Source organism: Anolis carolinensis, chromosome 1, assembly GCF_035594765.1.
Source record: "Anolis carolinensis isolate JA03-04 chromosome 1, rAnoCar3.1.pri, whole genome shotgun sequence".
Lineage (NCBI taxonomy): Eukaryota > Metazoa > Chordata > Lepidosauria > Squamata > Dactyloidae > Anolis > Anolis carolinensis.
The window spans coordinates 163,093,001-163,231,681 of NC_085841.1; the positions used below are offsets into that span (position 1 = coordinate 163,093,001).

At 41.2% G+C, this 138,681-nt stretch overlaps 1 protein-coding gene and 1 long non-coding RNA gene across 2 annotated transcripts; one reads left to right on the forward strand and one right to left on the reverse strand.

Annotated features, from left to right (window-relative positions):
• Positions 1-24,912: 24,912 nt before the first annotated feature.
• On the forward strand, positions 24,913-121,694 carry sptlc3 (serine palmitoyltransferase long chain base subunit 3). The gene is made up of 12 exons (XM_008115103.3): positions 24,913-25,622; positions 62,143-62,334; positions 66,197-66,351; positions 67,572-67,720; positions 81,041-81,165; positions 83,964-84,057; positions 92,757-92,862; positions 94,090-94,309; positions 94,714-94,840; positions 114,511-114,646; positions 116,614-116,743; positions 119,788-121,694. Exons 1-12 carry the CDS (start codon positions 25,380-25,382, stop codon positions 119,899-119,901), a joined length of 1,791 nt encoding a protein of 596 aa, XP_008113310.3. The 5' UTR covers positions 24,913-25,379; the 3' UTR covers positions 119,902-121,694.
• On the reverse strand, positions 106,086-114,803 carry LOC134292544 (uncharacterized). Its single transcript, XR_009999789.1, has 3 exons — positions 114,634-114,803; positions 109,408-109,640; positions 106,086-106,341 (listed from the first exon to the last, which is right to left on the reverse strand). It is a non-coding gene; the product is annotated as an uncharacterized LOC134292544 (long non-coding RNA).
• Positions 121,695-138,681: the final 16,987 nt, after the last annotated feature.

Consider the following 138,681-nt stretch of genomic DNA (forward strand, 5'->3'; position numbering starts at 1 on the left):
TATCAACAATAAAATATATTGCGCTTTTTGATGGTTCACACTTTTATTCGGTTTGAATTATACCCAGAACCAGCATATATTATTGAAAATGCTTGGGACAAGACATGAGTTTTGTGGATTTTGTAATACCTTTATTTGCATGTACACATACATATTGAGATATCTTGGAAATGAAAGTCAAGTCTAAACACAAAATCTAGATCTTTTACAGATAATATGGGGCTAATTTTATATACAATACTTTAAATAATTTTCTGAATGAAATAAAGTTTGTGTACTTGAACCATCAGAAAGCAAAGGTGTCATTATCTCAGTCACTCATGTGAACCATTTTGGAATTAAAAATATTTCAGGTATTGAAATTCCAGGTAAGGGATGCTCAAAAGGTTTTCACCACAAAGTTTGCTCTTTTATCATGTTTGCATAAAGGCTTCATAACCACACGTTGCTTTTTCTCTCAATTCACTTGCACCATGTTGTGAACAGTGCTGTATATTGTAGAAATCATTTGTCGTGTGCAAGTTATTCGTCTTATAGACATAACAGTTGTGTGTATAATACTTATATTTGTGCTTATAATACAATCCTTGCTTATACATGGAATGCATATTATAATACATGGATTCTACATTTCAACCATTTCCACTTTTTAACAATGCTCTGGTCCCTAGCCCATCAAATAAACAGGGGATGTCTTTATTAGAGAGATGCAACAGGAGCTTTCTTGAAGCAGTAGGTGATTACAGAAAATACAGAACTTATTTCTCATGCATTGTGGGTGATGCTATACTGAATGTGAAGGCAAGTATAGAGACCCACTTCCAAGCTATGGAACTCCCTACCAAGAGAGATAAGATAAAATAGATAAGATTAGGGTTCGCAACTGATATATCTCATGAATTCAATCTATTGACCCCTATACTAGAAGTCCTCCCGTTGTCATTCTCTTGCCTTTGTGCTTCAAACTCTTCAGGAAGATTTTTTTTAAAGAGAGAGGCAGAGATAGAAAAGAACTCAAGTGAAAGAACAACAGGATAGAAAATAACTAAAGGAAAGAAAGGGCAAGGGCAAAAAAGTGGAACGTAAGGATGAAGGATGTGTCTACTCGGATTGCTTTATCCGGGGCCAATCTGAAGCATTATGCTGTAGACTGGTCCATTATTGACCATGATGGTGGCCACATGCACTGGGTCAGACACTCTTCAACAACACATCAGTATCCAGATTGTCCAGATAGGTTGAGACCTCACTGTTGCTGTTGTTCCTTCTTATTGGCACGGAGCTCACTGCAAGGACCTGGCCATTCGGTTGGCGTTAGCTAATGGGGCGCCCATGTAATCAACAAGGATGGGATAGGGTGATCCTCTCCTTCATACTGATTGCACAGACATCCTATTATGACCTCAGCATACATGACTGCAACAACCAAGAGCTCACAGAGAACTTTGTGGCTGGTGAGGAGCAGTGGCAGCTAGCTGCAAAGATAACGAAAAGCTGCTTCTGGCAGTGTGTGAGTGGAGAATGATCAGTCCAAATGTAATCTGGTCCAACTGTTCTCAATGCTGCTAACCCCTCCTAGTGGACAGAGAGAAGCTGAGGAGTAGCATTGCAACAACTGAACATGCACAGAGGAGAGAACAGGGTGGGACATCTGCCAAGTCCACTTGACACATTTTACTTTCTGCATAGGTGCAAGAGATACAGAAACGACAAAGAAGAAATCTATTTTTAATCTGTAAATATTTAAAAATATAACTCTATGATTGCATGCCAGGGGTTGGCAGATCACATTTAGTTAGACAGTCCAATTTGCGCAGCAAAAGAAGAATATCTGCCATGTATGGTTTGTAAACTGGTACATTCAGACATTGTTGTTGTTTACTCGTTTAGTCGTTTCCGACTCTTCGTGACCTCATGGACCAGTCCATGCCAGAGCTTCCTGTCGGCCATCACAACCCTCAGTTCCTTCAAGGTCAAGCCAGTCACTTCAAGGATACCATCCATCCATCTTGCTCTTAGTCAACCCCTATTCCTTCTTCCTTCCTTTTTTCCCAGCACCATTGCCTTCTTCAAGCTTTCCTGTCTTCTCATTATGTGGCCAAAGCACTTCATCTTTGCCTCTAATATCCTTCCCTCCAGTGAGCAGCCGGCCGTTATTTCCTGGAGTATGGACTGGTTGGATCTTCTTGTGGTCCAAGGCACTCTCAAAATTTTCCTCCAACACCACATTTCAAAAGCATCTATCTTTCTTCGCTCAGCCTTCTTTATGGTCCAGTTCTCATTTCCATAGATTACTATGGGGAATACCATTGCTTTAACTATGCAGACCTTTGTTGCCAGTGTGATGTCTCTACTCTTCACTATTTTATCGAGGTTGGTCATTGCTCTCCTCCCAAGTAGTAAACGTCTTCTCTGAGTTCCTGCCTGCAGCCTATGTCTGCAGTAATCTTCACAAGTAGAAATATAAAGTCTGTCACTGACTCCATGTTTTCTCCCTCTATTTGCCAGTTATCAATCAGTCTGGTTGCCATAATCTTGGTTTTCTTGATGTTTAGTTGCAATCCAGCTTTTGCACTTTCTTCTTTCACCTTGGTAATAAGGCTCCTCCTAGCTTTCAGCCATCAGAGTGGTATCAACTGCATATCTAAGGTTGTTAATGTTTCTTCCAGCAATTTTAACTCCAGCCTTGGATTCATCAAGCCTCACATGTCGCATGATGTGTTCTGTGTACAAGTTGAATAGGTAGGGTGAATGTATACATCCCTGCCATACTTCTTTCCCAATCTTGAACCAGTCTGTTTTCCATGGTCTGTTCTTACTGTGGCTACTTGGTCTTTATACAGATTTCTCAGGAGATAGACAAGGTGACTTGATATCCCATACCACCAAGAACTTGCCACAATTTATTATGATCCACACAGTTGATCCACAGTCTCCTGCAAAGGATCGTTACCTTGACGTGGTGCTAGACTTTGGGTGCCTCGATGATGCCATGAGCTAAACCATGAAGGGCCACCCAAGATGGGAAGGTAATGGCAGAGAGGTCAAACTAAATACGATCCCTGAGGAAGATAATGGCAGCCCATCCCAGTATTCTTGCCATGAAACCCAAATGGATCAGTACAACCAGAGTTATGTTGGTATACCATTGGAAGATGGGACTCCCAGGTCGGAAGATGGTCAAAATGCTACTGAGGAGGAACAGAGGATAAGCTCAACTAGCCCCAGATATGATGACACAGTTAGCTCAAAGCTGAAAGGAAGGCCAACCCCCAATGGTGCTGTATGTGAACGACGAATTCGATGTACTAAAGATCAACACACTATAAGAACCTGGAATGTAAGATCTATGAGCCAGGGCAAATTGGACGTGGTTATTGGTGAGATGTCAAGATTAAAGATAGACATTCTGGGAGTCAGTGAACTGAAATGGACTGGAATGGGCCACTTCACAACAGATGACCACCAGATCTAGTACTGTGGACAAGAGGAACACCGAAGAAATGGAGTAGCCTCCACAATTAATAATAAAGTTGCTAACACAGTGCTTGGATACAACCCAAAAAATGATAGAACGATCTCAATTTGAGTTCAAGGTAAGCCGTTTAACATCACAGTGGTCCAAATATATGCCCCAACCACAGCTGCTGAAGAAGCAGAAGTAGATCAGTTCTATGAGGATCTTCAACACCTACTGGATAATACATCAAAAAGAGACATTATTTATATTACAGGAGATTGGAATGCTAAAGTGGGCAGTCAAATGACAACCGGGATCACAGGCAAGGATGGTTTGGGACAACAAAATAAAGTGGGACATAGGCTAATAGAATTTTGCCAGGAAAACTCATTGTGCATAACAAACACGCTATTCCAACAACCTAAAAGACGTCTTTATACATGGACTTCATCAGATGGTCAACACCGAAATCAGATTGACTACATCCTTTGCAGCCAAAGGTGGCAGACATCTATCCAGTCGGTGAAAACAAGACCTGGAGCTGACTGTAGTTCAGATCACGAACTTCTTATTGCACAATTTAGAATCAGACTAAAGAGAATGAGGAAAATACACAGACCAGTTAGATATGATCTCATGAATATTCCTAGTGAATATGCAGTGGAGGTGAAGAATAGATTTCAGGGACTAGATTTAATAAATAAAGTCCCAGAAGAACTATGGACAGAAGTTCACAACATTGTTCAGGAGGCAACAACAAAGTACGTCCCAAAGAAAAAGAAAACCAAGAAGGCAAGATAGTTGTCTGCTGAGACACTGGAAGTAGCCCAAGAAAGAAGGCGAAAGGAAACAGTGATGGGGGAGATATGTGCAATTAAATGCACCATTCCAGAGGTTAGCCAGAAGAGACAAGGAACTATTTTTTAAAAAGCAATGCATTGAAGTGGAAAAAGACAATAGAATAGGTAGTCTTTCAGCAAATATTTTTTGTATATTACATCATATACATGGCAACATCAAGATAAATATTGGTCCAAGACCATTATCAGTTTGCTTATCCAGATGAGAAGCCAGCAGCCACAGCCCTAATAAAGCACCAGGGCCGGCCCCACTATTGAGGCCCCTGACGCTGCCGCCTCGGGCGCAGGCCCGGGGGGGCGCCGTCAGGCTGGGCGGGAGGCGGGGCACCGCCCTGACGGTGCCCCGCCTCCCGCCCAGTGCGCCCTGGCCCGTCTGGCCTTTCCTAGCTGGCCAGACTGCAGCGGAGGTCCCTGCATGTCACGACCCAGGCGGCAGAGGCACCAATAACCATACACAGAGGCCAGAATCTATCTAATATCTTTATTGAAGGAATATATAAAGTTAATAAAAGCAAATGTAAAAGATAGTCCAGAAGCAGACCTTTCAGGAAAGGTCAAAATTAGTCCAAGGAATTAATGTCCAATATGAAATATTAAGGTCCAAAGTTGTAATCCAATAACCGAAACACTCACTTTGCCAAGCAAAGTGAGGGGAGATGACAAGGTCCTTTAGTCCATAAAACTTGAACGTGGCTAGGAAATAACTTGATACTTGAAACAAGGCTTGAACGTGGAACAAGGTAACTAAGAACAAGAACAAGGTCCGTGGAATAACTTGGTAAAATCCGTGAAACAAGGCAAGGATTGGTCCTGGGAAACAAGGCAAGGTCCGCAGGTAAACAAGGCTGGGAAGCAAGGCGAAGGCTGGATAGCAAGGCAAGGCTTGAGCAAGAGCGAGGCTTGAATCGGAGCGCGCTGTCCAGACACAACTCGCTCCGTAGGCTGACGAATTGACTCCGCGAAGTTGCTACGCGGGCAAAACACCTATATAGAGTCCAACTTTCTCACCAAAGCGGTTCTCTGGGAATCAGAAACGAAAGCTAAACTCTGAGACCAGATGTTAAACTCCTTAAAGATTCTCACGAGAACCAATGTTAATTGGCAACATTCTTAGCTGCTATCCTCGCACTCCTGCGCGAAGCTGAATCCAAACTTCTCTGTTGTTTACAAAACTCCCGGCGCAAGAACACGGGAGAAGTAGGCTCTGGGGTTGTTTGACATACTTCTGGGGCACAACTTTCTTGCAGGTGCAAGGTTTCCAGATCTGCCTGGGAAAGGTCTGGCTGAGAGGAATCCAGTTCAGACTGGGAAGGTAAAAAACCCAAGTTTTCATCTTCATCAGGAATTACAATGTCCTGAGCAGGACTACAAGGCCCATGGTTCATCACACTATCCCCCTCCTCAGGGCCCCTCCCAAACTGGGGTCCTCTCCCCGAGGCGCGAGGTCGCGGTTTGGTGGGATAGGTCAGATGGAAGCGACGGGTTAGATCAGGAGCATGGACTGTGGAGGCGTCTTCCCAAGAGCGTTCCTCAGGGCCAAAACCCACCCAGTCAATGAGATATTGTAGGCGGCGGCGATGAAAGCGAGAATCCAAAATGTCCTCAACCTCGAACTCCTCCTCCCCATTCATCAAAACAGGAGGGGGGGCCGGTTGGTCTGTATCAGGACGCACACCATCCGCCGGAAGGAGCAGGGAACGGTGAAACACTGGGTGAATGCGCATTGAACGCGGAAGTTGGAGTTTGAAAGTCACGGGGTTTAATTGCGCCACCACTGGATAGGGGCCAATGAAGCGGGCATCTAACTTCCGGCATGGGCGGTGGGAGGGCAGAAAGCGAGTGGACAGAAAAACCCGATCTCCTACCTTGATTTCGGGGCCTGGCTGGCGGTGTTTGTCAGCGTGGCGTTTATAGTCCTCCTTGGCTTGGTCCAGTTGCTGGAGCAAAAGTTGTTGCACCGCTGTGAGTTCCTGCAGCCAATCCTCTGCTGCGGGAACTTCTAAAGTTTCAATGACAGGGGGAAAGAAACGTGGATGAAAGCCGTAGTTTGCAAAGAACGGCGTTTCTTTTGTAGAAGCTTGAACTCCATTATTGTAGGCAAACTCAGACAGTGGTAACAGAGAAGCCCAATTGTCCTGTTGGTAGTTTACATAACAGCGAAGATACTGCTCCAAAGTGGCATTGGTGCGCTCCGTTTGCCCATCTGTTTGGGGATGATGAGCTGAAGATAAGCGAGAGTCTATGCCCAGTAGTTTTTGTAGTGCCTTCCAAAAACGAGAGGTGAATTGAGATCCACGGTCTGTGACTAAACTCTTGGGCAATCCATGTAGTCTGAAAACATGCTGAAGAAATAGATCCGCAGTTTCTTTGGCCGTGGGGAGGCCTTCGCAGGGAATGAAATGGGCTAACTTGGTGAATAGGTCCACCACCACTAAGATCGTGGTGAATCCACAGGAAGGTGGTAGGTCAGTGATGAAATCCGCGGAAATTATTTCCCATGGGCGAGATGGGGTAGGAAGGGGGTGTAAAAGCCCTGAGGGCTTCTCCCTTCGTATCTTGGAGCGCTGGCATACTGGGCAGGTGTTGACATATTTTTCCACATCCTTGCGGATCTTGGGCCACCAAAAATCTCTTAGGATCAAATGCATGGTTTTAAATAGTCCGAAGTGTCCTGCTGGTTTGCAGTCATGACACAGACGAAGCGCTTTTTCCCTGCCCGGTCCGGGTGGGATATAAACATGATTTCTATAGCAGAGCAGCCCATCTTTAAGCGAAAAGGGAAAATGCAGACCTTGGCGAAGTTGGTCCTGCGCCCAGGCATCTGCTTGCTGACTAGCCCTGATTTCTTGAGCACAGATGGGTCCTGGAGTAGGGGAAGTTGAACCAATGGGACTGGATTTGGTGTTCCCCACTGTGAGCGTGGCAAAGTTCTCAGGTTGTAGCAGTTGGGATTCAAAGGTCTCCTTGCGTCCTGCAGCGTATTCCGGTTTACGTGACAGGGCGTCTGCTTGCTTGGTTTGAGCTGGGGTCACATAATGGATCTGGAAGTTGAAACGTTCAAAGAATAAAGCCCAACGTTGCTGCCTCTGATTTAGTTTGCGGGCAGTTCTTAGATGTTCTAGATTACGATGATCAGTGTGGACTTCAATGGGGAATTTGGCCCCTTCTAGCCAATGTCTCCAAGTTTCAAAGGCTGCCTTTATGGCCAGTAGTTCTTTTTCCCAAATGGTGTAATTCCTCTCTGGTGTGGTTAGTTGACGAGAATAAAAGGCACAGGGGTGGAGGTGATCTCCCACCGGTTGTAAGAGTACAGCCCCAATTGCCACATCAGAGGCGTCCGCTTGCACCACAAAAGGGGTTCCAGGATTTGGGTGCTGTAGAATTGGCTGGGAGGTGAATAGTTTCTTCAGTTGCTGGAACCCTTTCTCTGCTTGATCAGTCCAGCGGAAAGGCTGCTTTCCACGGATGCAGCTAGTGATGGGGTCGGACCAGCGGGCAAAATCTGGAATGAACTTGCGGTAGTAGTTCGCGAACCCCAAGAAACGCTGCACCTCTTTCTTGTTAGTTGGCGCCCGCCATTCCAATACTGCTGAAACTTTGGCTGGATCCATGGAAAGCCCTAGAGGCGAGATGCGGTAGCCAAGGAAATCTACCTCTTGTAGATCAAAAGCGCATTTTTCTAGCTTGGCATAAAGTCCATGATCCCGCAATCGTTGCAACACCATTTTGACGTGGTTCTCATGTTCTGATTGTGATCTGGAAAACACCAAAAAATCGTCCAGGTAGATTATCAAGAATCTGTCTAGATAGTCCTGAAAAATATCGTTGACAAAATGCTGGAACGTTGCGGGAGCTCCGCATAAACCGAAATTCATAACTCGGGACTCGAATAATCCGAATTTAGTCTGGAAGGCGGTCTTCCACTCGTCCCCTTCTCTGATGCGAACTAGATTATAAGCCCCCCGAAGATCCAGCTTGGTGTAGACCTTGGCTCCTCGAAGTCGGTCCAGTAGATCCGAGATTAAGGGCAGGGGATAGCTGTTCCGCTTGGTGATATTGTTCAATGCTCTGTAGTCCACCACCAAGCGTAATTCCCCTGACTTCTTCTTCACAAACATCACTGGGGAGGCGGCTGGGGATTGAGAGGGTCTGATGAACCCCTTGCGAAGGTTTGTCTCTAAGAATTCCCTGAGAGCTTCTTGCTCTGGTTCAGTCAGGGAGTAGAGATGCCCTCGCGGGATCGGGGCCCCCTCCACCAAGTCAATGGCACAGTCATAAGGTCTATGTGGGGGTAATTTTTCGGCTTCTTTCTCATTGAATACATCCCAATACTCGGAGTACTTCTTTGGCAAGGTGATGATGGGCTCGGAGTCTGTGGCATGGCATACCTTGGCTACGAGGCAATGGTTTTGGCAGTACGGTGAAGCAAACTGCAGTTCTCTGTTGGACCAGGAGATGTTAGGGTCGTGGAGTGTCAGCCATGGAATTCCCAAAATCACAGGGAAATGGGGAACCTCGGTAACAAAGAAGGAAATCTCTTCCATATGTTCCCTTATCCACATCCTGGTGGGTTCCGACCACTGGCTTACGGGGCCCGTCTTGAGGGGACGGCCGTCTATGGCTTGCACCACACGGGCATTCTTGAAATCATGATATTGTAATCCCAGAGAGTCGGCATACTCTCTATCGATGAAATTGTTGGTAGCTCCAGAGTCTATCATGGCGTGGATCATGACGGGCCCCCTTTTTGCTGACCATAATGTGACCACGAGAAGGAACAGGACCCCGGTTGGCGGCTCTTGGATGGATTTTTTGACCGGGTTGGCGAGCCTCTCTACACCCGGTCGTTGGCTTCCCCCGCCGGCTGTGTGCCAGTCGGCTCAGACGCCTTCGACTCCGTGGAGGACGCCGCCGCAAGACGGGCGGCAGGCTTCCCTTTGGCTGGGCACTCTCTGGCGAAGTGGCCCCCGTTCCCGCAGTACCAGCAGAGGTTCAAGCGTTGACGACGGGCCTTCTCGGCGGCATCTAGTCTGGGACGCACATTGCCCAACTGCATCGGCACCTCCTCGCCTCCTCTGGGGTATGGGGTTGGCGGCGGGGGTCTCCACACCGGACGTGGCTGAACACTGGCGGGAGCGGGGGGTTTTGCCCCGGCTCTACCGCCCTGGCCTCGAACCCATTGTTTCCTGTTGGCAATCATGACTTCAGCCCGTAAACATTGATCAATGAGTGCCTCGAGGGTCTGGGGAGGATCCACCTTGGAGATTTCTTCCAGCATTTCAATGTTGAGACCCTCCCGAAATTGTCCTCTGAGGGCTACATCGTTCCAGCCAGTGTTGTGGGCCAGCACGCGGAACTCGGCTATGTACTGAGACATGGGTCTGTCTCCTTGAAGGAGGCGCCGGAGTTTGTGACCGGCTGCCTCCAAATTGTCCTCGATTCCCCAGGTCTCCTTAAGGTGATCCAAGAAGCGTTGTGCTGAACTCAGGTGGGGGGAGGCTTGATCAAACAGGGCCGTCGCCCAGCTAGCCGCTGGTCCGTCTAGAAGACTGTAGACCCACGCCACCTTGATGTCTTCTTGGGGAAACTCGGCATCACGGGCCTCTAGATAAGCTTGACATTGGCGGCGGAAAACATGAACCTTAGCAGCTTCTCCAGAAAACTTGGTAGGCAACGCCATGGCCGGGAGGCGAACTCCGCGCTCCCTCAACCCTTTTATTTCTCCATCCTGCGCGTTGAGTCTGTCACGGATGCGGTCCACTTCGTCCTTGCTGATGGTGTAGCTGAGCGGCTGTCCAGCCGGCGCGGCTCCGGTAGACATCCTGGCCTCGGTTAGTTGGTGCTTATGGGTGGCGGAGTCAAACTGTCACGACCCAGGCGGCAGAGGCACCAATAACCATACACAGAGGCCAGAATCTATCTAATATCTTTATTGAAGGAATATATAAAGTTAATAAAAGCAAATGTAAAAGATAGTCCAGAAGCAGACCTTTCAGGAAAGGTCAAAATTAGTCCAAGGAATTAATGTCCAATATGAAATATTAAGGTCCAAAGTTGTAATCCAATAACCGAAACACTCACTTTGCCAAGCAAAGTGAGGGGAGATGACAAGGTCCTTTAGTCCATAAAACTTGAACGTGGCTAGGAAATAACTTGATACTTGAAACAAGGCTTGAACGTGGAACAAGGTAACTAAGAACAAGAACAAGGTCCGTGGAATAACTTGGTAAAATCCGTGAAACAAGGCAAGGATTGGTCCTGGGAAACAAGGCAAGGTCCGCAGGTAAACAAGGCTGGGAAGCAAGGCGAAGGCTGGATAGCAAGGCAAGGCTTGAGCAAGAGCGAGGCTTGAATCGGAGCGCGCTGTCCAGACACAACTCGCTCCGTAGGCTGACGAATTGACTCCGCGAAGTTGCTACGCGGGCAAAACACCTATATAGAGTCCAACTTTCTCACCAAAGCGGTTCTCTGGGAATCAGAAACGAAAGCTAAACTCTGAGACCAGATGTTAAACTCCTTAAAGATTCTCACGAGAACCAATGTTAATTGGCAACATTCTTAGCTGCTATCCTCGCACTCCTGCGCGAAGCTGAATCCAAACTTCTCTGTTGTTTACAAAACTCCCGGCGCAAGAACACGGGAGAAGTAGGCTCTGGGGTTGTTTGACATACTTCTGGGGCACAACTTTCTTGCAGGTGCAAGGTTTCCAGATCTGCCTGGGAAAGGTCTGGCTGAGAGGAATCCAGTTCAGACTGGGAAGGTAAAAAACCCAAGTTTTCATCTTCATCAGGAATTACAATGTCCTGAGCAGGACTACAAGGCCCATGGTTCATCACACTGCAGGCCGCAATCGTGGCCTGCAGGGACCTCCGCTGCAGTCTGGCCTGCTACAAAAGGCCAGACGGGCGAGCGGGAGTAGCGTGGGAGGCGGGGCCAGCTCTGGCCCCGCCCCCCCCCCCCCGCCCAGCGTGCCCTGGCCCCGCCTCCCACGCTGCGTGGGAGGCGGGGCCAGGGCACGCTGGGCGGGGGCGGGGCCAACTCTGGCCCCGCCCCCCTCACTATTCGCCCTGGCCCCGCCTCCCACGCAGCGTGGGAGGCGGGGCCAGGGCACGCTGGGCGGGGCCATGGCGCCGGTGGCGGGGGCGCTTTTCAGCACCCCCGCTTCACATCAAAAAATATCTCCGGCCGGCCCTGTAAAGCACCCTGTATTTCATTAGCAAGAATGCTGAGCTCTGGCAGATATAGCACACAAAATGTCTTGGTAAAATAAAGCCAAATACAGAGACTTTCTCATGAAATGAGTACTGCAGATTTCTAAAAAATTAAAATACGATTTTAAGATTTGAAATCATAAACTACCTCATGAACCCTAGATGATCCACAGAGCCCACCAGCTCCCATCTCATGTCTCATGAGTACTTCTGGTGAGGCTCCGTGGGTCATCTAGAGTGGAGCTGGCATATGCTTCCCGTGTTGCACAGAAAGTAATGTGGGGAAGCCATGCCATTGACGCTTCCCACATGTGATCAGCTTCCTATCGATCCGGGTGATGCAGGGTGTGGGGCAACGGGTTCCCGACGCCCCCTGGCGTCGCCAGATTCACCATGATGCGTGTAGCTAGGTCGAAACTCTCAAAGTAACCAAAGAAGCAAATATTGGGGGAGAAATCAAATCCATGGCAGCTGTCATGTTCAGATTAACATTTCAACCACTGTAAATGGTAGTCATTTTCCAACTCAAACTGCTAACTAATATTATATAGTTAAACGCTAGGCTACAATCTTGTACACTCTCGTCCATAAGCAAAATAAACACAGGTATATTTTCTTCCAATCAAATACATTGTGATGCACGTATGACTTCAGTCCTACCTTACCTACAGCTTTGTGTTCGAAACCAGTTTTCTTTTGGGGGTGTGCATAAAATTGGCTGTGCTGGCCTCAAAAGAATGGTTTGGGAATACATGAAAGACAACATGAAAACAAACCTTTGTGATTCAAGGAGTTACAGAGAAGGTAAGCTTGGGGAAACAGATTAATATTTGATCATTTCTGTGGTGACATTTTTGTCTTTCTTCATCTTGCATTGTAATTTAATTTATATTCTACTCTTTGTAAAGCTACAAAGAACTAAAAATATTGTTATCTTTTCAGCTTCTTGTGATGTTGCTTTCAAATTTAAAACAATCATAGGACTTTGCATTTAAATAGAGTTTTGTTTTAATGCTAATGCATTGGGAAAGTGCAGTGTATCTGTATGGAAGCTGAACTCGCATGAAGTTCAACAACTGAGAAACAAAAACAAGCAAAACTGTTTTTATTGTGGAATAAATTCATGTTGTACAAAGATCCTTAGTGTTAATAAACCTTTTTCGTGAACACAATAAAATAGCTTTTCAGAAAATAATGTTGTCAACTAACTGGGTTCTAATCATACAGTAGAGTCTCACTTATCCAAGCCTCGCTTATCCAAGCCTCTGGATAATCCAAGCCATTTTTGTAATCAATGTTTTCAATATATTGTGATATTTTGGTGCTAAATTCGTAAATAAAGTAATTACAACATAACATTATTGTGTATTGAACTACTTTTTCTGTCAAATTTCTTGTAAAACGTGATGTTTTGGTGCTTAATTGGTCAAAATCATAACCTAATTTGATGTTTAACAGGCTTTTCATAAATCCCTCCTTATTATCCAAGATATTCACTTATCCAAGCTTCTGCCTGCCCGTTTAGCTTGGATAAGTGAGACTCTACTGTATTGGGAGGCCCAATATGTTTGACTCAATTAGACTAGAAACATAAAATCATTGGAACTTCCATAAGTGTTGATTTAGAAAGATCCCGTGGATTCAATCGGCCCACTCTAGTTAGGAGTGGGACTAGCAATTGCATTTACCCTAATGTTTTTCAAAGAATAGTCTAGTTTTCACCCTTAGATAAAGGTTACAGCAGGTTTGGGGCATGATGAAATAAAGAGAGGGAATGCATCATTTCCACTGATACGCTAAGTCACCCTTGGAAAGAGTTCACACAAAATAGAACAATCAAATGCAGACAGCGATTGATTAGTTAAAGCAGTGCCACTAAAACTCAGGCAGGAAGTGCAAACATTCAAGCCTGAGCTGGCTTCACATTGTTTCCCAACAAACTGTCCTCGAGGCATACAACGACAACAAGAACAATAAAAATATACAGGTAAATTTAGTCATCATGGTATGGGTTTTCTCAGCCTATCTAAGGCTATCCTGCTTGGGGAAGACTACTACCTTTCCTCTGATTGGACAGAAAATGTCTGAACATCTTTTCCTCTGAAGCATGCTTCCCTTCAGCTTGACACTACCATGTTTAGTATAGCACCATGACACACCTTGCTTGGTGTGACTAAGAACAGGCTCTGAGAGTTTTAGATCTGTGATAAAATCAGTTTATCTACCTCCTGAGCCCTTTCTGTTGGAATGAGCAGGAAAATCCACCAACCCAGCTGGAATGTCAGGTAATTTATTTGCAGCAGGATAGCCTGCTCTACGAGCACTGTCAGAAGACTCACATGTACTTTTTTGTCAGTTTGTTTTTCTTCAAGAGGAAGGGGCAGGGCTTTTATACATTCTCTCATAGAAGCAAGTAGGCTCAGTTACATTATAGGATAGGCAAGCATCTGTGAAGATTGTGTACTAGAGCTCCTGCTTCAACCTGTAACAGTGTGATGCAATGTTATATTAAGGTTGTATCATATTATGTTTCTCCCTAAATCTTTATGACGATGAGAAGTGAGGGCAGAAAATGTGTACATTCCAAGACAAAGCTGACAATGCTGGGGAGAGGATCCCGTTGCTGTCTTCCACTGTTCCTCCAGCCAGTTTGCCTTTCTTCCCCCTGACTTCCATTGGTTAACATTCCTTGTCTACGGAATATACTCAACCCTGATTGGACTGAGATTGTATGCTTCTGGAATATGGCCATACAGCCCAGAAAACACACAACAACCCTGTGATTCTGGCCATGAAACCCTTCGACAACACATTGAGATTGTATGGATGGGCATATTTCCCTCTACTTTTTCACTTGAAGAGAAGTGTTCAGAAGGCAACCTCAGCCTAATCTGAATCTCAGTTCATCTCTATAGGGAATTTTTTCTTTGTCACTGGGCCATCTTGACATAACTTCTTATCATCATCTAGTATGTTACCTATCCATAACTAATTGGTTTTCTTTACAGTTTTATAGATTTAGGTGTCTCCTTCTTCCACCCCCTTTCCACACCCCCAGAGTTGATTGTAACTTTTAGTAGGCTTGCCAGCTTCAGGATTACCTTGAAACAACCGATATTTTCCTCTGCTGTTTGGTGATGCATTTTTCAGAACGTTTGCATTAGTACTTGAGCAATTGGTTATAAAATCCTAGGAATAATGAAAATTGGATTGAAAGAGTGCCAAAAATCAAACTCGCCTATTATTGGAAACTTTCATGAGATAGAAGCATACAGGGTTTCCACTGCAAATTGACTTCCAAAACATAATCTAAAAGGAATTATTACTGTATGAAATGTCCACATAGAAACTACCTTGCAACTGCTAAAATGTCCTGGTCATCATCCCTGAGCCATCTGATCAGGAGGAGGATATAGCAATTGTTACCTGTAGTAAAATCTTTGTTACTGTGCTAACTCGGCTGGGATTTCTTCACTGCAAAATTCATGCTATATTTTCTTTTTTCATTAGGTGCAAGAAAGTAAATAAGGAAGCTATTATTTTCACAGGAGCTAAGCAACTGGATGAGCAAGCCTGGTGCTCTATTCTGAAGCCTGCTGTTGATTTCAAATGCAAAGGATTTTTTTAAAAACAAAATCTCACTACATGTTTAAATAAGTTGTTTTTATGTTTTATGTGAAATGCCATGATGATATTTTTTATAAAATTATTTATAAAACAAATAAAATAAGTTTTTAATTTTTAAAAAACTAGGATAGGCAGTCTAGTACACTCAAACTGTCCTGATAGGTTTTCAAAAGCCATTCCTTGTGTCCACCTTGACAGAAACTTCCCAAGTATTATATTTTCTTTAGGTAACACACACAATATGGTTGTTAGGGCAATAATGAGGCCCAATAAGGTTAGCCAGCATTCTGTCTAATCTGAGAATGCATTGCCTAACCTTTACAACACACTATTTTTCAACAGAACATGAACAGCAAGGGGGGTGGGGCTGTTTTGTGACTTCATTCAGAAAACCCCTATCATAGTTAAATGCCTGTTGACCCTCCCATGGAATCATTAACTACACCTATCCATACAGGATAATCACTGCAGTTGGCTTCACATATGTATGTAGCTCTAGGCCAATAAACAATAAACCAGTAATCTAAACAATCCTGAATGCCTGAACATTGGCCTTGCCAACTGAAGCTTCCGGTATTTTCATGTCCAGACAAGATCTTGGTAATAGGATCCAAGTCTAAACAATAAATTAATGTATGTTTCATATGTATCTTACACACAAAGCCTAAAGGGAATTGTGTATTCAAGATTTTAAAATAATTTTGTGCGTGAAACAAAGTTGGTACATCATCAGAAAGCAAAGGTGTCATTATCTCAGTCACCCATATTTAGGTTTTAGTATTTTGGGATATTTTGGGTTTTGGAATTCTGTCTAAGAGATATTCAACCTGGACTGCCATCAAGTGTCATCTTTTCTGTTTGTCCCGAGTGTCACCTCTGTTTGACATATTTCACCTTATGTGCCTTTGTGGCTAGGCATGCTAGATATATATTAATGTTGGTCTCTCTGATCATCTTAATCATTATGACTCCCTGATAATGCACTCAGAATTATGCATGTCAATTTTCCAGAAAAGTATAGGAATGAGCTCTTGGTGTTAAAGATGGAGACAGGTAAGCTGGGCAGTTAATAACTGAAGGTGTATGCTGATGCAGCTTTTTATAAGAACTTGCATAACAGTCCTATTAATTAGCATCCCAGTTGATCTGGATACTATATCTAGCTAGCATAAGAAATGCAAGCAACAACAAATAAGCAATCAAGTGTTGGGAACAATTAGATGGGAGTGCCTTAGATGTCCAGATGAAATTCCTAGATATTTAGTCATCGCCACAGACATTAAACAACTGTACTACAGGTGATTCTGATTATACAAAGCTAGCTTCCTGCTATCACAACGAGAATCCCTTAGTGAGAATTCCAAAGTACTCCAAAATCCAAACTTGTCCACATGGTTAACTGAAGTAGTGACACCTTTGGTGTATGAAAATGTGTTTCATGCACAAAATTATTTAAAAAATATTGTGCAAAATCACTTTCAGACTATTTATATGAGGTGTATATAAAATATAAATGAATTTCATGTTTAGACTTGGGTCCCATTTCCAACATATCTCATTATGTATGTATATGGAAGTACAGGTATTCCAAAAGCTAAAACAAAAATTCCAAATTCCAAACTGCTTCTGGCCCCAAGCCCTTTGGATAAGGGATACTCAACCTGGACCTTGAAAGCTGAGGATCCCTAATTTTCCAAGTGCTATCATCCTTACTATAATCCCTCATTTTCAACATACTTCTATCTTAACTTTTTCTTAGATTTACTAGCTACACCTAGACTGCAGTTAGTATATCTAAGAAAAAGCACTGGGCATTTCATTTCTGATGTAAATCCCATTCCTGATCTATGCAAATGTAAAACATTCCTGAAGTGACAGCTCTAGGGCTTGTCTACATGGTCTTAATATGTAGTTTGAACTCACTGTTCAGTAACTCCAAGTTTTGGAACATCTCATGGCTTTGTCACTGTGTAGAGAGCAAGACTGGATCCAATGTAGAATGGTTCATTACCCACACAGGCAGCTACCATTGTAGATAAGAGTATGTAGCTCTCTCCAGGGCCTCTGGAGTATTTCTGCTCTGGACTGGCCCTGGAATAAGCAGCCAGTGTAAATCAGCCCCAGAAACTCTATGCCTAAAAAGTATGATATGCAAATTGCATTGGCTTAGTTTGGTTCCAGAGATCATCCTTCCACACAGCTGTATAAAATCCACATCGAACTAGATTATATGGTAATGTGGACTCAGATAACTCAGGAGATAGTAGGGTAGGTAAAGGTTTCCCCCTGACATTAAGTCCAGTCGTGACCGACTCTGGGGGTTGGAGTTCATTTCCATTTCTAAGCCGAAGAGCCACTGTTGTCCGTAGACACCTCCAAGGTTATGTGGGCGGCATGACTGCATGGAGCCCCGTTACCTTCCTGCCGGAGCAGTACCTATTGATCTACTCACATTTGCATGTTTTCGAACTGCTATGTTGGCAGAAGCTGGGGTTAACAGTGGGCACTCACTCCGCTCCCCGGATTCAAACCTGCAACCTTTTGGTCCACAAGTTCAGCAGCTCAGCTCTTTAACACGCTGCGCCACCAGTGGATTATCTGCCTTGATCTTATGGATTATATGGCTGTCTGGAAGGGCCCTAAATGGTTCCTTTTTACCACTTTAATCAGAGAAGCATCGCATTCCTTTTTTATATAACAGTTAAAGCCCAGTACTTAAATGATCTGTTGATGTCAATCCAGGGTGGGATTTGGGGGGTGGGGTTAAGTTAAATCTGTATGATAGGGCCCTTCCACACAGCCCTATATCCCAGAATATCAGAAAGTCCCACATTATCTGAGTGTGGACTCAGATGACCCAATTCAAAGCAGATATTGTGGGATTTTCTACCTTGATATTCTGGGATATTTGGCTGTGTGGAAGGGCCCAAAGTCAGAGCAGGTAATTTTTAAAAGTGTAACTCCAGCCAAATAGATAGATAGATAGATTAGAACAGGGAAGGGTTAACACCCCTACAGTGTTTGTTTTGCTCTCTGTGTCCCTGTTCAGAAGCTTTCACCTCACTTTCTGTCCATGACAATTGGATTTTGAAAAAATTACTTGTGGAAATAAGGATTGGTGATAAAGCTTCAGTAGAGACACCCTTTTGCCATGATAACTCTTTCAGGAGTAAATTTCCTTCCTAGGGGTAGATTTACCAATGAGGACGCTTCCAAACAGGACTAAAATCCCTGGGTTTAAATTACAGTAGAGTCTCACTAATCCAAGCCTCACTTATCCAAGCCTCTGGATAATCCAAGCCATTTTGTAGTCAATGTTTTCAATATATCGTGATATTTTGGTGCTAAATTCGTAAATACAGTAATTACAACATAACATTACTGCGTATTGAACTACTTTTTCTGTCAAATTTGTTGTATAACATGAAGTTTTGGTGCTTAATCTGTAAAATCATAACCTAATTTGATGTTTAATAGGCTTTCCTTAATCCCTCCTTATTATCCAAGATATTCGCTTATCCAAGCTTCTGCCGGCCCGTTTAGCTTGGATAAGTGAGACTCTACTGTAATTTATTTTTTCCAGAGGTGTCATTTGGATGCCTCTGGTAAAAACCGAGACAGGTCCCGGTTTTTGGGCCTGTCTGGATAGGCCCTAAGTCACTTGTAAGTTAGATGTCTGTAACTCAAGGGTTGCCTGTATATACAGTGTGTTTCATTTTTATATGCATAGCTGTGGCAGTAAGATAGAGTCATGATCATTCAGTCAGGTTAACCCCAGCTCGGCCTGGCTAGATAGTCACCCTTACCTTTGTTATTATATGTTGTCGTGACAGTGGCCTCAGAGGTCTGCTGAGCTCCTAACCATTGCCAGGCACCTTTGTTCATGTCAGCAAATGCACTGGCATGACTTGGATCAGTGGTTCCCAAACGTATTTGTCCTTCCGCCCCCTTTCCAGAAAAAATATTACTCAGCACCCCCTGGAAAGGAGGGCGTGGCTTAGAGGGGTGGGCATGGCTCCTACTCAAGAGGGTGGGGCTCAGCCTCTCCCCTAGTCCAAGATGCAGGGCTGGGAGAGGGAGGGGAGGTGGGCAGGGCCACAAATGGGCGGCCAGGACTGGGATGGGCAGAGTTATGAGCTCTGACACAGGGCTAAGCTTCTATCCCTGTCCTGCCGCGCCGGCCAGGACACAGGGGGTGGGGCTAGAGGAGGGGGTGGGGCCTCTTACCAAGTGCCTGACAGGGCTGAACCTCTATATCCCGCCCCCGTGTTCTAACAAGTGCCTCAGGGGAGGTATACAGAGGCTCAGCCCTGTCTCGCGCTCTTGGGAAGAGTCCCTGCCCCAGCCCTGCCCTTTAGTCCTAAAAGGCCTCTCGGGAGAGGTATAGAGGCTTAGCTCTCTCTCGGGCTCTTGGAAGGAGGCCCCACCCCCTTCCCTAGCTCCGCCCTCTGTGTCCCAACAAGCACCTCAGGAGAGGTATAGATTCTCAGCCCTGTCTCGGGCTCTTGGGAAGAAGCTATGCCCACTCCTCTAGCTCCGCCCCCTGTGTCCTAACAGGCACCTCAGGTGCTCAGCCCTATCTCCGGCACTTGGGAAGAGGCCCTGCTCCTCCCCTGGCCCCGCCCCGTATCCTAATAGGTGCCATCACCTCCCCCTGGATCGCTGCAGTGCCCACCAAGGGGCGGTAGTGCCCACTTTAGGAATTACTGACTTGGATAAATAAGGAAAATGAGGAAGTCAATCCCCCTCCTCCGTAGATGCCCCTTGGACATCAACAAAGGTGTGTGCTGCCATCCAGAAGCTCTCTGAAGGTGTATGGTTGCTGCCACAGTGATAGACAATAACAAAAAGTGCTATCTCATTTTTCCCACACTGCAGAAAGGAGGGTAATGGAGATGGTGTAGCTGCCATGTGTGAACAGCTGGGCTGATTTGAATGAGAAGTGTCCCAGCTATTCATACCACCCCTGAAGTTTCAGAAAAATTCTGGAATATCCCCATATTTCTGCTTCCATGATGTAAATTGGTTTAGCCATTTTTAACCCACATTAGGGGCAGGAAATCCCTAGATGTCATATAGATGTTCAGAAGTGACTTCTAGAATGATTTGGGCATGTGGGTGATGCAGCTAATCCACAAGATGTCTTGGGGAACATCTTGGGGATTATGAGAAAGCAAAGGAAATTCCCCTCTGAGCAAATGCCAGGAAGCTATAAGTTGGAAAAGGCTTAAAGGCAAACAGCAACAATAAACAGGGGGCACGTTTTGCTCGTTTTGAGAAAACAGACATTTAAAAGCAATTGTGGCCACCTCTCAGGCCATTTCCCCATTTCAGAGGTCAACCAGGGTTTCAACACACTGCTTGCCCAAAGCAGCAGAAAGATCCACAAGTGCCATCAGGGGAACAATCTAGATATCCAGCTTCCTGGACAGACCACTTTAATCACCTGTCTCATTCTTGCAGTGATTTTGAGTTCTAGTACAATTTATGCCCCACCAGATAATGATCTTTCCATTTTTTTTTCGTGTCAGGAGCAACCGGAGTTGCTTCTGGAGTGAGAGAATTGGCCGTCTGCAAGGACATTGCCCAGGGGACACCTGGATGTTTTGATGTTTTTACCATCCTTGTGGGAGGCTTCTCTCATGTCCCCGCATGGAGCTGGAGCTGATAGAGGGAGCTCATCCACACTCTCCCCAGGTGGGATTCGAACCTGGCAGCTTTCAGGTCAGCAACCCAACCTTCAAGTCACTTAGTCCACTACGCCATCTGGGGGCTCCATGATCTTTCCATAACAACAGTACTACCAGGAATTCTCACATACAGTAACAAGATCAACATCAGCCCTCCCAGCAAAGAAACAAAGTTCAGACAATTTTTTTCCTTTACTCCTTTACTTTACAAAAAAAAAAGTGTTGAATCTGGATTCGGAAACTGGATTATAGGGCAATGTAGATGGAGCCCATGAGTCTACTGCAGTTATGGGCAAACTTCAGCCCTCCAGGTGTTTTGGCCTTCAACTCCCGGGAATCCCAGCCAGCTAATGGCTGTTAGGAACTGTGGGAGTTCAAGTCCAAAACACCTGGAGGGCCAAAGTTGGCTCATGCCTGATCTACTGGATAACTTTGAATTTAAAGAGCAACGGTACAGGTATGGGTTCAAAATGGCATGAAGAACATGAGGGAGGGGTTCACTATATCAATGTACTTCTTCATCTGCATCAAAATGCAAATTCAGGGATTCATCTGAGTTCTTATTTCATGCAATGCCTTGCATATAGGCAGTTCCTAGAACTGGAAGAATGTTGAGCATGGTCTGGATTTGTGTATATTGTTCCTGGTACATCAAGCAATAGGTGAGCAGACACATGTTACCTTTCTCCAACACATTTCCTTAGATGATTTGGACAAGGAAGCATTGCTAGGAGTGGAGATGGCAACGTTTCTCTTTACTCCAACATTTTCTTCTACTTTGGGATATATAGCTCCAAAATCAGATGGTTTGTAGGCCTTATATACATTATCTATAGGTTGAAATACGGTATGCAATGGAAGGATACATATAAACACAGATATAGTAAATGTTTTGCCCCCAAAACTCCACCAAACTTTTATAGCATATGCCTGTCATCTGAAGATCAAAGAAAATGGCTGTAAGATAGGCTGAGAAGCCAAATTGGTGGCACGTGGTACTTTTTTCATGTAAGGAACGACTTGAGAAACTGCAAGTTGCTTCTGGTGTGAGATAATTGCAAAGATGTTGCCCAGAGGATGCCTGGATGTTTTTGATATTTTTACCATCCTTGTGGGAGGCTTCGCTCATGTCCCCGCATGGAGCTGGAACTGATAGAGGGAGCTCATCCGCGCTCTCCCCAGGTTGGATTTCAACCAGCAACCTTCAGGTCAGCAACCCAGCCTTCAAGTCATCAGTCTTGACGACACAAGGGTTTAACCCACTGCGCCACCACGGGCTTCGGCACATGGTATTGAGAATAGGTGACCAAAACCATCAATTCAGTTGACGTTACTGCCAATATTTCTAAAGATTAAGGCCCTTTCTACACTGCCATATAATCTAGATTATCAAATCAGATAATCCACATCATCTCCTTTGAACTGGATTATATGAGACTACACTGCCATATAATCCAGTTCAAAGCAGATAATCTCGATTTTATTTGGCAGAGACCTTACTCTGATACCATATAGAAGTCTTATAGAAAAAAGTTGATTCCCTGGCCGCTTCTACACTGCCAAATAATCCAGATTGTCAATGTAGATAATCCGCATGAATTATATGAGGCCCATTCAACACTGCCATATAAAATCCAGATGATTTGCTTTGAACTGGATTATATGGCAGTGTAAATTCATATTATCCAGTTAAAAGGAGATTATATGGATTATCTGATTTGATAGGAGCCCCTGGTGGTGCAGTGGATTAAACCCTTGTGCCAGCAGGACTGCTGAGCGAAAGGTCAGCAGTTTGAATCCAGGGAGTGGGGTGTGCTCCTGTCTATCAGCTCCAGCTTCCCATGTGGGGACATGAGAGAAGCCTCCCACAAGATGGTAAAACATCATTCAAGCGTCCCCAGAGCAATGTCTTTGCAGACAGCCAATTCTCTCACACCAGAAGCGACTTGCAGTTTCTCAAGTTTTTCTCATGAAAAAATGTCTGATTTGATCATCTCGATCAGAATTTCTCAAACTGTGCTCCTCCAGATATTTTTAACTTCCGCTCCTACAATTCCTAACAGCTGTTAAACTAGCTTTCGTACCAAAAAAACAAAAAACAAAAAACTAGCTGTGATTTCTGGGAGCTGAAGTACAAAACATCTGGAGAAGCAGTTTGAGAAACACTGATCTGGATTATATGGCAGTGCACATCCAGCCCTAAAGCGATGTTCTCTTTAGAAATCTCTAGTATGACCAGAGGATGCCAACCACAGACTTACAGGCCCCATCTACACTGCCATGTAAACTCCAGATTATCTGCTTTGAATTGGATTATATCACAGTGAAGATCTAGCTGCAGTGGATGGCCTGCATCTACACTGCCCTATATCTCAGGATCTGATTCCGGATTATCTGCTTTGAACTGGATTATATGAGGCTGGATCTAAATTGCCCTATATCCCAGGATCTGATCCCAGATGGTTTTGAACTGGATTATATGAGTCTAACCTGCAAGATAATTTGGGATAATCAGATAATTTCGGATCAGATCCTAGGAGTTAGGGCAGTGTAGATCCAGCCTCATATAATCCAGTTCAAATCTGGAATCGGATTCTAGGATCAAGAGCAGACCCAGCCCTAGAGATTATTTGAGTAAACAAATCCACAAATGATCAAATCTGCAAACATAACTGCAAATGGGGAGGGATTACTGTAATGGGCCATGTGCATCCTTGGATTTCAGTATCCACCTATGTATCCTGGGACCAAACCCCAGCAACTACGGACAAGGCCTCTGCGGCCTACAGGGTGACTGAGCCCTGCTTCGCTTGAGCCACGTTCCAAGGGCCTCAGAGCTCAGCCTCACAAAAGAGCCGCTGCCTCTGGCCTATAAACCTACCCATTTCCTTGCCTTCTTCTGAAAAAGTGGATTTGGATATGGCAGGGCATATCTTCTACACTGCTGTGATGTGTAGATTATCTACCTTGATGTTCTGGGTTTATATGGCTGTGTGGAAGGGCCCTCATATAATCAGTTCAAAGCAATCTCAATCTGCTTTAATAATTTGGATATGACATTGTACAAGGGGCCTTAGAGGCTAAGGGCCCTTCGGCACAGCTATACAACCCAGAATATCAAGAATCCACAATACAATAGAGTTTCACTTATCCAACATAAACGGGCCAGCAGAACGTTGGATAAGCAAATATGTTGGATAATAAGGAGAGATTAAGGAAAAGCCTATTAAAAATCAAATTAGACTATGATTTTACAAATTAAGCACCAAAACATCATGTTATACCACAAATTTGACAGAAAAAGTAGTTCAATACGCAATAATGTTATGTTGTTATCACGATATATTGAAAACATAGACTACAAAAATGCACTGGATAATCCAGAACGTTGGATAAGTGAGACCCTACTGTATCTGCTTTGAAATGGATTATCTGAGGCCCCTTCCACACAGCTGTCTAAAATCCACTTTGAACTGGATTATATGGCAGTATGGACTCAGATAACCCCGTTCAAAGCAGATATTGTGCATTATCTGCCTTGTTATTCTGGATTATATGGTTGTGTGAAAGGGCCCTTAGTCCGCACTATCATATAATCCAATTCAAAATGGATTTTATAAAGCTGTGTGGAAGGGGCCTAACTACACTGCATAGGCCCATCTACACCGCTTTATATGGCAGTGTCGGGCCATAGACTTTAAGTCAACTTCCTCAGGGCCCTTCCACACAGCCATATAACCTAGAATATCAAGGCAGAAAATCCCACAATCTCTGTTTTGATCTGGATTATCTGAGTCCACACTGCCATATATTCCAGTTCAAAGGAGATATAGTGGGATTTTATTCAGCTGTGTGGAAAGGGCCTCTGTCTATTGAATCCTGTTCATTATGTGACATTTTATATGGCAGCGTAGAAGGGGCCTGAGGTGGCCCCTCTTGGACGCTGTCCTGTGGTAATAATCGCCAAAGAGCGGTGGCCCTTAAAAGCGGGGCCAACCCGCCCTACTTGTGAGAAGTGTGGCCACAAACGACAGGCCTTTGCATCTTCCCGCGCTTTTTAAAAAAGCCCTGGCGATAATCTTCCAAGCCCCTGACGCTGTTCAGGGCAGGTTGCTTGGGCCTGATGATCACGACTGCCGCTTAATTGCGCCGGGTTTGTGCTTTCATTCCACCCCCCTCCCTGCCCCCCAATTGCCGGGAGAGGAGGCTTGCACTCCTGTGATGCAATTTGTAACCGGTCTTCGCGGTGCGTTCCGCCGCCTCTCGGAGCTGCCCTTGGCCGGGGGCGTCGAGGGCGGCCGGGCCTCTCCTTAGGTCCCCGCCTTGCCAGGAGCTTCCCTTCTCCCTCCTCCTCCTCCTCCTCCTCAGGATCTAGCCCCGACGCGGATCCTCCAACGGGGTCCCAAGAAGCATGGTCTTGCGGACCCTTCTGCTCCTGGGTTGTTGAAGCCTCCTCCTCTCCTCCTCCTCCTCTTTGGGCTCAGATCTGCGCCGCGATAGCCCTCCTCGACGAGCCAGACGGACCAGTTGCATGCTGAAGGGAGGCTGCCTCCATCCATTCCTCGCCGCGCGGTCCCTTGCTTCCTTCCTTTCCCGGGGAACAGTGAGGAGGTCCCGGGCCCTCCTCCCGCTGAGGGCCGCCTTCGGAGCCATGGCTGCCAAGACGCCGAATGGCCTCGCCAATGGGCACCTGCCGCCCCGCCACAACGGGGGGCCCTGCCTCGCCAGGGACGCCCCCAGGAAGAACGGGTTCGTGGCCAAAGGCCAAAGCAAGGTAAGCCGGTCAACTTCCTTCCTTCCATCCATCCATCCATTCATTGCGTCGCTCTGGATGAGCGCGAGCCTCTCGCACCTGCCTCTCCCAGGGCCCTTCCACACAGCCCTGTGACCCAGAAGATCAAGGTAGAAAATCCCACAATATCTGATTTGAACTGGGATATATGGCAGTCTGGACTCAGATAACCAGGGCCCTTCCACACAGCCATATACCCCAGAATATCAAGGCAGAAAATCCTACAATATCTGCTATGAATTGGGATATATGGCAGTGTGGACTCAGATAACGCAGTTCAAAGCAGATATTGTGGGATTTCCTGCTCATTGCGTCGCTCTGGATGAGCGCGAGCCTCTCGCACCTGCCTCTCCCAGGGCCCTTCCACACAGCCCTGTGACCCAGAAGATCAAGGTAGAAAATCCCACAATATCTGATTTGAACTGGGATATATGGCAGTCTGGACTCAGATAACCAGGGCCCTTCCACACAGCCATATACCCCAGAATATCAAGGCAGAAAATCCTACAATATCTGCTATGAATTGGGATATATGGCAGTGTGGACTCAGATAACGCAGTTCAAAGCAGATATTGTGGGATTTCCTGCCTTGATCTTCTGGGTTATAGGGTTGTATGGAAGGGCCCCCACATCCCCCCCCCCTTCATGTTCATTGAAAGATAATGTCGTATATTGTTTATATTCTTATTTTTATTATTATTTAACACATGTAAAGCATCTTCCTCAAAATTATGGGCACCTAAGGGCCCTTCCACACAGTCATATAATCCAGAATATCAAGACAGAAAATCCCACAATATCTGCTTTGAACTGAATTATCTACCTTGATATCCTGGGTTATGACTGTGTTGAAGGGCCCCCAGAATATCAAGACAGAAAATCTCACAATATCTGCTTTGAACTGGACTATCTGAGTCCACACTGCCTTACATCCCAGTTCAAAGCAGATAATGTGGGATTTTATTCAGCTGTGTGGAAGGGACTTAAGTCCCCTCCTTGGCCCTTTTCCTCCGGGCCGTTCCACACAGCCAACTAACCCAGAATATCAAGCCGGAATAACCTATAATATCTTATTTGAACTGTGTTATCTGAGTCCACACTGCCATATATCCCAGTACAAAGCAGATAGTGCGGGATTTTATTCAGCTGTGTGGAAGGGGCCTCAGTTTCTCATCAATGATACATGGAGGTCCTGTAGTTTCCAAAATGGAGCCACTTTGTATGTGTGTTGCTCCCCCCACACTTCCTGCTCAGGCCTCCTCCACACAGCTGTATAAAATCCACATTGAACTGGATTATAGTTCTGGAATAATATTCTGGATTATATAGCTGTGTGTAAGGGCCCTCACAGTTTTCTGGCACATTAGACTATATATTGAGCCTTCTTCACTTGATCTTCCTCAAATTCAGATCCCTGTTGACTCTCAAACGCTTCCTGACATGCTATCTGTCAGTGAAACAGGCCATTGGACAACTTCTGGGAGTTGGAGGCCCAAACATCCAGAGGGCCACAAATCTGCCACTTCTGTTTTAGACTGATACCCCTTCTACACAGCTGAATAAAATCCCACATTATCTGCTTTGAACTGGGATATATGGCAATGAGGACTCAGATAGTCCAGTTCAAAGCAGATATTGTGGGTTATTCTTCCTTGATATTCTTGGTTACATGGCTGTGTGGAAGGGCCCCAATTCAGATTACTGGCCTACATCGCTTTTGTATTTACACCCATCGATCTTCAGCTGGTTGAATGGGTCTCCACCTAACCGCAAATGAGTCACAGCAGACAGTAGTGTGGGTTGAGTATTCCTTATCTCGAATCCTGGAAACATTCCAAAATTGCCCTTGTGGATGGCAAAGAAAATGATCACTTTGCTTTCTGCTGTTTCAATGGACGCAAACTTTCATGCACAAAATTATTGCACATATTGTCCCTAAAATTACCTTCAGGCTATGTGTATATGAAAGTGAAGTTAATGTTGAAACTTGGCTACCATCTTTAAGAGGGTCCCAAGAATTTTGGATAAGAGATAATCAACTTATTCAACTGGAAAAAAACTGTGGTACAAGAATTAAGAAGGAGATCACAGGGCCCTTCCAGACAGCCATATAACCCAGAATATCAAGGCAGATAATCCACAATACCTGCTTTGAACTGGGTTATCTGAGTCAACACTGCCATATAATCCAGTTCAATGTGGATTTTATACAGCTGTGTGGAAGGGACCTCAAAAGTTTGGGCTTAAGGTGAGCCCAAAGTTTGGAAAGTCTGAAAATATTGGTGTAGATTCTATCCTATCTTGAGCTATTCAGGAATTGAATTTGGGACAAAGCATGTGCTCTGCCACTGAGCTCTGTAGCCCTTTAGGGTCAAATGAAACTGGATTTTCACTTTTCATATGGTTATAACAGTTTGATAATAACACTTTAATTGTTATGGGTCCATCCTCAGGAATTGAAAGTTTGTGGATTTGGAGTTTGGTGAAGTAGCTAGAACTGTATGGGAAAGAACTCTGTTGTGATTGTTCAAAGAGTGTAGAAAAGAATTCATAGTGAGAAAGAATTCTAGGTGCCTCACTGAATTCCAGGTCTGCATAGGCTGGAGCCATGATAGTTAAAAGCGGGATGGAGCTACAACTCTTTAGTGTAGAATCCAAAACACACAAAATAGTGATACCTTTATTGGCCAAATAATCTGCACAAAACCCATTATGCGAGGTTTCACAGCTCCGCTGACTTCTTTATCAGACTCTAAATCAGAACTAGAAAGCAATAGAAATTGATTAACTACAACATTTTGAACACTGCTCTTGACTGAATGAATAAAAAATTTCATAAGTCAGTTCTGCTTTGTCAGATTCTATTTGTGTTTTCCGTTTTCTTAGGGGTTAAGTATTGTGTGGTGCTAAAACAGCTGTTGACTGAGTTGTGCAAACATGGGAAACGTTCCATACAAGAATTTCCTATCTTGAGTCTTCCTATCACAACTGGCATGCATTGCTAAACATTTAAGTAGTTCCATGCAGGACCTGACCCAAGGAGTGTATGTGGGTGGCACCTGCTTGCATGGTATGAAATGAGAGAATACTTGTGTAACCTACAGAAAGGGGCATGTCTGACTCCTCCAAGCTGGGAGGAACACCTCCCAAAGCATGAAGTTTAGTTCATCTTCCAAAAGTAGTTCCAAGGTGGATGATGGAGGAAAACTTGTGAGAGAAAAACACAGTGTAAAAGAGAAATAGCTCATAAAAATAACATTTACTACATTAGTATTTTATATGTGTTGTTATAAGTCATTAGAGTGTGCTTTTAATAGGAGTACTATTGTAAATGTTCCTATACCGAAGACTTGGATACTTTTCAAACAGTGTCATACACAAACTAAACTGCCTACCTGGAATATAAAAGAGATGCTCTCTTTGCCCCACTGAAACTACAAAACAGATGTGCATAAGATGGTCTCATTCTCTAAAAATATTTTGTTTCTTTAACTGTATCCAAAACATTCTCATAACTTGGAGGTTTGCCCCAGATTCAGACAATGGGTTGGTGCATCAATTCCTCAGACTTATTAAATTTGAGGATGTATGTAATTATAGTATGGTGATTAGAGCAGTGTGATTGGATGAAGTATTCATTAGCTGAAAGAAAGAATACTGTCACCGTTCTCTGAGAGGAAAGTGATCCTTGTTGAAAGTATGTTTGGAATTTCATTGGCTGTGCCACCCAGCTTCCTGGTCTCTTAGCTATGTAGCTCCGTCTGTGGTGGTGGATGAGTTTTGAAAGCACTGACTTACATAGTTTGGCCTTGGCAAGTACACAATTTTTGTGTTGTTTTTCCTCCTTCATTTCTCTCTAAGCCTACCCATTCAAAAGTGAATTTATAGAGTTTTTCAAAGTGATATCTCACCCGAGGTAAGCTGTAATGCTTGTAAGATAATGCAACTCCCTGTTGGGTCTGTTGGATATCCGGGGAGAAATTATGAATGGGAAATGACTGATTTGAATTTTGATGTGTTTGGATTTCTTTAGTTCTGTCCTTTTATTGTATCATGCACCTGTTATTCACTTGCTTTTTGTGCATTCTGTATGTTTTATTTTACAGGTAGTCCCTAACTCACAAACATCTGACTTAGGCCCTTTCTACACTGCCATATAAAACCCAGATTATCTGCTTTGAAACTGAATTATATGGCAGTGTAGACTCACATAATGCAGTTCAAAGCAGATAATGTGGATTATCCGCTTTGATAATCTGGATTATACTTTTTCTTTATCAAAAACATTGCATAAATAAATAAGTATAAAATCTGGATTATATGGCAGTGTAGAAGGAGCCCTAGAAACTATTCATAGTTAAGAATGGGGGTGAGACAGCAGGAAGTGAGAGGTATCTACCCCTAGGAAGGGAAATTCACTCCTGAAAGAGTTATTGGGGGAGGGGTCTCCACTGAAGCTTTGTCATCAATCCTTGTTTCCACAACAAGCCAAATTTTTCAAAATTCAGTTCTCACAGGGACAGAAAGTATAGTGAAATCTTTTGCAAAGGGGCACATACAGGAAAACATAGGCGTGTTAGCTATGTAAGTGCTCTCTCTCACACACACACACACAGCTGAAGTTGCACTGAAAAAATGTACCTGTTCCGGCTTACATACAAGTTCAACTTAAGAACAAACCTGCATAAACTTTCTTGTTTGTAACCTGGGGACTACCTGTATATGAAAAATGGAGACTTGTATGGATAAGGACATTCCATACCATTGAGGCATCACTGTTGGTTATGAAAGGGTCCCCATGTGTGGCTTCGTGTAAAAAAATGCTTTAAAGAAAACCTGAATTTCAGTGCTGGTAGTTCTGTTACAGGGCATTTTTCACATTAAATATAGCTATCAAAATTTTAGTGGTTTGGTATTGCCAGTTCCAACATATGAAGCAGCTTTTTATGAAACCAAGTTATTTTAGCTGTCTGTCCAGTACTGTGTATTCTGCTCTGACTGGCACCAGTCCTTCAATGGTCTCACATAGGGCCCTTCCACACAGTCATATAACCCAGAATATCAAGCCATATAACCCACAATATCTACTCTGGATTGGATTATCTGTCCACATTACCATATAATCCAGTTCAATGTGGATTTTATACAGCTATGTGGAAGGGGCCATAAAAGGCTTTCGGGTTAAGCAGCCTTCTGGTCCTATTAACACAGCAAGGAATTCCTTTCGGGTCTGCCCTCCTCCAAATACATCTCACCCAGGATCTTAGGTTTATGTTCCAGATCTGCCAGAATACTAAATAAAATTTGGGTTATGGGTGATGTCTCTCAACATCTTGTTGAAATACATTCTTGTTTTCATTGCATTAATAATGGCTAGAACTTAATTTAAGGGTTTCGTCTACATGAAGAAGTATTTCCCAACAAATACAGTGGGTCAGCCATTTCTGCAAAGGGCCATTTTTAACCCCCCACAAATATAAAAAACACATGACAATCCATGGTTTCTAGAAATTGGAGATCCAGATCCTGCGGGTCTGGAGGGCCCAGTGTACAGTAGTCTGCTGTGGATTTGGAGTTTGCTAAATTGCTTTACCAAATTCCATTGTGCTAAAAAGCAGAGCAAGTAAAGGCTACTAATAGTTTAAGTAGATACCTCGTAGTGTTTATCACTAATGCCACAGCCAATGGCTTTAAATTGCTGAACTTCTTCATTGTTTTTAAATGTCAGCTGAAAACTTCTTCATTTCCCAAATGTTTTTGGAATTTTAGTTTGATCATTTATAATCTTGTATGTTTTGATCAGTTTGCTTTTTAGTATAGTGTAAGATTTTTTTGCAAATTATTTAGATTATGTATTTTGTAATTATATTGTACACTTTTGTGATTTGTTATTCCTCCTTTCCTTGGTGTGTGCCTGCATACACGCATATGTTTTAGATTTTACACTTTTGCCAGAACCCACAGTTTTCCTGTTACAATTGCAGTAAAGCCAGATTGAATAATCCAGTGTTTCATCAATTTTTACATTGTAATTTATCATCAGAGATGGCAGTGTACATGAAACTTGATAATGAAGCCTCAGTCATGAATTGGTCACAATTTGACCCAAAGTCAACTCTTTTAGTTCCAGCTGGTTTTTTAGATATTTGATTGCAAAATTTATTATTTCAAATGAAACAGGCTGTTACCTATCATATATCAGAAATAAATATTCAAGAAAGCTGCTGGCAAAGATTTTATTGGATGATTCTGACACAACTGTTTCTCTTAGTGTACTTATGCTGGAGGTCAGAGGCCACTGCTTCCTCTCTTTTTTACCAGCTGCACAGTTGTAGACATGGAGCAGCAAGGTAGAGAGTCCTTTGGAAGTGGAGGCAGGGTTTGCCAAGGTAGTCGGTCTGGCTGCTACTTTCATCTGGGAAAAGCTGTTGTTTAGAGAGGTATCAACTTCCTTATATTGTACCTGAGAAAAGTGTATTTTACAGTTCTGAAAAACTCTGAATAAAGATGCAGTGTAACTGCTTATTATTGCTTTATAGTCCTAAACTGCTAAATAATTTCAAGAGAAAAATGTAATCCTCAAATATATTGCAGTGTAAGGTAAAGGTAAAGGTTTCCCCCTGACATTAAGTCTAGTCGGGTCCAACTGAGGGTTGATGCTCATCTTCATTTCTAAGCCAAAGAGCTGGCGTTGACTGTAGACACCTCCAAGGTCATGTGGCCGGCATGACTGCATGGAGCGCCATTATCTTTCCTCTGGAGCGGTACCTCTTGATCTACTCACATTTGAATGTTTTCGAACTGCTAGGTTGACAAATGCTGGGGCTAACAGCGAGAGTTCAACCCGCTCCCTGGATTTGAACCACTGACCTTTTGGTCAGCAAGTTCAGCAGCTCAGTGGTTTAACCCGCTGCCCCACCAGGGGCTCCATATTGCAGTGTATATTCATTAAAATTACCTGATATTTTTCAGAAAACAATGTTTCTTTGTCAAGGGCAAACCAATATATTTATACCCTATGGTACATCCATTTAGAAAGACCTTTCTAAGTAATGATCATAATGATAATAATCATAATCATACATAGGGATTTTTCATCATTTTGTCCCTGACAAAGCAATATTGTCTTCTCCAATGCTTTGGGCAATTATATATATAATTACGTGTATAAACATCCGACTTACATACAAACAACTCATTGTTACAAATGGGGGTGAGACAACAGAAACTGAGAGAAATCTACCCTTCAGAAGGTAAGTTCACTCCTGGAAGAGTTTTCATGGGGAAAAGCTATCTCCCCTGAAACTTTATCATCAATCCTTGTTTCCACAACAAGCCAAGTTTCAAGTACTGTATCACAGGGACAGAAAGTGAGGTGAAATCTTCTGAACTGGGGCACAGACAGCAAAACAAACACCACAGGGATGTTAACCCTTCCTCATGCTATCCAAAACGTAAAAATACATATTTTTGGCTGGAGTTACACTTTTAAAATATACCTTTTCTGGCTTACAAGCAAATTCAACTTAAGAACAAACCTACAGAACCTATCTTGTTTGTAACTTGGGGACTGCCTGTATTTTGTTTTCAGTTCTTTTCTTCTTTTTGTTTTCTTATTCCTTTGAAAAATACAGCTACTCCATATCAATTCCTCCTTCATAAATGCATTTGTTGGTTTCTATGCCTTATTATTTATGTGTAGCATCAGCTGCCATTGTGCGCCATTTAACATGACTGTCCTTGAAAACTACCTTGAGTCCTTGCCACCTTAATTTATTTTCTATGGAATGGTCTTAAAAACAAACAAAACAGAATCATTCTAGAAATGAATGTCTGTTATTTTTCCCTTCTTTGATCATCAAAACTAAGTCTAACCCGGCTGTTCATATAATAAAAATGTGTACTCCCTATGGTATATTTAATTGCTTTATTGGACTGCAAACACTTGAAAGAGTATCCAGTCTTTTCCAGATATGCATCTTAATCGAAGCAAAAGGCATTTGCAGAAAGAGTGAAAAGACAGCTTTTTCTAACCAGAGCACAAAAAGCTGACCTGGTAAACTGGGCTTTAAACCAGGATTACTCTAGAAAGCCTACTAGCTGGACCTGAAGGCGGTAGTCGTCTCTACACTGTGTGCTACCCAGTAAATATTATGCAAAAGTGTTCTTGTTTCTGTTTAACCATCATTTCTGCAACCTGATAATATACTTATCCATCATAAATTTTCATAATTCCTCCTTGGTGGACATTAGTCCTTCATGAGTTCTGTGATACAATAATTACCTTGAATCTGTTGTCAGTCAATTCCCTTGAACTACATTTCTAGTCCTTGTACTGGTGTTACAAGAAAGACAAATTAATCTCTTAAGTTGAGATGTAATTTTTAAAATTCTCATAATATATGCATCTTACTTGGTTATTTTTTTTCCTACTGAAAGCCCCAGATGCTTCAGGTTAGGATGAGAATTTTCATATAATTGAACTGCATCCATAGCCTGTGTAGCCAATGGTGAAAAATACTATGATTTGCAGTCCAACAGTATTTGTCCACAATTGCTTCAGCCTCTTGTCATGGGGAGATGTTCCAATCCCTCTATTGTCATGATTTTGTCTTTCATTGTTTATTTCAGCTCTGTACTTGCATTTTTGAGAAACTTTATATATTATTCTAAATATAATGACACTGTAGATTTGTATAAGGCTGGAGTTGGAAGCCTTCTGCCCTCCAAATGCCGCACTACTATTCTTATAATACCTCACTATTAGCAAGACTAGCTAGAGCAGTGGTTCTCAACCTGTGGGTCCCCAGGTGTTTTGGCCAGCTGGTAGGATTTCTGGGAGTTGAAGGCCAAAACATCTGGGGTGTTTGAACCACAGGTTAATAACCACTGAGCTAGAGGCTGATGAGTATTGGAGTTCAGCAGTGTCTAAAGGTCCATAAGTTCCCCATCTCTGGTATAAAGCATGAAAATTAGATGTTTATTTTTTGATCTTCACCATGAAATTTGCTTATGCTCCCATGTTGAGCTGCTCTTTCACACCTATTATCTTTCTTGAGGATTGTTGTGTGTCTTACAACATAACTTACAGTGGGCATGTTCAAAGCTGGCAAAAATTCTCTTGCGTTATAATTACAGGTGGAGCTTGCTCTCAGGTGATGTAATTTGTGTTTAGGGCTTGGCAAAACTAAAAGAAAGAGTAGATATTTATGTAGGTGATGAGACAACTGCAGTTGTTCAGAAAATTCTTCAGATTCAGAAAACTACAGGGGAAAAATAACCTTCAGTACCACAATCAGTTTAATCCTAAAGTGCTGTACAAACTACAGAAGGATGTTGTCAGCTAGAGACTGACTTGTTGCTTTATATACGACGAGACAAACCAGTAGTCTTATTTGGTCTTCCATCTCTCCATATACCAAGCCTTTTCCATATGTCACCTAGGACCTCATCAGACAGGCGGGGGGGGGGGGGGGAGACGACGTTACTCTGTTCCCTCCCATCTTTGCCAGTATTCAGATATGTCGAAGAGATAAGCAAACACTATAAAGGTTCAAAACATAAAAAGAGGTATGTACATTAGAGTATCATGCAAAGGCCACAGAAATAGTCAGGCCTTTTTGAGTACAGAGCTATCTTCTTTCTATGTCAAAAAGATAAGCAAATACTATAAAGGTTCAAAACATAAAATGCAATATGTAATTTAGACATCATGTACATACAATATTCACCTGAGAGTTAACAACAATTATGAAAATAACAATTACAGTCAACTGTTGTAATACACAGTAGTATCTTCCAGACTGTAATGTTTAAAGGAAACTGTAATCATCAAGGCTTAAATGTGGACTATAGTCAAAACATATCAAGTAGTCTCCACTATTTAAACAGTTTCTGAAGACTCCAATTTGATGTGGCAACCAACATAGTATAAACACATTCAATCTTTGCAAAATAATATTTGTTAATATATCTTAAGACTTCACAGGTATTGAAATGCTTATTCTAGAAGAAAAACCTTGACCAAAAGTTCTTTTGATTCTTTGAGATCCTGTGTTGATGACATCAAGTGTATACAATATCTCTTGAAATTACAGTCTATTGGAAGTAAGGACAGTTTATCAAGAATAAGATTGGGAAGACAGTCTTCGAGCTCCGTTTCCATGCACTTAGGAAACAGAGTGCCATGGAGTCCCACTAGAAGTGCCCTTAAATTGTCTGATGGCCTCTGTGGGAGTCCCTTGAGGCTCTGTTTCCTGGGTTCGCAGAAACGGAGCCCGAAGACCATCTGATGAGGTCCCTAAATACCCTTAGATTAGTGTTACACCAGGGCAGATTTTGGTGCACACAAATAAATGCATACTAAATAATTATTTACTTTTCCCTCAGGACTTGGGAACAGTTTTGTCTGGAAACTGAAATTATTTAAGAGAGCAAGCCAAATGTAAATACTCTATTCCCTCTCTCCTATCCCCTTTGTGCCATTTGTGCCCTTCTAATTGTCTTACTTCATTCATTTTTCTCCTGTGTGTGTGAGCACATATAAAAACACCCAGCTTTCCAGAAAAGTCGGTACTCTAGTAACACAATTGTTGCTTGTGACCTTGTTGGCATTGCACAGGACTACATAAAAACATCACACACTATAGCAAGAGAACATTTTCCCTCTGGCAATCATAAGTCACACTACTTGTCTGCTGAACTGCATGTTCCAATCTCTTCCTACCCTGACCCTCCCAGAATTAGTCAGTGCTGAATATGTGCACCATCACCTCCCCACCAATTGCAGCAAAGTTTGCTGCTCAGGTGTTTACAGCAGAACCCTTACAGTTCTCCAATGCAATATCGTCAGTTATTTCAGCTGGTGCCTATTTTAGACCACACTGTAGTGGACTGCAATTACAGAAAAAGGAAGATGGGAGAGAAGAGATGTTGCAACCAGAGTTGTCAAAGTACATGAATGGTGCGTGGGGTGTGTCTCAAACTCAGATTCAGGTGGGTGGCAGAAGCCTTCATCGTGCTGTATTCTTTAGATACAATTCAAAGGACAAACCTCTCTGGAAGATCTCCCCTCTTCATGTTCATTCTGGGAAGTCAACATATCGGTCATGTAGTATGAATACATACATCAACCTGCAGAGCCTGGATGTACCTCTGAAGTACTGTTCAGTACTGAGAAATGTAAGGAAGGAAGAGGAACAGATCAGGCCCATGTTCCCTCTTCCAAGGCTTTTTTGAGCTCTCAGCTGAGAATGGTACCATTACTGACTTCACAGAATATGCTGATGAGGTTTAGTGTAACGTGAAATGAAGTTTACTTCCCTATAGGCCATTCATCAGACAACATTAAATTTTGTTTGGTTATTAAGACCAACACAATTTCTGTGTTAAAATTGGAACTTCTTTACCTATCTTCATAGCAATGTAGAAGTGACCAAGGTCATATACACTTTCTAATTTCTGCTATGATTAAGAACAATCAGTCTAAATAATATAGAGGCTTGGTCTTACAATATGGTATGCCACTACAGAAAAAATGCCTGCAGAGAAAAATTCAATTCAAAATGGCAGAAGTAGCTCAACTGCAAGTATACAAGAACAGGACACCTTATGGATTTGTCTCAGGACCCCCCTTAAGCAATATTGCATGCTTAGTTAATGGGCTTGGTGGGCAATGGTAGTGCATACGTTTGTCAGTAGCAAATACCATGTGTGGTCTGTTACTACAGCTATAGTGTCTGTTTTCACATAACTCATCTGCTATACCCTCTAGTTGATTCTTTATAACAGTTGGACTTAATTTTACCCCTTCTTCTCTCTACATTTCTTTTCCCTGGAAAAGAATGCTTATAAGTTATAAGCATATGGGCAAGGACTTCTGTATTATTCGCTTTATAAGGTAAGAGCTTTTTTGTGAGCTTTTTTGGCTAGATAACAGGTTTGAATACTAGACAGGCAGAATGCCCATTCTCAAAACCAGAAGTGAACTTTCAGCCAATCTGAGGTGTTTTGTTTGTTTGTATCTCAAACTGTGCTCCAGATGTTTTGGAGCTCCCAGAGATTCCAGCTAGCTTACCAGCTGTTAGGAATTGTGAGAGCTGAAGTCCAAAACATCTGGAGGAGCACACTTTGAGAAACTCTGGGCTAGAGTGATAGGCCTTTTCCTCAGCTTGAGTTTCTTTAAATCCTTAAAGAGGCCCTATAGAAAAGCTGTAAAGGGTAGAGAAAGCATAACCCCAAAATGTGTGCATCTGGTGTTAGGCGATGGCAGTGTCTTTATTGATAAGGACAGTTCTTCTGGGGAACATGAATGCTTTCTCTCTTTCAGACCTAGAGAAGAAACCAGGAGAGGGATTAAAAGAAACCTTCATGACCTCTAAACCTCACCTTTTCTTCTCTACAGTCAGTTCTGCTAGAGTATATGTCCCCTACCTTTTAGGGAATCTCTTTATCTTGGTCCTAGGAAAGGGAATGCTGGTGCGCTGTTTAGGAAATCTAGTAACCTTAGGAGCAAATTATGTTCTGTGTCTATTCAGAGACCAATTACCAATTAAGCTGTGTCTGCTTTTATTTCTGTTACTGCATCCTATCTGTACCCCTTAACTTGTTCTGGGCAGGGCTTGATTGGATCAGGCTCTCCAGAATATTATTATTATTATTACTACTATTACTACTACCCAGGGCTATAGCGGGGGGGGGGGGGTGTAGGAGTTCAACCCCCCCCCCCCAAAATCAGTTTTTTTCACTTTCTCAAGAATTTTAACTGGTTAACCAAATCCCCATGAGTGTCCACTGTCTTGAGTGTCCACTGAAGTTTATTGATAGAGCCTGATTTCTAGATTATTTTGCATTATGGAAATACTCTTCATGCTTCGCTAAAAAAAAGTCGGCGTCGGCGTCCCCCCACCCCACCCCCACGGAAAGATTTTTCTGTCTATGGCCCTGCTACTACCCCACTCTATCTCTCTAAAAAGAGACCCAAAGTGACTTAACAATAAAAGCAATACCATATATAACTTAAAATCTAAAAACTTTAAAATTGAATTAAACATAGAAATATTAAAATGCATAGTTAAAGCAATAAAACCATTAAATATATTAAAATACATAAAACTTTATGCAGAATTCCTAAATTGGATCCTTCCTTTGCTATCTCTCGTTGGCAGATGAGGTTTTCTTTTTCCAGCAGGCCTTTGGGTATCAGCTTTCAACAGGATATTGATTTGTTTTTATTTCTTGTTTTTTCATGGGTGTATTTTTCAATTGGCTTTAGAACTACTGATATTCGTATTTAAACTGTATTTCTATGATATGCTTTTATCTGTACAGTGGAACCTCAACTTAAGAGCATCTCAACTTAAGAGTGTTTGAGTTAAGAGTCACCACCTTACTTTTGCTTTGACATATGAGCAAAATTTTGAGTTAAGAACTAGTGCCAATGGAAGCACTTGAGCGAGAGTACAGGGCTTTAGAATTTCAAGGGAGCAGCAGTTCTTCCTTGCCTCAAGCTCTTGTCCGCTTTGGGAAATTGCTGTCTGCTTTGCTATTGTCCGCTTTGAGGTATTTTGGATTAGTTGATTTTGTGTGGTTTTTATTCCTGGTGTGTTTGGCTTCATAGAGAGGGGGGGAGCAAGAGGGAAAGGGAGGTTGAAATGGGTACAGTATGAATAAAACAATGCTTCTTCCTCTTGATTGTGCTTTGTGCTTCCTTGCCACAACTTTGTGCTGCTACCATTGTGCCACAGCTTTGTACTTCTACCATTTTAAAGTTGATCTTTCTTTTTATTTTTCTATGCGAATGTGCATTTATACATTATTTGTTATTTATAAAGTACATTTTTTATTTTAAAACACATAACAAAAAAACTGGATTTGGGGGGCCGGAACAGATGAATAGCATTTCAATGCATTTCAGTTGAAAAATTCACTTTGAGATAAGAATTATTTGAGTTAAGAGCTCGGTCATAGAATAAACGAAATCTTAACTCAAGATATCCCTGTATCTGTTTGAACCATTGTAAGCCACCTAGAATCACAATGCTGGGAAAGCTGAGATAAAAATGAACTACAGTAGACTCTCGCTTATCCAAGCTAAACGGGCCGGCAGAAGCTTCGATAAGCGAATATCTTGGATAATAAGGAGGGATTAAGGAAAAGCCTATTAAACATCAAATTAGGTTATGATTTTACAAATTAAGCACCAAAACATCATGTTATACAACAAATTTGACAGAAAAAGTAGTTCAATAGGCAGTAATGTTATGTTGTAATTACTGTATTTACGAATTTAGCACCAAAATATCACGATATATTGAAAACATTGACTACAAAAATGGCTTGGATTATCCAGAGGTTTGGATAAGCGAGGCTTGGATAAGTGAGACTCTACTGTAAATATGTAAATATATACTGCCTCCTAGCCCTTCCAAGTTGCATATCCATAGCCTAAGGAATACAGTGGTTCAACAAAACAATAACAGTGATGAGCAATGAGGACTCTAGGGAACTGGACACAGACTGTGGGCAGCATTTGCCTACGCCTAGTCTGGATGAAAGGCTCAGTAATCAGATTGGGGACAGGGGATGTTGTAAGCGATATTAGGTTTTCCTCTTGCTGATATGTCTCTGTTGTGAGCAAAGAAATTCAAGGAATAGGTGTTGAGGCCTGTAAAGTCTCTGAGGATGAGGAGGGGGACTTTTTGGTGGAGTCTGAGGAATTTACTTCTGAGCATGTTACTTCTGTGAGAGAAAACGAAAGTGGTCCTCATTATGATGTGGAGCTGTTTCGGATAGACCTGGTGTAGGGAAACAAAAAGCGGTTCTGATGAGAATCTGCCGGGATTGACTCTGAAAGGAATGTGGAGGAGACAGGAGCGCTGTCTATAACGCAACCATTACAGTTACGAAGAGGTCGTACGAAGCAGAGACAAATTTGTTGTTCTCAGAGACTGAAACATAAGCAAAGGGAACCCAGGTGTGAGAAAGTGTGATGTCATGGGTAGGAATTAGAATTCTTAAACATTTTGAGATAATGTTCGTTGGGAGATCAACATTGGATGTTCATAGGTCAAGTCACCTGTCTTGGGAGCTCCAAGTTAGGAATTCTGGTTTTTGGTAATGTATCTTGTTTTCCTGTTTAAGATCAAGGCCTCTTTATTGGATAACAATTCTTGGTTCAAGTTTCCAAGCCTTAGAATTATAATTATTCACAAGTCTTCAAGCCTTTGGATCTAGTTTTGCTTTAAGTGTTGAAACCCCTGGATTACAGTTTCTTGTTTTTACCTGTTGGGATTTTGGATTCATATTCACAGTTGGTCACTGCTATTGGTTACACTCAAGAATATCAGGCTTATGGATATAACTTTAAAAATGCTTTTACAGTCTGGCTTTTAGTGTACCTTTGTGATTGCTTAGTCTGTTGATTTTGAAATGACTTTTGGATTATTGTCTGCTTAATTTTGAAACTGTCATTTTATTATATACTCATTTCTTAATAAGCTTATTACTTACTAGCTTTGCCCAGCCACTCATTGCTGTGGCTTATGGGAATCATTTGTTCGCCAGGTGGAATATCAGTGAATAGCCTTGCAGCCTCAAAGCCTAGCTGTTTTCTGGAGTAGCTGGAGTAGCACCTTCAATCAAAGAGCCGCTTTGAAGCCTGGCTCCTTCCTTTGTAGGGGAATCCTTGTTTGGCCAGATGGAATTGCACTGAATAGTCTTGCAGCTTAAAAGCCTGGCTGCTTTCTACATAAGGCATTCTTTCTACGCCTGGTTGTATGGGACAAAGTAGTCTCGTGACTTCAGAGCTTTTCTATCTAGAGGAAATCTTGGTTGGCCAGGTTGAATAGCACTCAATAGCCTTGCTGCTTGAGAGCCTGGCCGCTTTCTACCTTGCAGAATCCTTGGTTGGCCAGGTTGAATAGCAATTAATAGTCTCAGTATGGCAAGTATGAATGCTGCAATTAGCCACTTTGATTAGCATTTAATGGTCTTGCAGCTTCAAAGCCTGTTTGCTTCCTGCCTGGGAGAATCCTTTGTTGGGAAGTGTTAGCTGGCCCCGATCGTTTCCTTTCTGGAATTCCCAATTTCCCTGCTTTCAGAGTGTTGCTCTTTATTTATTGTCCTGGTTAGAGATTATATTGTTCTGTATTATTATACCACAGTAAATATTTTATATTACAGTAGAGTCTCACTTATCCAACATTCATTTATCCAATGTTCTGGATTATCCAATGCAGTCAGCCTTTTAATAGTCAGTGTTTTTATAGTCAATGTTTTCAATACATTGTGATGTTTTGGTGCTAAATTCGTAAATACAGTAATTACTACATAGCATCACCACGCATTGAACTATTTGCTCTGTTAAATTTGTTGTATAACATGTTTTGGTGCTTAATTTGTAAAATCATAACGTAATTTGACATTAATCCCTTCTTATTATCCAACATATTCAATTATTCAACGTTCTGCCGGGGTGTTTATGTTGGATAAGTGAGACTCTAATGTATATTTATAATCTTATATTATCTGCTTAGAACTGGATTATATGAGGCTTCTTCTACACAGCTGTATAAAATGCACACTGAAGTGGATTATATGGCAGTGTGGACTCAAGATAATCCAGTTCAAAGCAGATAATATAAGATTATAAATGGGTAATATAGCTGTGTGGAAGGGCCTTGAGTCTACACTGCCATATAATCCAGTTCAAATCAGATAATCTGTATTTTATAGGCAGCGTGGAAGTGGCCTGAATGAAGAGGCCCTGGGCGACATTAAATGGCTGAATGGGTTGCTAGGAGACAAAGTGGGTGGAGCTTAGCCTTCTAACTGGCAGCAATTGGAAAGAAACAGTTATTCCTCTCCCTCTAATCAGGACTTTATTTTTCTTGGGGGGGTTTTGGTGTAAAAACACAATCCGGATGACCATGTCTCTTGTGACCAAATTTGGTGTGTTTTGGTTGTGTACTTTTGTTGTTTAAGTTAAGGGAAAAACTATCAGAACATTTATATATATATAGATTGTTCAACTGTGTGGTGTTTGGGTGAAAAGGAGTCATGCAGGCGGATGGGATGTAACAATAGGCCTATCTCACACCAAGCCTCTACTGACAAAACCACCCAGAATAAAACAAAATTCACTTGGAATACAGGTAGATGCTTTCTAGGAAGACAGAAGAGTCCTAATTCTAGCCCAGCACTGTTGACATTAAATGGCAGATGAAACTCCCCAGAGCTATACATTTTGGGTTTTTCCCAGCCTTACCTGAAAGTACTCCTGAAGACTGGACCTGAACAAAGCCATGTGACCTGTTCCTGAGCTAAAGGATGTCTTCCTCTTGGTTGTGAAGACATTATGGAGAGAATAGATAGGCCGGGCTGTGGCACAGGCTGGATAGCAGCCAGCTGCAACAAATTACTCATGAGTTTGAGGCCAGCCCGTGCCTGCGTCTGCCTCTGTCTTGTAACGAAGTATGAGTTTTGTATTCATGTTTGTTGTGTTTAACTATGTGCTTGTGGTTTGGTTGGGTAGGTGTAAGATGGCAGCCATTTAGTGGCTCTCCTCTGAGGCAGTTGCCATGGAGATGTGGACAGAGCCATCTGCCGAGGGGAGGAGAAGTGAAGAGGTTTTTAAAAGTGAAGCCTCAATCTGTGCTCTGATGAGGCACAGGGAAGATTGATTCCAGGTTGATGGGATCAAGAAGACTCAATTGTTCATTTTGAGTCGGTTTCAAATAAATTTGGTGACTTATTTAATGTAGTCTGTGTCCTGGAAAGGCACAGAGAATCTGTGATAGTATATCACAGGGGTGACTGTGGTTTGAAGTCACTGGATAGACCAAGTTTCAGGCTTTAGGAACCAATCCCAGCTGGACTCACAGAGATCCATTGAAGTAACAGTTTAAAAGGAGCAGAGGAAGAAGTTTTAACTATTTTAAGTAAAAAAAAAAAAACTTTAGAGAGTTTGATTCATCTCATTCTAGTATTGTAACTGTTAATAAGAATACCTCTAAGTGAAACATCTTTTGTAACCACCAAGCTTGTGCCTGAATAAACTTGATATTGTTCTTTTTACATCAAAGCCTCTGTCGTCTATAGACTCCCTCAGCACGATTGCGCTACCATTTTAACACCGAATAAAGTAAAATGCTTCCTCTGAGCTATTGGGTGGTTGAGCACTTTTATAATCTAAAGGTGTCTCTCCACACAGTGGTGGCTGCATTTCCACTAATCGGTGGCAGTTATCTTTTATTATTTGGGACATCTATTCGTTATTAATTGGGTCTTCTACTCTACCCTCTTTTACAAATTGGTGGCAGCGGTGGGATAAAAAGATTCCCCCCTGCCTGAAGGAGCCTTAGACGTTCATAGTCCTTTACAGTCTCTGTTCTATGTTATGGCATTGAATGTTTGCCTTATATGTGTGCAATGTGATCCGCCCTGAGTCCCCTTCGGGGTGAGAAGGGCGGAATATAAATACTGTAAATAAATAATAAATAAATAATAGATATGTTCAACTCTACAAGACTTGTCCATTTCTGTTATTCATATTATAACTTAACATTTATTCTTGCATGAAGAACAAGTTATCATCTCATCCTTTCTAGAAAACCCCAGAATGTAGAGATCAGAATGACTAGGAAGGTGGGCAGACTTAAGGTGTGTGTGTTTTTAGAGAGAAGAACCAGAATTTCAAAGTCCACCCAGGAAGACTGGAAACAAATCATTGACTGGTGGAGGACACAGAGGCACGTATACCAAGTACATACACTTTCAGAATAAGCTCAAAAATACATTTTCAGAAGTGTGTTCAATGTATTTTGTCAAACTGACCTCCCCCATCTGTAATTGTGTTTCTTTTTATTCTCCTAATTTGATCGCTGGGGAGAATGAATTTTTGTTTCTTTTGCTGTTGCTTCTCCACTTGCTTCATAAACTAGCTGTCAGAAATCTGCACAGAAATACCACAGCTTAGTTAGACTCATCACAGGAAAACACCCTGATTTCCATTCCACCCACTTGTTGCAGGTGATCAGCACCTGTGCAAAGAGAGGTTACAGGAAGATTGGTGTTGGGTTGGGAGGAGTATGAAAAGAGAGCTAACCTCTTACCAAGGTTGTTGAGGATAAGAGGCAAAGACAGCATGAGGAAGAATGAAAAGAACAAGAGGAAGTCCCTCCTGGCTAATGACAACAAGAGGAAGGGTGTGTCCAGCTGAGTGTGTGTGTTGGGCAGGTTCACACAATCTGGGACATTCCCCTTTTCTGTCCATTGGAAAGTTGCAACACCACGATCTCTCCCAGCACACTCACCTCTCCTCTCAGATGTCCTGTTGTTGGAAGATGCTTTTCCATGAGAAGAGCCACAAGGTCTGATTGCTGGTTTTGCATGCTAGAATTGAAGCTGTTCCGTCCTTTTGTTGAAGATGATAGGGACTTTTCTAGTACCTAATGATTTCTCATTCCCTCTCCTCCCAGTGACATGTGCTAACTACACATTTTCTATGTAATTAGATGACTTGTTAGTGATTGTCAGGTACTAACTCAAAGCAGCCAGAAGTTGCTTATACAGTAGAGTCTCACTTAACCAAGATAAATGGGCCGGCAGAACACTGGATAAGCGAAAATCTTGGATAATAAGGAGGAATTAAGGAAAAAACCTATTAAACATAAAATTACATTATGATTTTACAAATTAAGCACCAAAACATCATGTTTTACAAGAAATTAACAGAAAAAAGCAGTTCAATACACAGTAATGTTATGTAGTAATTGCTGTATTTACTAATTTAGCACAAAAACATTGCAACATTTACAACAAAAACTAAAAGGCAGACTGCCTTGGATAAGTGAAGCTTGGATAAGTGAGACTCTACTGTACCAGAAATTTTAGGTGCTATAACTCATGCTTTCACTTACTATATATACTTGAGTATAAGCCTAGTTTTTCAGCCCTTTTTTAGGGCTGAAAAAGCTCCCCTTGGATTATACTAGAGTGAGGATCCTGGCCGGCCTCTATTTAGGTCAGCTTATACTTGAGTATATAGATATTCAGAGTTGGACAGACTTATCTTATTAAAGTCTTATTATTATCTTAAATTACAGTTTTATATAAATATTCAAAAACGTTTAACCTACTGATGCCTCAAATAATGCCATTTTTTTGGTATCTATTTTTATTTTTGAAATTGACTGGTAGCTGCTGCATTTCTCACCCTCGTCTTATACTCGAGTCAATAAGTTTTCCCAGTTTTAGTGGTAAAATTAGGTGCCTCGGCTTATATTTGGGTCGGCTTATACTCAAGTATATACCGTACGTTGTAGGTAATGTTCCTGTGAATTCCTTTGGATATTAATAAGCTGGTGGATAGATATCTGGAGTTAGTGTTAAATCCCAAGGGAAATATTTTTGAGGTCTTATGGAGACGACTCTTAAAATGGGGGCTTACATCCATGTGTGTGTATACATTTGGAATGGACATGGTTTACAAAATAGACGATTTCCTATTTCTCACGTTTACCTCCCAGATTTGTTCTGGAAAATTGGTCTTCCATGATAGATCTGGAATAGAAGAAGCAAGGGAGGTCCTATTGCATTAATGGGATGTTGAATATAACCAAAGTCGTTTTTAAATAGGTGTTGATGATTTTGTAGCTTTTCTTATAAATGAGTGACTCTGCTAAATGATGGTGGTAACTTCCTACAAAATATTACATATTTAATTTATATCAGAAAATCCTGCTATGTGTGATTCATACCACTGTAGAATATACAAAAAGATTGATTTACTCGTGCCGTAAAATTCTCAAGGATAAATATTTGGACAGTTTGCTTGAGAATGCTCTCTAATCAAAGAACCTTTGAGAATTGCTCTTTAACGCTTGTTAAATATGTTTTAAATAATTGCGCTATTCATTAATGTGTTTCTTCATTCCAACTTAATAAAATGAAGTGAGGAAAAGATAACAAAAGAAACATCAATATGTAGCGGAATGGAATTCTGCTGCGACTAACGATAAAAATTAATAGAGTAATTGATTGTTTAGCTAAAAAAAGTGTTTATTCTGAAGTTGGCATTGGAGCAGTAATATATTATGTCTTGCCGTCTTGCCTGTCACTTTTTCAACTCAAAGTAGCTAAAACTATCAAATGCTTTTAGGCAATTGTCTCAATATATACCACATTATCTCATTTTGTGGTGAATTAACAGGAGGCAAGAGAATTATGTCAGTAATTGGTACTTGTGTTCATTTAAAACTTCAGGCGTTGGATTTCAGTTAATTCATTTCTTTAAACCGGGGTGGAAGTTGTGTGGCCTACTAGATGCTGTTGAACTGCAACTCCCAGCAATCCAAGACAGCATGGTTAGTGGTAAGAACTGGAAGTTGCAGTCCAACAACTTTTGGAGAGACATACATTCCCTACTCTTGTTTTAGAATTTGAAGAATTATTATGCTAGTGTACTAGTAATACTAGGTTTCATATCTAAGCATAATTTCAAAATTGCATTTAATATTTTAATGACAAGTTGAGGCCATGCATGGATGATCTCAATATTCTAGATATTTTTGTCACTGTACAGTTGTATAGTAGTCTTAAAAGATTTGTTCATCTTGCAACATGTTACTATATCCTGTATTACAACATTACTACCAAGAGTGTCTTTCCAGCTTAGCTTGATATTATAATAGAGGTGATTGGTTCATGTGTTGTAGTAATCTCAAGGCTGAGCCACTTCACTGCACAGTCTCAGAGTAGTATTAGGAAACTGAACACTCTGGAATGCAGGGTGAAAGCTGTTAGTATGTACCAATTCAAAAGCAATACACTTGTTGGCCAGTGAACTACGTATCAATATATTGTACCTCTGGCCAACTGTAAAGTGTGTTCTCACTACAAAACTGCCCAGAACTTGTTAAGAGTACTCACGTCTTAGTACCTTACCAATGGGAGAAAGGATGCCAGGTGGGTCTGAAGATAAAGCACACATAAACGTATTGATAGAGAATGGCGTATGTCAAGAGATCCAGGCAAACCCACCTGCTGACCAATGTGTCTCATCGCATCTGTGCTAAGGAAACCATGGAATGGCAGGATGTGGAGTTGCACATGGTTCCCCTTCTACCTCGGAGCAAAGCAAATCCAACAACTCACAAGCTAGGTACATTTCTAATATTCTTTACCCAAGTAACTCATGATGATGTTCTTCCCAAGGGCAAACGTGTCAGTGCCTTCTGAATTATTCACAGTGCTCCAGAACTCCAGAAACCATAATGAGAGCTTTTTGTAAAAACTAGGCCTGGAAATGTTTCCATTGCTCAGAATAATGTTATCACTAAATAATGTTGCTTAGCATATGCAGTTTACATATTACCGTATATCCAAATACTTTCAAAGTTTTATGTGGAAACTATTTTTGAGCTGTAGTAATAATCTATACATATATATAAAAGAGTGATGGCATCAGGGCAGCGGATAAAACAACAAAACTACAGGCCCCCCAACCTCAAATTTGATAACACAACCCATCATTCACGGCTCTAGGTTGATACAACAAAAAGGAAAAGAATAATAAAGTCCTAATTACAGGGAGAGGAATAATAGTTTTTATCCAATTGCTGCGAGTTTGAAGGCTAAGCTCCACCCACTTGGTCTCCTAGCAACCTACTCAGCCCAGGGGACAGACATAGTTAGGCCTCACTTAGGCCTCTTCCACAGATTATCAGATTTTAACTGGATTATATGGCAGTGTAGGCTCAAGGCCCTTCCACACAGCTATATAACCCATTTAGAATCTTATATTATCTTATATTATCTGCTTTGAACTGGATTATCTTCAGTCCACACTGCCATATAATCCACTTCAGTGTGCATACTAAACATAAAGACAACCATACAACAGACATTCAATACCACCACTACCTCAACAATTTCTCACCAACACCACCAGACAACGCCACAGCAACGCGTGGCCAGGCACAGCTAGTACAGTATAAAGAAAATAGTTGCCTTATGACAAAAATGACTACACCTAAAAGAACACTTCTTTTTAAAGGTATTTTTAAAGGTTTTAAGGGAGGGGACTCAAATTTCATATTATCCTTGCCCTAATTTAAAAGTATTCATGTTTTAGTACAGGCTAAGTATTCCGTACCCAAAATTCTTGCAACCAGATTCTGGAATGTATGTATGTATGTATGTATGTATGTACATGATGAGATATCTTGGAAATGGGACCAGATCTAAAACACTGATTTTGTTTATGTTTCATATACACCTCATAGCCTGATGGTAATTTTATAAATTCTTTGTGCATAAAACAAAAGTTGTGTACATTGAGCTATCAGCAAGCAGAGGTATTAATATTTCAGCCACCCGTGTAGACAATTTTGGATTTTGGAGGATTTAAAATGACGGAATTTTGGATAAGGGGCACCTAATCTGTATTTGTACTTGTGTCTCATTGTATGCGTATCCTTGAGAGAAGGGGTTGTAGTGGTTACAAATTAGTTTCTGGGACTCAAGTGAAATTACATTTTTAATCTTTAAAACAAAACAAAAATAATGGAAGTAAAGTTTAAAATAATCTCTGAGTACTTATATTTACTGGCATTCCTTGAACAAATTATAAAGAGTCAAAATCTCTTTGGTCATGATTGAGGTGTAGGAATGTAATTTCCTGCTAATATGGCTCTCAAAGGAAAGAAGAATTGTAGCAACTGGAAAAGACTCTTGTCAGAAAGACTCTTAAGAAGTCTTTTTAGATAAACATTTGCAATTTGGGACTTTTTGATCAGAAAACATTTTCCACACTGAATGATATTTCTGAGCAGAACATGCTGTAGTTGGTGACTTATTCCACGCAAAGTTCACACAAGCTTCTCATGTGCAAAAGCCAAAATGTTTGGCGCTAAAAATTATATTTCTGTGCAGAAAAATGCTTGTGCATATTTACACAGAACATGTCTTAAAATTCTTATTAGTTCAGGGTTCTTCTTGGGCTTTCCACACTCTAGAAACACATTTTTTTTTTAAAAAAAAATGTTTCTAAATATTATTTCCACGCCTTGTGAAAGTATATACTGAAACATGATAGGCTTATCCTGTTTTCTAATATGTTTGCTCTTCTTCGCCTTGTTTTTGAGAATTAACTACACTTTTAATTGTTTGGTTACCACTGTTTAACAAATCTAACAGATCTGAAATGTGACAGATGCCAGAGCCATTTCCTTATTTGCACTTTTTTAAAGAACATATTTGTAAGAGACGTGTGTCTTTTGTCTCACTTCATATTGTTAGAGGCAATAGTTGGAAACCCTCCAATGTATTTTATTGTTATTCAATTAAAACGTCTATTAGTAGAAATGTTTTGCTGAAACTGTTGAGCTTATTTAATTTAGCTACTTGTGGCTGGTGGCCATTTTTCTGGAGAAGCAGAATTTCAAAGATCTTCATGGCTCTGCAGCAATCCACATATATCTTCATTCACATCTAGTTTTGTGTCTAACATGTCTTTTGCTAGCTACCTTTAAGTATTAGGTAGTAACATTATTCTCTCCCTAGTAGTACCTTAATACCTACATCTGTATTATATTCCACAGTTTTCTCGAAGCTCTATGAATATATTTTTGTCTATAATGATCACATTTGTGCATTACCATGGCTCCTTAATTTCTCTTCCCTAAATATACTTAAACATTGGTTTTGATTGGTCTTGCCCCTAGTGGGCATAGTTCCAGCATCCCTCAGCAAGCATGTTCTTGTGTGCCTTCAAATCATTTCTAATTTATGACGATTCTGAGATCATGTTTAGTATTTACTACAGGTACAGTAATACACATTGGTGTGTTACACAGATATATACGTAAAGCAAGTCAAATATTGTAAACCAGCCTACTCATAAGGTATGCTGTTTTACTCTGCTCAGACAATCCATCCAAAGGTTAGAGAAAAATGACTGTCACACAGAATTGCAATAACTAATGTGAGTTTTCCAGGCTATCTTAATTTAAGGTGCTTAACTTGCACGGTTGACAAATCATAAGAGGTTAAATAACAATATTAATTTCTTTAAAAAATAAATCTCATTATTTAGAAGTGGTTTAAATACTACAGTAGAGTCTTACTTATCCAACCTTTGCTCATCCAAAGTTCTGTATTACCTAACGTAGTCTGCTTTCCACCCAGATCCACAGCTATTTCTCTAGGCAGCAATGCCCAATAACAACACAAGTGCAGCCATGCTCCCAAACAAGTGGCAGACTTGTTGTAAAACATGTTTGGGTACTTAATTTGTAAAATCATAATGTAATTTGACGTTTAATAGGCTTTTCCTTAATCCCCCTTATCCAACATTCTGCTAGCCCGTTTATGTTGGGTAAACGAGACTCTACTGTATATCCAAAACATATTCAAATATTTACTTAACAGGTACTTTGATGGAGATATTCACATGTCAACTTATGGCGACTCCATGAATTCAACAGGCAGACTTGTTTTCTGTTGCTCTAAAGTGGAATCGCACAACCAGCAGTCCTCCTGGTGTCTTGGACTTCAGCTCCCAGAATTCCTAGCCATTGGAAAAGCTAACTAGAGATTCTGTGAATTAGAGGCCCAAATACCCGGAGAGCCGCAGGTTGTGCAGGCCTACTCTAGAAATTAGGAGATGTTATCTGTTACTATCTCAGAATATTTGCTCAAAACCAACTAATTAAAGAGTTTTATTTTTCAACGGATTCTTACAAGCTCATTGTCCTGCATCTGTAAGTGCCATGTAAGGTAAAGGTAAAGGTTTCCCCGACGTTAAGTCCAGTCATGTCTGACTCTGGGGGTTGGTGCTCATCTCCATTTCTAAGCCGAAGAGCCAGCTTTGTCCGTATACGCCTCCAAGGTCATGTGGCCGGCATGACTGCATGGAGCACCGTTACCTTCCCGCTGGAGCGGTACCTCTTGATCTACTCACATTGGCATGTTTTCGAACTGCTAGGTTGCCATGTATATTACTGTAAATTGCCATGCTCATTAGATGACATTGTATCAATAAACAATAACATAAATAAGTCATTTTGTGATTTTTAAAAAAGTTCTTAACAAGTTACAATTTTATCAATAACAAAAGAAAAGAAAGAACAGAAGAAAATTACACTAACAATGGAGAAAATTTTCCCGTATGTGTGTACCTACTCGCCCACATATTTACATATAATAGTCCTTATGATCCTTATATGGTGCCCGTTTCATGCAGCAGTCACTATCTATTACTGCCTTGCTCCCCTGTGACAGTTCCACTGCAAGTTCAGAATAAATGAGTTTATATCCCAGTACTGTATTTCATTGTGAACAATGCTAGTAACACTAGGCAAATGGGGTGCATTCAAATGAATCATTCCACTTTTCTTAATGTTGAATGGTTGTTGTTTTCAAAATTTCATTATTCCCCTTACTTATCTTTTAAAATGACAATTAATTATTTTTATATTAAAAACAAATCTCTCGGTATAATTTTTAAATGTTTTTCATGGGGGTGGAAGTAAAGGAATTGAGCGATCCATGAAAAATTTGATTCTAAACTCGCTTCAAAAGTAGGGGGCGCTAGCGTTTCGTTTCTGATGTCATTTCCGAATTTTGCCCCTCAAAAACTTTGAAAGTTAACAAAAATTCGTTAATTTCAAAAGTAATTCGTTAATGGTGGACGCGCATGCGCAGTGGCAAAAAAAAGCAGGGGGGAGACTTTACAGGTCTCTCCCGCCCTCATTTTTTGAGCTATCTTCTTCAAACTTGGTACAGTGGTAGAACACATTTAACACTGATAGCTCACCAAAATTCAAAACATTTCCCTTATCCTCTGATTTTTGGTGAATTTTTATAGCTTTTATAATAAACCATTTTATAATAATTGCAGAAATCTGTTCCTGGTTTGGAAGTCTTATTTCCTGTTTCATTGGGTTGTCTTTACTTTGAAAGTCATTGTTCTACTTCAGAAACTTTGTTTTTGTGGCTGAAACTTTGTAAAAATTGGTGGACTCAGGAAACCATAATGCACTACACCAGGAGTCCCCAAACTAAGGGCCGTTGGCCAGATGCGGCCCTCCAATGCCTGGAGGCCCGCATCTACCTGGCCCCTGTCCTAAACTTTACACTTAGGGTTGACTTAAGTCTGAAATGACTTGAAGGCACACAACAACAACAATCCTAATTTTGGACTATTTCACCACAGTCTGGCCCCTCAACAGTCTGAGGGACTATGAACCCCTGCACTACATTACACCATGGTCTCTCTCTCTCTCTCTTTTTTTATGAATGCTCCCATGAGAAAATGTATGGATGAACTACAATTCCCAAAAGTCTTGGGTCAACCATCCAAAAAACCCCCTAGGATTCACAGCTGGTGTGTGCCAAGCTTGGTCCAGATCCATCACTTTTCTTCTTATCCCAGATTATCTGCAGAGAGAACTCATATAATCCAGTTTAAATCAGATAATCTGAAACTAGATCCTGGGATATAGGTTTAAAGCGCCCCAATAGCAAGCAGCCAAGCACTCGAGGACGCCCAGACCTCTCTCCGCTCGTTCTGCAAAGCGGATTAAAGCGCCCCATTGCAAACAGCCAAGCACTCGAGAATGCCCAGACCTCTCTCCGCTCGTTCTGCAAAGCGGATTAACGTGCCCCATTGCAAACAGCCAAGCACTCGAGGACGCCCAGACCTCTCTCCGCTTGTTCTGGAAAGCGGATTAAAGCGCCCCATTGCAAACAGCCAAGCACTCGAGGACGCCCATACCTCTCTCCGCTCGTTCTGCAAAGCGGATTAAAGTGCCCCATAAGCAGTCAAGTAGTCCAGGAGCCCTTTGCAAATGCTTGCCCCCTCCGAAACATTCGACACCATTCGAAAAATTGGCAATCAAGGGTTCGATATCATGGGATACGTACGACAGGATAACCTTTTTCTAAACACAGTTCAAAAGTGACAAAACATACGAATTGGATACGACATCAGAAGGATTCGAATTTTTTGCCCAACCCTAGTGGCCAGATTACAACTGAGTCATAGTTCTAGTGGAAGAAACCCATCAGTGAATTCCCGAAAGAAGCGGTTTTCCCTAAATTTATAGCTTTACCAACCCACAGCAGAGTGCAAGAATATTTGTTGGGTAACCATTTTACCACCAGTTCATAGAATCACAGTGTTAGAAGAGACCACAAGGAGGATAAAGTTCAGCCTCCTTACTGATGACCATCCAGCCTCTGTTTAAAAACTCCCAAAGGAGATTCCACCACATTGTGAGGCAGATCTTAGAGTCCATGTGGGTTCGTAGGGGAGGATGCGATTGTGAAGGTAAGCAGGTCCCAAACCATTTAGGGCTTTGTAGGTAATAACCTGCATCTTGAATTGGGACCGGAAACTTATCGGTAGCCAGTGGAGCTGTTTAAACAGGGGCATTGATCACTCCCTGTAGCTTGATCCAGTTAATAGCCGGGGGGGGGGGGGGGCATCTAGACACCCAGTGGCAAAAGCGCAGATTTTTCAGGCCGGTGTGGGGACAGAAGTCCGCCCTGACCCGAGTTTTTTAAATCCGAGTCAGAGTGGCCTTTTTCCCTTTGTGGAACTGACCTAAGACTCCTAGATCCCTTTCACACTTACTGTTGTCAAACTAGGTGTTAAAAGGTAAAGGTAAAGGTTTTCCCCTGACGTTAAGTCCAATCGTGACCGACTCTGGGGTTGGTGCTTATCTTCATTTCTAAGCTGAAGAGCCGCCGTTGTCTGTAGTCACCTCCAAGGTCATGTGGCCAGCATGACTGCATGGAGCGCCGTTACCTTCCTGCCGGAGCGGTACCTGTTGATCTACTCACATTTGCATGTTTTTGAACTGCTAGGTTGGCAGGAGCTGTGGCTAACAGCGGGCGCTCATTCTGCTCCCGGGATTTGAACCTGGCACCTTTTGGTCCGCAAGTTCAGCAGCTCAGCACTTTAACGCACTGTGCCACCAGGGGATTCATGGCTTATATGTGTATTTGTGCCTTCAAGTTGTCTCTTGACTTACGACAACCCCATAGACTGAGTGTTATTAAGCAAGAGATACTCAGAGGTGGTTTGCCAGTTGCTGCCTATGAAATATAGCCTCCAGATCCTGGTATTCATTGGTGATCTCCCATCCAAGTGCTAACTGCTTAGCTTCCAAGATCAGGTGGGATCTGGTGTCAATTAAAACAAGTGCAGTTTTTTTAGCTTTAAATATCCTTTAATGTCTTAATCTAACTGTTAAAGAACTTGGTATCCAAGCTATACAGATGGTTTTAGTTAATTACCCATAATTATTTATGAGTGTTATGAGGCATGGAAAAGCATGCTGGGATCATTCCTTTTTTAATAATTACTCTATTTGGGAAGTTACCAGTGTATGTGTTACTGTGGCTGTTACCTCTCTCTAGGAAAGCCTATAGCTGACACACCAATCAAAGCTGGCCCCAGACATGCCAAGCCGAAGATTCCACCTGAGTCTCCAATGACAAAAGTGAATTTAAGTGTACTTTTAATCTATGCACCTGTTCCTTCGGACAGAGTGAAACCGCATTCAGGACATCACTAATACCCATACTCAAGATCCTCTGGTCCACAGAGCCCATTTCTCATCAGGATTCAACTTTAGTACATTGGCTCTCATTCAGCACACTACAACAGCCAAGTATTTGCTGAATGTCTGCATAGCTTCAGCCACCTGCAACAACGAAGAAAAATAGATCTAGGTGTCATTGGTATACTGATATTACCACACTCCAAACATACATGTGGCAGACTGGATGGAATTATGTAGCATCTCACAGTTTAGTATTATGAGACTGAATGGAAATCCCTCAATGCTTTCCTCTAGAACCAGCACCACACATAAGAGCAGACACAGTGCCCAATCTGGTAGCATCTGTCCAATAGGATACCATAATCACTAATATTAAAAGCTGCTGAAAAATGCAGGAAGAACATTGGGGTAGTGCTTCCTCCATTTTTCACCTGGAGAAAATTGACATATTATATGGTTCCTCCAAAAACATCTGAAATTGTTTAGTCACCACATGCTCAAATGCCTTGACCAAAATAGGAATATTAGCAACAGAGTAGCAGACTTCACATCTTAAGGACTTAATTATTTTGCACATAATGCACTTGTAACTAAATTGGGTGTTTTATTTAATTGGAATATAGTTACTTTCTGTTAATCCTGATTCGGAGAATATCATGGCATTCATGTATGTATATATGATAAAGATCTGATAAGCATGTTATATAATGTTTAATTTGTGATCTCAACTAAGAACAAAGAAGTACAGAATGATGACAATAGCATAAAAAAGGAAAAGGAGAGAGGAATCTAGCAGTACCTTTATGATTTCATTATTTCATCATTACCTCTCAATCTGCCATTTCAGATTCACTAATGAGATGCAGTAGTAAAGCCATAAATATTTAAATGCATAGTTGTGAAAGCGGGATCAGAAGAATGTAACAGGGTATAACAAGATACATAAAGATATAGATTGTTACATTAGCCATACATCTTCAAAAGGTTGTGAAAGATAATACAGGTTTTTCAAGTCATTGATTTGTTTGTACAGTTGTTTATAAGCAAGAAATCTACTTACCAAATGCTAGTTTCCTTGGCATGCCAATCTTGGAATTTGACAGTACAGTAGAGTCTCACTTATCCAACATAAACAGGCCGGCAGAACGTTGGATAAGTGAATATGTTGGATAATAAGGAGGGATTAAGGAAAAGCCTATTAAACATCAAATTAGGCTATGTTTTACAAATTAAGCACCAAAACATCATGTTATACAACAAATTTGACAGAAAAAGTAGTTCAATATGCAGTAATGCTATGTATTAATTACTGTATTTATGAATTTAGCACCAAAATATCACGATGTTTTGAAAACATTGACTACAAAAATGCATTGGATAATCCAGAACGTTTGATAAGTGAGTGTTGGATAAGTGAGACTCTACTGTATATCCAAAAGGTCAGCTGTTTCTCTTTCCAATTTTCACTTGATATTTTTCATTTCAGAATTGTTATCTATAAGTCAGGAAGTGTATCTCTCGGAAGGTTGAAATGTTCTGCAGTTGGTTTGTAGGCGTTGCTATTTCAAATACTGGAATTGTATCAATTTAACCTCTTGTACAAATGTCCGTCTAGTGTTAGGTGTAGAGGGCATTGCGTGTATCATAGTGTAGTGATGGGGAAGTGAATACGCCTCTTGTTGCCACTGTTGTCCTTAGTACCTGTGATGTTGCAGTTTTAGCCATTTACACAAATCTGTTGTGCAGTGTTTATAGTGGACTCTGCAAAAGATGTTTCAACTGTACTTCATAAAAAGGAAAGTCATCCTGTTTAGCAAGCCTTGCAAATGCTGATTTGCTATCAGTAAATGCTTGATATTATACCTATTTTATATACCTATATACCTGGGGTCACGTAAAAAATTCTCAAACCAAAAGGGGTCCCAAGTGGAAAACTTTTAAGAAGCCCTGATTTAAAACATTGCTACACAAACTACTGGTCCATGGTAGTAGTCCATCAGCAGTTAGTTGCCTATCTCTGATTAGTTTTCAGAAAATAAACAATTGTTTTCCACAGGCAGAAATATGGTACAGGTTTAGTAATTCTTGTCTGAAAAGCTTAGAACCAATATTTGGATTTTAGAATTTTTTTTCAGATTTTGGAATATTTACACATATATAATGGAGATGAGACCTAAGTCTAAACATGAGATCCAGTTATGGTTCATATACACATAGCCTGAAAGTAACCTTATAAACAACATTTTCAATAATGTTTTTGCATGAAGCCAGACTTGTGTGCAATAAACCATCAATAAAGAAAAGTGTCTCCATCCTCACAACCTCTCAGGATGCCTGCCATAGATGTGGGCAAAACGTCAGGAGAGAATACTTCTGGAACATGGCCATACAGCCTGGAATACATACAACAACTCTGTGATCCTGGCCATGAAAGCCTTCGACAACACATTGTCTCCATTTTAGCTAGCTAAAGGTAAAGGTTTTCCCCTAACATGAAGTCTAGTCGTGTCCGACTCTGGGGGTTCATGCTCATCTCCATTTCCAAGCCGAAGTTTTCTGTAGACACCCCCAAGGTCATGTGGCCAGGAATACTGCATGGAGTAGTAGTATCATAGTAGGCATCCTGATACTTGTTGCACAGTAGCAATGTACTTCTAATAAACTTAGACAACAGCAAAAATTCCAAATAACAAAGATCAGATTTGCATCGATCTTCTGACACCCAGAACGCTTCACTTTAGGTAATGTTGCCATGCCTTTCTTTGTTTGCTTTTTTGTTTTATTGTTTACATAGAGACAGTCCCATTTATCCTATATAGAACACGATAAGATGTTACATCATATTTTAAAAAGAGCAGCTTCATAAGCTAATTTAGGTCATCTGTCATAGGCCTCCAAGGCAAGTATTTTGTGATGTTTGCATAACAATTAATTGTATGGATTAATGATAAGTGATAACATAAAGGAACAAGGAATCAAAGAGACTGGTGTGTAGTATGATTTTATGAAAGCAGGAGAGGAGACTGCTGCTCCCTTAAAGACAGAGTTTGATTTCAAGCATAGCACTGTGAATAACGTTAACTAAGTACTATGTGGCTTTGTGGGATATAGTATAATTGCATTGACTTAATAAAAGGGTGCTAAATCCTCTGTTTCTTACTAGACCTGGCCTATACAATTTGCCAATGAGGTTTTCACATTCCAGTTTAAAAAATTTAGTCCTAGCTCCAATAGACTTTGTTAGGCTAGGGCAGTGATAGGAAAAAAGGTAGCTTGCTCACCGGAGCACCAGAGAGAAATCATATGACACCAATTTTAAAGGAATTGCATTATCTGTCAATATACTTCTGGTCTGAATTTAAAGTGTGGGGAAAACATTTGAAGCCATAAATGGTTCAAATTGTATGGTTTGCCTGAAGACTGAAGTCTGTTGGAGGGGCTCTCCTTTGTGCCCCAAGTGTGGTAGGGGCGGGTAATAAGATGGAAAATGCCCTCATCTTAGAGATCCAATTGGCATTGATGTTGGTTTAATTTCAGCTGAATGTTAAACCATTTCTTTTAAAAGCTAATTCTCTAATCATTTTATCTGGTTCATACATGTGTCTAGTTTTAATTCTTTCTGCTTATTTTAATTTGTTAGATAGTTTATCATCTAGTTTTTAAGATTATAAAATAGCTTTACTGACTCACATTTCAAAACATTTTAAGTCATTGTATTTTGCTCTCAAATACATTGATATAGAGGAGATACAAATATTTTAATAAAATAAAAACTTTTAGTTTGTTCTCGTGGAAATAGTCAGATAAAAATGGCAAAATGTGCCTGAACTTCAAGTCTTGTAATAGTGTACGGTCACAATTCTCAGGCCATTTAAGGTAATATCAGGGGAAAAGGAGAGAATGAGACTCCACATGATAAGAAATATAATTTAGGAACTCAGGTTAGCTGGAAACTTACCACATATACTCATTTATAAGTTGAACTCATGAACAAATCAAGGGCAGGTTTTTGGTCAAAAATTATGGATTCTGATGTGACCTGTAGAGAAGTTGAGGATCATTCTGCAGATAAGGGAACGCTCCAAACCTGCCCTGGGGCAAGCTGCCCCTGGCCACTACCACTCCTTATTCTTTGCCCAATATGTTAGTTCATTTTTTTATAAGATTTTCAGGTGTAGGACTTACATTGACCCGTTAAAAAGTCAACTAAGGGGTTTTGGGTTGGTTATTTAACTAACATTTCTAGACTTATACGTGAGTATATAGAGTACATGTGTAATGTGATGTTAAGTTCTAATGTTGTACTTATGTGGGCATATGTGGAATTATTACGTTGGTATTTGTTTGTTTCACGGAGGAATTGAATGTTTGCCATTTGTATGCTAGAATTCGCCCTGAGCGCCCCCCCCCCGAAGAGATAGGGCAGAATATAAATAAAGTTTTATTATCATTTATAACGATGATGGCGAATGTATGACATGCGTGTCAGCACTGACACGCATAGCCATTTTCGATGACACACGGCCGCATGCGGCCACATACAGAGAAGTATGGGACCACATGCCGAGAAGGACGTTTCATCCTCAGCTCCTGCACGGTCAGATGCAGGAGCTGAGGATGAAACATTTGCTGTAGTCTAGTGTAGACACTCTGTGCCAGAGGTTTGTAGGCCAAAACAACAGAATTTTGGCACAGAGCGTCTAGTTCTGGGACTTCCGGTTAGGCCGTTAGGGGATCTTTGACCTCACTTCTGGCCGGCGGAGCAATGAGCAGCGGAATGCTGTGGGGGACACATGTCTGGGGGCCTTGTGATCACCATTACCAGCAACCACATAACCACAGCAACCATCATCAAATTCAGCAACAAAAAGTCACTAATAGGCAGGTTAGTTAAAGAATTCCCCCTCCCCCTCACTTATCTTAGTTCACGGCACCCCACACAAGTTAAATAATATCAAGACCAACAAAAGAAACTGACTGATGGATGGACAAAGAAGTCACTAAGCAGGTAAGTTAAATAATTAGCTTTTGGTTTATTAAATAGAGTTATATATTACAATTATACATTTTTGTTATTTAAACTATAAATATTGTGAAATTATTATTTTTCTTGAAGTGACACACCACCCAAGTTATGCTTGGTTTTTTGGTGAATTTTGACACACTAAGCTCAAAAGGTTGCCCATCACTGATTTTTAAGGTCATGCACGCTATCAGGGGAACCATCCAAAATATGGACAGTAGATATAGGTATGTGATATTTATCTTAGCCTGTATTGGGAAAAAAACAACATCTCATGCTTTGGTAATTAAAAGGCGGGAACAGAATTCAAATGGATCCAGATAAACTAGGAAATTGGGCAGGAAAAACAAATGCACAGTTATTGGGTGAAAGTGATACATACCTCAGCATTAAAACATAAATGTTATTTTAGCTTGCATTAATAGAAGCATAATTTCCAAGTCAAGAGAAGTAATAATCCCACTATATTCTGACTAGTAAGGCTTTGTCTAGAGTACTGCGTTCAGTTCTGGCTCCATCAGCTACAGCTACCCATGTTGACACTTTCAGGTTTTGGAGTATTTCAGCATGTGTCTTTCTAGTTCTGAGCTGTGGCTTTCTTGACTGAATCAATTCACATTGTAGTATCATCCGTTTTTCCTAGTCTGTTTTTTTGTCAGCATTCCTCACTGTCCAGTGTTCACACAACCATAATTTGAAATCAGATACAGTTGAACCTCTAATCAAGATCGTCCAAACTTAAGTGTTTTGAATTAAGAGCTGTCACTCGCCCGTATTTCACATTGACACAAGAGTAGCATTTTGAGTTAAGAGCTAGCACCAGAGGGAGCACTAGTGCATGGGTACAGGGCTTTAGGGCTTCAAGGGAACAGCCACCATGCCCCATTCTTCCCTGCCTTGTGCTCTTGTCTGCTTTGAGAGATTGTTGTCTGCTTTGCTCTTGTCTGCTTTGAGGAACTTTGGATTAGTTGATTTGTGTGGTTTTTATTCCTGGCATGTTTGGCTTCATGAAGAGAGGGAGGGAGGCTGGAATGAGTACAGTACAAAAACTATGATGCATCTGCCCCTTTGCTTTGTGCTTCTACCATTTTAAAGTAGATCTTTCTTTTTTTATAATTCCATGTAAATGTACATTTATACATTATTTGTTATTTATAATGTGCATTGTCTTATTTAAAACATGTAACAAAATTGATTAATCCCAGAATGAATTAATAGCATTTCAGTGCATTTCAATGGGAAAATTCGCTTTGAGATAGAGCATTTTGAGTTAAGAGCTCAGTTATAGAATGAACTAAACCCTTAAGTCAAGGTATCATTGTACTGACTTTAGAATCTAGTGATATCTTTATTTAGTTCCTTCATAGCTTGCCTTTCAAGTCTTAAGGTGAATCTACACTGGCCAGTAAATACCTTATTGGTCCTGCTGGATTGTTACCTTACCTTCCAGCTGACCACAAAGTTCCATGTGAGCTCTTGGCCTCTGTGGGCATCTTGTTCCAACATCAGCATAGGTTCCTGTGCAACCAGGAAGATGGAGGGGTCTAATCTCCTCTTGTTCTTATTGGTTACACAAGAAGGGAGATCATTGCAACACAGAGGGCCGGTGGACAGTTAGGTAGCCACCCACCAGCACCACTGGTTAATGAGATTCCTTCCCACCCCCACAGCAGCTGGGAAATTCAATGTGTGAACCATACCTGGGGCCAATCCAACATAGGGCACACCAGATCAGCCCCAGATTATGGGTCAGTGTAAATCCGCCCTTGGTCAGATAGGCAGAGCGGGTAAGTGTGAATGGGCAGGGGATATACATGCAGACATGAGGAACTGGTATTGTCAGAGACATGTGTTCCTCTTTATGAAATTATTGTTGTTATATAATTATCTTTGTTTCTATTTTCAGGAAAATGGTGTGGCAAATGGAGCTGTTTACAAAAGACCATTTAATGAATCATTTGAACAAGCACCTATGTATGTTGCTGTCTTTACATTTGTGGGTTTTGGCGTAGGAACATTATTTGGATATTTGCGAGACTTCTTAAGAGCCTGTGGATTACAAAAATGTGTCGGCACTATAGAACGAGAAGAACAAAAGGTATGTAGGACCGAAACTCACTGAAATGGCCCAATCCCTTCCCAAAAGGCTAAAAAAGAAGGGGAAAAACTAGCAAAACAAGGGCAACTCTAGCTCTTTAGTTATGGTTCATGTTCAGTCATTCTTTCTTATGATGTCTTTCTTCAGATCTGATGGATGGATTGTACATGTATGTAGAATTGGAACTGATGAGAGATCACCACCTGATAGGAGAAATGTTCCTCTTTCATGTCAGCAAACTTACTTGATCTGAAGTATTGGTGTAGGTGTAGCCTGTTAAATGTAGTCACTATAAAGGGAAATGCTCATGGTAGTCTAGTTCTAAACCTTAGTTTAGCTGCAATATATGTTTGAGTAGGAATAAGCCTCACTGTGCCTTGGACTCACATACCTGTCCTCTCTCTTTCTTCTGCATGGTGATGTTACAAAAGGAGTAGTAATGTGGCAGGAGGAGCAGGAAGTACCTGATGGGAAAGACCTTTCCCTCCTGATAATCTGGAGAAGTGCTGACATTCAAAGTCCTGAGTTAGATAGAGAAATAGTTTAATCTAGTTATAATATAATGCTGCTCCCCATGTCTCTAGAATGTATTTTGCAGATGGAAATCATCTGCCTCTATTAAGATCTATTAAACTGCTAGGCTAAAAATTGTAAAACCATCAGGTATCTTTCTGTTTTGTTTTGAGCATTGTTTTGTTGGTGGCTCATTTACTCAGATTATAGCCATTAGTAGAATTTAATTAACATTTTATAAAGTTCATAGATCACTTATTCCATAGAGAATCACAGATAATAAATATATCTATGTGAACTAGTTCTGGTACATACCTGTTTAGGGTAGGATACCTTGCTATGTATATGAACTTGTGCCACAACCACACCCACCAATGCAAGCACCGTATATACTTATGTATAAATCTACCTCAAGTATAATTGGAGATTAATTTTTGGAGCCAAAATTATGGATTTTGGCTGCAAAATGAGGGTCCGAGGGTAAAACTTAGGAGCATGTAACAAATCTTTTTCTCTCTTTAAAAACACATAGAGGAAACATACTTAGGAAAAGTTAAAGAGAAAGACAAACAAAACATGGCTACAAGTCCTGGCTCTAATAGGTAGAAAACTATAACTGAGCCAGGACTTGCCTTGTTTTTATATTTGAACTTTATTAAGGAATATTTACAAATATTACTCCCTTACAAATTACACAATGTAACTTAAGGTTTGCACCCTGTTTAGCTGTTGAAGACTATGTATCAAGCCAAAATCTTAATAAAATAAAAGTTCTCTATCACTGAAACATCCAAATTTCAAGAAGGAGTGAGGGCCCGTCCAGACAGTACCTTTATCCCAGGAGCTCTCGCTTCAAAATGGAGGGTGGCCAAACGTCATTCCCTTAAAACGCAGAAGCAATCGCTACAAAGGCCAATAAACGCAAGATTTTCAGGTGTGGGAATATCAGTTTTGGCCAGAAAATGTGGATATTCGAATCTCTGTATATCTCTACACTCAGAAAATACAGGAATTTTTATGTTGGTTTATTCCTGGGTCATACATACCTGTTCCTGATTGGTTTTATTCTAAAAACATGTCAACAGTTGACTAGAGGTAGAGGGCAAAAACTTTATCCTGGCAAGAGAAACTTCATCCTCCACAGGTTTAATGAAGATTGTGGCACACAAACAAAGGTGTTGCCATGTTATCAACTTTCCGCATGTTTTTATGATAAAAGCAATGAGGAACAGGCATGTATAACCCAAGAACAGAACCCCGTGGTTCCCAGGCACAAGTACTCAGTCAAACTTGTCTGCACAGCCTTTTTAACCCAGAAACAGAACTTATACAATGATTTGCTTATTCACATCTTTTAAAAAAGGTAAAGGTTTCCCCTGACGTTAAGTCCAGTCATGTCTAACTCTGGGGGTTGGTGCTCATCTCCACTTCTAAGCCAAAGAACCGGCGTTGTCCGTAGACACCTCCAAGGTCATGTGGCCGACATGACTGCATGGAGCACTGTTACCTTCCCGCTGGAGCGGTACCTATTGATCTACTCACATTGGCATGTTTTCAAACTGCTAGGTTGGCAGGAGCTGGAGCTAACAGCGGGCCCTCAAGCCGCTCTCTGGATTTGAACCTGGGACCTTTCGATCTGCAAGTTCAGCAGCTCAGCGCTTTAACACACTGAGCCACCGGAGGCTCCATTCGCATCTTACTTTTTTAAAAAACAAAGCCAAAATTTCCGGCAGGCATCCCAAAATGGCCATCTTAGGGACTGCAAAATCCCAGAACAAAGCAGCAAGTGTGGACGTCAGAGGCAGAAATCCCGGGACCAATATGTGGACTTCTTTTCAGGTCCCAGGTTTTTTTTGCCCCTAACTAAAACCCACAATTTGGTGCTGTCTGGAAGCAGCCTGAGATTCATGCTTTTTAATCTGTTGAAGCAAAAATAACAGAATTGTGACATTTTAAGTAATATAATCAGTCCTAATATTTGGATGACAAAACAGGATTTGGGAGGAATTAGCCATTCATGCCCCTCCTATACTGCCATATAATCCAGATTATCTGCTTTAAACTGGATTATATGAGTCTACGCCACCATATAATCCAGTTCAAAACAGATAATCTGGATTTTATATGGCAGTGTAGAAGGGGCCCCAGTGTACTCCAGTTGGATTCACATGCCTTAAATGCTCATATATAAATCTAGAAATTTTAGTCAAAAAAGCAACCCAAAAATACTGGATCAGTTTATCCACAGGCGAATGTGGGTACTATCTGTTAACTTTTATTCTTAAAAAAGAACTATCCCCTTACCCGAGTCAAATGGCAAAAGACAAGAGTGCAGTCTGTCCCAAGAGTACTTAAAAGAAGCACCAATCCCTACCCACTGTGACGCTTCTGGGCTTTTTGAATTCCTGGATGGGGAAATGGCAATTGCAGCCAGGGACAGCTATCTACAGATCATATCAAAATCCATAATTTGCGTCCCACAACCTGTCCTCGACTTAACAACAGATTGTCTTATACATTAGTTTATGTGATACTTATAGACATTTGAATTGTTTACCGCTTGTATCTCTTGTCATTCCATAGATAGTATTTTGCTTCTTACATTTGCTGTATTGTTTGCAATTGACTATCTGTCTTTCGTTGTTGCCGTTGTTGGCTTTTGGTTTCCCACTCCAGGATGTTCTGCAGTTTTTTGTTTGTCCAGACCCCTCTGTGGTATGCTTACTATAAGTCTAAATCAGCAGTGGGAAAATATGATCTGTTATTGGCCTTGCAGCACCCCTCAGTTGTTTTTTTTATTGCCAAATACCTTCAGTCACCATCATTAGACTCTCTTCTTTTAAGAAATAACTGCCATTTTCTTAAAGGAAATAACCTTGATGTGATCAGTTAATCCTTAAGACAAGAGTTTCTGAAAGTGTGCTCCTCCAGGTGTTTTGGACTTCAGCTCCCACAATTCCTAACAGCTGGTAAGATTTCTGGGAGCTGAAGTCCAAAACACCTGGAGGAGCACAGTTTGAAAAACACTGCCTTCAAGGAAAGAGGCCACACCTGGAGCTAGACTGGCCTAGAACGAACAATATAATGGCAAAATTGTCCCTGACCCTTTAAAAAGTAGGGAGGGGAATGAGTAATCAAGACCACTCAAAGAGCTAGTTCATCTCCTGAACCCTAGGCAATTGCTTGTCTCTGGCCTATATTTTAGCTATCAACAAGAAAACCAAAGATAGCAGCAATAATTTTTTAATAATAATAATTTTATTTCTTACCCACCTCTTCTTGTGCTCTTAAATATCTGATATCCTGAATATGTTAACTAGAGAGATTTTTTCTTTTTTAAAAAACTTAGGATTTTGTACCACTCTATCAAGATTTTGAAAACTTTTATACAAGAAATCTGTATATGAGAATAAGAGACAATTGGAACCGTCCTATCTGCAGCGTTCCTGGCCCAAAATTTGACTTAATGGAACGTGTTTCAGATGACTACAACTGGACATTTAGGTGGGTCATGGCTGATAAGTATAGACAGTGATCAATGAGGATAAATAGCATATTCCCATCTGTTCAATTCTCCCTTTCTCTTCATATCGGACAGTATTATTACTCATTATCTCTTTGTTTTGTTATCAAAACCATAGGAAACTAACCATACAATGTTAGTTCCTCTTCCATTTTGAGAAACATTCTTCCTCTGTGCTATAAATCTAAAATTGAAAATGTTTTCAACAAATTGCTACCACCTTCCTTGCCTTACTAAATGTCTGGCTATTCTTTCCGGCAACAAAGAGTATGCTTACACCACTTGAATGTTCAGCTCCTGTTGAAAATATATATATCCAGGTTCATGTTACAATGCTTTTGACATAGATTAACATAAAATATATAGCTAAACAGAAAGTTCAGAAATAATGTCCAGGGCTGGTCTTCAAACTACAACTTCCAAGAAGGGTGTAGATTTCCAAGACCTCAGGAAGTGGAAAGATTTATTTTGAAGGCCTCCTGCCTGTGACGATAGACACATCACCGCACCATCACTGTGTTAGTTATAGTGGGGGGTCACAAAGATGTGGATGCAGAGACCATTTTGGATCTCCCAGATCCAGTCCATGGCATGGAGATGAGGGCACTCCTTTACTAGCTTTACTCCTCCCAACAAAATCAATGGGAGAAAAATTAAAGAGAAAAAAAAGATTAGCGACAGAAAAAAATGAAACAAAAGTGGACAAGGATGACCAATTTCCCAGGCTTGGGAACTCCACCAGTCCCTCAAGGACTTTGAACATGCGCACACCATTTTTTACAGTCTAGTCAGTCACATTCCTGTAGGTTTCTGGCCACCACTTGGGGGCCAAAAAGCATTTGCAAGGTGTGTTTAATGGCAGAAAAATCATGCTTTGGATCCCCAAAGCCCAGCTTGGGTTATGAAGTGGTAGTTTATATTATTGACACATTTATTTTATAGAAGAATTGAAAGTGGGGACAGCGAGAATTATTTCTGCCCAAATGATCTCCCCCTCCTTTCATATTCAAAACCCTCAAAATAAGACATCCAACTGTCCACAAGAGAATTTGGAAATTTTGAAGCTACTAGCTTATTTCATCTAAGTAAAATCTGATCCAAAGAATATGACATTTTTAATTATATTTACTCATGAACTGTACTAAATACTATATGTTTTATAATGTAATGTTTCAATTTAAATGTTTTTCCTTTTTGGTAGGTTCACTGGAAGGACAATCAAGAATGTAATCAACATGGGTTCATATAACTACCTCGGCTTTGCAGAAATTGAGCCCAATGCTATAAAAAATGTGAAGAAAGAGTTAGATAAATATGGCACAGGAACTTGTAGCACCAGACAGGAAATGGGTAACTAATTTTTTTTCATTCCTTTTTTGATCACTGCCCATTATGACACAATGCACTATAAAGTTGGTACAATCAATTTGGGCTGCTTCCTTTATTTTTAACTGACCCACCCACCCCCAAATAAATTACATCATTTCTAAACTCCATGATAAATCTCTTTTTAAGTGAAATGGCCTATGAATGTGCCTACCAGAATAATGGTCTTTGAAGCTGCGCCTCTAGTAGTAAAGGATCTTGGAGGAACAAGCAAGATCACATTTTTTATCAATTACAGCCTGGTGTCTGCAGAAATTATGTTGTGGGGGTTTGAACCCACAGAAATGTGAACTGCTGTGAGAGTCCTCCACATATACTTTGGAAGTGAAGCCAGCATTGTGTGAACCCACAAACAAATTATGGGCGTCATATTCAAGGTTTCTTAATCCTCTGACCCTTGTGGAGTGGAATAAATTTCCCACTCTCACTAAAACTGAATATAATCTATTGCTAATCTTTGGATGTCTGCCATACCACAAGTCCTGCTGAAGTTGTAACCAATCCAAAAATTGCACTTTTTCTGTAATGGTCTTTGAAGCTGTACCTCTAGTAAACTTCTAGAGGTGCCTAAAAAGCCGAAAACTTCTTCAATGAATGCAGTATATCAGTGGTTCTCAACCTGTGGGTCCCCAGATGTTTTCACCTTCAACTCCCAGAAATCCTAACAGCTGGTAAATTGGCTGGGATTTCTGGGAGTTGTAGGCCAAAACTCCTGGGGACCCTCAGGTTGAGAACCACTGCAATAAAAGGATTCCAGCCTGATGAAGAATGTTTTGTTTAAAGAATGTCATGGGGAGGACTGGAATATATGCCCTCACTGATATCGTGTGCATCACACAGCTCCTTTTTGTCATTGTGCCCACTTTCTTTCTCCTCTAAGAGCAAAGACAAAATTGTTACTTACAGAGGGAATTAGTTCTGAAGATTTTGTAAGGCCATCTTGGTAGCAAATGTTAAGTTATATTCCTTTTGTATGTCCTGGTCATTCTTCCTCCGCTATGTGATTAATATTGTTATTAATGTTAGTTTTTTATTTATTACTGACCTCTCATTTTGGATCGAGGCAGGGCACAACATAGTCAAATAATTCTATAAAATCACATGTTAAAATATAGTTACGATGCAACCATATAAGCATATATTAAATGTTTGAGACAAAAGTTAAAACACAATAAACATAGAATGTGAATTAAAAGTCATAAGTAAAACTGACTGGGAATGCCTGCCAGTGGAGATAGGTCTTCAATTGTGGCTTAAATTCTAACAGCTGATTTAGCTGTTGGAGCTCTTCTGGCAGATCATCCCACAGTCTTGGGGTGGCCAATGAAAAGGTCCTCTTGGTGACGGTTGCCAGTCGGGTTCTGCCTCGTTGGAATAAATGCCCTGAGAGGACCTCAGTGTCTGGAGCAGATTGTACAGGAGAAGGCAATCCTGTAGACAACCTGGACCCAATACATCAGTGGGAAGGGTGAAAAGATTACACACTGCAAAAATAATGACACCAGCTCATCCCTCTTATTAATCTGACTATTTATTATTTATTTATTTATTTCCAATATTTCTACCCCGCCCTTCTCCCCGAGGGGACTCAGGGCGGCTTACACAACTGGTAGGATCACTACCAGTACATCATAATACAATAAAATAAGAATAAAACAGTTAAAATAATTAAATAACATAATAAAATACAATATATAAGATTTAAAACAATGCAACACCAAATATATATACCAATCATCCATCAGACCTTGTGCAAAAGCCTTAATCCGATCCATGTCAATGCTAACTGAGTTCATTCATTAAACGCTTGCGCGCATAGCCAGGTCTTCAGCTTCTTCCTGAACCCCAAAAGGGATGGAGCCTGCCGGATGTCACTGGGGAGGGAGTTCCACAGCCGAGGGGCCGCCACCGAGAAGGCCCTGTCTCTCGTTCCCACCAGCCGTGCTTGTGAGGCCGGTGGGATCGAGAGCAGGGCCTCCCCGGATGATCTTAAGGTTCTCGTGGGCTCATAGGAGGAGATGCGTTCGGACAGGTAAATTGGACCAGAACCGTTTAGGGCTTTGTAGGTCAAAACCAGCACTTTGAATTGGGCTCGGTAGCATATTGGCAGCCAGTGGAGCTGGCTTAGCAGGGGGGTAGTACGCTCCCTGTAAGCCGCCCCAGTTATTAATCTGGCTGCCGCCCGTTGTACTAGCTGGAGCTTCCGGGCCGTCTTCAAAGGCAGCCCCACGTAGAGCGCGTTGCAGTAATCCAAACGAGCTGTAACCAGAGCGTGGACCACCGTGGCCAAGTCAGACCTCCCAAGGAACGGGCGCAGCTGGCGCACAAGGCGGAGTTGTGCGAAGGCTCTCCCGGCCACCGCTGAAACCTGAGGCTCCAGGCTCAGCGATGAGTCCAAGAGAACCCCCAGACTGCGAACCTGTGTCTTCAGGGGGAGTGCGACCCCGTCCAACACAGGCTGTAACCCTATTCCCCATTCAGCCCTGCGACTGACCAGAAGGACCTCTGTCTTGTCTGGATTCAGTTTCAATTTGTTAGCCCTCATCCAGTCCGACACAGCGGCCAGACACCGGTTCAGGACCTGGACAGCCTCCTTAGTGACAGGTGGGAAGGAGTGACAGAGCTGGACATCATCTGCGTACAGATGACACCGGACCCCGAAACTCCGAATGATCTCTCCCAACGGCTTCATGTAGATGTTAAACAACATGGGGGACAGTACTGACCCCTGCGGGACCCCACAAGTCAACGGTTGTGGGGCCGAGCAGGCGTCCCCCAATGACACCATCTGGGACCGACCCTCCAGGAATGAGTGGAGCCACTGCAGAACAGTACCTCCAAGTCCCATTCCTGCGAGGCGTCCCAGAAGGATACCGTGATCGACGGTATCGAAGGCCGCTGAGAGGTCCAGCAGAACCAGCAGGGACACACTCCCCCTGTCCAGTTCCCGGCGTAGATCATCGACTAAGGCGACCAAGGCTGTCTCGGTGCCATGCCCCGGCCTGAAGCCAGACTGCGCCGGATCCAGAAAATCAGTGTCAACCAAGAATGCCTGGAGTTGCGCAGCCACCACACGTTCCAGGACCTTGCCCAAAAAGGGGAGATTGGAAATAGGCCGATAGCTGTCCAATTGAGTGGGATCTAGTGATGGCTTCTTCAACAGCGGTTTGATCACAGCCAATTTAAGGCTCGCTGGAACAATGCCTTCCCGAAGGGAGGCATTCACCACCACCTTCACCCACTCGGCCAATCCCCCTCTGGCTTCTCTCACCAGCCAGGATGGGCAGGGGTCTAGGATGCATGTGGTAGCCTTTGCCTCTCCAAGCACCTTGTCCACATCCTCGAGCTCAACCAATTGAAATGAATCCATCAAAATAGGACAAGCAGGAGCTCGTGTTACATCCTCGGAAGCTGCCATTAATATGGTGTCAAAGCTAGAGCGGATCAGAGCGACTTTGTCCGCAAAGAACTGAGCAAATGCTTCACAGCGGGCTGCCGAGTTGTCAGGGATCCCATCTTGAGAGATGGGATTCAACAAACCTCTAACAACTCGGAACAGCTCTGCCGGACGGTTCTTTGCGGACGCAATATTAGCTGCAAAGAAAACATTCTTAGCAGCATCTATTGCCGCGGCGTATGCCTTTAAATAAAGGCACAGCCGTGCTCGGTCTGGTTCGTTCTGCTTCAAACGCCACACGCGCTCTAGACCCCTCTTCTTTCGCTTCATCGCTGCCAACTCCTCGGTGAACCAAGGAGATGGTTTAGCTCGGGTACTCGAGAGGGGACGTTCCGGAGCAATCGTGTCTATTGCCCTAGTCGCCTCCTTGTTCCAGAGGGCAACCAGAGCATCGACAGGATCACCAACCGAGGCAGCGGGAAACTCCCCAAGAGCCGTCAGGAATCCATCCGGATCCATAAGCCTCCGGGGGCGGACCATTTTATTAGGTCCTCCACCCCTGCGGAGGTTGGGGGGCACAGCGAGTCTAAACCTGATCAGGTGATGGTCGGTCCATGGCAAAGGAGTGATGGTGAGCTCCTCCACACCACCACCTTCCTCCCATCCCTGGCAGAAAACCAAGTCAAGTGTGTGCCCTGCTCTGTGGGTGGGACCAGATACCAATTGGGACAGCCCCATGGTTGCCATGGTGGCCATGAAGTCCTGAGCTGCGCCAGTCAGGGTGGCCTCCGCATGGACATTGAAGTCCCCCAGCACAATAAGCCGCTGGGACTCCAACGCCAGGCCCGAGACCATCCCCGCTAGCTCAGGCAGGGAGACTGTAGTGCAGCGGGGTGGTCGGTACACTAGCAGAATCCCTAATCTGTCCCGGTCACCCACCCTCAGGTGGACACATTCAAACAAGGTTGACTGCGGGATGGGGCACCTGGTCAGGGGGATGGAATCCTTGTAGACCACTGCGACTCCGCCTCCCCTCCCTCCGGATCTTGGTTGGTGCTGCACGGAGTACCCAGGAGGACAGAGTTGGGTGAGATTAACCCCACCCGCCTCATCCAGCCAGGTCTCCGTTATGCACGCCAGGTCTGCCCGTTCATCCAGGATAAGATCCTGGATAATTGCGGTTTTTCCATTTGCAGACCTGGCGTTCAACAGCACCACCTTTAGTCCGAAGGGACCGCCAGCCCGGCTATCCAAATTTACCATATCAGGAGACCGTTTTAAATCTACAAGAAATCTCTCCCTAGGCCGAATTAATTTTGGTCTCCTTTTCCCGCATCTCCTCCTCCCCTGAATAACTTCAATGGGGGCTCCTCGGCTAGCGGACATCCCCCCTCCCTCTACATGGCCCCTCTCCCTATTCTCTAACATCTGGCTAACACTGGCTATAGCTGGAGACAAGAACACTGGCTATAGATGTAGACAAGCCACTCCTTTCTCCCCCCCCCTTTAGGAGTTACTAGAATAAAGTGCACTAAAAAGCTGGGTTTCTAAATGTGCCCTGTGGCCGCATCTGTGCCAAAAAATAGCACTGACAGGCCACGCCTACATGGAACAAACTAGGATCTTCAAATAGACAGGGACACAAGAAAGAAAAGATTTTTTGTGTTCCCTGGGTTTCATTAGTAAGTGATGATTGGATATGTGGGAATCAACCCTACAGGTTAATCTCATCTCAATGAGATGATGCTAAATTGCATTCTTTGAAATCTACCAAAATGTTACATCAAACTGCATCAATAGATTTAATTTTTAAGTAGTTCAATTTTTTTTTGCAAAGTTTTCATTTAAAAAAAATCATGTGTTGGTGAACATGAAGTAATGTTTGACTAGAATCTCTGGATTTGTGTACCTGCTAGCATACTCCTTCATGTCACAGCTTATGGTATGATGGAAGCTTGGTGTGGGAGCACATTTTTCATCAATCTACAAGTCCGTTGTAGCCCATTTTAAGTAGTTTTGAAACAAACATAATTGCTTGGAGAATTATCTATGATTATATCATATTTCAATGGATGATCAATAAAGGCTTCAGGAAGCTAATATATCATTTTGATGGTTATAGGCTTTATGTCAGATCACAAAATCATGCTGGCATCTTCAAGTTTCTAAATGAGTCACATCTGTCTCAAATTGACTGTATAGTAACTCCATTCATGGGACACACTGTACAAGAGTTGTACAGTAAGCTTTGAAAAATTACGTGCTAATGTTAGAAATTAGAGATTAACTTGTTATCACCCATAAATATTTGAATTGATTTTATTTGTTATAATTGTCATCAATGATATTAATTTCATGTATATCCCATCTCACACACACCCCAGAAAAAATGGGACTCAAAGCAGTTTACATATGAAGACAAATAGAATAAACCCCAATATAGAGAAGTGATCAACATTAAAATATAATTCAGGTAATTTAATATTCACAATATCAAAACAATTTTATATATTATGCCATTTTTCCAAAGCTGCACCATATAGAGCATACTACAGTAATACAAACAGAATGTAACTGAAGCATGTGTCATTGTGGCCATATCAGGTATCGCCAAGAATTGATGCAATCATTTTAATTAGGGAAAAGCATTCCTAGAGCCCACAGAAATCTGGGCTACCAAGTTTGAGACTGAATCCGGGAGTATCTTCAAACTGCAACTGCAACCCTGTGCAGTGCAGGCTAAGTCATTAATACATTATTTGCTTTTTGATTGGGATCATACTGTACCAGCAAAATTCACCCCAAGGACTACATGTGGCCCCTGGGGCCTTTTTATGGCCCTGAGGTTCTCCAGGGAGTCATAATACCAAAAAAAAATAAGAGTGAAGTGTAAGGGTATAGAGGACATTTCCAGTGTGTTTGGAGGCCTGTTGGGCTCCCAGAGTTTCAAAAAGTGCCCTATCCCAAGTTTTCTCCACAATGCATACTCTCACAACCTGACAGAAGACAGTGGCACACCTGAAAAGGTATGTCACTGCCACTGCCGTAGGTCATTTAGTGGGTTTCACTGGATGAGCAGGTATTTGATCCCCAGTTTCCAAAGGTCCTAGTCCAATTCTCCAAACAGTTACATACTGATTCATTTAGAAGTCTGAATACCCCTCTAAACTGTCAACCCCACTTTCATCGCACTTTTGTTAACTAGTAATTAAGGTTCAGCTCTTCCACTAAGAACAATGTTAGAAGAAGTAACATGTGATTGACAATCTGTAGCCCTTGAATAGAATGTATCCCCATACTCATTTCAAAACCCACCTCCACCACTCCTTTGCTCTTTTTCTGGCAAGAGATTTTTTCCTGGAAACATTCAAGACATCCGGGCCCGGGCTGTGATGCAGGCTGTTGAGCAACCAGCTGCAGCCAGCTGCAATGAATCACTCTGATCAGGAGGTCATGAGTTCGAGGCCAGCTCGGAGCCCCGTGTTTGTCTAGTCTTTGTTCTATGTTAAGGCATTGAATGTTTGCCTTATATGTGTAATGTGACCCGCCCTGAGTCCCCTTCGGGGTGAGAAGGGCGGAATATAAATACTGTAAATAAATAAATAAATAAATAAATAAATAAATAAATCCCTTTTAAGTCCATGCTAGCCCCTCCCTCATCATTTAATACATCCATTTTCAAAAAAAAAAGATTTTAGTCACCTTTCACCTCTTGACTTTTTTCATTTTAGGCAGTCTTTTATGCCCTCGAAGAGGGCCAAGGGCCTACTCATATTGTCTGTCCTAATGTAATATCTTTTGCACTTACCACTTTTGAACATGTAGGTTCCTGCTTCGTGCCTGTGAGGAAATCATGCATTGTTGTTAACCATAGGTGCATTTTACTCCTAATTGTGTTGCACTGAAAATGAACACAGATATTTGTTGAAACTAAACTGAGCTTTTTGTCCCCACCCAGTGTGTCTTGTCCCAACCCTCTCAGTGATAAGATCTGGTTGGTACCTCATGGGTTTACTTAACACCTCACCTACCACCTACAGAGGTTCCATTCTAATTGTGTGCAGAGCAAAAGGGCTGTTCTGCCTTGCCAGTCAGGTTTGGCTTTGCAAAACTGATTCAAGAATTGGTTCCCATTGTGGTTTAAGAGACAATTATTGCTGCATATTTGTTGGGGAATGCTCAGTTTGTTTTTTTCTGATGATAGCATGCTTTCACAACCTTGTGTTTTCACAACATCATGAAGGTAATAGTTAGCAATATCACCATCATGTTATTTTCCTTGAACAACTTGAAGTGTTAAACTAAATAACTTGTCTCAAAACAATGCAGCAGCGTTTATCATAATTTACAGTTTAATGGGATCTCTCAAAACTAAAACAGTTAGACTTACTAGAGATTCTGGTAGGGAAGATTTGACCATAAGATACTTTCTCCCTAACCACCCAGATGACATTATTCTCTGCAATACAGTTTTAATATGAGAACAGGCCGTGTAAGAACAGTTTTAATATGAGAACTGTCTTTTAGCAGTTGCATTTTAATAATACCGTAACTTTATTTGTATTCTGCCCCATCACCCCAAAGGGACTCAATTTTCTACATTGAAGTGGGCCAAATAATTTTCATTTTGTAATTTTCCCTTAGAGTACTGAATTCATAGACCAGAATCATGTAGGTGGCAGCATATTGGAAGCCACTGTGAAAGAAAATATCCTATACTTCCTTGTTCAATGCTTTTTGTGCACTGGTGAGTTTGTAATCCCCCAGGTGTAGCTCTTCCCTCCAGCCTTATGGGTCATAGAAGTGGACATAGGGGCCACCCAACTGTCCATATACATTTGGAAACCAAAAAAAACCCTGTTTCTGCCCTTCTCAGGGGGTGATGGATGGTTTTTCTCATCCCTTGGGCATGCAAGAAGAGCTGAACAGCTCTTGTGGGTACCATCCAACATTACTCAGATAAAGACTCTTGCGGCCAAGTAACATCTGAGGATGGTCAAGATGGCAGAAGTTATTAATAAGGAAGAACATAGAAGGCAGAAGAGGCTGAAGCAGCTAGTTTTTGCCTGAGATCACAGGGAAGGGCACACCCTTATCCTCTCCACCCACTGAGTGAATTGAGAACAAATGTTTGCATTTTGAACTAAGTTTGCAGTGTCTTGGGTAAACCAAGGATGAAGGGAAGAAATGGGTACAGAAGAAAGAAACTTGAACACTTGGAAAGGTGATATGGCAGAAGATTAGGATTGTCCCTGCCAAACCAGAACAATTCGATGATATGCACTAGTTCTGGACAGAGTTGTGCCTGGTGACCTGTTGCAGTCCTGTGCTAGAGCCTTGTCATTTTATGGCTTTTTCAGCATTCTTCAAATTTTGTGTCTCCTGTTGGGGAAACATTCTGAAAAGAATGACTATTTAAAATGCCTCTTTTGCCTAAAAGAGAGGGCCGTAATGCCAGACTTTCACTTCTTGGAGGCCTCCTTTGAGAGGAAGCACTTAAATCTCCCAACATTGCTAGAGCTATTCAAAATCAGCTCTCATTTATCTTATTCAGAGCAAGCAGCTTTGGTTATCTCTGAAACGCTCCCTCATGGAGACATTCTTGAATCCTAGTCAGAGCCGGCCCTAGGTATTTTTCAAGTGTAGGCAAACAGAATTCCCCCCCCCCCCAAAAAAAAAACAATCACTGAAAAATAAAAGTGTTGGATAAGCGAAAATGTTGGATAATAAGGAGGGATTAAGGAAAAGCCTATTAAACATAAAATTACATTAAGATTTTACAAATTAAGCACCAAAACATCATGTTTTACAAGAAATCAACAGAAAAAGCAGTCTCGACTGCGCCCCCGTATGTTTTGCGCCCGAAGTGACCGCTTAATTCACCTCATTGTTGGTCTGGCCCTGATCCTAGTAAGCAAAGTGTGCTGAAAGATCTACTATGAGCCTACAGTTAGGTCCCATGTGTCACCTACATAAACATAGGTGTTCCTACCGTTTCAGTCACAAGCCACCATAATCAACTCTGTTTCTTTGACCCCAGGGAAGTATTTTGAAACTTCTTCATAAGTTGCTTCAGTTCATCAACAGTGAACCCTCAAGCACCATAAGAAGAATAGGGCAATAACTGAAGCTCTTTCTTCAGATATCCCTTCACTTCGAACTGAGCAATGTTTCCTTCTTGAAGATCTTGCTGAGGTGCCAACTCCCATTGTTTTCCCATCCTGACAGTTACCCACATGGTACCATAAAGATTACTCTTCCTCCAGTTCCTTCTTCACCTGAACCACCAGCCATCAAGAAACCAATTCTAGTGAAGAAGCCTGTCTCTTATTATCAACACAGAGTTTAGTCCTTTTCATCTTCTTCTTCATCCTCTACCACATCCTCAGCTACTTAATCTCACATTTCTCTTTACCATTAGTCTCATAGCCCTTAGCCTTGCTTTACGTAATACTGCCGCAGTTAGCACAGACACATTTACTGTAATGGGCATGATAATTAGATCCAATTTTATTGACATCTTCAAGATTCAGGTTGGCATTGTCTTTGACTTCCTTCAGTAAGACTCTTCTGGTACCAAAAACCAATTTTACCAACATTTCCACTGTGCCATTTAATGTAAGCCTCCAAATGAGGCCCTAGCTGGTATGGATCGATCCTTTCACCAGGTCCTTAAGAAAAATATTAGCAATTCTTCAGGTTGTGCAATGTTTATAAGATAGCGACTGGACCTGCAAAATTTACATGCAGGAATGCTGGTTCTTCCTCATCAACCTTGCATTTACTACTGATGCGTCTCTGGGGGGTTTATGAAGTACATTCAGAGAGCTTGATGCAGGGGAAGCAACTATGCATGAACACACTTTTTCCAAATAATTTTTATTAACATTTACTACTAAATTAGGTGATGAGAGGAAAAGGGAAGGAACAGGAGAAATTTAGGGATGATAGATTATTGGTTAGTTGCATCTTTATAAATGTCTGGTATGTTGCGAGGAGAAAACAAAGGGTGAAGGTTGTTGAGGAACAAGGAGTTCTTTTACAATATTTTTGTTACAACAAGTCTTCATCTCTATTTCTTTAACACATATTACATAATATGTTGAGGATTCTAACACTTTTAATTATAAGTTCATTGGTTGTATCTTCTTCTATCTTCTCACATTGTCTTCTGGTCTTCATACAGTAGAGTTTTGGCAGGCCCAATCTCGGATAACTGAAACTGACGGATAATTAGGGGGGACTATTATCCAAGCTGGGGGCTTGACCAGGCCGCGGAGAAGGTACCTCAAGGGAGGGAGGCAGGCTCCTGAGAAAGTTCCAATGGAAGATTTCTTCTCCCCATGCCTTCCTTGCTCACCTTTGAGGAGCTCAAAGGCTCCCACCAGCTGCTTCGAGGTGGCGGACGACAGGGCGGGCTTCATGCAGAAGAGGGCGCCGAGCTGCAAGGAAGCCCAAGGGGGAGCCGCCGCCGCCGCCACCATCACTGTGCTCATGGCTGCCTCTGCTTCCCCCTCTTCTGCCTCCTCCTCCTTTGTATCTTCCAGCCGGAGGAGGAGGGAAAGAAAAGTCCTCCTCCCTCTCCCTCTCCTTCTCTCGAACTCCCTCCGCACAACAGCAGCGGCGGCGGCTTCCTCTCGGGCCTCCTTGCAGCTCGGCGCCCTCTTCTGCATGGAGCCCGCCCTGCTGTCCGTCGCCTCAGAGCAGCTGGTGAGAGCCTTTGAGCTCCTCAAAGGTGAGCAAGGAAGGCGCGGGGAGAAGAAATCTTCCATTGGAACTTCCTCCGGAGCCTGCCTCCCTCCCTCGAGGCACCTTCCCCGCGGCCTGGCCAAGCCCCCGCACCTCAGATAATACGACTCTTGGATAACCAGAACTCGGTTAATTGGAATTCTACTGTATATCCTTTTCCGGTTTCTTCAATGGAAATTAAACTGAATTTTTCATAGCAGACTATTTCACATTAAAACTTTTCTTAAAGGGAAGAGCTCCCGCAAGATGTCCTGGTGGAGGAAGGCCATGTCCATCCAAGACCACCTTGACCTTCTGCCCCTCCTCCGAGTTGAACTTCTTAAAGAATTACAAAGATAGTTCTACAATTTTCATTTAGATTGTTAATAGGCTAGTGTTTTTATCATTCTCATGCTGTCTCTCTTTCTGTATTCACATCAAATATATTTTCCATCTATAACTCTTGAGGTAAAAAGCTCTTCTAATTTAACCATAATCTCTCAATATGATAATGTTCTTATAGTCCATTTTAAGAACTTTCCCTGATAGCTCCTGAAGGCCAGATCTCTCACACTTTTCTTTCTCAAGGTTTTGTTCCCACGAGCCCACCTTGCCTTCTTTTATATCAATCTGTTTCATCCTCACTCTCTTTCTGTATTGTACATACATAAACACATTCATACCTATATATATATCAAACACACTTGAGGTGATGGCTATCCTTAAAAAAAATTAGGTTGTTAGAGAGAATGCTGTCAAACATGACTGTGGTAGTATCACATTGTGGCCTACCTGAACAAGCAAGGAGACACACTATTGCATTCACTCTAATGCTATGAAATTGGTTTATCTCACAAAAGATCTGCTGTGGAATTGGTTTATCCCACAAAATATTTGTTCATCAGTACGTCATCTTCCCAGAGAGTAGAACATTGAAAATGGAGGCAGATGCTGTCAGTCAAACTCCTGTGTCTTGCCACAATTGAAAGATGCATGAGACCACTCTCTTACAGATCTCCAAGCAATGGGGCCTGCCCACAATAGACCTGTTCACTTCTGACCTGAAGAAGCAATACAAAATATTCTGTTCTAAGATTTATGAAGAACAGAGCTCCCTGGGTGATGCATTCCTGTTCAACTGGAAAGGCCCTGTAGTATATGCCTTTCCCCCCTTTCTTATGATCATGAGGGTGATTGCCAAGATATGCCAGGATGGATTAGAGGTATTCTTATCACACCATAAAGGCCCAGAAAACCATGGGTTTGCATGTCTCCATCTTTCTAGGGAACAGAAGTTTCAACTCTACCCAGATCTTTCCACTTTTCATGAAGGGCAAGTGAAGCTTCTAGATTTACAAACACTATTAGTGATGACCCGGTATGTTTGTTCGTAGCATAATTATCTGACTTTTTGAACTCTTTAGCATAGCATTGGCAGCTTCACAGGCGTTCCCGAGAGGCTTCTGTTCTCAGCCTTCGACATTAATCTTATTACAGATTACAGACACTTAAGTCTCAATAAAATACTGCTTTTGGAAGAACACTGCTTCTCTCCTGTGTGGCATGACACTTGTCTACACCCTCTCTTCCTGTGGTTAGTACGAGGTAGTTTGATAGTCTCCCATTTGTGTAAGTCACAACGACCACGAAGAAAGACAGTTTGCATACCTGTAACAGTGGTTCTTCAAATGGTCATCTGGGAAGTCACACAACCTCACCCATCATCCTCTTCATTGTTTCCCTGTCTCCTTAGGCCCTGCTTCAGTGACAAGGAAACCATGTATTTTGTTGGGAACTGCGGTAATATGCTGTGTAGAGTGGCCAAGGTTACTGCCAAACTGCTTATTTAAGAGCTCTAGAGCAGTGGTTCTCAACCTGTGGGTCGCCATAAATCCCAGCCAGTTTACCAGCTGTTAGGATTTCTGGGAGTTGAAGGCCAAAACATCTGAGGACACACAAGTTGAGAACCACTGCTCTAGAGAGTTCGGAATGATGTACTATTCAAGTGATATTCGTGAGTTCACAGATGACCTCTTGAGGAACTACTGTTACAGATGTGCAACCTCTCCTTCTGAAGCAATACTTAGAATATGTATTTACTTACACTTTATGGGATTTACTAATAAGACATTTAAAAGCATTTTAATTGTTTTAAACAGGTAACCTTGATAAACATGTGGAGTTGGAAAAAATGGTGGCACAGTTTCTTGGTGTTGAAGCATCACTAACATTTGGCATGGGATTTGCTACAAATGCTATGAACATTCCGGCATTAGTTGGAAAGGTGAGTGGAAAGCATCAGAACCATTTTACTGTTACTGTTTATACCTTTGGGTTGATGGAATAATTCCTCAGAAAATATGACCCAGTTCAAGGTGTTATACACTCATCTTTTCCAGTGTAGGGTCACACTGCTGATCTGTTTTTTCTTTAAATCATACAAAATGCAAGGGTAGCTAACATCCATATTGTGATAGACATACATTAGGCTTACAAAAAGAGCTGTGTAACCTACAAGACTTTATCAAGTAAAAATGGTTTTAAAAGCTGGTATGGCAGAAATGGTGGGATGGGAATGAAAATCTTACAAATCATTTAGTCTGTATGTTATATTAAACAAATGTTATGGAGGAAAGCTTCAGCAGACAGACCACCTAAGCTTATCCAGTACACACTAGTAGTCCCTAAAGCTGCTGGGTATAGAAAGGGAAACATAAAGAAGTAATTCTCCTCCTCCAACCTTGAAAATTCCATACTTTCACTATCTGGTGCACACTCTCAGTTCTAGAAATCAACTTTATTTAGGCAGCTGATTACATTGAACGGTTCTTGATATGAGTGTTGAGCTGGATATCTTCCTGTTTGCTTAATTCATGGCTTATGTGTCTTTTTATGTGTCCAGTTGAAAACCTGGATGTTTGGGCTGGCCTTTGGAGAGACAGCCATTGGATGACCAGCCTCATTATAATTATATCCTGAATGTTATTAGGTTCCTTTCATTGGGATATTTTAATCTAATGATTTTATCTTATATTGCTGCTATAGTCCCCCCCCCCCACCTTTGAAGTTGACTGAATTGCATTGGTGGTTGTTTGATATTATTACTGTTGTATAAACCTTTGTTTTAACTTCTGTTTTATCATCTTCTTGTGTTTTAAACTGTGTGTATTGTTTATGTATTTGCGTTGTTACTTTTGTAACATTGTGAGCCGCCCCGAGTCCCCACAGGAAATGGTGGCGGGGTATAAATAAAGTTTTATTATTATTATTATTATTATTATTGAACATTTCTCTCAAGTTTTTTATTTATTTCGTGTCAAAAGCATTGCATAATGTAGAGTAGGTCATGGGGACTCTATGTGCCAAGTTTGGTCTTGCTCAGTCATTGGTGGGGGTCGCAGTGGTCTGTGGAAGTGAGTGAAAGTATTGCAATTCCCATCATCCATGGTCCATCGTCCTCCAATCTGCACCAGGGTATAGAGTGGGTCGTCGGTGCTCTGTGTGACAAGTTTGATCTTGATCAATCATTGGTGGGGGTCGCAGTGCTCTCAGGAAGTGAGTGAAGGTATTGCAAGTTCCATCATCCATGGTCTATCATCCTCTAAACCATGCCAGGGTATAGAGTGGGTCATGGGTGGTCTGTGTGCCAAGTTTGGTCTTGATCAGTCATTTGTGACAGTTGCAGTGGTCTCAGGAAGTGAGTGAAGGTACTGCAAGTCCCATTATCCTTGTGTCCCGAAACATCTGTCAGTACCCACAGTAGGCTATGTTGAGTCTGTGTGCCAAGTGTGGTTCAAGATCTGTCGTTGGCTGGGTTCAGTGGTCTTTGGATACAAGTGAACTACAACTCCCCAAATCAAGGCCCATTCCCACAAACCCCTTCAGTATGTTCAGTTGGTCATGGGGCTTCTCTGTGCGAAGTTTGGTCCTGGTCCATTGTCGGTGGGGGTCATGGTTTGTCTGGATGCAGGTGAACTATAACTCGCTTTTTCCCAAACTTGTCCAGTATGTTCTATTGGTTATGGGGACTCTGTGTGCCAAGTTTGGTCCTGGTCCATCATTGGTGGGGATCGATTGCAGGTAAACTATAAATCCCAGTACCTACTACACCCAAATGTCCAGGCCAATTCTCCTCAAAACCCAACAGTATTCAAATCTGGGCATGTCGGGTATGCCTTGCAAGTTTGGTCCAGACCCGTCATTGTTTGGGTTCATAGCGTTCTGGGTGTAGGTGAACTACAACTCCTCTAAATTCCCCAGTAAGAGTGACAGTGCTCTGACTTGATGCAGGGTGAACTACAACTTCAACCATGTGGAGTCAATCCCCAAACTCCTCCAGTAAATTTAGTTGCTGCGTAATTCTGCTCTGTTTGTTATGCAGACAGATTTTAAAGGGAAGGGCAGTAGGCGGGGTCATGCAAATTTCACACCAATGGAGAACCCTAGGATGCCTGCCTATGGTGGAGGAAAAAGCAAAATCTAGGATGAAATGGTCCCCAAATGAAAGCATTCCTTGGGTGGTGGGCTGTAGTGTTTTTGGAGGACATTGGCAGGAGTTGGGATACATGTTCATGGAGCTCGCTGTAACCGTAGTGTCAGTGGAAGGGTGGCTCCTCAGCACTGGGAACTATAGCCTGTTTGTGGCTGTCTGTGTGAGCAGACACCCGTGCCACATACACACATACAGGTTTTCACTTTTGTTATGGATATAGATATAGATATAGATAACCGTTAGCAATGGTCTTGATAAAGACATTTGGTATTCATCCATTTGTGGAGATAAAACACATTTAAAATGTTAAAAATGTTTAAAAGCAATGCTTTTGGGTTGGAAAGATTAGCCGTTGGAAAAATTTCTCTCAAGTGAACACTCTGCAGAATTGCAAACAAAGACTGCTTCAGTTTTAGACTCTAACTTGATTTGATTATAATTTTATGTTTATGTTGAATTATTGGTATGCTTTTTGTTTTGTTTTCAACTTTGGCATCTTAGGTTGGGGGGATTACAAATAAGATTTTAGTACTAGACTGTAGATTCATGTGTTTATTCTAATCCTTGTTATTTATCATATATTTTTACAGGGATGTCTTATTTTAAGTGACGAACTTAACCATTCTTCACTAATTCTTGGGGCAAGGCTATCAGGTGCTACAATAAGAGTTTTTAAACACAACAGTAAGTATTAATGCTGGGTATATGGGTAACAAGTATTTTGGTGAAATTAAAGTAATTTATACCCACTCAAGGGATTTTCTGTCATAATTTAAATGGAAAAACATGCCCAATTTTATTTTAAACTAGCTTGGGCACCCGGCAGTGCCCGAGTTATTAGAACAGTGGTTTTCAACCTGTGGGTCCCTCCCCAGGTATTTTGGCCGACGACGCCCAGAAATCCCAGCCAGTTTACCAGCTGTAAGGATTTCTGGGAGTTGAAGGTAAAAACACTGTATTAGAAGAAGGCATTGTTTGTTTTGGGATGTTAGGTCATACCACTGAAGTTTGGTCCAGATCCGTCATTGGCTGGGTTCCGTGCTGTCTGGATAAGGGTGAACTACAACTCCCAGATCCGAGGTAAATCACCCCCAAACTAGATGTCTATGCACAGTTGGCCATGTTGGGTCTGTGTGCCAAGTTTGGTCGAGATCTGATGTCATCTGGGTTCAGTGCTTTCTCGATGCAGGTGAACTATAACTCCCAAAATCAAGGTCCATTCCCACTACCCCCTGTAGTATGTTCAGTTGGTCATGGGGCTTCTCTGTGCCAAGTTTGATCCCAATCCATTGTCGGTGGGGGTGACAGTACCAGTGCAAGTCCCATCATCAGTGGCAAGTGTGGTCCAGATGCATTGTTGGTTGGGTGAACTGTAATCTCTGGATGTAGGTCAAGGACAAGACTTGTAAATTCATGGTGTGAATTCTCCCCTAACCTCTTGTTCAGTTGCCAATCAATTTCTATGTTCACTGTGTGCCAGGAAATGGTATGAAAGGGTTAAGGTAGAGGCGGTGGGAGGGGTCATGCAAATGAAGGAACCCTGGGATGTCAATTCTGGAGGAAAAACAGAACATGTAGGATGAAATGGACCCCGCATGAAAGCCTTTACTTGGGGGGGGGGGGGGGCAGAATGGTGTTTGTGGAGGACACTGGCAGGGTTTGGGCTGCATATTCGTGGCGCTCACTGTAACCGTAATGTCAGTGGACGGGACTGACTTGCTGACTCCTCAACACTGGGAACTATAGCCTGTTTGTGGAGGCCGGAGGCTGGCTGTGTGAGCAGACACCTGGGCCACATACACACATACGGGTTTTCACTTTTATTATGGACTAGCTTGGGGACCCGGAGGTGCCCGGGTTATTAGTAGACGGCATTGAGTTGTTTGGGGATGTGCGGAAATATCACTTAAGTTTGGTCCAGATCCGTCATCAGCTGGGTTCAGTGCTGTCTGTATAAGGGTGAACTACAACTCCCAGAGCCAAAGGACAATCACCCCAAAATCCTGCCTGTGCTCAGTTGGACATGATGAGGCAGTGTGTCAAGTTTGGTCCAGATCCGAAGTCGGCTGGGTTCAGTGCTGTCTATATAAGGGTGAACTACAACTCCCCGAGTCAAAGGGCAATCACCCCGAAACCCTGCCTGTATGCTCAGTTGGGCATTATGAGGCAGTGTGGCAAGTTTGGTCGGCTGGGGTCAGTGCTGTCTGTATAGAGGTGAACTACAACTCCCAGAGCAAGAAGTGAGTGATGCTACTTGGTCCATCCTCCCCCAATCTGCTCCAGGACGGAAAAGGTTTCATAGGGGTTCTGTGTGCCAAGTTTGGTCCAGTTCCGTCACTGCTGGGCGTCGCAGTGGCCTGTGGGAGTTGTAGCGATTGAAAGTACTACAAATCCCATCACCCATGGGCCATCGTCCCCCAAATGGCACCAGGCCGTAAAGTGCATCATGGGGGTTAAATGTGCCAAATCTGGTCCAGATCCGTCATTCCTGGCGGTCTCAGCGGCCTGTGATAGTGGCGACCAATCAGAAAGCTGGCACATTCACAGATACATACATACATACATACATACATACATACATACATACATACACTGACTTTTATTATATATATAGATATATAGATATAGAGCTTACTATGCATCACTTTTCTTTGTAATGTAACAAAACTGTTGTTCTTGTTGCTGCTGTGGTTACTGTGTGTCTTCAAGTCATTCCTGACTTAGGTCCACCTTAAAGTTTCCACATCACAGGGTTTTCGCAGCATAATTTGTTTAGAGAGAGTTTGCCATTGCCTTCCTCTGAGATTGAGAGATTATGGTGTACCTGAAGCTGCCCACAGAGTTTTCATGGCTGAGTGGGAATTCAAACTGTTGTCTCTCACATCCTAATCTTGGAGCATTTTAAAAGCAACTGGAAACACGGGATGCAAAAGTATGAATAGAGACTGTCCCTGCCAAATCAGATAGTTGGAGGATATGTTAGCTAACTCTAGCTTTGCAGCTGATCTAAAATTTACCTGCTGTTGATACAAAGATGATCTACAGCCTGTTGCAAATATTCAGCATAGTTTGTATCCATTTTATCTAGTTCATATTGCTCCATATACTTGTATTGAAGTTTCATTGAACGGTTTATAGAAAAATAATGCATTGCTCTTTTGTTCATTACCTGGATTTTATTAGACTCTTGGAAATGTTTCAACAAGTCCAGTTATTTACAAGCTTATCTTCTGACCACTGGATTGAAATGTGTGTGTTTGTGTGTGTGGTTGTTTAGTTGGCAGGATAGAATGTGATTATGCAGCCTAGGTTTAATAGCCAGCATTTGGAAGCACTTCTCAAACTTGGTACAAATAGGATAATCTTTTAGGTTTTTCAGGGAAAATCCCCATACCTAAAAGGAAAAAAACACATTAGGAATCAGATACTGGGATTTAGAAACAGAATTGAAATAAGAGATGGCAGTTCCAAGAAAGTTGAATAGTTCATGGGGGGGCGGGGGATGAAAGTAGCTTTGCATCTACCTCATACGCATCCTGATACACGTAATCTCTGTATATAGTGCACATAAAAAGTGCATCTGGTATGTGGATTGTATTCAGAAAGGATACATGCTGGCAATAAGACCATTGTTCTCTACCTCACAACAAAGAGTTCTTTGGCACTTTTAAGGCTAGCAGGTGTATTATAGCCTGAAGTTTGGAGACTTCAATCCACTTGGTTAATGATATGAGAATAATGGGAGGAGTATCCAGGAGTATCACATCGCTGAGCATGGGATGCTGACAGGGAGGTCATAGCTAATTTAAGTGCAGAAAATAGTAACAATAACAATTAAAATTGGCCTCTCACTGCAATCAATGCTTTCTGTTGCTTTATAGCATGAAGAAATGTCAAAAGTAGATCAGAGGATGAAACTCCTGAGCACTCATTAAAATCTCATAAAAGATGCTTATCACATTGCTATTACTGGGATGCTTATGTTACCATCAGTGGTTTTGTTAATGACCCATGCTGATAAAGTTATTATTGCTGTTAGTACTTTTTTCATCCCTTTTTCCTCTGATCTCACTAGCAACATTTCACTTCCAAACACATGTACTGTTTATATATTTGAATCCCAAGATTGTACTATATGAGGAAGTGGGCTGCAATTTCCAAAGTTCTTGCAATAATAAGTGTGTTGATTGTATAAATGTTACAGGGCTCTCTGTTGTTCTAGCTATAGCAAACTAACATAGCCTTTCATTTAGAAGTAGATATTTGACAGTGAAACCCAATTTTTTTCTTGCACAAGTTATCCCTATGTAGGTAACCCATTGAAATCTTTACTTAGAATCCTAGTGTGCTGTTTTGCCTAGAAGCAATACATGGCTTGATTACAAACAAAAATAGGCTTACTGCCTAGCATGTTCCATTGATTTGTGGGGAACATGTTTAAATCCTTCTGAAGGTCAAAAAGTGGCTCTGAACTAACTGTAACCTCTATGGGAATTACCCAGTTTTCAAATGTTCTCCTAAAAAGGTTTTCCTGGCATTTATGGTGATAGTGATAGTAGTGGCTGTGCCAATGGCAATTTATTTTTCCAGTATGCTTAACAATTGTTCTTATATTGGGTTTGAGATATTTATCTGTTTGAGATATTTACCTGTAACTGTGTTTCTTTGAGTTTTCCTTTATGAAGTCACACAAATGGGTTGTTCTGCACCCGCATAGAGCACATTTAGAACCCTCTAGAACTCTAGAGATAGTTTTTGACAGTAACACTCTCCCAAATGGTAGAAATAGGCAGGAGGTGCTAAATCCTCAGATTCCTTTTCTTCTGCTACAGAAGCAGCACTGATAGGATCCTTACCCTTACTTCAGCATTCTCTTTGAAGTTTTCAGTTCTGACTCAGTATGTTTTCAACCACTCTCCTGTATATCTTCTTGACCTCAGCCTTTGTCTTGATGCTTACTCTTCCAGCTCCTGACCTCTGTATAATTTATATATCTTCCAGCTTCTCTCTATCTGCCTCAAATTACAGGCAATCGTTCTCTTTGTTTACTGTCAACCACTTTTTTAAAGAGGTGTGCAAGTAGTGGTGGAAATAATTTGCATACAAATGGACACTCGAAGTGTCTTGGGGAAGGGCATGTTGTTCATCCTGTTTGCACTGCCAGACCTTTACATCCCAAGCCAGACAAAACCACGAGTCTCGCCTTAAGACTCTAGTATACAAGTATGCACCAACAGCTCCCATCTCTACTGTGCCAAAGACAGCCAAGAAGGTGCTGCCCTCTTTCAACCTTGAAGTCTATGGTTCTGCAGAAGTTGACATCTGCACTGCCCACTCACTTAGTACAATCGTCAATCTCAAGAGGTTCCCCCATCGATCTTGAAAGATCTGTCAAGCTAGATATTGAGGTCCTTAATGTTGGTGCCGCCATCAATGTGGTTGGCTCTACTTTCATAGAATCATAGAATCATAGAGTTGGAAGAGACCTCACAGGCCATCCAGTCCAACCCCCTGCAAGAAGCAGGAAAATCTCATTCAAAGCACCACCGACAGATGGCCATCCAGCCTCTGCTTAAATCCAGCCTCTTTCCTCCTCTTCTTGTGTTCACCTTCCCATGAAATGTTCTTCCAATCACACTGTACCATCAAAGACTAAAAAGCCCAAGTGCAAGGATGAAACTATCTCCCCGGGAGGAAATGCTCATCCTGGGAAGTTGCTGATGTTCCTCCAGCAGCAGTAAGGGTGTCCCTCTGGGCAGCTAAACCTGGCAATTCCAGCTGGATGGCCCCCCACGAGGGTCTTCCTCCTGGGGCAAACCAAGAATGGGCAACTTGGAAGTCCCCGAACAGACTCAGAAGCGGAGTGGGCAGATCTAAAGACAACTTGGCGAGGTGGCACTACCTGGAGGAATCCTCCACTTTGTGTGACTGTGGAGCAGAACAAGCAACTCCGCATATGTATGCTTGCCCACAATGTCCTACCTCATGTACAGAGGAGGAGTTGCTTAAAGCTACGGACAATGCCGTTGCTGTTGCCCGCTTTTGGTCTAAAATTATTTAGTTGTTTGTGATTTCCTCTATTTTTTTCATCATTTTAAAATGTATTTGTTATGCAATGCTTTTGACACGAAATAAAAAAATAACCTAGAAAGACAGAAAAAGAAGTGTAATGTTGGAATCAGAATGATCACCCACCCCAATGGTGCCTCAGACACAGATTCACTGAATCATGATGGTTCTAGTAGGATCCACCTGTCTCAACAGCATCACTGAGATGACCATTGCCTTCATCCCCATTACAAGATCTACGACTATGAGATTCACCTCCAACACTGGCAGGATCAAACATATCACATCCACCAGTCTCCCGCTTCAATCTCAGGCAGTCAGCATCTTTCTCTATTCGGCAAGTCCAGCCTTGCCCCAGAGAAGTTACTTAAAGCCTCCTCCATGAGAGCTTCATCCTCTTATACAGAAGTCTCTAGGAACCTTCTGCATGGCCTTTCTGAGGATTCAGATTCATCTTTGTCAGTTTCCACCCTTACCGTGTTTCCCCGAAAATAAGACAGTGTCTTATATTATTTTTTGCTCCCAAAGATGCGTTAGGTCTTATTTTCAGGGGATGACTTATTTTTCCATGAAGAAGAATTCACATTTATTGTTGAACAAAAAAATGAACATTTATTCTATACCGTACAGTAGTTGTCATCACAAACCAACATAACCAAACTAGACAAACTGTGACTTCTGTCAAGAATTTCCATACCATTATTTCCATATACAACTGGTATGTACATATACCAGTCCTGCATGCTATGGTGTTTTGTTTGGTGGGTGCCGGGCATGCTTCCAAACAAAAACTTTGCTAGGTCTTACTTTCGGGTGAGGCCTTATATTTAGCAATTCAGCAAAACCTCTATTAGGTCTTATTTTTTGGGGATGTCTTATTTTAGGGGAAACAGGGTATATATCTCTAAAACTTCTTGTTGTGAACCCATCTCCCGTAGATGACTTTAGGTCGTTTGCTGGCCTTATGCTGATACTCGTTTGAGACCTTGACTTAACTTCATCTACCAGAAGAGGAGAATGTCATTGCTGATAATGTCAGCAGATCCTCAAGATCGTGTCACACTTTCACCCCTACAAATTGGTCCAATTATTTGCTATCTGGGTCCTGCCTGAATTGGACATCTATGCTTCCCCTCTGAACTTTTAGTGCTAACACTTTTGCTCAAAGATTCAATCTCAACATATCTCAGGCTGTGTAGGCAATGGGTTTCTTTTTAACTGAACATCTTCTTTACATAATCACATCTATTCCCCTAATTACCAGGGTTCTAGCTGACAGATGCAACTGCATTCTCATCACTCTGAGGTGGCCATAGTAACCCTGGTTCCAGATTGTGACACTGTTCAGACTGCAGAAGGCAAATTCCAGTTGCTCCATCACTGATCTGATCCCCATCAGGGTCCTCAGAATAGGTTATCCTTACCTTGGCTTCCATAAGGACAAGGTGGTCCCTGACATTACCTTTTTTCCAAAGGTTGTTTCCACATTCCTTCTTAGGGCCTTGTTTTACTTGCCTGTGTACAGGACCCTACATCAAACCTTGAAAAGAGTCTACATTTTCTGGGTATTCAAAAACCCCTGGCCTTTTATGTCCACAGGACTGTTCCTCACAGGAAATCCCCTACATTGTTCCTAAAATACTCCTCCATTGATCTTATTTGTAACATCCCAAACACTTACTCATACAAGCTTTCTGGCCGGGTTCTAACAACTGCCATTCATGGGCACTGTTTGTGCTCTTGATGTGTCTACAGCATTCCAGTAGGCTATACTCTTTGTTCAGGTATGTAAGGCAGCTACCCGATCCACCCTGCTTACTTTTGTATTCCATTTCAGAGTGGATACTTGATTCAGATGGGACGCTGCCTTTGGCAAAGCGGTATTCTTTTCATGTGTGGCATGAGATCTGCCTCCAACGGTTGGTAGTCATCCATTTGTGTAACTCGTAGAGACCCCAAAAAAATAAAGGGTTGCTTACATGTAATTGTGCTGGTGGTCATCTGTAAAATTACACACTCTCACCCGTCCTCCCCACTTTGAATTATGCCATCCCTAGTGACATTGGCTGCTGCTCCGGTGACCATGGTGCTGCCTGCCTATTTATACCATTGTGAGTGGGGCTATTGCCAAAAAATATCTCTAGAGCTCTAGGTTTTGAGTGTGCTCTGTGCAGGCACAAAACGACTCATTTGTATGATTTCACAGAGAACCACTCAGAAACAATTACAGATAAGTAACCTGTCCAGGGGCCCGGTGGAAACAGGTGAGCTCTGTTTGGGCAGAGCCTTGACTGTTAGAGTGTGTTGGAGGGCTATATGCTTTTTGTTTCTTGTTTGTTTTTAAGACTGGGTGTTTGTTTGTAAGGTGGTGTGTTTATTTCTAAGGCCATGTGGTTGTTCTGGTTTCTAGTGTGCTTGTTCCTTTGCTTGAAGCCGTGTGTTTCAGGTTGTGTGCTTGAGGGAGGCAGAACAGTTATAGTCATAGTAAAAGCATACAGACTTTCCCATAACTCCATTGTAAAGAAGTAAAAAATGAGAGAAAAATTGAGTGTTTTTTTAACTGAGCTGGGTTTTTTCCCCATAAACTTGCAGTTGTTTCTATTGGGTTAGTCTCTAAGTAACGTTGGCATTGGAGACTATTAGGAAAACTATGTTGTAAGAAGTCATTATTGCAATTATCTCAATGATCTGACTTGGCCAACAAATCATTCACATGTAATGACATTCATTGTTATAATATTATTGATACTTAGGATGCAACTTTGCTCCCAGTAAGTCCAAAGTATGATAGTTATAGATCTTCCTCACTTGTGGTGCACAGGCTCTCATGAACTAAGTTCTTTCTTCAGTTTATATGTGCAAGATGTTGAATAGTTCAGACCCACAACAGAATTATCATAATGGCCTTGGCCAAGATTGCATAGATTTTAGCGTAGCATGAACACTCACAGGACCCAATATGGTGTAGCAGTTTGGGTATTGAACTAGGACATTGAGGGAAAGGGGTCAGTAGCCAAAACCACAAACCAAATTGACATCTCCATCAAGAATAATAAAAGACATTCCAAAATTGGACAATGACAGCAAAATTACAATTTCACATCTAACTTTAAAAAACAAACAAGGAACAAAACATATCAAGATGAAAGGTATAAAATTAATTAAAATTTATGAGTTTAAAAGCCAGTAGAAAAGTGGCAAGTGACAAGCTGCCTTGACTGATTTAGAAAAAGATAGGTTTTAAGAAAACGCTACTATTTACAGGTTTTAATCAAATCTTCCATGTATAGTTTTTCTTGTATTTTTATAACTAGATATACAAAGCTTAGAAAAGCTATTGAAGGATGCAGTAATACATGGACAGCCTCGAAGTCGAAGAGCATGGAAAAAAATTCTCATTCTTGTAGAAGGCATTTACAGGTATGGCTAAAAACAAATATGGAAGCTTGCCATAGGCATATTCCAAGGACTTGTTTAAATACATTGATCTCACCTAAAATGTGTATAAAAAGGTAAAGGTTTCCCCTGACATTAAGTCCAGTCATGTCTGACTCTGGGCGTTGGTGCTCATCTCCATTTCTAAGCCAAAGAGTCAGCGTTGTCCGTAGACTCCTCCAAGGTCATGTGACCGGCATGACTGCATGGAGCACCGTTACCTTCCCTCCGGAGCGGTACCTATTGATCTACTCACATTGGCATGTTTTCGAACTGCTAGGTTGGCAGAAGCTGGAGCTAACAGCGGTCGCTCATGCCGCTCCCGGGATTTGAACCTGTGACCTTTCAATCTGCAAGTTCAGCAGCTCAGCGCTTTAACACACTTCGCCACCAGGGCTGCTTATAAAATGTGTATAATTGGGTGAAATTAAATAATCATACTACCTATTTTAGTTGCATGTAAGTCATTGAACATGCCTAGTAGACCTTTTGTTTTTGAAGTGCAAGGTTCCACCCTCTGCCATATTGCAAACTGGAATTCAAGAAGACTCCTACCCATGGTTTAAAGTTAATGTTGAAAATGAAAGTGTCCCAGCAGAACATTTAAGAGCATCATTATACAAATGTTTTCTTGTTTCTTATTTGAGTGGGGGGTGTCTTTGATTAACATATAATGGTCATTCTGTATTTGTGCAGAACTCCTTGGAAACCTCTATAGTTGTGTTTCCTGCCTCTCCTCAATACAACTGCCCTTCCTCAGTTTCTTTCTGTCTCCCACTGTGGTGATATCAATAGGAAGCTGACTGCATATTTGTGAACTATTGCATTCTATTCTGTCTGTTTCTTATTCTATCATGGTATGTTTCCTTCTTTCCATTTCTAGAATTATGCCAGCAGTCAGATTAGAGGCAGAATTCTGCAAAACATTTACTGATTAACATAATGCTCATTTTATGGAAACTTTCTTTAGAAGTTTCCTCTGCCTCCAATTTAGCACTAATTTAGCTACACCAACCAAACTGTTTTTTGACTCTCTCTTGTAAAGAATGGAACATAAGTCAGCTTATACTTTACTTTTTCTTGGTGAATATTGATAAACATAGAGTTTTCATGTTTGTTCTGAGCTGCTTATGGACAAAGGGGATTGTAGTTATGGATATACCCATACACTGAGTTCTCAATTGCTAACTTCTTTGGTGTGTGTGTTTTTAGCATGGAAGGATCCATTGTACGCTTGCCAGAAATTGTTGCCCTGAAGAGAAAATACAAAGCCTACCTCTACTTAGATGAAGCCCACAGTATAGGTGCCATTGGTCCAACTGGCAAGGGAGTTGTTGAGTACTTTGGAATGGACCCCAACGATGTTGATGTATTGATGGGAACGTTCACAAAAAGCTTTGGAGCCGTTGGAGGATACATAGCTGGCAAAAAGGTAACAGCAATGTTTAATGCTCTTTGTATGTGTGAAATAATTCAGGTGCTTAGCCATCGCTGTCACTCTAAAACATCAAAAAGAGCCCTGGGTTTCCAAGGAAGTCAGGTCTCTTCTATCCTGATTCGTAGGGTTTCTACCCATGGATGTTGATTTGCATTAAGTCTGAAGAATGTAATGCAACTCAGAATGCGGCATAGATGCCCTTCCAGGTAATGTGCCAGCTTCTGACATATTACCTAGAAAAAATTATAGTGAAACATTTGTCAGTTTTTCATTTCTGTGTACACTATGTTTGCAATGAATTTCTGATCAAGCCATTCCTGTCAAATGCAAATTCCCTTTCCAGTAGAAGAAAGAGTGATTTGATGTCCACATTGAAATCTTCTTTTCTCTGGTTGAAGGAACTAGTGGACTACTTACGGGTTCACTCGCACAGTGCTGTGTATGGTGCATCTATGAGTCCACCTGTAGCAGAACAAATAATAAGAGTAATGAAAAGCCTAATGGGTCTGGATGGAACCACACAAGGTAAGACATCTCACTTAAACTTAAGATTTTATGTTTCGAAAAGAAGGAGATGTGACAAAGAATTGTATGAATGATATGGGAATCATAGTAGTAGCATATCATGTTGAGAAACTTGCTTTCGTGAATGCATGGTACTATTACTCATTATGAAGAAATTGTACATCATTTCCTGACTTACACTCATCTTCAGGCTAAACTTGCTTCAAGGATGTCACTGTGCTATTTCAGCTGTAATAATTCTTACGACGGCCGACAGGAAGCTCTGACATGGACTGGTCCATGAGGTCACGAAGAGTCGGAAACGACTGAACAAATAAAGAAAGAAATCAAGAAGGAGTTCTGGGCTGCTGCTTTTTCCCTCTCTTTCCCAGATCTTCATTAATGACATTGTATTAAAGCTCCTTCTACACTGCCATATAATCCAGTTCAAAGCAGATAATCTGGATTTTTATGACAGTGTGTGAGGCCTAAGTTTACAAAGGATGTGAGGATTATCTGGCTTTGACTGTAACAAGTACTAAAGCACTACAACTGATACATGCAGATGGGAATAAGAAACATGGTCCAACCACAATTTCTGGTTTCATAAACCACAGGTTATAAATAAAATGAGCTTTGTTTCTTCTTCTTTGTAGCCTCTAAACTCTCACACATAATCCATTTTGTATCTGCACAGAGCTGATTTTAAACTTCGGAAGGAAAGCACTGTCAGCATAAACCACTCTCTTCCAGCTTCTGACAAACTGTCAGTAGCTATGTCAGAAATCTATTTGGAGATATCTGATATCAGTAGCTAATGCACCTACACTCCTCCAATGCTCAACTAGCTGGTTCAGTATTGCATTTTAGGTATTTGCATGCAGTTTGCTTACACTATGCCCTTTTTAATTAATGTCCTTGAGTACAAATGTCCGGTAATAGAAAAAGGTCAACAGTTGGATGAGGAAGGAGTTGGATAAGGAAACTCTGCAATCATTTGATCTTCAGGAATACTGCCTTTTCAAAATAATTGCATAACATCATATTCCATAAACTAAATTATGGAATTAATCTTACCGAGACACCAACCCATAATTTGCTTTTGACATTTCCTTAATGTGATATCTCTGGATTTTTCTTTGTGTACTCTGTGAATGCACACTAGTGGAGATAACTGCGCCTGCAGAAAGTTTCCAATGGAAAGTCTTCCAAGCTGAATCTTTTAAATTTTGGCAGTAACCCCACCCCTCTCCCCAGAGGGCATAAAAGCCAGCCCTGGGCTTACGCTCCCCAGTTCCTTTTTTCCACCACAAGGTTCACATCTGAATCTTCCCATGTCGACTACACGCTTCAAGAGGTGCACGGAATGTGCAGCTAAAATTTTTGACTCTGACGGCCACACAAAGTGCCTTCTCTGTTTCGGCGAAGGCCACGTCATCAGCTCCTGCCACCATTGCCTCCCCTTCACAGCCCAGGCGAGAAAAAACCGAGTGGCTTGCCTAAAGGCACTCCTTTATCAAAGGTCCCTCGCTCTGATGCCATTGACCTCCACCTTGGCCCCTCCACCTACCACTTTGATGGCCTCGACTAGCTTCAGGACCTCAAAAGACTCAAAGACCTCAAAGGCACCATGTACAGTAACTACTGCTACGGTCTCGACTCAGTCGGGCAAGGTGGGCCCCTCATCAACGTCGAACTCGATGGTCTCGGCAACCTCAGTCCAATCCACCCTAGGAGCTCCTCCATCCACCTCGGCAATGAAAATTGCTTTTAAATGGGCCCATGAAGAGATTTGCCGCACCCAATCCGACTCCGTAGCTCCATTCCCGGTACCTCCAGCACCGGGAAAAACCATGAGGGCCCTATCAAAACAGCCTCCCACCAAGAGGGAGAGCACCACAACTCAGTATTCGAGTATTTCGGGAGATGGTTCAGTAAGGAGGACGTGTCCCGTTGGGGGAAGTTCTTAGAATTCCAAAGCATTGCTATCTTTTACAATTTTTAGCACCCATGCATCTGAGGTAATATTTTGCCAGGCTCTTGAACAGAAGGAGAGGCAGTTGCCAAATTGAAGGTTTTGAGGTCGGTTTTGTGTGATGCCACTCCCTTGATTCGAGGCAAGATTACCACCGAATTCGACCCCGAGCTGCTTGGGATATGCCCTTCTACTGAACTGGTCGATGGAACTCCTCTACATCTTTCCCCCCATTCCTCTCATCCCCAAACTGCTCGAGAGGCTCCGCTTGACGGGCCAGCTTGGCCTCAACAACCCTGGTTCTTGACTCTCCTCCACATGTCCTCAGAGAACCATCTGTCCCTGCCTCTGGTATCTCACCTCCTGACCAGACATCAGGGCCAACTCCTGCATCCAGACATTCCCTCCTTGCATCTCTCAGCATGGAACACCAGGATGTAGCTGGACTTCATCCTTCGCTACAAACAATGCTTAAAGCAGCTCACAAGTCATCCACGACCAAGGCCTACACTTATAAACTCTCTTGGTTCCAGACCTTCCTTCGATCCCGTGCCGTCTCCTTCCCTCCATCGGTACTGATGGTACTCGAATTTCTACTTACCTTGGCCAATCAAAACCTATTGCTCTCATCGATAAAATCCTATCTGGCAGCCCTCTCCTGGGCTTTTCAACAACACAACCATCCATCCCTTTTTTCCCATAGCCTGGTCAAAAATTTCCTCAAGGGATACGCTAATCTCCATCCACCGGTCCAACCCCCTACACTTGGATGGAGCCTCAAACTCGTCCTGGCCCAGATCTCTGGCCCGCCGTTTGAACCATTAGCATCCGCAGAGCTTCGCTTCCTTTCTTGGAAGGTAGCCTTCTTCGTCGCCATCACCTTGGCTCGACGCCCATCCGAACTGGCCGCCCTTCTAATCAACAAATCCTATCTTCAATTCCATCACAACTGGGCGGTCTATATTATATTATATATTATATTATTGTTCTATATATATATATATATGTGTGTGTGTGTGTGTGTATTGGTTATTCCCTACTAATATACAACTATACAAAATAAGACAGCCAAGCCCACTCCCTGTTAATTCAAAAGAAAAGAAAGAGATAAACAAAGTAGCAGGGTTAAATAGGAGTCATCAAACCTGTATTTCCACAGGTCAACTATTATTCTTTTTCTGAGTTAATCATTTTTACTCATGTTTTTCATTATATCTCATTGCTACAACTACAATGTAAGAGGCTCACATCAAATTCTTCCTTCCACTCTATTATTGTGGCGACATTGTTGATATGCCTTTTACAAATTATGACACATACCATATTTTATCATACTTACCTCTATACCTACCTCACTCTGCAGTTTTTGCCTCCAGGTCCCCCTTTTCGGTCTCCTCTAAAAAAAGAGAGAGAAAGAACACATACCTGCCTTAGGCAATCAGTGGCTCTGGCCTCTGCCACCTTGTTATATGTTTGCACTTGTTTCTATATGTTATTTAATTACACTCGGATCTTTTTTGCTGCCACCAGTTTGGTGGACTTATATCTTTCAGGTCACTTGGGTCTTCCATTACGACCCACAGTTATTTCCACTATTGCTGTCCTATATGTGCCTTAATAAAACATATGTTTGGACACTACTTCTTGTCAGTTTACTATGTCCCACCAGCCTGGACTTCAGCTTACTAGTCTCCACTAGTGTGTATTCAGAGAGTACACAAAGAAAAATGACAGGTTGATTACCTGTAACCATGTTTCTTCAAGTGTGAATTCACACAATCGTGCCCTTCCTCCCCTCTGGCAAACCTTTCCCTTTCTCATTGCCTTTTCCAGCGTAGGAACTGGGGAGCGTATGCCCAGGGCCGGCTTTTATGCCCTCTGGGGAGAGGGGCAGGGTTACCGCCAAAATTTAAAAGAGTCAGCTTGGAAGACTTTCTGTTGGAGCCTGCGCAGGTGCATTTATCTCCACTAGCGTGAATTCACACTCGAAGGAACATGGTTACAGGTAAGCAACCTGTCCTTGTGTATGAATGCTATATGTTCTAAGTGGAGCTAAGAAATGCATGTTTCATTTGTGAGAATAAATAAGAACTTAAAACAAACATAAATTAGATTTATGGAACACTAAATAAGACATCTATATCATTAGACAACTTTAGAGATAGGTTCTTGCCAGTGGAGGGCAATATTGTACTGTATTTTTCATGTTCATAGTATATTTCTCACTGTTTTCAGTAGTAGAACCACAATATATTACATTAAGTCAATGTGGATGTTATTACAACATGAAGTATCATGCTAGGGTTGTCCTTATGTAAGAAAGGCAGCATCTGATAAAAAGTGCACCAAACTACATTAATCGCATTGGTCTGTAGTGGAAATACTGGATCACAAATCACTCTTGAAAATATATAATGCTCCTTTAGGAGAGTGCACTTCCATCTAAAGCAGGTTGAATGCCAACTTCCCAAAAGCAGTAACCACCTTATGTCATGATAACTCCTTGTCAAGATATCCTGTTAGTGAACTGGACCTTAGCCGTGCCGTTATCGAGTAGATAAGGTGGAGTAGGTGAGGTCACAAAAAGTCGGAAGCAACTGAACAGATAAACAACAAAAGGCGGAGAAATATTGCTGGTTGTCATCAGCATATTGATTAAGCCTTGTTCAGTTTCTCAGATAATCTCACTCAGCAGTTTAATATAAACATTAAAGAAAATGAGGAAGTCCTCCCAGTTCTACCTTCTGAATGTCCTTTCAGCAATGAACAGAACCACCTCTTCACCATAGCTGTTAGACTAATGAGATGATATAGCTCATAGCATTTGACATTGCTAAAAATTGGGGAGCATTTATAAAATTGCATTCCTCCACTCTCTTTACAATAGAGGCCATCCATCAAGAGAATCTTTTTCTTTTGGTTATATAAGTAAATTATAACATTGTCACAGTCCCTTTTAAAAAATATTTTCCTGTATTCTCATAACATTCTGATGATTCCTGTTTTCCTACTCTTTACATTTTTACTACTTACACATATCAAATTTTCCCGTTCCCTCTTCTTCCTTCTCCCCTCTCTCTGAGAACATTTGTACCTCTGCTCCTTGTATTATATTATTTGTTCAACCAAGAGGATTGATTCAATTCCTTATATTTTCCTTTCCCCCTTTTTATCTGTTTATAAGCCTTTTCCATTTTGACTCTCCGTTCTCCTTAGGCTGTCCATTCGTATATTTAATTCTCCTTTCAGTGATGTAATCTTGAAGCATATAATCATATATTCATACCATTTTTAAGCTCCCATTTCCTTGGCTCTTTCTATCCTAAGGCTACTGTTGTTTGGGTTATTGCTATCATGTATTTTAAAATTTTGTCCCATTCTTTATATCCAGCTTTGCCTTTGATTTTTTGAATAAATAATTATCTTTTGTTCAACTCTGCAAAGGGCTGCAAAGGCTTTTGTTCAACTTCAAAGAGGCCTATCCATCTCATCCAAAAGTAATGGAACTAGATTACTACTACCCTTTAAAGTACAAGAAAGGAAATATTTAAGATCAGACAAGAGCTGTGACAATCCTCTAGATAGAGTGAAACTCACAACTTCCTACTTCAAGTCAGCAGAATTTCATCCTTCCTCCCCTCACATGACAATAAATTCGTTATTTGTTTCCTTGGCAAGGGAAAAAATACAGGTAGATGGGAAAAATTCTCCAGATAGTTTCTGCAAATCCTTAAACTGAAGGAACTGAAATGTATCTCACAAAACTAGACCAGATAGTGCTCTGCACACAATCTCTGGAAGTGCATTAATGAAAGTATCCAAAATTAGACAACATATGAATGATTTCACCCATGTAGCTCCTAGCAAACATTTCAAAGAGTTCCAGAAGATCCTCTGGAGGTTCAATTGCATCAGAGCTATTCCACTGATTTTCCTCCAGCTTATATCAAGGAAGGAGGTTTTTAGAAAGGGAGTTGAATGAAGAGCCATCTTTTCTTCCTTGGCATTACTATGCGTGAAGTTGCACAAACCACCTGCTGTACTCTTTGTTCATTTACTGAGCTAGAGCCAAGTTTGTTCACATCATTCCCACATCCACAGAGGGTGTTACAGAGCTCAAACAGAAATAATGATTTGTGAAGTTTTTAAGTGGAGTATGTGTTTCACTTCTTACAGAAAAGCTGAAGATATGTTTAGTTTCCCTTTCACAGTCAGGCCTAGCTCGATAAAATGCCAGAGTATATTTTCTCTTAGAGGGGAAACCTTTGGATAAATACCGGTTGTTTTGAATTTGCCCCAGCCTTTTTTATCTTTTGACTTCTGTAATATAGCAATAGTTTTCAATATGGAGATAAATTTCTCTCGTAACTATCCCATTTCAAATTGCAGGGACCCTCACATGATGGGAATATCCCCTATTAGATGAAATCATAGTTATATTATAATGACCACAAATATCAAGAAACAGTGTATTTTTCAGCATCTTACCTTTGCGGTAACAGGATATATACACAAAAACACACACAGTGCACCACAACTTAAGAGTTTTTTGAGTTAAGAGCCATCACCCGTGTTTTGCTTTGACCTAATTGCAGCATTTTGAGTTAAGAGGGGGAGTACAGGGCTTTAGGGCTTGCCTCTGTGCCTTATGCCTTTATTCCTCATGCTCTTGTCCGCTTTGGGAGATTGCTGTCCTCTTTGCCCTTGTCTGCTTTGAGGAACTGGATTAGTCGATTTTGTGTGGTTTTGTTCCTGGCCTGTTTGGCTTCATGAAGAGAGAGAGGGAGAGGGAGCAAAAGAGGCTAGAATGAGTACAGTATGAAGAAAATTATGCTAATGCCTCTTCACTTTGTGCTTTGTGCTTCCTTTCCACAACTTTGTGCTTCCACCATTTAAAAGTTGATATTTATTTTTTATTGTTCCATGTAAATGTGCATTTATAAAAAAATTATTTATAAAGTACATTTTCTTATTTAAAAACACATAACCAAAAATGAGGGGGTCTGGAAGCCAGAACAGATTAATTGCATTTCAATGTATTTCAGTGGGAAAATTCACTTTGAGATAGGAGTGATTTGAATTAAGAGCTCAGCCAAGGAACGAATTATCACTGTACATACACATCTGTTTAGAGGAACTTTATTCATGTAAACCCTCCTGCCACCCCCTATTTACAATTTAAAGTGACTTATCTGAGACACAAATTTGGTTCTCAAAATCTGCTAAGATGTCCCTTTTGTGCAAATATTACATCTTTCACAAAATCTCTCATGGGCTTAGATCAGGGGTCCCCAAACTTTTTAAACAGGGGGCCCATTCACGGTTCCTCAGACCATTGGAGGGCCGGACTATAGTTTGTTTGTTTTTTTAAAAAAAACTGAACAAATTCCTATGCACACTGTACACATCTTATTTTGAAGTTAAAAAAACCAAACGGGAACAAATACAGCCTCAATGTTAATAATAATTATTATTATTATAATCATCATGAAAATAATAGAGAGGGTTGGGCCATGTAGTCCAACCCCCTTCTGCCTTTGTCCACTAAAAGCACAAGCAAAGCACCCCTGACAGATGGCCACCCAATCTCAATGTTAGTAATAATAACAATAAAAATAATATCAAGGGCTGGAAAAGACCCCTTGGGCTACTTAGTCCAGCCCTCTTCTGCCTTTGTCCACCACAAGCAAAGCACCCCTGGCAGATGGCCACCCAACCTCAATCTTAGTAATAATAACAATAAAAATAATATCAAGGGCTGGAAAAGACCCCTTGGGCCATTTAGTCCAGCCCTCTTCTGCCTTTGTCCACCACAAATTAAATAATAATTATAATACCTTTGTAAACACAAGCAAAACTCCAACTCCAGGCAGGCACAGGGCGAGGAAGGAGGCAGGAAAGGCTTGTGCAGGGAGAGGGAGGAGCCAGGAATGGCTGCAAATGCTTTTGCCGGGAGAGGTCAGAAAGGGCTGCAAAGGCTTGTGCAGGGAAAGGACAGCAGCGGCATGCACCTTCTTCGAGGAAGGAGGAGGAAGCCACTGCTGTGGGGGCCGGATAGATGCCTTCCAGGGGCCGCATGTGGCCCACAGGCCGTAGTTTGGGGACCCCTGGCTTAGATAAACCATAGTGGTCTACTACACAGGTAGTCCCTGAGTTGAGAACAAGATAAGTTCTGTAGGTTTATTCTTAAGTTAGAACAGATAATTTTTAAAGTGTAACTCCAGCCCCCCAAAATTATATTTTTAGTTTTGGATAGCACAGGGAAGGGTTAACATTTGTTTTGCTATCTGTGACCCATTTCACCTCACTATCTGTCCCTGTAACAATTGAACTTCACTATCTGTCCCTGTAACAATTGAACTTTGTAAATTTTGGCTTGTCTTGGAAACAAGTATTGGTGATAAAGCTTCAGCGGAGACACTTTTTCCTGTGATAGCTAACTCTTCCAGTAGTGAGTTTTCCTTCCTGGAGGTAGGAAGGGATGTTGTCTCACCCCCTTCCCCCAAAATGATAACAAAGAGTCGGTTGTAAATTGGGGACTGCCTGTAAAGGGGTACCATAAATTGCTGTACCTGTGTTCCAGTTGTTGGGGTGGGAAGATACATGGATTCTGCTTTCTGTCACATTTCAATTGCCTCATTATTATTATTATTATTATTATTATTATTATTATTATTATTATTATTATTATGTTTATTTATATCCTGCTTTTTCTCTCCATACTGAGACTCAAAGTGGCTCACAACTAAAAACATTGTAATACAACTTAAAATATACAAGTATTAAACAATATTAAACATAATTAAAAGCATATAAAATAATAGCAGCTCTTATTTAAAAGTCTGTAAGAATAAAAAAAAAATCTGCCATCTGAAGGACAGCAGGAAGGGGCTGTTCTGGCTTCCCTGAGAAGAGGAGTTCCAGAATCAAGGGGCAGCCACTGAGAAAGAAGGCCTTCTGTCTCATTCCCACCAGCCAGGCTTGTGATGGAGGTGGGACCAAGAAAAGGGCCCCTCCTGAAGCTCTAAGGGTCCAGGCAAGTTCATACAAGGGGACATGATAGGCCAAATAGCCTGGACCTGAACCGTCTAGGGCTTTAAAGGTCACAACCTAGCACTTTGCCCAGAGACAAACTGGCATCCAGTGGAGCTGCTACAACAGGGGAGTTGTCAGCTCCCTGTAGCTAGCCCTGTGAACAACCTGACTGCAGCTCTTTAGACCAGCTGAAGTTTTCAAGCACTTTTCAGAGGCAGCCCCATGTAGAGCACGTTGCAGTAATCCAGATGAGATGTAACTAAGGCATGTACCACTGTGGTCAGATCTTGCTTCACAAAAACGGGTGCAGTTGGCGCACAAGTTTTAATTGTGTGAAGGCCCTTCTGGCCAACGCCGATATTTGGGCCTCCAGGTTCAATGCCTAGTCCAGGAGGACCCCCAAACTGTGAAACTGTCTTCAGGGGAAGTGTAATTCCATCCAGCACGGATTGGATCCCCATTCCCTGGTCTGCCTTCCTACTGATTAGGAGTACATTTGTCTTGTCCGAATTAAGTTTCCATTTGTTTGCCATCATCCAGCCCATTACCAATGACACCAGTTTAGGGTCAGGACAGCATCCTTGGCATTAGGTGGAAAGTAGTAGTAGAGCTGGGTGTCATCTGCATATAGGTGGCACTGTACTCCAAAACTCCAGATGACCTCTCCCATCTGTTTCATGTATATGTTAAACAGCATGGACGACAAAATGGAATGCTGAGAAACCCCACAGGTCAACAGCCAGGATTTCAAACAGAACTCCCCAGCCCAACTTTCTGGATATGGCCCTCTAGGAAGGATTGGAGACACTGTAAGACAGCGCCTCTGAGTCCCATCCCAGCGAGATGACCCAGAAGGATACCATACTCAGTGGTATCGAAAGCCGCTGAGAGATCCAGGAGAACCCACCATCCAGGAGCAAGATCTCTCTTCTCCCCACCCCAGTCTCCTGGCGCGTCATTTCCACATGCCAGGAGGACAGAGGGACCACCGTAATGGCGGCCCAGTATGTTTTTAAAACTTTCCAGGCTTGTTTGGCGCAGCTTCGGTGTGGCACACACCCCAGAAAAGCCCGGGATTTTGGGGGGAGGGGCAGAGTGCCAGAGGGTTTTAAAAACCCGATTTGGAGTACATTTTATTCCTGTCTGGAGACGCCGATAGAAAGATAATTTTTCTCCCAGTACAGGCTAGTGAAATTGTGTATATGGGTTCAAAGTTATGGAAGTCTTGCTGAGCTTTTAAAAATTAACTTTAATTGAACTGTCGCCCATTCTTTTTTTAAACAGTACCTAGCTGAAGCACAGAAATATAGTGCCATCACACCTCTATGTAAAGCGCTTAGAGTAGCAGCTTTTTGATCTTAAGAGGATTTCCCACTCCTCAACATTTTTACTTGTTTGTTCAGCCTCCTCCTCATGCTTCTTTTCAAAAACAAGTTATAGAATGTGCTCCTACTACCCATCAAGTGAATATAAAATAATTTAGGTATGTCTCCTATATATGACACTCCTTTAGGATTCTCTGTTGACCTTAGTGCAGATTCTTTCAAACAGTGCTTCTTCAGCTATCAGACATTAGGGATTTTTTTTTTTGACAGTGTTCAAAAAACAAGCACCATAACTATTCCTGTTGGCTACAACTATTTATTTCTGGTATCCAATAGCTTAGGAAACTACACTAGTCCATGGATTATCACATTTTGAGTACCATTGTTCAGGGAAAGCTAAGATATGAAAAGCTATTTTTTTCATATATGGTTTCAACAAGTAAAAAGTCCAGCCTTAAAAACCACTTTAGACAAAATAGTCTATTTTTTGCTCCTACATCATTGCAGTTACCTTGATTTAGTATTGAGAGATGTGAGTCTGTAATTGTGTTCAACTACTGAGGTTTTTCGAAAGTACCGATCACTATAATATCTGTTTTTGTGTGTTAAAATAGCTCAGCAAAACATGCATAAGAGGAGTGGGGGAGTCAGTCAAGTGTGTGGTCTTTGACCACAAAACATATAATGAGACATTGAGAGGAAAGACATGAAGCTCAGCAAGGAATGGCAGGCACACTTTCCATCATCCACTTGAAAGCAGTTCCTCTTTGCTTCTCTATTCATTGTTTGCCCACCTCACACATACAGTATCCAGCTCATCTTTATGTCCAGGATGTATTCATACCCATTCATAATAGCATTCATGTTGATAAAGACCCTTTTTAAAAAGTGGGGACTTCTAGCCAAGATCTTTAAAAACACCCACATGACATTCCTTTGTTAACAGGACCTCTGGCAAGGGGCCTTTTTTATTCTGTTTGTAGAATTGGAAAATGCAGAGCTGATTTGATTTATAGGCTTCTCCCAAAGTCTTTTGATACATTGATTTCTGATTACTTGCTCTTTCGGTGCTTGCAAATTGCAGACAAGGTCTTTTCATTTGATGAGGGGTCGAGTCTCTCATCAGTTCTTGCTTACAAGGTTCGCTTTAGGCTGCTTGTGCAAGGATCCACCGTCCCAAGACTTGCCTACAAAAAGAGCAGACTCTTACTTGATTCACTTTTAAATCCATGCAAAAGCTCTTTTGGCTATACTATCCCTTCCAGCGTAATATATCATGTGTTATTTATGTTTTCTGTGGTCAAATATGGATTTGCAAGCTAAAATACCCAGGGTTCCACTTCTCAACCAATTCCACTTTCTCACAGCACTCTGGTCCTACCTGTCAGATAAGTGCTGATTTCCTGTAGTCATTTGGTTTCATTTGGTGTTTGCTTCATTGTAGGCTGTTCCCTTGTGACATGCTGGCCTATCAGCATATGAAAGTATTTGTTCAATTTACAGTTAGACTAAGCAAAATAGCCTCTACGGTTTTGCCTCTGAATGGAAATCAGTTTTGATTCCCAAGAGCCTTCAGTATTCCTTAATAACTTACAGTGTTTTCTGAATGGAATGAAGTCCATCTCAAATGCTTTTAGAGACTCCAACTAAGAGGGAAGAAATAAGTTTCAAGTGTTGAATTTGGAAATGGATGGCAAAACAGTGAGATGAAAGCTAAGGCATCTTTTGAGCAGGGAATCTGATGTTCAGTAGTGAAACTCCTGCCTTGCAGGATTGCTCCTTTTTATTCCTCTTAGCATTGTACATTGGTAAACAAAGAAACAACTAAGGAGAACAGAGTCCAGATTTAGTCATACCTGGAGCAGACCAATTAAACTCTGTGGCTAGTCCCAACTAAAGTAGTACTGGTATGTACATTTACCAATCCTGCATGCTCTGGTGTTCTGTTTGGCAGGCGCTGGGCATGCTTCCAAACAAAAACTTTGCTAGGTCTTACTTTCAGGGGAGGCCTTATATTTAGCAATTCAGCAAAACTTCTACTAGGTCTTATTTTTTGGGGATGTCTTATTTTCGGGGAAACAGGGTATGCCTCAGTTAATGTAATTTTATTCGTATCTATTTTTTAAAAAAAATTTACCAGTAGCTGCTGCATTTCCCACCTTCGGCTTATACTCGAGTCAATAAGTTTCCCCAGTTTTTTGTGGTAAAATTAGGTGACTCGGCTTATATTCGGGTCTGCTTATACTCGAGTATATACGGTATATAAATTCCATGGATTTAGTGGCTCTGCTTTAGTCAGATTAGCCATTTGATTTAATCCATTGGAACATAAACTACCCATGACTTTATGATTCATAAATCCTAATGATTTTTTGGATGTGATCTTGGTTTGACATCACAATTTAGCCCTACGTTTTCTCCCACAAAGTAATGTTGCCTGCAGAATTTTTCAACATTTGGAACTCTGAAAAATACATTTTGAAATATTCCAATAAAATACTATGCTTTGAGAACATGTCTTGCTTGGGGAAAAAACCTCGCAGTAATCACAACCTCTAGGTGGTGCACTTGAAGAATAGTCATAACCTCTCCTTCCCTAAATGCCTCCAGTGCAAGTTTACCTCCCTCAAGTGTGTACATCTTTGTTCTGGAGAGAAGATACATGTTCTAAAGAAAAGGCAACAAGTTTTTAAGAGCAGAATAGGAAAGTATTTTTTATGAAATCACAGTCTGCATCTTCCTTAATACTCTCTTTAGAGCATATGAGACAGATGGTGTGCTCTATGAATTCATGGATTCAGAATGTCTTGCAAAGTTATAAATGTTGTTGTTAGCTACAGTATTTCTGCATGACTTAGATTCAGTGGGACACTTTAATATACTATATATAACAATAAAGATAAAACAGCTGTAAAACAATGCAGTGTTCCGCATAGAAAAATAAGACAACCTATGAAAGAGAATGTTGGGTCCTGGAAATACTGTTGGCCTCCCAGATAAGCAAACCATCTTAGAGCAATTTGACATAGCAGCTAACAACATTGGCATATGCATGAGAAATACAAGCTTTTTATATACCTTTACATACATATCTGGATCAAACATCTATTTCTGAACTTCATTAACCTTTTTTTTTCTTATATGGAGCCTTGCTTAGCCGAAAATAGATTTTTATATAATTATTTTTATACTGTGTAAGGAAATGCCTATTTCTATTTCTAATCTGTGTGGTAAAATTTGGTAGTCTCCAATTTATAATATTTAATGATAATGGAAAAAGCTCTGTGTCTCTTAAGTTTCCTGTCAGCCATTCAACGATTCACTGTCTCCCACTCTTTCTTTCTAGTTCTTTTGAAATCTGGTATACCAAAAATATTTTTGGAAATACCCCCAGACAGTTGTTTTTATTAGCAACTGGAAAGCTTTGTAGTAAGAGGCATTTGTTTTGCTTTGTTTTTTGTTACTCTCCCACAGCTGGTTTTGTTTTAGCACCACTAGAGAGACACTTAAGTTATTTGTGGCCCTTTCGACTCACTTATTTGGTCAAATGGAAACTGAACAACAAACCCAAAGGATAATAGGCTGCTTGTGTGACCAGGCCTTTGTGGAAAAAAAATACTTAGAGATGTCATCTTTCCTTTCATTAAGCCATGCAACAAAATAATTTATAATTATCAATTTCTATTTTTTTAAAACTTCCAAGTGAAAAAAAAACAGATGATGCAACTGGTCCTTTCTACAAGGGAAATACCAGATTCTGGTTGTCCAAATTGTGACACCCAAGATTCCATAGCATCGAGCTATAGCGGTATATCTGCTATAGCTCGATGCTATGGAATCTTGGGTGTCACAATTTAGTTTGGTAGACAAATACACAAACCTTGTAAAACTACAACTAACATTATTACATAGCACTGAGCTGTGGCAGTTAAAATGGTGCCAAACTGCATTTGTGCTATAGAGCAGATGCGCTCTTAGGGATGACATTATAATATTCATTTTTATTGATTAAATAATATGCTTTCAAGTTGTTTCTGACTTATACCAACACTAAGAATAACCTACTATGTGGTTTTCTCAGCAAGATTGTTCAAAAGAATTTTCCATTGCCTTTTCCAACATGAGAGAGTATAACTTCACTTGCCTAAGGGATTTCTGTGACCAAGCAGAGATTTAAACCCTGGTCTCCCAAAGTCCTAATCCAACATTTAGATCACTTAATCATATGGACTCACTTCTTACGTATTGCTTACTTTGTTGTTGTTTCATGGATCAAGTTGCCTGTCTTGGAAGCACAAAGTTAAGAGTTCTGGTCTTTGGTAATGATTTTGCTTTCTTGTTTAAGATCAAGGCCTCTTGATTGGATTACAATTCTTGGTTCAAGTTTCCAAGCCTTTGGATTATAGTTATGTACAAGTCTTCAAGCCTTTGGATCTAGTTTTGCTTGAAGTGTTGAAACTCCTGGATTGCAGTTTCTTGTTTTTACCTGTTGGGATTTTGTATTCATATTCAAAGTTGGTTACTGCTATTGGTTACGCTCAAGAATATCAAGTTTATGGATATAACTTTAAAAATGCTTTTACAGTCTGGTTCCCTAACAACAGATCTAATCGAAACATTCCCATCATCGGGAGGAACACTTTCGTTTTCCCACACAGAAGTAACAGGCTCAGGAGTAAAAACCTCAGACTCCACCAAAAAGTCCCCCTCCTTATCCTCAGAGACTTCACAGGCCTCAACACTACCCTTGTCATGATTGCCCTTTATCTGGAAATCTATGTGCTCAGTTTGAAAGACTATGTGATTCCAGAATAAGTCTTCACAGTCATTTACGGGTCCACCGCCAAGACTCTACCTTTGGAATCATACCCAGCCATGAGTGATCACTCATTATGATGATGAGAGGGGAGGCAGAGTAAATCTCTTTTGAAGATAGACAAGGAAGACCATATGATGAGATAACACAATAATGAAACAAGCAATAGTGCCAGAAGATGAAACTCCCAGACTAGATGTCTCTCAACAGCTACTGGGAAGGAACAGAGGACAATTACAAGTAATGCTGTGCTATTGACACAACTGAATTCAAACTGAAAGGATGTTCAGGTGCTGATGTGCTTAGAGGTGAAATAAATTCTGAATCTGTACCACACATGTTATAGGAACATGAAATGTGAGAAGTACGAATTGGGAAGATAAACATAGCAAAGCAAAAAAATGGAAAATATAAACATTGCAGTACCTGAGCTGAGGGAACTAAAAATGGACAGATATGGGACATTTTGAGTCTGGTATTTACACAGAATTTTACTTTGACATTTAAACAAAACATTAATATCTAAGAATAAATGTTGTGGCATTAAAAGTAAGGAGCTATGTAGCAAAAACAGTCAAAGCATAGATTGCAAAGTTAAACCAAATAATATCATTAAGACTTTAGGGAAAACACATCAGTATAACATTAAACCACATTTATGCCCCGGTGGCGAAGTGCGTTAAAGCGCTGAGCTGCTGAACTTGCAGACCGAAAGGTCCCAGGCTCAAATCCCGGGAGCGGCTTGAGCGCCCGCTGTTAACTTCAGCTCCTGCCAACCTAGCAGTTTGAAAACATGCAAATGTGAGTAGATCAATAGGTACCGCTCTGGCGGGAAGGTAACGACGCTCCATGCAGTCATGCCGGCCACATGACCTTGGAGGTGTCTACCGACAACGCCGGCTCTTCAGCTTAGAATCCCCAGAGTCAGACATGACTGGACTTAACATCAGGGGAAACCTTTACCTTTACCTTTATGCTCCAACTACAGAGGGAGAAGGGAAAGAAATTGAAAGATTCTATGCAGGGATCCAGAGGAAATTAATCACACATCAAAACAGGACTACTTGTTAATGAATCCTAGGCAATTAAAGTGCAAATAAAACGCAAAATCAAAGATTGTAGAAATGAAGCAGGAGAGCCACTGATTGTGTTTTGCAAGGCAATCTATTCATCACAAAAATATGCTTCAAGCAAGAGATGAACATGGACATCACCTAATCAAGCGAATATAGAAATAAAATAGACTATATAATTGGACACAGTGGAGGAACTCCATTGTATATGCAAGAACAAGACTAGGAGCAAATTATGATACAGACCATGAAGTGCTAGTATTCACATTGGGGTAAAGCTAAAGAAGGACACTAAACCAACTATTGTGCCAAAATGCAACCTGAAGAACATTCATGTAGAAAAGTAATGTAAAATTAGATTTGAACTGAAGTGAGACTTAGTCAGGAAGGGATGCAAAAACCCTAACTGCAGGGGGGGGGGGGGAGAGAAGTTTTAATGGATCACAAAACAAACTCTTCAAACAGTTAAGGACAGAGAGGAATCATAGGTTGAAAGGTGATAGAAATCAGTTCATACGCCTGAATACAACAGGAATCGTTCCAGGAGTTGAGTGTGACATCTGTAGACAGTCCACATTTTGCAGGCACATAACAGGGTTGGGATGACAATATCTTTATAAACAAGCACCTTGGTATCTCTACGGATGTCCTGATCCTCAAACTACATTTGGAAAAATGCTGCACTCGCAGAGCTCAGGCAGTGTTGTATTTCAGTGTCAATGTTGACTTTTGTGGAGAAATGGCTGCCAAGATAGTTGAAATGATCAACATTTTCTAACATTACACGATTAAGTTATATTTCTGGCATTGCAGATGGACTGCACAGTTGCAATTGCAGAGAGATTGCACAGAGATCCTCATTAACCTCTGTGTGATCGATAGTTGAAGGATGCTGTCTTTAAAAAGAATAGAAAGAAGCACCAAGCGTTACATCTCTTTATAGCCCATAACTTACAGCTCTGTGTTAACATAGAGTCGTTTGGTAATCAGAAGAGCAAAAATGCCTCATTTCTCAAACCTAATGTGATGAAAAGAAGAGGCTCAGGATTGTGATAACTACTGTGTTTTTTAATATAAGGAAATTGGAACTAGTATGGCATGAAGTGGTGCCTAAGAAGAGTGCCAATTAAAATTACTTCAAAGACAGTGTAAAGTAATATTTCTCAGTGAGGTGAAGCAATATGTACCATGAATAGCTTTTCTGGAAAGAGTAAAATGTCAAATGTGACGGCCTCTACAAAAAGAAATATGATGATACAATCAGGCTGTTAAAAAGATCAGAGATGCCACAAGATCAACTACTTCATGGTGTACAAAGGGAGCCTGCAAGCTTTTGCAAACATGTGCTTTGTGTCTTGTCGCTAACCAACAAACATCAGAAGTAATCTAACTAAAACTCCCTTGGCTACAGGAAGATTAAAGATCTGTAAGGTTATCACATTGTTGACAACGACTAAAAATGACATTATTGAGTCAGTAATGGGAAAGGAGAAGTTTTAGAGACCTCTTTGCATGTCCCTGCCCCCTGTTCCATTTAGCTGGCAGTTGGGCCTCACGCACCCTCCCTCCCTCCTTCCTTCCTTCCTTCCTTCCTTCCTTCCTTCCTTCCTTCCTTCCTTCCTTCCTTCCTTCCCCCATCAGATGAGGACAATGGGGCAAGGCACATCAGATGGGGGAAAGAGCCAGAAAGATGTGCATAGTTCCATTGGAGCTCCCCAAAACCCACTTACCTCTCAGTCGTTGCCAAGGAAGCATCTTGCAACACTTCCTCTGCATGGGGCCTGCTGAGCATCGTGTAATGACGCTCAGCAGGCTCTGTCCCCAAAGTGCTTCAAAGGAGCAAAAAGCCCCAGTGTGATGAGGTTGATAAATCAAATGCCTGAATTTTTCTTATCCAGATGCCAAGGCACAGAAAATAATTGTCAGATTGAGGATTAGGGTTATGTTTGGGAGAGAGGTCTGATCATTTAATGGTGATGTTATTTCATGCTTTTTTAAACAATTGGGGAGGCGTTTCTTAGATTGACTTTTTCCCTATATGAACATTTCTAAATTTGCAGTGCGTCTTAGAATCGCTGGTGTAGCTTATGTATTTTTGTTGGTGATGGTGGTGGTACAGAAATTAGTATTCATTTTACAATTGATGGAGTCTTACAATTGAAAAAATATGGACCCATATCGAACCCATGATAATACAATTTGTCTTTTGACTTGTTTGTTTGTTCACCCTAAGAATCTGTATTCAAACCTGTATTTTAGGCTCAGTAATAATAATAATAATTTTATTTCTTACCTACCTCTCCTCATGGCTCAAGGCCATGTTTAAACACTCCATAAAATACACATATTAAAACATACGTAAGAGTTTAAAGCATGGAAGAATGAGGATTTTTGCATCCTTAACTATGTCCTAGATAGCCACATATGTCTGAGGAATGTCACTTCAGTACCAGGATGAATGAGATTTGAGCAAGCTTGCACATTAGAACACCATCCTTGGATTGATTTTGTTACATGTAAATATGTGATTCCTGTTTATTAATCAAATATTATGTTACATTAAACAGTGCAGAATAGTTTATTGTAGGCTTAGTGGTCTTCATGCACATTTCAAGCAAAATATTTGCACTGACCCTTTTCAAGGTAAGTGAGAAGCCATGACTATTCTCCCTGAAAGAAGATGAAAGTGTGACAAAGTGATTGCCCACCTGTACATCCTACTGAGATATAAAGTGAAGGGAGTAACATTATAAGGGGGAGAGGGACACTAACCCTCACTGCCTTACTGTTTCAACACTCTGCTTCCTTCCCAACTCCACAAAACAGTCAAAAATAGAAAAAATCGTAGAATTGCAGAGTGGAAAAACATCCCAAGGATCATTTCATCCAAACCCCTGCCAAAGGGCTTACTAGTGAGATATAATATTGGTCTGCTGAACTAAAAAAGCACCCTTCACTTTATTGGTGAACATGGTTAACTTATTTTCATTCAGCCAGCCATCTGAGTCAGCAGTCACAGCTGTTTTTCCTTCATTATATATTACATGTCTGAAATAATTACATGGAGGGACTATTGCTGGATAGGCAACAGGTCGATCCTACTAGATCAGTCGCCAAAGGCCTGTTAGAAGAGCCAAGTTTTCAGGCTCTTCCGAAAGGAGAGGAGGGTAGGGGCCTGCCTGATCTCCCTGGGGAGCGAGTTCCAGAGCCGGGGGACCACGACGGAGAAGGTCCTCTCCCTCGTCCCCACCAACCGTGACTGCGAGGGTGGTGGGAGCGAGAGGAGCCCCCCCCCCCCCCCGACAAGCGAAGAGATCGTGCAGGTTCATAGGGGGAAATGCGGTCACGAAGTAGCCTTAGTCAATATTTTACTCAGCCTTCAGCACGAAGACCTAGATCTTGGTTTTTGTCCTGACAGGAGGATCATAATTTTTTCCCATGAATATTTCCTTGGTTCTTTGTTTCAGGACTTCAGAGAGTCCGCCAGCTATCAGAAAATACGAGGTACTTCAGACGAAGGTTGCATGAACTAGGCTTCATTATTTATGGCAACGAGGATTCCCCTGTTGTGCCATTGCTGCTTTACATACCTGGTAAAATCGGGTAAGTGACCCTGGTTGCTCTGTGAAGCTAGTGCTCAGAATTATACTTGTCTGAAGTTTCATTTCACAAAGTCCTTAAAAAAATGTAAGAAAATCTCAACCAGCGCTGACCATTTCTCTATCTTCTCTGACTGTGTGTCTTCCTCATCTGCAATCTTCTATCCTGACTGACTGCATCTTCTCAAAATCTTAGCCAAAGCTCTTACTGACCACCAATGCTGGAATGTATCTCTTGAAACAGTTTCTTCTGCTAGTAATTACAGTGATTAAAGAGTAAATAGATGCTAGTTGCTACTGCTCATTACAATGGTGAACCTGAGCCCTTGACCTCAATTTTATTACTACTCCAAATTAGAATAGGCTCAAATCAATGAAGTTTCTCTGCAGGAGTTAGGGAATTAATTTAGGAATTAAGAAAGTGCAGCCTTGGGGGGGGGGGGGCACTGAAAGTCATGCTATGGGGAACAATATTTACATGGCCCTGTTTGTACTTTAGGGTATATGACGCCACTAAAATAAAAAGAATAAAGGCACCATTGCCCTAAAATGGTCCAAATGACAAAAATGTGGAGAAATTATATCCCAGTGTCCCTTGCAGGTGTTTGGAAGCAAAAATATTAATTTTGTTCAGATTGTGGCAGCTTTCCAGAGTGTCTTTCGGTGTGGATGAGTTTGCTGTCTTAAACCCCAGCAGTTGCCTATATTATTTTAATCTTAATACCATATTTACTTGAATGTAGTGTGCCATTGTTTGTAATGCGCACCCCAATTTTGAAGTGTGCACTACCCAAAAAATGCCTGAGAATGTGATATGCAGGTGAAGGGGTTTGGCTTCCCCTCACTGGTCAGCCCTTTACCTGCTTGCCTAACAGAGGCAAGCAGCTGAAATACAGACAGGCAAGGGGAATCCAAGTCCTTTTGCCCCTTCTTCAGCCTTACGCCAGTATGAGGCAGGCAAAGGAGTTTATCTTCCCCTTATGTCTCAGCCTTTTTGCTGCCTGATTCAGACTGGCAGGCAGGAGAAGGGCCAAGGATGAGGGAAGATCAAGCCCCTGGGACCCTTTGCCAGCCTCTCATGTGGCTGAGGAAGGGGGAAAGTTGCTTGGTTCTTCCTTTCTCTTGGCCTTTCCCCTGCTTGCCTCGCTATGGCAGGCAGGAAAATGGCCGACAAGCAAGGGAAAGCCAAGCCCCTTTATTAGCCTTGTGCCTTCCCAAGTGTTGAAAACGAAGTGAGGTTGGGAAGGGACTTCAGTCAGCTATTCCACTTAACAGCTAGGGCAAGACTTTTCGCCAGCCTCTCTTCATTCCCAAAACTGAGGCTGAGGAAGGGGCAAAAGGGCTTGGCTTCCCCTAACTTCTTAGCCCTTCATTTGCTTACCTCAGTTAGGCAGGCAGGCGAAGAACTGACGAGGAGGGGAAGCCTAGCCCTGACAGTGAAAAGAATTGCACATTATTTCATTTTTATGTATTGATTATGTTTTTGGTACAAAAAATTATTTTGTTCAAAAATCGTATTGTCTAAAAGTTCCCAATTACAAAACTCACTTTTTGAAATGTGTGACAATGGGGAAATGTTTTAGTCTTGCATGCAAGAATGAAATAAGCAAAGATTTGGATCTGTTCTCACTGGTCATTCATATTTTGGATATAATTTTTAAAGGAAGATTGTGAATGTGACAAACGGATGTTTGAAAATGTGCATATGATGCAAGCATGCTAGCATTTGCCACAAAATGCATTTTTACAAAGCTAATACTTTTTTTCCAAATGTAGCTCTTATCCAGAAGCAGTTTACATTATCTTGTAAGAGTGCTTTAGTTGTGTATTTCTGCATGGCAGGGGGTTGGACTAGATGGCCCTTCTGATTGATGGTTTGTACTCAGTGCATGCAGTGAGACTGTTTTTTACTAATTTAAATGCTTTTGCAGATAAAGGAAATAACATTTTTCACCATATTTCTTTGCCCAGGGCTTTTGCAAGACGTTTGTTAGCCAAAAATATTGGGGTGGTAGTAGTTGGCTTTCCCGCTACACCAATCACAGAATCCAGGGCTCGGTTTTGTGTGTCGGCTGCTCATACACGAGAGATATTAGACACGGTAAGCACATCAAATAGCTTTGCAAAATGGATGGTGCATGTTGGAGGGGCTTGAGGAAGACTTGCCACGCCTCTCAGACTCTGTGCCGCCTTTATTGTCTGCCTTGCTTAGTCTTTGTCATTGATTATTGTAGAAAGTTTGGCTTTTTTACAGCTTGTATCTATTTGTTTGAAATGGGATATCTCATTGCTGTTAAGGAGAAATAGAAAATAGAAAAGTAATGTTTTTTTTGTTTTGTTTTTGTTTTGTTTTGTTTGTTTTTTTGCTGACGTTGATTACATCCACTTAAAACAGGGTGGGCAACCACAGTGAATCCAGGGGTCAATTTTCTGGGACTCTGGGGTAGAAACTGCCAAAAATAGGGGGAATAGAGAGGTGGATAAACACAAAACTACAGCAACAGCAGAGGCAATTCTGCTTTTGAACAACTAGTCTTTTTAAAATGTTAAACAGTACCAGGGGGCCATAAAATAACTTAAGAGTTGCATGTAGGACTACTGTATGTCCACCCTTGATTTAAATTTAAATGTGTGTTTTAGTTTTATAGAACTCTTCTTTGGGTTAAATGAAAAGAGAATGAATTTCCAATTGTATAGATTCATGTACACTTATATTTTCTAATATAGATATATACACACACATGCATACACTTGTATACATATCAATTGTTTTCATAAGTGTGGAAGTAGAAACAACTCTATTCCTGGGTACTGTACGACCTCTTCCTTGGACCTTCATGACTGGCACCTCCCAATCCCTAAACATTTTTATATTTTTAATTTCTCAGGATGGCCTCCTGTACTTTAAAGTGTTTGGTTGTTGGGGTAGAACAAATAGCAAATTCAGATTTTCTGCATTATTCATTGTATAACCTTGGGCAGTTTATAAAATACGTTACTTTCATTTAGTGTCTTAAGTATCTTCCTAGTCAAAATCAAGGAATGAGGCAGAAAAAAAATCAATTGAAATAATTTGTGAAAGAGCAGTAAGACTTAGAACTATTATGAGCAGTACATTACCAAGTTAAAAACAGAACACAAAATCTCTAGGTCTAAAAATAATGATAATGCCTGCATGTAGCACTAAATAAGTGCTAAAATAGTGCTCACTGGTGGTGTTTTACCAAACATTGATAAGCACCCCTATGCAGTAGTAACTTCTAAAACTTTGCGAAAGGCATCTCAAAATGTAGAGACTATATGCTCATCTATACAGCAATACTCCAGACTGGCCCCAGGGGTGATTACACTGGCCACGTTTGTCCTGGAGCAACAGAAGCAGGACAGACTGAAACTGCATTGGCTCTGCAAGACTGTCACCTTACCTTTCTTTTCTCTGCCACTGCTATCTTTGCTGACATCTGCCATTGCCTAATACATTTGGTGACATCAGCAAAAAACACCTGCATGACTTGCTGATGTCAACAAAGGTGCCTGGCAACAGTCAGGAACTCTCCTGGATGTCAGCAAAGACAAGGGACACAGATATGATCCATCAAGCACAGGAAGAGAATACGCTGGCTCTAGGATACCTGGACAGCAGACCAGTTCAGATTAGAGCTGATCCATCTGTCCACACTAACCCCAAAGTGCAGGCCTGCTCCAGAGTTTCACCAGAGTTCCAGAGCATTCCCCGACTTTGCTTAATACGGGCAAAAACTATGTACTATTTATTATTATTATTTGCATCCCATTGTATCCCACAACAAACCCAATGCAATATAATTTAAAACCTAAAAATATACAAACATTAACAGAATTAAACATTAATGGTATTAAACATAAACAGTTAAAACCAACGAACAACCTATGCATATAGATAAAACCACAACACTCCCTGACTTGATCTTAAATCTGTCTTCTTTAAAAGGTTGCCTGAATAAAAAGGTTTTAGCCTTCTGTCAGAAGGAGGGGGTCGTTTTGGCTTGCCTGGGAAGAAGGGAGTTACAGCCACCAAGAAGGAAAGCCCTCTGAGATCTTCAGGAGAGGCCTTTCTCTTGGTCTCACCAACCGAGCTTGAGATGGTGTTGGAACCAAGAGAAGGGCCGCTCCTGAAGATCTCAGGGCCCACGCAGGTTCACACAAAGGGATGCAGCCGGCCAAATAGCCTGGACCTTAACCGTCTAGGGCATTAAAGTTCATAACCATCACTTTGAATTGTGCCTGGAAACAAATTGGCAGCCCGTGGAACTGCTGCACAGGGCGGTTGTCTGCTCCCTGTAGCCAGCCCCAGTGAACAACCTGGCTGCAGCTCTTTGGACTAGCTGAAGTTTCTGAGCACTCTTCAGAGACAGCCCCAAGTACAGCATGTTACAGTAATCCAGACGGGATATTACTCAGGCATGTACCACCATGGCCAGATCAGGCTTCTCAAGGAACGGACACAGTTGGTGCACAAGTTTTAATTGTGCAAAGGCCCTCCTGGCCACCGCAGATACCTGGGCCACCAGGTAGATGATGAGTCTAAGAGGACCCCCCAACTGCGAAACTGTGTCTTCAGGGGAAGTGTGACCACATCCAGCACAGGCTGGATTCCTATTCCCTGATCTGCCTTGTGACTTGACCAAGAGTACCTCTGTCTTGTCTGGATTAAGTTTCAATTTGTTTGCCCTCACCCAGTTCATTACTGATGGCAGGCACTGGTTTGGGGTCAGGACATCTTCTTTGGCTTTATGTGGAAAGGAATAATAGAGTTAACCCAGTTTATTCCTACGTTAAGGACCAGAGGTCCCTGGACATTGTTTGGACACCCATGAACAACTTCTGGTCCACTTTAGGCTGTAGGGCTAGGGTAGACAAGCCCTGCATTGGACTTCCTCGGGTAAGAGCAATGACAGAAACAGTGGCAGCTAAGCAACACTAGGATGCATGAGGACCCACCCCCTTCCCGGCCACTCATTAAACACAATTGAACATGTCATGGTGCTTCAGCAATAAATGCCTCATCTGGAAGCAGCTGTACAGTTGTGTAATTCCTTGGTGGTAATGCTGAGCAGAACTGAGAAGCATGTTATGTTTTTCTAATATAATGCAATTGTATTACAGGTCCTGAACGCTCTAGATGAAATGGGAGATTTTTTACAGCTGAAATATTCCCGGCACTCCAGGTCATCTCGTCCTGAACTATATGATGAAACGAGCTTTGAGCTTGAAGATTGAGTTTCTCTCCCATTGAGAAACCGTTATGAGGAAGAGAGGGACCTAAACAATAGGAATGCATTTCTTTTTTCTGAGGACAGTTTTTGCTTCACATTTAATCGAACCAAGAGAAGTACTGTATGTGTTTGTACCAGATTGGATTCTGTGTGCAAGAGACTGAAACATTGCTACAGATTCCCTTTCGAACCTTCCAGAAATACATGTTTTAGTATTACTGTATTATTATTTTATGCAAAAGACTTTATTCTATTAAGTTAATTGCTACTGTGCCAACTTTGTTATGGGCCTTTTTACGACAGGCCTTGGATAGTTCTGAATTATGATTATCATAAACGTTTTAAAAGACTGGCTTGAAATGTAGTATGTTGGGTGAAGGAAAAGGAATTCTTGTTATCTCCATTGGTGCTTATTTACCGTTTTTGGCAGACACACTGGGAAGTAGCCATCTCTTGGCCAGTTATTAACTTAACAGAAGTCTGAATCAGGGAGACTGGTTCAAGATCCTCCTTAGCATTAAGGACAGGGAAAAGCTGCAAGTGGTGGATTTTTTCTAAAATAAAATTGTTAAAGGATTTTTTATTAAATTTTATTAAAATTGGCAAAAAAAAGACTAAAACTACAAAAATATAAATTTCAATTCTTACACAGTTGATGCATTGAATTCTTTTGTAATTGAATGTAGAGGTTTGCTTCCATGTGCCTTTTTTTAGAAATGCTAGATCTTAAGCAATACTACAGGTTTTCAAGCACATACTAAGTAATGGTTTCAGTTTCCTGTTTGCAATATTCATAGCTTTATGGTATATATACAGCTGATGTTTCCAAGCCCATGTGTTCTTATACTGTTTTGCAGGCTTGGTATAGTAGTATATTTGTGAATAAAGAGCACTTTGACTGTGAGTTACACAGAATATGATGCTCAAAGAGTTTACTGTTTGTAGCTCTTGCTTCTTTTTAAATTGAAGGATCTCTGGTTGTTGATGTTTCTCTGTGACGTAATAACGAATACGGAGATACTTGGTCTGTGTTCTTATTTTCTATGCAATTTATGTATCTATGTTTCCCAAATGTTTAAAACGCTAACTTTTTAGGGCCATGGCCAATTATCTGAAAAGGGAATGATAGGGACAGGTAAACATATTCCCCCCACTTCCTTTGCATCAGATTAATTAGACCAGGACAAATCCGGTCTTTAGATTTGGCTGGATGAAAATGGTTCCCAAATAGCAACATCTAAGACCCTTGTAGTCTGTGTAGATTTTAAAGTCACCAGTTGAAAGTCACTTTTGTAGTTTTGGAGGAAGCTGCAAGTCATTCTGGAATATCTGATGGCACTGTAAACACATCTGATCAAGAGATGGTTAGCTTTCTGTTGCACAGATGTACTTTGCTTTCATGTTCTTAAAGACTGTGGTATCCACTTAACCCACAGCTGCAAAATTAGATTTAAGAACAGAACAATTAAATTGTGGAATAGCAATTACAGTATATGACTCCCCTGCTTGTTAAAGAGCTTTGAGGATAAAGCAAGCCTGATTAGTTATGAGGTCCCTTTTTGTTGTTCAAGTTAATAAAATTCAATGCTGCTATAATGTTAAGAATGGACCGCAACACATTCCAGAATATCAAATGTCTTTTTCAGAAGTGAATTTTTGGGGGTGGGTAGTGAACTAAACAGTGTTGTGTGATTGTTCACTTTGGCAGATGAACTTGAGAAACACTAAAGGAGGCCATGTTTGTGCATTATGCTAAAACTACTGTATAAAGATTAAAGGATATTTTTGTGTTTTTTATTTTTGACGTTGGCTCATTTATTCATTACGATACCTACACATTTGCATGGAATACCTTTCCATTCTAGAAATATCCACAGTTGTGCTCCATAAGCCACAGGATCTCTAGAGCACCCTGATTTCTGTGGTCATTTGTAGGCAATCTGGTTTATGTCTGTCTGTCTCTCCCTCTCTTTTTCCTTCTTATTAGGCTGTCCAAATTGAGAGCAAAACGTGTCTTTTAAAGTATTACTTGGGTTGAAGACAAATGCTTCTCTGTGGTTGTTTTCTCCTCCCTTCCCCCTCTCATAGCACTCCAATATTATTTTAATATTTGTTTGAATTGACAAATGCATGCTCTTTCATTTTGATTTCTGTGGCAAATAAGTGCTTTTCTGGTAATCTTTTAATAGTGGACATATTTTGAAATTCTAAAAATTGGCTATTTCAGCATTCATCTTGACTACACAGACAGCCTCTAGACCAGTGATTCCTAAAGTGGGCGCTACTGCCCCCTGGTGGGCGCTGCAGTGATCCAGGGGGGGCGGTGATGGCCACAGGTGCATTTGCCATATGCATTAATACATATATATTTCTGTTTAATTGCTATTAAAATTTTAAAAATATTAATTTCCAGGGGGCGCTGACTAATATTTTTCTGGAAAGGGGGCAGTAGACCAAATAAGTTTGGGAACCACTGCTCTAAACACTTAACCATTCACCACCCAAACTACTGAAAAGACATCATTTTCAGCCCAGTCCTCTATCTCTTGTGTTTTCTTCAGTAATCTTGTTTTTTGTCTGATTTCTTCTATTTCTCACCCTAGAAATAAGATAGTTAAAGCAGATGTTAAGCAAAATAAAAAATATAGGACTCAGGCAGCAGTAACATCTGAGTAGCTTTTGACAGAAGAAATATGACTTGTGTTTTGTATGTGACATTATCTGCAGTTATCTGTCCCTCATCCTTATACAAATATGGACAAACATTCAGCAATAATAGCTATAAATATTTGTAAAAGAAAGCAGTAGTCATAGTCTGCCTTTGCTGCTTTCTGCTTCTTTCTTGCTCCTTGCTCCATTTCCCACATCATCTATACGTACCACTGACTACATTTTTACAACGCATCTTGTAAGTGGATATTCAAAGAAGCAGTCATTTGATTGCAGTTTTACTTCCAAATTGGTTTGTAGGTACAATAGGGACTGTACAGGAGCTATCTTGATTTTCACTCTATCATGAATTTCACTTCAGCAGCAAGAAAATAAAAGATAATCTCCTGAAATCCACACTGGACTTTGGGAGCACGGAGGGGCAGCACTGTAATGCTTTACTCTTTTTACCCTACTCTTCAACTCAAAAGTTTCATAAAGTAAAACTTGTAAATAAAGTAAAACCATAAATGTATAGCTGTAGTAAAACAGCATGGAAACAAGGGTCTCAAATTACTAGCAAATCAAAGGGTCTTCATCTGGAACTATAAAGCCTTTTTTCCAGGAGTGTAGATGGCAAGAGCCTGCCATAAACCTCCAGTCCCATCCTGTCTCTGGTGGCTTCTGTAGTTGGGTTTAGCTTCCTCAAGGAACCAACATCCTCTCCCATTGTACTGTTCACTGCCACCAGCCAAATAGTATTTGTAAGGCATTTGGGAATTCCTTACATTTGGGAATTTGGGAATTTAAAAAAGGCTCCCATACTTATGTTTTCTCCTTTACCAAGAGAGAAACGGAGTCCTTAGTTGCACAGTTGAGCTCCAAACGGATGCGGATTCCCTCAGGATTTGGCACTTCAGTTTTAGTATGTGAACACATGTGCCTCTCTCCTCAAACAAATAATCATTTCAGCCTTTTATTAGCAGGGAGGAAATTTTATTGCAGGATATTACCAGCAACCGCAAAGTATAAATACAGAACGAATGTCTTCCTGGGGAGTCATTTTAGGATTAGAAAAAATGGCAACGCACCTGCTTGCTTCCTGTAATTTTCCAAAAATAGACAATAAAGGAATAGAATAATCATGTCTAATTCAGGATCAATAAAGAGATTAAGGAATATCGGAATTTAACCCTCCTAGAACTCTTCCCTATAGTGGTTGCAGCCCACATTTGGGGCCGGGATTTCACAAACCAGCACTTTCAGCCATGTTCATAAATGAGCAAAGAGCAATGCTCTCAAAATTATATGACTCAACTCTAAGGAACGAGTTGAGCCATATAGACTTGAGCTATATGCTGTCCCCGCTAGATTATTAATTGCTATCTAAGCTCTATACTACAGTTGCCAAAAATGATTGGAGGTGGACTATTCTTGATTCAAGACTTGTCTGCATAAATTTTATAAACCTGAATTAGTGTTGGCAGTCTACACTAATGCACAGTGCCTTCCGACGAGCATCCTGGGTTTTCTCCCTTTAGCTTGACTTTGCTACACTTTAAGCGAAGTTGGGCAATGCTCCAGAGTTTCCTTGGGTTTTGCAGCCATCTAGACAGCTGGATCTAGTCCATTCCGACTCAATCCACTTTCAGACAGGCACCACTGTCATCACCCTTTCCTTGAACTGATCAAAACAAAGGAAAGGAATGGCTTGTAGCAATGTTGCTGCCACCAGTCCCTACCAACTACAGAGTTCCCTGTGAGCTCCCAGCAATCTCAGCAGTGTCTGCTGATGTGACAATGGGGCACCACTGTCACCAGCAAGAAGGAGGGATGTGTTTTACTGATTGTGTAGATGTCCCATTCTGGCATTAGCAGATATAACATGATACCCAGGGAAGATGTCAATATCAGGGCTTGAAGAACATATAAACATGCTGATTCATAGTGACTGTGGTAACACACCTGTTAAAGTGAGAGTGTCATTGCCAGCCACATGGTTTCCTTTTGTGAGATTATTTTGATGTTAAAGGGCAGTCTTGTGATGGTCGCGTGTGCTATACTTCACATTATTTCTGCATTTTATACAGAAAAGTGTATTGCCCATCCAATTAAGTAACATGTCTGATAGAATGTGTTAATGCTGATGTGCAATTATCTATATAAATGCACTGTAAAAAAAAATAATGGGGACTATCCACAAACACATTTTTTTTAAAAAAACAGACAATTGCACACCAGCAAAAATGAGTCACACTTCATGGCAGGATTTTCAGGGGATATCCCACCTACATGTGCCACCCCAAACTATATCCACAACACTATAGCTGACTTAGACTGCAGATATACACACAATAACAGGTTTTCCAGAAAAGTGAAAAGTAAATAAGTTGATATTTTAAACTCAGATTTAGGCCCAAAGGGATGATGGAAAAAATTGGATTGTTCAAGAACATAGTGTGTTATGCAAGCACAGATACTGTATCAGATGAGTACAATTTTTTTTTCACCTGAGTCTTTTTAGGGAGAGATCAGGTATGATTTGCTTTAATACCCATTTATTTTGTCTTTCTACCATGTTTTACTGCGAAATCGTCAAACTTTTTATCCCTTTTTTGCCAAAGGGGGGGGGGGGGGGTGCGACTATTATGTGGTGAAAAAAATCCAGCCACGGGGGCCTGTAGCTGCAAAGGGGATGGGCATGCAGATGATGTATGGGTGAGTGAATAAACTCTATTTTGTGAGGAACAGCAATATACCAATTTTGCCACCCCAAAAATGGGGGTGTGACTATTATGCAGTGGTGACTATCATGCAAGGTAATATGATATATGGTAGAACCCTCCACCCGCACCACATTACAAATGGGTAGATTCTCTTCCTATCACCTTTCTTTACTTCCACAACCACACATTGAAATTGGAAATATGATAGCAAGAAAAATCCTGACTTAAATTCTGTATATGCCTTTACACTTGAAAACTCGGCTAGTTCTTTCATAGCTGTCCTTTCAAGTCCTAGACTTCTGAATCCTTGGTTGCAGTTTCCATTTTGATTAAAGATCTAGCCAAGAGATGGAAAAATGTAAACTATTTCAATGTCTTCCTCATCTATTTATTTATTTATTTATGTAAACAGTCTGTAGTCATTATTGTTTTCTTAAGACGTGCATTTGCACATTCTTCCTATATTTTCAACAGTAGTCTCCAAGTTTCTGCCAGCCCGTTTAGCTTGGATAAGTGAGACTCTACTGTATAATGAGTATTTCCAATACGTGGGCCATTGTTCTGTTTTCCATATTTATTAGTTGGATTCTGTTTCTGTGACTTGAAGCACCTGAGTTGACATTCCATCTGCTCCTGGTTATTTATTTCTCCCAAATGGTTCCACTTCACTTTCTTAAATTGTAAATTCCTCTTCATATGGTTCTTCCTTAAATGAATATGTCATCCTTTCATCCCTTTAATCTCTTTGGAGTTTAGGAAGGGACTTTTAGCACCCTCAGCCAAGTCACTCCTATGATGCCAATCTATAGGACGGAAACATGTGAATTAAAATTAATTAATACCATTATAATTATGAAGTCTGAATGGGCACCAAGACTTGCTGCCAAGTACAGATTTGCACTCCATTCTTAAAATCTGAAATGGGAAAATATTTTAATGAGTATGAGGATCAAACATGAACAGATCCTATAAAGAAGTATTTTCAAAATGCTGCTATATATATATATATATTGTGTCAAAGACATTGCATAAATAAATAAGTTTAAAACTGATAAAGGGATCACAAGCAGCTAAATAGTTTTAGACCAAAAATGGGCAACAGCTTTAAACAGTTCTTCCTCGTGCATGAGGCAGGGCATTGTGGGCAAACATACAGATAACTGAGTTGTTTGTTCTGCTCCACAGTCACACAAGGCGGAGGATTCTTCTAGGTAGTGCCATTTTGCCAGGCTGTCTTTTGATCTGCACACTCCACTTCAAAGTCTCTTCAGGGACTTCCAAGTCACCCATTCTTGTTTTGCCCCTGGAGGAAAACCCTCGTGCGAGGCCATCCATTTGGAATTGCCTGATTTTGCTTCCCACAGGGATATTCTTGCTGTTGCTGGAAGAACATTTAGAGGAGTGGTGGTTCTCAAGAAACTTTTCCTTGATTTGGGTCTACTGGGAGGAGGCGGATATCCATACAGTGGGTGGCTTTCACAGTGTTCAACCTTATTTTTCTCACAATTGGCAGCAACTTCCCATCGCACATCGGGAGAGGGGGGGGGCAGTACCAGCTAGCTTATGTCTATTGACAGGTGTAGGTTTAAAACATCCTGTGATTATTCTACATATCTCATTCAGTGCTATATTCACTTGCTTTGCGTGGGCAAATTTATGCCAGATGGGACAGCATACTCAACAGTTGAATAAGACAACCCAGGGCTGGTGTTCTTATTAATTTTGGGTCTGCACCCCATGTGCTATTAGTAAGTTTCCGCAGGGTGTTATTGCATGCAGCTACTTTGTGTTTGGTGTTCACACAGCATTTCCTAAATGTTAGCAAGAGATGTCCTCTAAGAGATGTCCTGGCTGGATGGCAAAGAGAATGATCTCAAATATATCTGAAACTGGACTGATAAGTTGTGTACATGTGTATGCTGAACACATGAAGGTTGTGAGTAAACCAAATACGTTATTTTTTATCAAAGTCTTTTTTGTCTCTTGAGTGCATGATAAGTTGTTTTATAGGAGAATATATATGGCAGTTAAAGACACTTCTGAAACACTGTTGTTTTATGCACTGACCAAATCTCTTTTACCAAAGCTTCTAAGAATCTGACCCTATATAGAGTTTTTTGTTAGGCTTTAAAGTGCAACAGGATGATCCTTTGCATTTCAGTAAAAGTATGATTCAGTGAATGTCTATCTTAAATTTTGATTACAAAGAATGACTTCTTGCTTTTCCCTTTCAGTTAAAAATGCTATCTTGAAATTTGTGGAAGTTACAAAGAAGTAGGCAATGAGCACATTGAACATTTCAGTACTATTCCATTATCCAGGTGGAGGCCACCAGGGGGCGATAGAGAAGTGTAGTCCATTTTATGGGGTGGAGAGTAGGTTTAAAGGAGGCAAACCATTTCCCCATTTTCCTGTTATTCCCCCGACCCATGTCCCCACTGTGGAAATAACCCTTTATGATATGGGAAGTAAGGAGGGGAAATAACCAGTGAAAATGGGGGAAATCATTTTCCTCCTTCAACTCTCCCCCCCCCCACACACACACACACACACAAATGGACTGTCCTTCTCTCTCTAGCGCCCCCTAGTGGCCTCCACCCGGATAATGGAACAGTACCAACATTTCAAATCCACATTTTCATATTTTAAGCCATATCATTTGGCATCTTTTAAAATCTGAAGTGGAATAGGTTTAGTTTATTCTTTGCCCAGGGGTGTAGCTATAAGGAGGAGGCAAAGTCCTTCATCTTAAGTGTTCTGACCTCACAAAGGAAATTGTCCTTCAGTCCCTATATTTCTAACTTTGCAGGGCTCCACTTGCTTTTTTGCTTTGTTGGTTTATTTCAGAACATCTTTTTTCTATATTTTTTTTTACTCTCCTCATGCCAATGGCTTCAAAATGAGCCAGGAATTGCTGCTGGTGGTGGTGGTTTTAATATCGCTTAGCAGATAGCATCTGAGCATTTTGTCCGGCAAGGAGCAAATGTGATGTGGCTGGATAAACTGGACTGCCTATGAAAGTCATCCAGTTGGCTTCTTTAAGACCAGGAGCATTCCAAACCCCTGAATGGAGAACACAGTGCTAGTAATCTGTTTCAAAAACAATTCGATCCCTCCACTTCGTTATTCCTCACATTTGGTAATCACATATATCCTCCAACTTAACAAGGACCTGTTCCTTTACAGTTTCCAGAACCGGTCTATTATTAAACAGACATAGATTTTGGACAGCACAATGGTGGCAGTCAGACTTAAACCATAAATACTGTGTAAAAAAACACACACACTGATGGCAGGGGGGAGAAGCTTTCTTTTATATTAAAATGTAAGTGTTATAAATGGTTTGTTACCTAATGCCAGCTGGACTGTGAAGTGTGTTTTTTTGCTTTTCGTTTCTACACATCGATTATTCTTTTTGTTAAGTACAGTCTTAAATAAATAGCCACAATTTAGGTAAAGAATCAAAACACACCAGCAATAAAAATGCTATTTAAAATAGAGATGTACTAAAAATGGAGTAGGAGATGAACTTGTTTCAAATGGCACTGACCAGCAATAAGGAAAAAGTTGGGCTGCTTCTCAGCTTCTAAAGGGCCTCGTTCAGCGGCACCTGCAAATCTGAAAGACCTTCTGGAACCAATATTTTCTTTAGACCTGGCTAAGGAGTGGTGCTACAAAGTTTAGTTTGCAGTCCTCTATCAACATATGTGGAAATAAATCCCATCAAACCCAATAAAATTTACTTAAGAGTTTGGAAAAACAATTTTTGGAATATAACTCCAAGACATAACTTGCCAAAATGGGTTTTAGGCTTCTTTCGCATGAGACAATATGACTCATTGGAAAAGATAATGATGCTTGGTCAAGTGGAAGGCAGCAGAAAAAGATGGGTTGACTCCGTCAATGAAGCCACAGCCTGAATTTGAAAGACTTGAGCAGGGCTGCTATTGACTGGGGCTCATGGAGGTCTCTCATTCATCAAATCACCACAAATTGAAGCTGACCTGCCAACAATAAACAAATAAAAGGATATTACAACAACAAACAAGGCACAATGAAGTAACTTAGCAGGCGCTGGACTTATTTCAGAGGAAACATGCATTAGTTTGTATTGTGAATTGACTAAAAGTACACCCAAGTGGGAATCAGGTAGTTATGCTTAAAGTTAATATTAATGTACAGATTTTGTTTATCCCTTGTCTAGGATTCCGAAATCTGAAAGGTTCCAAAATTGTCCACATGGGAGGCTGAAATAGCGACACCATTGCTTTCTGATGGTTCAATGTATACAAACTTGGCTTCATGTACAAAATTATTACAAAATGTATGTATGAAATTTCCACCAGGCTGTGAATATGTGAAACTTAAATGAATGTTGTGTTTAGAATTTGGTCCCATCTGCAAGATATCTCATTATGTATATATATGCAAATATAGATATGCTGAATTTTGGGGGGAAATCAAAAACCTAAAACACTTTCAGATAAGAGATACTTGGCCAGGATCAGTATGCTATAGCACTTTTTGTGCCCCACAGAGTAATTTAGGAAGCTGCCTTGTATCATAGTGGGCTATTAGCCCAACACTGTGGATACCGATTGGTTGATGGTCCCCCAAAATTCCACAGAATGGAACATTTCTGGGCCCAAGCAATGCAGTTAAGGCATATTCAATCTGTATTTAATCTTACACCACTTTTATATGATATCAGCTAATGAGGTTGGCGGTGAGCTATAAATGCGCAACTCAAAGGCAATTATAGTATAATCATAATAAATAATTCATATGAGCACCTCACAAAAGCTGGATGTTATTCACAGCAAGGATTCTCCTATTACACTATGCAACAAAATTTGAAAAATTATCTGTTCCTGGTACGAAACTGTAATTTCCTGCTTAATTGTGTAGTACCTACTTTGAAAGTAGTTGTTATACTCCAGAAACTTCATTTTTGTTGCTGCCACAAACTAGTTAAATTGGTTGTGACTCAAGAGAAACTATAGCAAAATGTGCTACAGGGTGTCCTGCAAAAACATAGTTTGTGTAGCTTAATAAACCTTTTCCATGTTTTGTCGAAGGCTTTCATGGCAGGAATCACTGGGTTGCTATGAGGTTCCAAGCTATATGGCCATGTTCCAGAACATCAGGAGAGAATGCTACTTTATTTTATTTCGTGTCAAAAGCATTGCATAATAAATAAGTTTAAAAGCGATAAAATAATCACAAATAGCTAAATAGTTTTAGACCAAAAGCGGGCAACAGCAACCGCATTGTAGCTTTAAACAACTCCTCCTCCGTGCATGAGGCAGGGCATTCTGGGCAAGCATACATATGAGGAGTTGTTTGTTCTCCTCCACAGTCACACAAGGTGGAGGATTCCTCCAGGTAGGGCCACCTTGCCAGGTTGTCTTTTGATCTGCCCACTCTGCTTCTGAGTCTGTTTAGGGACTTCCAAGTTGCCCATTCTTGGTTTGCCCCTGGAGGCTACTGGAACATTGCTATACAACTCACAGCTTTTCCATTTTTAAAATATTAGAACCAATTAAGAAATTGGCATTTAAAATCCAGGAACAAAAATCGTGTTACATAGTGTTTTAGCACAGCTTTCATTTGTTTCTTTCGTTCTGATCTCTTAATGCTTTTCATGGTGCATGTTTCTCAAATGAATCCCACAACCTTGTGAGCTAGAAGTTTAGACAGATCAAGACTGAGAGAAAGCTTAAAAACCTCATCATTTTGACAGGAGAAATTTGGCCAGTGAAAGGGAACTTGAAATCAGTGTGATGAATGAACCATAAACTACCTTTCTCCCTGTATCCGGAGTGAGCTGAATGTGACCACTTCATTTTCTGTTGGACTTGAACTCCCGACACTGTTTACCAAGGCTGAACTAATGAAAGCTGGTAGGGATTGGAATCTGACACATTTGAAAGGTTAGAGTTAAGTTTTTTTCATTATCTGCTGCAGGGGTCACGTGGCCCTCCAAATGCAGCTACCACCAGCTTTAGCCATCACAACCAAGGGTGAGTTGTGTTGCATCAAGATCTAGAGCACTACACTTTCCCCATCTCTGGTACATTGACAAGGTTTTTCTGTGCTAGCCTCTGTCTTGCCATTAACTTGGTTGATTACATTCATGGACACAGATCTGTGTTCTAATTAAATGAGCCATAAATGCCCCCCAAAAGGCAGTAGTCCTTCATCTGCTGTCCCAGCTCACCAACCCATTTTTCTTTTCTAATGGCTAAACAGTTATTTCAAAAGCAGGAGTTTGTAGTGGGATGCAAACTTTGGGAAGTGGAAACTTGTTTTTCAAAATACGCTTCAGTGACCTGGCTCAGCTTCCAAATTTTAAGTCCAGTTGTTTTATGAAAGTTTTATGACAGAGTGTTACATGGGTATCGAATAACAGTTATTCTTTAAGCTTCCGTCAGGAATAGTTGGACAGAACTGGCCAAATCTTCCTCTAGTAAGAGATGCCAAGTATCTTTTGACTTCTCTCCAGCTGCACCAATTCATACCAGCTGAGAATGGGGTTATCTGACTGTATTCAGCTGCTTCAAAACTTTGAAGACAATCAACTGCACATTATTCTCTAGCAACAGCTTAGTGAAGTGAGAGCTGGAGAGTCATTTATATCCAGTATGGGTTTATTACAAATCTGGAAAAAACTTGTAGGCCTCCAGAAGCTGTTGCACTGCCAGCAAACCCCAGGGTGAGGGACACTGGGAGATGTGAGGCTCACAATATCTGAAGGATGACAAATTGTCCACACTAGTATGAAATGAAGCAACATTTTTCTGACATGTCTCTTATAGGAGGCCAGCTAAAGCTGCACAAGAGCCAAGTTGTGGACAGTTTTTAGAGCCGGAACTTCATATCTAGCATTGGAAAGGTCTGAATGGCTCATGTTGTGAATGAAGGAAGAAACTAGTTTAAACCATTACACGGTCCAATGAAAAAAATCTTGGTGTTTTTGTTTTTAGACCTGTTCCTTGGGTTATTTGGGGTGCTGGTTCAGAAAACTGCATGTGACACTGCCTCAGCTCTATTTATTTATTTATTTATTTACAGCATTTATATTCCGCCCTTCTCACTCTGAAGGGGACTCAGGGTGGATCACATTGCACACATAAAGGCAAACATTCAATGCCATAACATAGAACAGAGACAGAGACAAGACACAGGCACGGGCTGGCCTCGAACTCATGACCTCTTGGTCAGAGTGATTTGTTGCAGCTGGCTTGCTTTCCAGCTTACGCCATAGCCCAGCCTGGCCTCTAGCTTTTAAATCATAGAATCATAGAATTGGAAGAGACCTCGTGGGCCATCCAGTCCAACCCCCTGCTAAGAAGCAGGAAATGGTTATCATAATTTTCTATGGATGAGCAATAGCAACTGGTAGATGGGATATGTTCCATATCTCAAAGATTAGAGCTGATGGGGGGAAATTGTGCCATTTTTTGAATTGGCATGTGAAATATACCCAGAAACAGATCTAGCATTTGAGGCACCAAAATGTGTGTTGGCCAGTGATCAATGGCATCTCCGTATAAAATTAGGCAAGTTTCCTGTCAGAATCTTTGAGAGCCATTGACTATCATAGGATCAGTGGTTAAGTTGAAAAGACCAAATTTGGACATAATACAAGGTCAATCTTTACACATACGTCCTTTTTTGTGCCATGAACTCATGCATTGCCTTCAAGTTCCTCTTGATTATGGCGACCCCATGAATTTCATAGGGCTTTCTGAGGAAAGGAATCTTCAGAGGTAGTTTGCCAACTTTTCACTCACTAACAAAACAATCTTTCTTCAGCTTGTTTCATCTGATGCACTTATTCTCAGTATACATACTGAGACTTCTTTTTTCAAAGATTAGGGTGAAGATCCCGAAAACATTTCACATCTGTTGAAGCAGAAGTCAAAAGTTGCTGGTTTATTTTTATTTTTCTAAATGAAATCCACATGCTGCTTCATCACACATTTTCTGTGCAATTTACAAAATGCAAACATAAACAAAATTTCAGAACAATAGTAAAGAACCCAAGATTCATAGCACCTTAAAATTAAACCCATAGATTATAAAGTTGTGTGTTTCAGAAGTTATATAAAAGCTGGATGAAGATGCTTTCATCACATAGATAGTGAAGAAAATACCACAAACAAAACTGACTAGGAAGATTGTTCCAATAATGAGGTCCCAATAGTGAGATGCTCTCTCTGATAGTCACATCCATTTCTCTGTTCAGCGTCTTCCACTGTCATGGGACATTCATATGAGGTAATTGTCAATAATGCCTTTTAAAACTTTTTAAACAGAGGGCTCTTTAAAGAATGCAGGAAATGTGTTTCTCTGTAGTGAGTACTCTCCAGCACTCTGATTTCAGGGTACAAAACCCTCAGATGCAAGATCATTCTTGCTCACCACCACCACTTCCATGTAACCAAATCTCACCCTTGATTGACACCACTGCTTGGGCACAACAACATTGGCAACTGGCATTTGATTGGCACCACTGAGAAAATGAGGAAGGTAAAAGGGGATACTGTGGAAGAATCTTCTATGGAGATTTTAATTCTGGGATGGATGGATGGAGGGAAAAATAATTTTTGGGATTTTTATAAATTCCAACTTTGAATGAGTTAGTATTATGATTATGATCTTGATTTCAAACACTCATAACAATGTTCAGTCATTTCATCAAGTGAAAGGGTTAAAGGGAAATCCAGCTCAGGAAAGGTATAACCTAGGCAACTGAGTACAAAAGGAAGAAGTTCTGTTGCCTGGCTGGACTGTTTCCTTAGCAATATTGATCAGGCCAGAAAGGGTTCTCTTCAGTTCTAAAGCTCTTGAGCTGTTTCTGTCTCTCCCTCCATGACTCCAATATTTACACCAATGTGAAAAGTTGAGAGATCATGATGGAAGATTAGGAGTTGGGGACTTCTATCATTCCATTGCTATTGTAAAAATACCTGAGGAACAAGGATGGCCATTTTTCAGAAGGAATATTGGTATTGGTCCATGAAAGTTTTCCATGGCATCTTAATCATATGTGAAGGATGAAGGAATACTTGTGACAATCTCCAGAATGCATTTCTATCAACATCATTAAAGAATAGGATTATTATGAACCATCCTTCTTCATGAGATATTTACATTTTTTTAAAAAAAAATCATCATCTATATATATAAAATACAAAAATGATGAATGCAGTCACAAGACAATATTAAAAGGCAGTTAAAACAATACAGGAAAGCAAAAGAAAAGCTGAAACTATATGTAAGATACTGGTGGAAACTACATATGGAAATGGGCTTTCTCCCAAAATAGTTTGGCAATCAGATTTTGGACTAGAGCTGATCCCCATCCAAATGTCAAGAATTGCCAAAACTATTTCATTATTGTGCTGGAGGTGATAAAACCTATTGGCATCTATCTCCACATGTAGATGGATTGACCCTAAACTCAAAAACTTCTGGATGGTAGTTGTAAATCAATTTTCATTTATCATCAAATAAACCACTCACTGTTGTCCTGCTTGCCTGTTACTTTACCTTTGCACCAAAGAAAATAGCACTTTAACACAGAGAAACAAAATGGTTTCCCTTTTAGCTGTTGTTAAGGATCAAAAAAGCCATCTCCTGGAAGACAGGCAACTTCACTATTGAAAGTTAGTGGTCAAGTCTGAAAAGCTCTCCTACAATATCAGTTTATATGGTAGAAAGAAAAATCCAGGGTCCTTCCACACAGCCATACAATCCAGAATATCAAGGCAGACAATCCACAATATCTGCTTTGAACTGATTATCTGAGTCCACACTATCATATAATCCAGTTCAATGTGGATTTTTTTTTTTTGCAGCTGTGTGGAAGGAGCCCTAGATTCCTTCTATGAGGATTATTCAACTTTCATTGACTAAGCAATAACTGGATTGCACCCAGTGTAATTTTCATCAAGACATCCTGAATTATTGATGCCTTTGGTGAACCCAACCGCTCTTGGAGAACTGTGTGCTCTTCTTGACCAATAACATCCAACACAATCAAGATAATTATTCTAATGGAACAATCTGTTAACTGTGACTTGTGTTTTGCATACATCCTGAACCTATTTGGGTATTGTTTCCTTATTTTTCCCCTCTGTTATTTTTCATTTATTCTTAAAACTCAAATAAATACTAATTAAAAAAAAACAAAATTGGGCAGGCTGAACAACTTCAAATGATAGGGAAACAATATTTTAATATTCACACACCTGTAGGATTAGTGCCAGACACATACTTGTGAGGAGGATAATTTGCAATCGAGATGCTACCAAAATAAAAAAAAATGTTCCTTCCATACTCATCACATAATGAGTAGAAGACACTTCCCCTGTCTATCTAGTACCTTCCAGATATTTTGGACTTCAGTTCCTATCACCCCTAAGTTATATGGCCCATGGTTCCCAGTAGTATACAAAACCGTCCAAAATATTCAGAGGACATGAGGCTGAGGAAGGCTGAGGCAGAAGGACTCTGAGAACATGGCCTGCGACAAATCTGAATTCAGGACAGTTGTGTTTCTACATGGTTCTTGTTGGTGCAAGAGCATATGGTAACAAAGAGCACTCCTTTTCCACCCATATTGACAAGTACATCCTCAAGACATGGTTGCTCCTTGAAAGAGACAGATGCCAGCAGTGTTTGGCCTCTTAATTAGTTTTGTACACATCGCAATGGCGCAGCCTGCTGAGCCCTCCCGTGTATGAAGTCCTTTATGGGATTGTCTCCCGAACAGCTTCCCCCGGCTGCGGTTCTTGTGTTTCCGAGGCAGGAAGGACCCTGCCTCTCCTTTCTTTGCAGGATCCACATCAGTTAACATCCAGTCAGGAGGTCTGCTCAGGATGAAAAGAATATTGGATTGTGCAAGTTTCATTTCTTTCAAGAGAGGGAAATGTCTTTCTTTTCAAACTGCCTCTACTTAGCTTTCATTTCCTGTGCACAGAGTAGCTTTGTCTTGAGTACGATAATTAAGTTGTTGACCTTCCACAGGGGTCAAATGGAGCTTCCTCCAGGAGAAAGATAAAGACTGTCAAGAATGGACTTTTGGACTGCCCGGCAGATAGGTGATGTTGTTGGAAGTTTTGGCAAATGCATTCTCTTACTAAACACAGTGGGAAACAGTCAACTCACAAATACGCAAGTCAAACTGCAAACCATTCAAATTTTAAAATCCAAGCAACAACAATGATGATGTTCCTGTGGAAGGAGGTTATATTATTTTGGTTATGATGATGATGTCTTCTTTCACTACAGTTTGATTAGGACACCTGAAACTATATACTGTTGTTAATTAATGAATATAAGAAAACAATACATAAGACATAAATATGTATAGAAAACACATATATCTACAGTACTGCCCCTGTATCTACATGGGATACATTTCCAGGCTCCCTGAAGATACCTGAAAACGTGAATAATAATAAGCCCTGTATTTTATCTGGAGCACAGATAAGCCAAAGCGTGGATATCATAAGGGATTGTTCTGTCCTTTTTTCATCTAATCTTCTCACCACTCTTTCACATAAATGGCAAAGTGGGTTATAATAACGATTAATCCTCAGCAGATCTTTACCTTTTGTAATATAATTGTTTGCTCCTAGGTCAGAAAATCCTTTTCACTAAAGAGTTGTCCAAGGACTGTCCAGCAGTTTTAACCACATTGTTCTTCTTTAGTATTATCACTCATCCCTATATGTTTACAATCACAATTACTTCAGCTTACAAAAGACAGTGTTACTCATGGATAATGCCATTTTATTTCTTTAAAAAACTGCTGCTGCTGTTTTGCCCACCAAAAGCAGCTCTTTGGCAGAGGCTTGCCAGTGACATCAGTTCAGATGAGGTCACAACAAGCCTCTGGCCAGCCATGTGACCAGCAAAAGCAACCTCTCCAGCAAGACTCTGCTGAGGATCTATTTCCAGTCGATGGCAGAGTGGTGGGTTTGTTCAGTGTGTGGACACTTGATCAGGCTGGATCCCACCCATACCCACACCTCAATTGTGGACCCCTTTATGCTGGGTTATTGGCTGGAAACAGCACTTCTACTATGGAACTAGATGTACGATGTGCAGATTCCTTGCAGAAGTTGCAAGATGAGTCTGCTTTATTTGGCCTGTGTAAACAACAGATGTGGTGACAAAAGGAAATCACTCAAATTTTGCTAAACCTACTGCAATTCAACCATGCCTCAAATACCAGAGTCTAGTCAACAAAATTGCTTACCTATAGACACCATCTGGATGGATGAGATATGGATACATCAATTTGGTTGACTTTGTTTGCTGACTTTCTTTCCTACCAACTCTAATGTCTTTTTTTGTCACTCCTTTGCCAAACATGCAGCTGAAATAAGACAGGATGAAGGGAAGATAGGACCTGTATGAGGTCAAGGTCTCTGTGAGCACTACGATCACTTTTCTCTGCTGTAGAATAATGGAATCTGAAAGGTCAACCAGCTTGAAGGTCTTGAAGTCCAGATTGATCTCCAGCCATGCTATGCCACATACTTCCAGAACCAATATATGATTTCCACTCATGCAGACTGGCCTAAGATCAGTTAAATAATTGGAAATGAGGATGGTACTCTAAGTTCTGGAAGAACACACATTTTCATCTACTAATGATCTTGCTAAATGGTGCAGGCATGTCCAAATATGCTAAGGAAGTGGGCATCCTGACTGGCTGGCAGAAAGAAGCCACACAGGGAGCTCATAAAAACCACAGAGATTCTTGGTAGAGGGAAGAAATGGCTGCTACCACAACTCCACTCCCCCAGCAGGAAATAGACTCGGAAGGAAGGCTGCTAGGCCTTGCTCCTCTTGAATAAAACTAGCTTTTAATTGGAAAGATGGAAAAGCTAGTTATCGTGGTGCAAAAGAAATTGTCATTTGGCAAGGGTACCTCTTTGATAGCTGCCCAAACAAACCCTGTGTGGTCTTACAAATAAAACCTAAATCTGTATTGGGGAGAAAAGGAATCCATCACACTAGAGTTGTTTCACACCACAAACTTGATTTTGTGGCCAGCACACTTGAACACCATGTTCCCTGTGACTATCTTGTTTGTGACTGTATCCTTCTGTGGAATGATCCATATTAGTCTTCCAGAAATTGTACAATTTCCCTGTGAACTTGCCTTCATGTCAACCTCATGAGTTTCTATTTTGAAAAGAATCTATAGATTCTAGGTTTTGTTTAATGACCTTGTCGTAATATTTGTTTGCCTGAGGCTGGAACTCTCAGAGGCACAGTGACCGCTGTGTCCTTCTCAGTGAATATAGTGGGGCTTCTTTAAGCAAACCTGCTTAGGATTTCAATGTAATAAAAGAGTAATATGGGCAGGCAGTACATTTTTCCAG

What these genes read in the sequence shown, in the direction of transcription:
- sptlc3 (XM_008115103.3), top strand. Translation starts at nt 25,380, where the DNA reads ATGCTGAAGGGAGGCTGCCTCCATCCATTCCTCGCCGCGCGGTCCCTT. An exon ending in CTTGTAGAAGGCATTTACAG is followed by an intron (nt 92,863 to 94,089) that starts GTATGGCTAAAA and finishes GTGTGTTTTTAG; the next exon opens with CATGGAAGGATCCATTGTAC. An exon ending in CACGAGAGATATTAGACACG is followed by an intron (nt 116,744 to 119,787) that starts GTAAGCACATCA and finishes ATTGTATTACAG; the next exon opens with GTCCTGAACGCTCTAGATGA.